Source organism: Caloenas nicobarica, chromosome 3 (genome assembly GCF_036013445.1).
Source record: "Caloenas nicobarica isolate bCalNic1 chromosome 3, bCalNic1.hap1, whole genome shotgun sequence".
Classification (NCBI taxonomy): Eukaryota; Metazoa; Chordata; class Aves; order Columbiformes; family Columbidae; genus Caloenas; species Caloenas nicobarica.
This window is the reverse complement of record NC_088247.1, coordinates 51,891,169-52,010,396: the sequence shown is the minus strand read 5'-3', so window position 1 is coordinate 52,010,396 and position 119,228 is coordinate 51,891,169. Positions and strand designations below refer to the sequence as shown.

The following is a 119,228-nucleotide window of genomic DNA, read 5'->3' as shown; positions in this document are numbered from 1 at the left end:
AAAGGAAAGAGCAGAGAGGCAGGAGGAAATGTTATTTCTGCAACTTGGTTAGAGATAATGCATTATCAGCCCTTGTCCTTAACACATGTTCCCAGGATAAACTTCTTCTCCTCCACATGAATGGTGGATTTAGGAGACTTTGAAGTCTTGCGTCTTGCCCTTCCCTTCTCCACCTCTAGCGCCTGCCAACAGAAAAGAAAAAAAAAAACGAAAAGGCTAAAAAACTGGACAAATAAGAGCTTCAGCTCAAAGCACAGTTCTTTTGGATGTGATCTGATAAAGAAACAGGTTTTGCCAGAGAGTTTACTTTTGTATCTGTGTACTAGAAATCACAGTGAGTTCAATTTTGCAGCTTATGTAGCTATGTAAATGTACAAAGCTACCTACATATTGCATGTGTCATGCCTACAGTTTTGCACCGACAATAAGGGAGGGTTGTGGGGTGACAAACGTGGTGAGGAATGATCTCACATCCATCTTCTTGTGGAAGTGTTAGAGTGCAAGGAGGAGTCCATGTCTAAATCCCACATGACCTTTTTTTCTGTAAATGTCACTACTTGGTTCTTTACTTGGTACTGTTACTCATTTCTTGTTTTGTTTTTTTCCCAAATGTTTTAAAAATCCAGACTGTATGCATAACAGATCAACAGCACTTACTCGAGAGTTTCATATATTTCAGTCTCTTGTAAACTATGTTGTGTGAGCAAACTAAAAATAGATATGATATGTTAAGTGCAGGGATATTTATTGTCTTCCCCTTCTTAATTTTCTTGTGGGTAAGGAAGAGGATATTTGAAGCTATATATATGGCTGTATCAGCCTCAGATCCATGATATGATCCATCCATGAACTAGGCAGCATTGGTGAGGTAATATATTTGTTAAAAGATGTAAATCATCTGTAACAGAAGAATAATTAAATAAGATATAAATGATAAAAATAATTGCATGATAGTGACACACTACCTAAACAAGCACACAAGCAAGGATTTTCATCACCTTTCCAATCTCTTCCCTTGCTATTCTCAGAAGCCAGGCCATGGAGTGAACTCTGCTCTCTGCAGTTTGCAATTTTCTTCTGTGTGCACTTTTCAGGCAATAATTTTCCTTGCAGGGATATAATTTCATATAATGTTTTCACTACAGCTTTTTTCCCATTTACCTTTTGCCTCAGACTTACAGTGCAATGTAGGCAACGGGCTGCAACTTTTAACTGGACTGTTGGCTACATGCTAACATAGAACAAAGCATTTTCTAAGTGGGATCACAGCGTGCAAGACTTATCAGTGAAAAACATGCAGTCCTGTCCTCATTCTCACTTGTTCAGCAGTTTACAATGAGTAATATTTTTCATTTCTCTATGGGCAGCTAGTGCCCATGAGATTACAGCTCTGGTTTTTGTGTGTTATGTCACCTATAATATAGTTTGTGGTATCCTAGATTAAATTCTACATAAAAAAGCCTGTGTCCTTTCCACAGGAAAAAAAAACATAAAGCCAAAAAAAAAAAAAAAAAAAAAAGCCTGGGTCCTTTGCAGTGGCTTAATGAACTGGAGAGTCTGTAGAATTTTGATTAAAAAAATATTTTAAGGACCAAAACCAGCATTACCCGGTTACCTCATTTGAGAAGAATAGTCTCAAAGTAGACAGACTAAGCAAATAAAGATTTTTCCATTCATTGGTTCTAATCCAAAGACATCACGAGTTCCTCTTTCCAAAATCCAGCTTTTGGCAACATTGTTCAAAGTAACACTGAGAGGTAAAATGTCAAAGAGCCTTGATAAACCTGGTCTTGAATGGAGTATAATGTGATATATAATGGTATACTCCACCACCCCAATCTATGCCTTCCTTTGCAGGATCTGAGAGATGCTGTTTTGACAATCTACAGCTCTGAAGAAAAAAATCTGAATAAAAGATAAATTGGAGACTGTGGTGGGAACAGGTTACATTCAAAGATACAAAAAAATGTCCCAAGGCAAACTGTGAGGTTTTTCCAAACAGGTTTAAGGAGAAAGGTTTTTATTCAAACAGCAAATGAGAGTACCAAGCCAATATATCAGAAGTTGAACCAGGCTAAAGAGGGGGCAGTAGAACTGTAAAAGACAAGTGCTTGTAAATACCTTGAATACGAGAAAGTGTAACAGGGTTAAGCAAATGACATTACAACAGTCTAAGCCAGCAATGATTTAAATAGTTTTTGAGAAGGTGGACACTTGTGGAGAAGATACAGACATTTTAGAGGGGATCAGCCAAGGCAGAAGTAATAAGATATCTGGTTGAAAATTTTTGCCATGCATACAGGAAAACTACGTAGATGGTGTAATGCTCTTCAGCTACTGGTCATGGAAAGCAATTGGAAGGATTTGAGGTCTTTACTCCAACCGAGAGAAAAGAAAATAATGTTCTTCAATCACTGTCCTTTTCAAGGCTTTTTAAAATTTCTGTTAAAATCTTCACACACAGACAACTGTGAATTAAATACATGGATAATGGTGACCACAGGCATATTTTACTGTAAGGCAGGAAATGCAAGGAGATGGCTTCGCAGTGTTGTGTGAAATGGAGAGTTCAATGCTCAGCTCTGGCCTAAGTAAGTGGCTAGACTTTGTTAAAAGAGAGAGTTTTAGGCCCAATTCAATGGTTATCTTATTTTCATATCATTGGTTTTGATAAATTTCTTAGGCCAGACATATTTTACAACATTTAATGCTTGTAATTTTTAACATTCTTCTCAGTTTCCTCTTACCCTAGTGGATTTTAAAATTTTAACTTATTGGAAAAAAGTCATTATAGTTTTTAAAAAGTTTTTATCCAATTGATGGTTACTTTCATGGGCATGATGTTCTCAGATTCTCCATACAAAATCTAACACACTCTTGAAAATCATTCATCTTTCAGTTTGGTTATGACTTTGATCTCCCAGTAAAAGTAGAACTTCTGAAATCATGTATTATAATGCAGCAATAGTCAAATCTTCACACTCTAAAGGAAGACACTGTCTTTGAAACCAGAATATAGGAATCCCGTGATCAGACTGTTAGCCTGCTTTGCTTAAGTAGCTATATTATTCTTCATTTTATATATTTTGAGAACACTGACCTTCATTGACTAGTAATGTACTGAAGCAGGGGGTCTGAGTCTAGTAAAAGATTAAGCAAAAAATATATAAAAAATTATCTTTTCTAGACTCTCTCTTGTCCTGGTTCTCACACTTCTCTTGTCACTGTGTTATTCATGATTTGTCCCATTTCCTGTGAGCTTAACTTTGTAAAATGACTTTGTATCTAAAGACTGAAAAATATAAGGGTGATCAAGCAATTTTATTTATTTTTTTTCTAGCTGGACTAGCTCGTTTTCTAGGGTTTTTTGATCCATTTGAAAACAGCATAGAAATTCATATTTACTGACATACCCTCTGGAGCCTATGAGTCAAGGAACAAGCATCCACAGCTAGGCCACAGCTAAGTCACTGAAATTTATGTTAATTACTTTGTTTTCCCAGAAAAAAAGTAACAAACAAATGCAAGTTAAAACATGCAAATAATACACATAATAGTAGAAAATTCAGAATTTATTTCACCAATGGTAAACCTCTTTGGTTCACCATTCCATATCCTTCGTCAAGGAGAATTTATGCCAGTCCTCCTTGTGACTGCCTATACACTTTGCCCTGGCAACATCTTTTCGCACACCACTCATGTTATGTGAAAGCATGTGATTCCCATCATGCAGCACATACGTTTGGGGTTATTTGGCTTTGACACCATCCCTACAACTCCTTCCAAAACTTAGCAGTTTCACCCTGTTCATTTTTCTGCAGTGCAAAAAGGCACCAAACCCTTCCCTCTTTCTAGCTAGAAAACTTTGGGGACAAAACACAAACTAGTGACTATCAGAGAGAAAACTATCTCTCAAAGAAAGAAAAAAATGTGCCCTCAAATTAACAGCTGAACTTGGGAACTCGAGTACAGGACACAGGTAAAATACATTCAGTCGTGAATTACAGGCGTGAAAGGAAGAGAGAGACAGAGTATGCCGGTGGCAGATACCCCATAGGAGAGCGCAGACACAGATTTCATGAGGAATGGCTGCATTTAGACTTCCACATGGACTGTGGCCCTTAGGTAATGCTTGAATTTAAAAGTGTACCAACCGATTTCTAAACATGGGTTTTTCTCCATTTAGAGCTCCAGGTTGCTGGTTGTTGTTTCAGTCAGCGAAACACAGGCTTTGCCACGAGGCAGGCAGCCCCTCACCACACGCAGCAGCAGCTCCACTTGCTCCTCTCTCTGCCCTGGCCATGGCCCATGGCGCCGGCATGGCTGGAGGGGGGACAGGGCAAGCACAGGGGTCCGTACTCCCAAGAAGGAGACATCCAGCTGCATTTCTTTGCCCATGGGTCTCTGGCAGTAGAACTGAGCTTGTACATCCCCCAAAGCAAAAGGGTTTTTTTGTTGTCTAGTGACACCACGTGAGGGTGTTGTCAGGAGAAATTAAATTTGATTAATCTCAGAAAACAAAGGCGTGTGTTTGTCTTAAAACTCAGTAGCACTTTATGTGCGAGGAGTTGTTTAGATCAGGGCCTGCCACGTTCTTTGCTGCTTCTGAGGGACATCTGCGTGTCCTCCTGCAGCTGCTGGAGCTTACCAGACCCCATCTGCCCAGGTCAGGGTGGGCAGCAGGTGCGCCAGGAGGAGGAACTGGGTGATGGAGCTGCTGTTAGACATTTGTTGTTTCTTGCCATGGGGGCCCTCTTCTAAGAAGGAAATGACAAGTTAAAATCAGGACACACTCCTCTGAGCACAGCCACTCCATTTTTGTCCCCCTGCTGCACCCTTTCCCCTGCCCAGCCAACCAGCCCGGGCAGCCCCAGGGCTCCGGAGGCAGCACAAGCCCGGCAGGAACTGTCTGTGCACACAGGTGCTTTACCACGGCCAGGACACTGGCGATCTCCAGGGCTTTTTGAGGCACCTGAGCAGGAGGGCAGGTCCCGGTTGCAAGGGCCCGAGGGCAGCGCTCCTGCCCAGGGCAGCGCTCTGGGGCAGCACAGGCAGCGCCCAGCCAGGGGAGTTCACGGACCAGGAGGGCAAAGGGGAAGCCAAGGGCAAACTGGAGAGAAGCTAATGATAACAGGTGGGATCAGGAATGTGATTTCCAAGGTCCGCCTGTTGTGGTGAATTCAGATCACTCAGCTGGTTCATCTTGTGCATTCAGCTGATTTGACAAAACTAAGCAAGGGCGATATCCCTATGGTGAAGCAATGGCAAACACAGCAGTCCAAGAGGGCATGGGAATGATTGCATCGCGAGGGGAAGGCAGGGGGCAGAAACCCAGACAAAATTCCAGGTAGGAAAGTCTCTCTTTCCAAACATTTTAGCCCACATAAGACAATGCTTGTGATGTCCAAGCTTGGAAGTGAACTTGCTTACGTCATTTCTGCCAAGGCTTCTACATTTTCTAATGATATTAATAAATAGTTCATCTACTGAGCAGGAGTGAGTGACTGGGATGTTAAGTTCACTGAAATCCATGGATGTGTCATTCAGCTCAAAGACTACAAAAGAGATACAGACCAAAACCTTCAAAGCTAGACACTCCACTTGACTCTGGCTTAACTACAAAAGTCAGTCTCTCTCTTCAGTCTCTCTTACTCTTCCTGTATCTCTCCAAGAGTTTGCCCTTCCCTAGTCACCACGACAACAATGATTAATGTTTTTTTCTGGCAAATATACAACAATGGTGTTAATGAGACACAAGACAACAATCTCATAAAACCAGAAAGCATGTTTAAGAAAAGAATACGAGTTCATGCTTACCTATCCCAAATTGCAGAAATTTTTCTTGCTATGGGAGAAACATTAGTAATGAGACAGAGAACAAGTAGAAGGAGGCAGAAATTGTCGTAAGACATTCCACATGCAGTTTCAGTTACAAAATTCAGAATGAGAGCTTGGTAGTGGAGCTAGCTCTGTTCAAGAACTACTGACATCACAAAGAAAACTCTACAGTCACTCAGATCCTAGAGGAATCTTGATGAATTATTTTTATGTAGGCTGCCTTCAGTTACATTGGTTTTTACATGCATGTAGCATACATTTGTACATGAGTAAAGGGTATTGCTATACACCTCTCTTTTTCTTTTTTAAAATTTTCATTAGAAACATATCCTAAGTGATGTTCTTATGAAAATCTGAAATCTAAATTTCAGTATATTGTTTCTAGAATTTTCATAGAATCATAGAAAGATTTGGGTTGGAAAGGACCTTCAAAGGTCATCTAGTTCAACTCCCCTGCAATGAGCAGGGACATCTTCAACTAGATCAGGTTGCTCAGAGCCCCATCCAGCCTGACCTTGAATGTCTACAGGGACGGCGCATCTACCACCTCTCTGGGCAACCTGTGCCAGTGTTTCACCACCCTCATTGTAAAAAAATTCTTCCTCATGTCTAGCCTGAATCTCCCCTCTTTTAGTTTAAAACCATTACCTCTTGTCCTGTCACAACAGCCCCTGCTAAGAAGTCTGTCCCTATCTTTCTTATCGGCCCCTTATAAGTACTGAAATGCCACAATAAGGTCTCCCTGGATCCTTCTCTGCTCCAGGCTGAACAACCCCAACTCTCTCAGCCCTTCTTCACAGCAGAGCTCTGCCAGCCCTTTGATCAGTTTCATGGCCTCCTCTGGCCCCTCTCCAACAGGTCCATGTCTTTGTTGTACTGAGGGTTCCCGAGCTGGACACAGTACTCCAGATGAGGCTTTGCAGAAATGCATTTTGCTAAAATTTGGCAGCACTGGATTCTTTGTTTGAATTACTTGTTTGTTTGTGTGTTTGTTTCTGTGAGATGACAACTAAAGAAAGAGATATAACTTTACATTTTCTCATTACAGGTTATATGCCTATTAAGACAACAGATTAATAATGGAACCATCAAAAGAATATGTATTCAAATACAAAGGGTTTTATTTTGCAGTAATTACTACACCTGAACACGTAACTTACCTAGAGGATTTTGAAATAAATGATAGTGACATATTTATAACTACTTACCCCAAATCAGGTAAGAATGGAATTGTTTCTAAAGGGGGGGAAAATCTGCCTTTATTAAGCCATCTAACTGCAGCAGTACCTAGGGTTGTTAGCTTTACTTTTAGACCCGAATCATCTCTGAGTATATGCGGTGTAGCATTAAGTACAAACCCTGCATAGCTATGGTCTGAACAGCCAGACACAAGGTTCCTGCTCATGTCCAGTCAAGTTGATCTAACTCATTCTTGGACTCAGTCTTGTAGGTGTACTCAGAGCAAGCTACACACAAACCAAACTGACCTCCTGTGCCTCACAAACACCGACATAGTTTTGGTAGGGCTGGGTGCGTGAGTGTTGGAGATGATTCTGGGATAACTGGAATGACTTGTGGACTCACATGGAAGGTGATTTGGTGGTTGTTGCATCCAAATTACAGCCAAGCAGGAGACCCGAGCAAATGTGAGTCACTGATCTACACTTCCTTTCAAGGATAATGAAATACTATTTGCCTACATAGCAACACAGGACACTAGTGTGATGAATTCTGCATTCCTATACCTGAAGCAAATGCAACTGAGCAACCACCTGGCTTCACTGTCATCTTACATGAAATCTAAAGTCTTGACATGCCTAGATCTGTGTAGAGATCACCGTACAAGTTCACTTTATGCTCTAAAACTGGTCTACTCATTTTTCAAGACTGCATTTCTTTAGTGATTAGTAGTTAATGACTTCATCATGCATTAGGCAGTGATTTATGACTAAAGCCTTGACAATCTGTGCTTGTACTTTCAAGGCCTCTGCTATCCTCTTCTCTTTGTGCTCTTAGGAACCTCTACCATTATTCTTTGGTTTTCTTCAGCAGCCTTCAAGATGCAGCCTTCAAATAGCATGGCCAGTGTTTCATTAGCATATGTCCTTGTCCTAGGGTCACTGAACATCTTGCTGGAGTTCACTGTTCCCACAGGTATCCAGTTGAAATACCTGAGGCAGAAAGACATTCTTGAGTGAAGCCCAGAAGGAGTGGCAGGCAGTATCAGGTGTGGTTGTGGTGAAGGTACATGCGATACGAGAAGCCTGTGGAGGGGTCGTTGAAGACAGAGCGAGGGGACAGGGAGCCCAGGCAATGCTAACTTATTGTCAGGTAGCACTGAGGTGAGCTGACCAAGTAAGGCAGAGAGGGAAGATAAGAAGGCAGCATTTAAGGGGTAAAAATGTTATGGCACTGAGATGAGCACATCTTTGCAAGTAGGAGTTTCATGTTGAAAAGTTATGGACTATTCTGGGACACGAAGCAATCGGAATACGATTTTGAGTTATGAATTGCACAGAATGTTATCTCTTTCTCATTCACATCTTTTCTTCTGTCCTGCCCCACTACCCTCTTTCTTCCTGCCCAGTTGTCAATCTAAGGTACCCTTCAATCCTTCTGTTGAATCTCTACCACTGTGCAGAAAAGTTGTCCAGGTTGGTTATGCTGAGCAGAGCAAGACAGTCAAAGTTGTGAAATCATTGGGTATGGTTCCTCTGAATCCTAGGGCTATTTCTTTTTCTTGCCCAGTGATGTTAAATCTACAGTCTAATCTCCAGAACCAATTGCTTCCATCCTGGGTGAGGTCTTAACAACAAGGCTTCAGTTTCAGATGCCTTCCTTTCTCTGTGCTTGCTCAGGATAACCTATAGCAATAATTCAATGCTCTTCTGCATCAATTTGAATTATCTCAAGTGTCCATCTTTACTGGCCTATCATGTAAAAGGGGAAAGGAACCACCACTAGTATCGTCCTGAGAAGGTCAGACGACCTGGGGCTAAACAGTTCCGCTCATTGCCCAAGTGAGCTAATCATTCAGGATTTGCCTCCCACTATTACCAGCTGGCACATGAACACACACTGGTGTCACGGAGGCACCCCAAAGTCAGTTTAGGCAGACAACAAGGTCCAAAACAGACTTTATTCTGGCTGGAAAAGTGCAGCCAGTAAACTGACTAGAAACAGGGTTTCTACAATTAGTTAGCACCCTGATAACATAAAATGCAGGTTCGTATATCAGTTGAGGAGATTATTGGGGTGCAGCAAAATAAGAATAATGAGGATCCACAGCGTGCATGCACACACTCACAAGAAACAAAACCAGAGCCCTCTGCCCTGTTTTGCCCACAAGAAACAAACACTCACCTGTTTCAGCAAGGACTTACTCAAGGATATATCCAGTAAATTATCACTCACCCAAACGAGGAGGCGAGGCGCTCCCAATCCCGGGAAGTTTCCTTAGACAGCGTTCCAGCCTAAGGGGAGGGCTCTGGCTCAGCAGACCTGCTGCTCCAAGACGACCACACAAAGGGAGTCTTCGGCAGGAGCCCTGTTTAGAGTCTGATCAGATCTGGCTGTGGGCATTCCAGAAGCTTCTCAGCTTCTCTGGGCCCCTCCTCTGCTAACGACTCTGTCAACTGACTCCGGGTCCCCACAAAAAGAGCCGTTAACTGCCCCATTGGAGGCCCCAGTTCTCAGAGGGGGATGTGCAACTGCCACACCAGTTCTCGGAGGAGGGAAGTGCACTTGCCACAACTGGCAGAGCGGTCGGCCACCTTCAGGGTCCTGCTTTTTTAGATCATCCTTGCCAGCAGCTGTGACCCAGGAGTCAGACCTTCTCCAGGGAACTTTAGAAAACCTGTTGTCACAAACATTTGCTTTGTGGGGTTCGCTTGTGCTTTACAAACACAGTGTTATCAGCTGTTTGTTTCATGGCATCTCACAACACTTTGCAGGAGTTCTAGAAGCAAAGGTATTTTCCAGATCCACACAGCATGAGATATTTTTAGGTGTGTGGCCCACAGAGATGCAGCCGTTCATGTTGCCACAAGAAGATGAGGACAGACATAATTTTTGTGAAGCTGAGTATACTGGCTGAAGGAACTGAAGGTTTAGGTACTGGCTATGGCTTTTCTGCAGGAACAAAACAAAAATATGCTTCCCTTTTGCACTCAACAGTCACTAAAACAATGTTTGCCCTCTTCAGTATGTAAGGTTGTATTTATATTCACAAAGTGAAACTCCTTATAGCTGTGCAGATGCTCTGTTTATGACAATATACTATAATTAAAAAAGATCGAGCAAAGTTCAAATCAAAAGTTTCCTTCTCAGGAACTGTGTGGACTCAAAACATTTTGGCCCTAATAATGAATTAAGGCCACCGTAATGGAACAGAAAATATGGAAATGATGGACAGAATCCCATGGCTGGAATACAATATAAAAAGTGTGGATTTTGCCACTCTTCCTTTGCCTCGTATTTTTGCCACCCACCTGCCTTACTACTTAGTTCCAAGAGACATGAGAAACAAAAGAGGACATGTAAGTGATGTTATTTTAACAATTTCCTTAAAACCAACCATGCCAATTTGCCTCAGTAATTGGTCCAAATCCTACCTTTTTCCTCTTTCAGTTCCCTGTGTTTTGGTATAAATATCACCTCCTTCATATATGTGGGGAGATCAGGGACCTTCTAAAGCCCATTTCTTCTGTTTCCTTTTGCCAAATCTCTCCACTTCAACACTGTTACAGAGAGGGGTGGTGCACCTCAGCAGGATCTGCCAGGGTCAAAGACTTGCACTGATTTTCCCTTTGTGAAAATGACCAATTCCAGTGAAGTTATGAGTCTGAAAAAAAGTCTCCCACACAGAAAATATGAGTAGGATGGGACTATAGTAGGTAGGAAGGGAAAGTGAGAACTGCCTTTTCTTACTCCCCAGTGCTGTGAGTTTTTGAATAGGACTCTCCATGATAAGCTGTGCCATAGCTCAGGGCCTGTCTCCCATGGCAAGTGCCTCCCTGGAGACAGCTGTAACCCGGCTGCTACACTAAGGCTCACTGACAGAGCATGGACACACGGGCAAATCTGAAGATGTATATGGGATGTATGCTTCTAACAGCACACCGAGAATTGCCTTAGCCACCTTACGACAAATTGTTACTTTGCTCCCTGGCAAAAGATTTCACACTTCTGCTAGTCCTTCTTATAGTGGTGCCCATGACTTCTGCCCCTTTCATCCTTATTTCTGATGAAGGACTCCACACAGCTGAGTGAGTGGAAAGCTGTGGCAGAGCTCTGCCCATAGGGGCCGTGGAGACCAGCTCTTAGTGCTGTTGTTACCTTCTGCACAGATACGGGTGTCATGGGAAACTGCTATGTGCTCACCTTCTTCTTCACAGTGCCAGTGAAGTTTGGAAGAGAAAGCTTGCATGCAGAAGATCTGAAATCCAAATGATGCCCAACAAAGAATGAGAAAATTGCCCCAAAAATCACACAGAGCACACCAAGTCAGAAAATATGGAAAGTCTTCTGACTTCAGGAAAATATTTCTTGCGGGGGGGATCTTTTCCACTTTTGCTTGAATATGTCACTCAGGTTCATTTTTTTTATCAAACCATAGAATAACTTTTCCTGTGATTTCAGATCAGAGCTTTTGAACTAGGCATTTATTGGGTTTTCCTGCAATGCACTTAGGAATCCTTATTTTATACACCTTGGAAATAAAGGTTTTCGTTTCACAAAAGATAATCAGATAAATTTTCAACTAAGCAGGAATCAAAAGTAGTCATTTTACCCAGTTAGAAAGGCAGTCTGAGAGCATGATTGTTCTGTCTCTCCCTGCAAACATTTGTAACCTCATAAGGGCGACATGCCAGGCTGTATTTTCTCTCCCTAATTAGACACTAAGTGTTAAGGAGCAGAAACTTAGTAGAAGCTGGCACATGCTGCCAGTCGAAAGGCAGGAGGCTGCCCATCTCAGTGGTGGTGCCTGGTCTCTGCCTGAGGCAGCAGCTCTTCTGTGGTCAGGAGTCAGCAGAAGCCAAAATAACCCTTGCCTATAACAGCTCCTTCTTTTAAGATGCCAAGGCTCCCTCTTAACATGTCATTCCAAATCTGTCTGTGTGCTGCCTCTGGCAGCAGCACCGGGAGTTTAGATCACAGAGTAATGATGCTGTCAACACTACAAAAGCTGGGATTTACAAGAAACTCTTCTTCATTTCATTGTGACTGTACACAGAAATGTGAAGCCGAATCGAACTAACAATTTTCTAGTGTTATTATTTCAACCTGACTGCCTTGCACAAGTGATCCGTATCACTGAAGCCTGTAACACTAATCCCATGAAGAGAATTAGCCGCAGGCACTGTACAACTGCAATGGCAATGACAGAAATAACACCACCTATAAACTAATTGCCAGGACTACGTTATCCAGAACTTATCTAACATGATTGTCATCTTCAGACTGTTTTCACACATTTTTAGTGGGTTCTCTACGGACAACTGCACTGGTTATCAAGGTAATGGAGTCCTTTAATATCTCTGAGACTAGTCTTATTGTTTTACAGGTTATTCATGTTACCAGGAACCCTAAGGATGTTATGGTTTCTTACTATCACTTCTCCAAATTCATGAACACATTAGAGAAAATACTAGATTTTGATCTTTTCATGAAGAGGTTTTTAGCTGGCAAAGGTAGCATATCTTTCTTACTGTGGAGCCCAAATTTTATTCCCTGACCTCAGACTGAAAGGAGATTAATTATATCAATAAATATCAATTACCAGAATCCTCAGCTATGCTGTAACCTGAATCCAAAGGTGCAGAGGCTGAGCTTGACACCATTTTCTGATGAAAGCTGGTCCAAAGGGAGTAGCATTTTCATGTCTCTGCTCCCCAACAACATGCAAGCTGCTTATTTTACCTGAATTGGATGCTGATGCAGAATATGACTGAAAATCTGGTAGCACTTTCTGCACTTGGTTAGTGGAGCTGAACCGATAAGAATAGAAGTTGTACAGCAAAGATAGAGAAGTAGTTTTTTGCTTCTGCCAGTATTAGTTGAGATTACTAGAAACAAAAGAGAATTTGCCACATGAGCTCAGAGAATTGTCACAAAGACTGTGAGTATGTATTCCTCAAATTATCAAAAATATTATTTAAAAAAACTCTTTCAAAGACATAAATGACCGATAATTTTACTGTTTTACTGCTAGCTCTTAATAGTATTTACCTTTATTTTTTTGTTTTAATAATTTCCCTTGCTCGGTACTTGCCAGTTCATGGATGGATCATGTTGCAGGCTGGTACAGTCATGCAGAGGATTTCAATATACTCTTCCTTACTTATAAAGAAATGAAAAAGGTGAGGCCAATTAGTATTACTGCATTCAAGATAATCTCTTCCCATATTGAGTACATTTTCAGACAGCTCTTTATAAGTATGCTTTATACTGGAAAGTACTTAATCCATTGTGGAGTAGATTCAAATGGAGACTTCTGAAAGGATGAAGTAATTTGTCTCATTGGTTCAAGGTCTTATCAATTAGTAGACAATTATTAGGGAAAACACCTTCCAGTCTGACAGACCTTATCTTCCCTGCGATCCCAAAATATCCTTTCTGAAATAGTACAGAACAAGAATTTTGCAAGTATCTTTAACAGGAATGTTGTGTTCATAAGGACAGTTCCACTAAAGGAAGTGCTTAAGAGGCAGGCTTTAAAGTACTTGAGGAGATCTCAGTTTGCTGACCAGAAGTTTCCTGTGTGGTTGCTGCCCATGCCTTTGTGGGATTTCTTGTTTCTCGGGGGCATCTGCCTTTCTCCTCGTGGACAAGCCCCAGAGCCCCCCAGCCATGGCCACTTCAAGTGTCGCTGCCCCGGTCCCTCAGCCTTTGGAGCCTGGAGTTGCTCACGTCGAGTCCCTTGCTAGGACAACGACTGACAAAATCCCCATGGGCTGAGTGTCTTCACAGTGACAGGTGGGATTCCAGGGGTGACTTTGCCAGGGTGCCTAATGCGAGATGCAGACTGGGTTTGTAGCATGGGAAGCAGAACACAGAATTCCTCATCTCTAGGGGCATACTGCTGCCATTAGCTACAGCATCACCGCTCTCCAGTATTCAACTGATGCAAGTGAAACTATGCTCACATAAAAATTAAGGACAGTTTTGCACCTGAATATATGTCCTTTATTATCCCGTGTTCCATTACTTTATGCATTCAGTTCTTTGCATCATCAAGACTCTTCAAAGTAACTTTATTGCAGGATCTCAGAAGTGCTGTGCTGAACATCTGCAACTTCTTTGGCAAGAAGCTGAGTGAAGAGGAAGTGGACAGTGTTGTGAGACAGGCTACATTTGAGAACATGAGAAAAGATCCCAGGGCAAACTATAAGAACCTGCCAGAAGAACTAGCAGAGAAAAACAAGGGCAGATCTCTACGTAAAGTAGAACCAGTTCAATGCAACAATTATGTGATCCCACACTTCTTGGTATGAGATGAACCAAGGGTTTCTGGTCTCAGCTGGAATGCCCCTTTTTCAGAGGGAGAGTTCAGGTTGGTGCCAAATTAAATTTATAAGAGCAGTTTTATTGCCATGGCGTCAGTGATTTTACCATATTTTCCTGAGGATAATAAAAAAGTAACATTTTACTGATTGCAACTCAAGTTGTAACAGACCTGTCAGAAACAGGAAAGGATTTAAGGATTGTACCAAGCTGGGGGTAAGATAATACTTTTTTTTACTGTTTCTTACTGTCATGGTTTAACCCCACCCAGAAACTAAGCCCCACATTGCCACTTGGCTCACCTCCTCCAGTGGCATGGGGGAGAGAATCAGAAGAATAGAAGTGAGAAAACTCATGGGTTGAGATAAAAAGACAGTTTAATAGGTAAAGCAAAAGCCATGCATGCAAGCAAAGCATGCTTCCCATGGGCAGGCAGGTGTTCAGCTGTCTCCAGGAAAGTCAGGCTCCATCATGTGTAACAGTTACTTAGGAAGACAAATGCCACCATTCCAAACATTCTCCTCTTTCTTCTTCTCCCAAAGTATATACTGAGCATGACACCATATGGTATCGAATATCCCTTTGGCCAGTTGGGGTCAGCTGTCCTGCCTGTGCCCCCTCCCAGCTTCTTGTCCACCTGCAGCCTTATGGCTGAAAAGTCCTTGACTTGGTATAAATATATTGCTTGGCAACAACTGAAACATCAGTGTATTATCAACATTATTCTCATACTAAACCCAAAATGCAGCACTATACCAGCTACTAGGAAGAAAATTAACTCTATCTCAGCCAATCCAGGGCACTTACTTTTCAAGGCAAGGGTCACCTTAATTGTGTGAGCAAAGACCTTGTTGCCCAACTGCCCTCTGAGTCCATGTACGGCATCCCTGGGCTCCTGGCCATTGCTAAGATGTCCTAATGCCCAGTGTAGGAGACCTCCAGGAATTAGAGTGGTACATTGAGAGAAAAATGAGAGGTATTGCTCTTAATAATTTCCTCTTTGATCTCAGATAAATCAGTAAAACACCAGAACAAATTAGTTGAATAACTTTATGAGGAGTCAGGATTATAGGTCTATGCTGTGGTTTATTCACAGCACTTAGATTTGGAAGCATATCCTCGAGAAAGCTCACAAAGCCTCTCTCTGCTGGCCAGTGACAGGGAAATGCTGAGGAAGCCAGGAATTGCTTCCCAAGACTAACACTCACTGTTTGCAGTGCACTTCAGAGAGGTTCATATTCTGCTTCTCACCTCCCTTTGCTGCCTCTTTCCACTGTTGGAGACTGGAAAAACATCATGACAGTGGCACAGAGTGAAAGGTTTGACAAAGTCTTTAAGGAGAGACTGAAGACCTTGCCCATCAAATTTGTCTGGGATATTAATGATGAAATGTAGGCTGGTTTTGAGTTTCATCATCCTTTGGTGTTTATACTGGATGGATGTATCTGAAGTTTTGAAAGAAAATACATCCACTTTCAGCTATGTTACAGAAATAATAATGATGACAGCTCAGTCAGAAAATGTGAGTTATCTGAGGAAGCTATTCAATTCCAACAGTTTCTTGTTTGAAATTTTACAAGATAGCTTAATCAACTTTCTTAGTAGACTGACTTCCTTTCTTCATATTTGCTTTTACTTTCATTGGCTTTAATAATATCAGAGTTGTAGACAACCCAGTGAGGATAGATCGGTGTTGCTAAAAACTCTCTGAAAAATATTTCAGTTGTGCATTTCATGAGGCTTCTTTTGGTAGAATCTTCAGTGTCCAAACTGGAAGATTGACCAGCTCTGGTATGGTTATGCTTTGATGTTTGATTTCCTATTTCCCTGGTGAACACCAATTCTCAACTGTTTGCTATTAAAGTGACCTTCGTGTTGCATTCTCTCGTGTTGCTTATTGACTGAAACACTTCATTGTGTTGTCTGTCATGGTTCTTCAAGTCATGTCTGACACTTCGCTACATGAAATACAGAGGAAAAAACACAAGCCATAGTCATGGCAGTTTTTAAGTGAACATCCACTCTACCACACCTGATGATCTACTAGAACTACTGATGTGAAAAACTACCTTCTATGATGACGTCCTTCCTCATTTATTCATTGACTCCCTATCATGGTTTAACTTGCCCATGATTCAGCTTCACATAGCAGCTTGCCCATGGGCTTCCCCTGAGAAGACAGAGACATATCTCAAGATTTTTTCCTATCAACAGCTTAAAAATATTTGCAGATTCAACAACTCTACTCCTGACATGAATCCGGTCTATGATATATTCACCTTTGTAGACAGTGGTGACTTTTAGGTTGCTTACAGAGGGAGGTCCAACTCCTGCATATTTCTCAACTCCACCCATTGAAACTACTCACAAATTAGTGCTGTAGTTTCTTCCCTCTCCATGTACACACTGTTAAGTCTCTGATAGATTTCTAGCAGCTTTTTCCACTTCAGTGATCTTCTGTCCCTTTCAGCACAGCCTCAGTCAGAACGGCAGAGAGAGGGAAAGGACATGATCTGAGGACAAAACATTTTGTTTCAACTTTTTTTCAGACACCAACCACACTTCTCTAGTGGGGAAAGCAAGTTTTGGACCCTCATCCCTGCCTCCTGCTGTTGTCTACACGACCAAACTATGGTGGCTGCTTTTGATTGCTATTGAATCAATATCCTAACAATAAGACACAGCAGGATACAACTTCTAATTTTAAAAACATTCCAAATAATAATTTTGACTTGACAAAGAGCATCTAATCTTGGCTTTTCCAAAAATTTTTCCAAAAACTTTCAGACATACTTTCAGTTCATATAACAGCTTTTTGTTGCTTGTTTGCTTCTTTCACTGGTCCCAAGGGATCAGCTCTTCCTTCTCATTTTCAATCCACTCATTTTAGCCTCCTGATATATTTTACCAGCTTTTTTCCTGGGCAGAATTACTTCCTGCAATGCATAGTTCACTGCTTCTATTAGGCAAAGGTGACTCCATATAATTAGCCTATAAGAGGAATGTTGCTATGTCCTTCAACTGTACAGTCAGATCATCTTTCCTTCTAAAACCTTGCATCCCCGATACCATGAAAATAAGTTTAAAAAACCCCCTTATGTGACTTATGTAACCACAACATCCTCTGACCTCTGAGTCTGAGCTTCCCACAAGAGGTCCGGTGACATTTTCCACCCATGTGTATTTACCCTGGCCACAGAAGAGGTAAAACTAGTTCAAAGTCAGAAGCCTGACGCAGACCTTTTGTTGAGTTCGACATTAGGTACAAACACAACTCCTGATTACAAGTAGAGCTTCGATCTTTACTCTTTTTCTAACGGCAGGAAGCCCCAGCATTATAATAAAAGCCTGATAAACCTGACAGTACACTGCACGCCACAGCCCAAGGGGATCAGCTCACTCTATCAGTTGCAGATTTCACGAATGTGCAGTGCAGAAGGTAAAATTGAGTTCATAGCAATATACACAATTACATTAAAGAACTGAACCTGAAAAGCCTTCCCGATCCCCACTCTGAGCTAAGTTGCAAAGCACTGAAGGGCTGATTAAAAAAAAAAAAAAAAAAAAAAAGTAGTATTTCAGGCCCTGTCAGATTCTGCACCACGAGAGAGAGCACTCACATAACTGCTCTTTCTCTCACTATCCAGGGTACCAGCATCTTGGATACAGGCACAGTCTGCTGTCTGGTCCAACAAGCTTTGAATTTATCTCACAACCACAGAGTTTAAAAACTGGAGGTAGCCTGATGGTTATAAGTCTCCTAGGAGAAAGACTGAATTTGATTCTCCTCAGAGGAAATGTAATTCAAGCTCCCCATTTTCGTCCAAAATAGGAAAGAAGGACAGGAGGAAAAGCAAAACAAAAACACACTCCTAGGTTTTGTTTGCTTTACAGCAGATCATAGTTTGGATGCAAAATCCTAGGCTATGCAGCATGCTCAAGATTGTACTCCTACAGCATCTTGACAGAATGGGAACCATCCTATGAATTTTAATAGAGCTCAGGCACCAATTATTCAAAAAGTTCAGCATGATCAAAACTACATTAGCTCTGGTCATAGTGCAGTGTTGCAACTCATAATAATCTCCCTACATGCTTTACATTGTATGCTTTCAACTTTGAGAGTTAAAAGCAACATGCAACCAAGGTTGTTGGCACCATGATCTTGAATTACGGAAATTCTATCGAAGTTTATTAGTAGAATTTTATTAGATTGCTATGAATTAGACTTCAATCTAATCCAAAGTGCATAAGTAAACTTCAAATATATCACTTAAACTTCTTCCACCAAAAAACCCCTTTATTCAGTTCATTTCAGCAAACTCCAGGACACAAACATAGCCAAGCTTACTCTCAGTCAAATTCCCTTTTATTTCACAGATGTTAATTACTAACAAAGGTAAACAAAGCTGAAGCTCAGACTGAGTCACTGAAACCTGTTCCACAGACTTGGAGGAACAGACTTTACACAACTTCTTATCACTTCAACCCTTATTATTTCCTCTGCTTTGAGATATAAGATGTAATAGTGAAAATACATTTTCACATTTTAACTTGACATGGTTTTCACATTTTTAAGCTATAGATCCTCTGCATGAAAACTAATAAATACGTTAGCATGAAAACAGACTAAAAAACACCCCCAACTCATTAATCTAGAAATACCATTATTGAGAAATTTTTCATACATAGATGATTCTTACAAGTGACCCACTTGGAAAATTTTCTCAGATTACAACATTTTGCATGGACTACACGGCATTCTTGGATTCAGCCCAGATTTAAAGAGAACTAACTCGCTCCTCTTTTGAAAAAATGCCAGTTTTAAACCTACATAGCTGAAAATTGAAAGCAGTCTTAGGAGTCTTTTTTTTTTAATGAAACTGAATCAAGACATACCAGAAGCAAATTAAGTTCAGTGCTGAAGAGCATTTTAAAGCATCCCAGCAATTACACAGGAAGCTGGATGTAGTCACTGTGAAGCTTTCAATCCAACCATATCTTTGGAAAAGTCAGACTTAATATCACACTAGCTCACAATTTTTTAATCTATTTGGTAACTGCTGAAACACAGATCCTGCTTATTGCTTTGAAACACAACATTACCAGTGAAACCTAGATGTTTGCCAAGAGTTCTTAGCCAAAATTAAAAAGATAAAATAGAGGACAGTAGGGACAAAGGCACATGGTTAATTTATAAAAGTATTTACAGGGTACTTGAACATTTATTTCTATCTACTAGAAATTTGTTCAGCTTGAATACAAAAAGACTACTGAAGCATGTTAAAGGAGATCATCCTAAACAGATGTTCTCAAGCGATATGAGCAGAAAATCTTATACACTATTATTTCCAGATTTAAATTTCTCATTTTGAATATGGAATTTCCAAATATTAACGTTCATAAATTTATTATTCCTCTAAGCACTGTGATACTTTAGTGCAGCCCTCTTCAGAGGTTGAAGCTGGCACAGTTAAGGCAGTCTACTAACAGTATTTTAAAATTCAGCACACAGTGTTTAATCATCAAGGTGCCTGGTGGTTCTCTATTTGGAGAGCTCTTATTTGAAACCTTCATCCATACCCTCACTCTTCTAGCTGATGCAGTCTCAAACACAACATGTTCAATCACCACAGTTCTTGAAGTGTTTTGGGGTTTTTTTGGAGGTGGGAAGGGAGGAGTCATCTAACATCAAGCTGTTAGCTCCATATGCAACTCTGCAGGATGGTTAACATCCACTAGCTGATGTGTAGCTTTACCGTACATTGTGCTGACCTTTATAGGCTGCCAGCAAGATGCTTCTAACACAACACTCATTACATTCAAACCTATAAGCACTCTATAAATCCTGATAGTGTAACCTGAACTCCATTGAGAGTGTTTTCATAGTTTGTTGCCAAAGGCAAATTAAATTTCCTAGTTTTTTTTTTTTAATTATTATTTCCACCCCTCATGGAAGTTAATTGATGCACAAGTTAAAAACAAACAAACAAACAAAAAACAAAACAATACAACCCACCAGCAACCCTCTTTGAACGACCAACCAAAACTTTTCAGAAGACTTTATCTCATTCTGATTTTTTGCTACAGACTTGAACTAGTAATTTTGAAACTACTATTCGCAACTACAGCAAAAGATTTTACTTTAGTAGTATTAAAATGGTTTTCATTAAACTTTAATAAGGCTGTGCCTCGTTAAAAGGTGACTAGTGCAGTCTATCTACAGCTGATAGGTTGGGACACCAGAAGTGACTTGAAGTGTTATAAAATTCCGCAGAAAAAAAAAAAAAAATATAACTGCATAGTATGTCATCCCTTTTATTCACCAAAGCTGCCCATGTATATCCCAAGTGGAAAATAGAAGAACAGCTGCTCAGCCTTCAGATGCAGGTGTGTTCAGTGCTTGCTATGACATCTTTCCATCTCGTTCATTGTCACATCTCTTCAGAGGGCAATTACAGAAGTGAGAAGAAAAAAGAAGTGAAAATAGAATAGCATTTTCAGACAGATCAATATTCCTCAAATTTTTCATTTGAAATAATATAGTAAATTTATTTACTAAGAAAGTCATCAGAATATCATTCTCCTTGATTTAAAATATTTTGTCTTTTTCTTTGGAAAAAAAGAAAAAGGAAAAAAACACCCCACAATACACATTACTAAAACCACAGATGCTGTGGATTTCCTGCCTGCCCGTCTCTCCTTACATATGTCCATGCTGATGACAGAACCAGTTCGAAAGAGTCTAATCACTATCTAAATTAACAGGGTTGTAGTCAGGGTCATCCTCTTCATCTTCCAACTCTAAATCATCCATTTCTTGGAATAAAGATTCATCAACCTCCACGCTGTTTCCAGCTGCAAGGAACAGAAAAGTATTTTATTTTTATGCAAGTAGGAAAACAGGATCTGAACAACAAGATACATAACACACTTTCATATGCATTCTTCAATGTAGGTAGCTGTTAACTTCCTTGGTTTTTTATAAATCAAATTGATATGGAAAAGGAAATGCCACATTTTTATCTTTTTACAGCTGAAGTGAAGCTTTTTTTCCTTATACCAAAACCCAGTCAAGGAAGATGTCACACAGGACCTCAATCTATTGGGGGAATGAAATTAACATTTATAGTTCCCAGAAGCGGAGATACTTTCTCCCAGATACTGTCAAAGTAAGAGCTCAGGACCTCACAGCTGGAATAGTTACAACTATTGTAGCAACAGAAACATAGGTGGTTTATAAAAAAAACCCACCCCTTACAGACCATTTATATGCCTACATACATACATTTGCTTTCAGATCTCAATTTTAAAATATGAAGATTTGTATGCATTCACTTTTTCTTCTGAGATGCTGCTGACCTAAGAATAAAGCTCGAGAACTATCGCGATTTTGTGTGTATCAACAGCGACATCTTCCGGCCACTGAATAAAATTCTGGTCTTTCACTCAATTTGAAGGAGCCTTTATTAACTGTTTCCATCTAGAAGACAATGCCATTATCCTGTTTAAGCTGTGAAAGTTTGTATCACTTATTACAAGGTATTGCAATATTAAAATCGCAGTTAGTAACCTGTTGCATTCATGAAGAATGCAAACAGCGATAAAACCAGGAGTTCCTAATCACAGATAGCAACAGGATTAAAAATACATTAATCCCAAACCATTTGGGTACCAAGCCCAAATAGAGAGTTCTGTTCCTCCCTTGATACAGCCAAGTGTTCTGTGAACAACCTGTCTTGTCTTTAGGCATTCTGGAGGAAGACAAGGTTAAATTATGCCCTCTAACAGACTCAACTCCCCCATTAGTTGATATAGTTTATACTCACTGATGTTTCATAAACAACTTTGGTTTTTTTTTTTTAAATTGTTACTTGCAGAGAAAATTCTTGACTCCCTTCTGTGCGTGTTTTGCAATACCAGTAGATAACGCAGCTACACTAAAGAATTGTCTTAAATCTAAAATCAGTCTTTTAAACTAGGCTACTAAAAGGCAGTACACAAAATTAAATACATATGTGACTGTGAGCAGATTTATTCTATTTATCTCCAACAGATTTTCTAAGTCTAATATCTTTTGGCACAGGCTTACAAAATTTTCAGCTGGCATCGGGTCAGATATTTTTGGTAAGATAATAGGCAAAACTGCACAAAACCCCAAAGAAGAACTGGGCTGCACAGAAGCAAACAGCATTTAGTCTGACCTGCAAGATTTACGATTGGTGTTGAGGTTTAGAGAGAAGAGAGAACTTTGAGATCTTTGCTTGAAATTTGGCATAAGGCAGCTGGCTACTAGAAAAAAAGGAAAAAGCAGGGTCTGGTTGTGGGGGGTTTTGTTCGTTTTTGTTTTGCTTTGCTTGATTTTGGTTTTGCTTCCAGTCCAAACACTTGAATAGAAGCAACAGAAATAAGATCAATTCGAGCTCAAAACTGCAAAGAAATACACTTCAGTATCTTGAAAATGTTTTGGTTTTGAAAGAAGTTAAAATCACTTCTGTTCAATCTGCAAAACAGTCCCTCTTACAAAGTTCTTCCAATGTAAAAGTGATACTGATGTAAGATATTAAGTCAGAAATACAACACAAATTTTGCTTCAGAATTTTGACCTGTTTAAAACCACTGTCTTTCAATTGTGGAAACAAACAGAATTTACCTTCCTCCAAGAACTGGATGTCAGAGGTGTCAAGGTTGTGATCCATTTCAAACAGCTGTTTACCTAGAAATAAAACAAAAAAATAATGTGTAAGCCAGTAGAATTCTGAAATAACTATCAACCTAAGGTAACAATAGTTAGCACCTATATTTTAGGCTTTCCAAATTCACCAAATTGAGGAGTCTTCTTTAAGCTGCTCACTTCTGTAAGTTCCTACTCTTAGATGTGAGAGAGGCCATTGTTTCTTGTAGTCACTTTAATGTTAGTACAGCTTTAATACTGGGGGGTGGGAAAATTTACACTGTACTGCCCCATAGCCTTTGCTCAGTCCTTATTGCTTTAGTCCTCATGCATTCCACCAGGAATCCTCTGTGGGAACTGGAAAGGAAACGAGCTGCCTCCCCCATCTTTTTCCATATATCCTCCCCATTTGAAAAGCAACTTGGATCCACACACAAATCACTGGCTCGGACACACATAAACACCTGTGAAGGAAACATCACACAAGGCAAAGTGGAGCCCTTCTAATTGGCAAGTAGGGGGAGAAAAGCTCAGGACTTTCTCCACATAAACTACCCATCTTCTGTCTATATTTGCATTGCTTGTGCAAGCTTCTGCCAACAAGACTGGTTGGTGTATGTGGTAAAACACTTAAGACAACTTTAACTTCTACTGGGCTTACACTTGTGACATCTGAGAATAGGCTTGTTTTTAGTTTTGTAAAGGGGAACTTCTCTAAGTTGTGCCAGGGGAGGTTTAGATTGCATATTAGGAAAAAAATTCTTCATGGAAAGGGTTGTCAGGCATTGGAACAGGCTGCCCAGGGAAGTGGTGAAGTCACTATCCCTGGAGGTGTTTAAAAGGCGTTTAGATGAGGTTCTTAGGGACATGGTTTAGTGCTAGAATTAGGTTATGGTTAGACTCTATGTTCCTGAGGGTGTCTTCCAACCAAAATGATTCTATGATTCTATGTTTAGAGGAAAAGAGACACAGTAAGCTAACAATAATTCTAAGAACAGGAAATCTAGAAGAAACCTGATTTCTACTATCTTTACAGATTCCCAAATGCATTCCCTTCAGAGAGAAATCAAGCACGTCCCCTACTCTTTACAGCTTTTCATGAAACTTACTACCATTAAAATTTCCATCTCTCTCAAATTTCATCCAAACCAGCCAAAATTTTCAAAAGCCTTCAGAAGGGAGGAGAAAAGATAACAGTGATACAGCACAATCACATTGGTCATGTTTTCTTAAGTAATCAGGTTAAAAAGTAGATCTAATATCACAGAAGAACCAGTCCAAAGCTAAGCTGTGAAGAGCATGGAAGAGGATGCCCAAGATTTAATGCATAAGAAAAGTTATTTCCTCCACATTTTGCTCACTTGATAAAGCGTTTGCTTTCTGCTGGACAAACAGTGATCTGCAAAACAAAGAGCCCAAAACCACTGCTATGACAAGCTCTTCCCTAAAATATCAGAGCCATTCTCACTAGGCATCATAGGCTTGTCGTTAGCAGCAGCCAGCCTCTGTGTTGCTTCAGTCCAGCAACAGCATAGCAAATTTCTACATGCGCTTGAATAACCTGAACTCACTGTGATCCAGTGCAATAAAGGCCAAATAAAAAAAACTGTCTGATGTAGATTCTTTCTGTTGGTTAACAAACCCCGACTATTTCTGCCAGAACAATGCTTGTCAGTAGCAGCTCTAAGAGGCATACTGTCTGGCATAACACTGAAGAAGCTTAAACACACAGTTTGGGAACCTTAATGACTGCAGCAGAAATCCTAAACCTATGAGCCTCATATTTAGTCCAAAATCAGCACTCAGACTTCATGTGACATGGAGGACAATAATCAAATACTGCCTTAAGAGTTCTTTTACTACCATCATCCTTCAGTGTAAAAATCACACTGAGGCTTGTCGTTATAGTCCAGTAACACTGCAAAAACTTCAGGACCAGTTTTAAATCTTACCACTTAATTTATTTTTGCCTGCTTGTTCTTCTTCTTTCATTTTTTTCCTTTTTATTTCTAGAAGTTCTGCATCAAACTTTGCTTTCCAGTTTAGGAAATTCTCAATGGTAACAGGAGTGCCATGAAAACGTTGCTGAAAGAACAGAAAACAAAGCTGCAAACACAACTTGCAACGCTACAAGTGAAGATGAGCATTCTCTTCATTATTTAAATTACAACATTCCAGAAGCACTGTCAGCTGTGAAGTATTCTGAGAAATTAACACTGAGAATACACAAAACCCACAATTGTTACTGTTTTTTGTCATGGGACTCTCCCTTCAGAGAGCTGTACTGAGGTGGAAATTCTAATGGAGAAAAACGCATGTACTACTTTTGGACCTACAGTGCAATAGTTACCCACACACCACAACTACAGGTTATCCATAAGCTAGCAGAACTTCTTATCAACTCTAAGTGCAACCTACACTGAAATACTTTCCAATAAAATAAATTAACCCTCCTATCTTGTTGAAACAGAAAAAATGATTATTTTTTTCCAGATATTTTTCTGGCATTTTCAGAAATACTGAATCCTCTAAGTCTCACCACCCGCTAGCTGTTCCCGAGCAAGGAAGTGAAGATTCAGTAGTCGGACTTCTCACAGCACATTTCATGAATGGAAAAACTGTTCCACAGTGGCTGGTAGAAAGGACACGTCCAGGGAGGACAAACCAGCCTTCAAGACTGATCCCACTGCTTTCACCCTACCCACTCAGACTACCAAGAGAGACTTCCTCAGACCATGCAGCCTGTGTGCAGCACATCATATTCTGCCCTTTTTTCCTCCCCATCCCTTCTTGCCGCTTCAAGCAAATAACTGGCTACAGCAACTTGGATTTCATTTGGGAAAAATCCCTGCCCTGCCTTAGGAAGTAATACTAGAAAGGACTGCAAAGATGCAATGTGCCTCTGAAAAAACTGCTTTAGAAAATTGCAGGGTGGGGGGAAGGGGGGTAAAATCACTTAAGTGCACTAAAGAATCTTCTAGTCCTTAAGTTTTAATTATATCAACTTTGGGATAGATATTCCTCTCCTACTGCAACCAAGAATTGCTCCCACATCAAACCCACGCATTTAAAAAAAGCAGGAAATTTTTAGTTGAAATCATTATTGTACATACTTTCTCTTCTTCTTCTGCTTCTTTTTCTTTCTGTTTCTTTTCCTCTTCTCTTCGTGTTTTTATTTGATCCACTATTTCATTTAGTTTCTCCTGTACTGCTGAGACTAGAGTGAAGATCATTACCATTCCTAAGTTTTCTTCTGCCTACAACACAAAGAAACCAACTTCAAACAGAAAGAGAACCTCAAACCCTCAGCAGCTGAATGCAAAAAGTATGTTTAGAAAGCAGGGTGCTGTGCAAATGCAGCTAACGCAGCTGAGGCACTCTGCGCCAGTCTCAAAAGCTCGTTGGATAATTCAAGTCAATTGGCCAGTTAATCCATTTCAAGTTACCCCCAAATGGGTGTGCAGCAGAACACCAATGATGAACACCTGCGTTCAGGTTATCTACATATTATGGAGATTTGGAAGGCTTTTTCATTAATAAAATAAAACCTGTAGTAGGAATGCAACTCCAAGATGTGAATATCATAAATATTAAGAGACAACAGTCACTTAAAAGCTCTCTTCTCCTGAAATAGTTTACTCCTTACTCCCATTAACACATGATCCTTTGAAGTGGGACAGTTTCCCAGGAAAAAAACATCATTTGATGGAAGGAAGGTTATATGAAGTAAACTGAAGTGTTTCCTTCTCATTCCTTTCCAATGCACTCTCACTGATCCCAAAGACTGAAGAGATATTTCCCCTCCAAATAGTTGTCATCAAAAAGAATCAATGTACCATTTTTAAATCTTTCCAAACAAAAGTGGCTGATTTCCACAAACACTACATATAGTTCAACAAATTCATCTTAAGCTAGAACTACAAAAGGGAAGCCCTAGAACACTTCCATTTCATTACTGTACCAGTACACACTGAATTAGCCCTATATTTTTACCTAATTATCATAATTTACATCAATAATGTCATTCACAAAACCTCGACGTTAGTCCCTATGGTATGAAACATGTTTTGAATCAGTAGCACATACATCAGAAAACAACCAAGTTGAGAGAGAAATTCTGGCTAAAGTGTGAAGTGATATCAAGCTGATTTGAGAGATCTGATTTTCCTTACCTGTTGTTCTAGTAGTTTTATTATGTCCGTGACATCATTTTCATCAAGATTCTCCTGTGAGACAACTTCATACAGTGGAGCTTCATCAGGATATTTTTCTCTATAGGTAAATTTAAGGGTTGTATGGACAGCTACAAGATAAAAAACCCCACATATTCTTATGGTGATAACTTTATATACAAACTCTGATTGTGTATTTTTGTATTGCACCAGCATCCTACAGATTTTAAAATACAAAATATTCTTGTCTTAAAGGAATAGTCATTTCACATAGATGTTAAAACTATACAAACAGATTTAAATACAATGCAAAAGTTTTGAGGAATGAAGATGATGTTTACACTTGCATAAACTATTACAGGATATTAATGTCTGAAAGGTTTTTAGAAAGACTGGAAAACCTCTAGCACTCACCATACCACAGAAGCAGCACTCTCTTTTCCCTCATAGCCCACTAAAAACTGAACAAAATGAGGAAGAGTCCTAACAACAGATCTAGAGAGAATCTCAACATATTAATGCCTTAAATTTCTGCATGCCTGGCTGGAGTATCAACCTCTGTGTTGGGTACCAGGGCTCCATACAAATCATATGACAAGGACATAATGTCCATAACAAGCAAATAATAAAGAAAGAAGAATTGCCTCAGGAGAATGCACTCAATCTGAAGTCACCCAGTGCTACGATAAGGCAAACAAGGCAAAAGAGAATCAAATTCCTTTCATGCATCCTGCCACAATAGCAGGGAGAACCCTTCCTTCAGTTCCAGACTCATAGTTCTGGCATCCCCGTAGTCTCTTCAGCACAGATACCTGCTCCAAGCAGGACTTGCTCCTTTAAAAGTGAAGGAGACAGCAGCAGTTCCATTCTTCTGATACAATAACCCAGAACAGCAGCTCTCAAACTTACTTAGAGCGAGGCTTGCTTACAACAAGCCCATGCAACTATTGGTGCTCAACAAATACAAAGGGACTTGGGTCACCCAGCTCTTTCTTCTGGAACTGTTCCTTAAGGGCTGCATATTTGCAATACACAGACTCAACTCTCCCAATATGGCTGCTATACATACAGTTGCTAGGGGGAAAAAAAAAAAAAAAAAAAAAAAATCACCTCACAACATGGCTGTAAGCTCCTATGGGGATGATGACAACCCATTCTCTTTGAAGCTACACTGCAAAGCATTTGAGATTCAGCGTGTCAGAAAGTAGCCCTAGTGAGAGAATGCAATATTTCTGTAAACAAAACACAGATAACCAGAATACCTGAATTACATTTGCTGAGGAAAGTTTGCTGGATCAGGACCCTAAGAGGACTTAAGTGGAGGTATACCTAGTTGTTGACGACAGAATTAGTCTTACACAGAAACTCATCCTATATGTTTAAGACACAAGCAACTTACTTTCATCATTTTCTCCTGCTTCAGACGTCACAGTGATTGTGAAAGTTGTTGGCTTTTCCGACAATACTGTTCAAAGAAAAAAAAAAAAAAAAAAAAGACTTCTTAAATCAGACTACTACTTCATTCATTAAAACTGAACTTCTCAAGGACTAACAAAGCAAGGAAGCTCTTGATACGGCGTTAAGGGCCTTTTTACCCTATTCATAACAACTTTTCAATTAACGAATTTCCAAAAAGTGCAAACCTACCTACCATCAAATGACTTACATTACCACACTGAATGCGTGCAGAAAGCTTCCAAAGCTAATTTGCTTTATTGTGCTAGATATGTGTAATGAGCCACAAGTACACTCTTCACCCTGGACTGTTTTTACAGTATATTTCCACCTATTTCTATATTTAGGACAGCTTAACGTAACAAATGCTTCTAAAACAAAACACGAATACATGGTGCAGGCCCTATGTTCTAAAGTTTCACAGACTAGAAACCTCACCGCACAACTGTGGGTTGCAGACCATAACCTCAAATAAGGACTGCTCTGTATCACTGTTATAACCTACGTCCAATCTAGTGTAGATGCTCTCACAGTATTAATTTATTTTTGCCTAATTGCTAATGTACTACTACTACTACTGTCTTTTTTCCTTCCTCTTCTCTTGGGCATAAGAGCATTACATGAAGGAACAGTAACTCAGAGTAAGCATCAGAGGAGAGGCTATATAAAAGTATAGCACTTCCATATCAGTGATTCAGCATCCCCAGCTACCAGAGATCAATTCATATACCTTTAACATAAAGCTGAAGAACCTAAAAGATTTTCAGATTAAAGCAATGGCCAAATGTGCTGGGCAAATGTCTGCATGATGAAGTTACTGCGAAGTAAGACACTGTGAGACTTTGGACAGAGTAAATACTGTGCGGGAGGAAAAAAGAAAATCCAAAGTTTTTTTTCCACGGTTAAAATTATCTGGATACCAAGCACCATAAATCACGTTGGATTAGCTAGTGAGGAAGATACTCTTAGTTGTTTGATAGTAATTAGGAAGCCACGAAGTTCTGACAAACCAACGTGTCCGTCATATGAATGTTCTAGCAAGATAACGTATTGCACCTGGAATTAAAGCTTGCGTTTGTTCCACCATAGGCCTGCGGTGGGATAAGGCAGATACCGACAATGCGCCCTCAGAAGAACCAGCATCTCTAAGTACCCCAAACCACGCCGTGCTTCACGGCTGTGAGAGGCTGTTACCAGAAAGTTAAACCGTCCCACACACGAGCCGATTCCCCAACTCCCACCCAGGGCCGCACCTTCCGAAAGGTCTCTCCCAAGAGGCCCCTTCCCCCCGCCCAGCCCGGGCCGGGACGCCGGAGCGGGGCCCACGCCGGGTGCTGTCCCGCGGCGGCCCCGGCCCACACGCACTCGGCCAGAAGGTCCAGGAGCGCTTGGTTGGCCCGCCTGGAGAAAATCAAGGACAACATCCAACCCGCGCAGCTAACAGCGAGGAGCCGCCCGGGCCGGCACGGTGCGGGGGGCGGCTGCGCCCGGCGGGGCCTCTCGCTGCTCCCTCACGCCGGCTCCCCGCGGCCGTGCCCCGCCGCGGCTCACCCGTGAACGAGTCCGGGTAGATGGACTCCAGGGCCTCCAGCTCGTTGCACTGCTCCTCGCTGTAGTCGGTCATCGTCGCCAGCCGCCGCCACCGGCCATGGGCCGCCTGCACCGCGAAGCGACCCGCGCCGGCCCGCGCATGCGCGCTCCCCTCCGGCATCAGCTAGACATGCCTAGCGCCCTAGATCGGCGGTGGATGCTTTTGGGCTGGAGGGGCGGGCGGTTGTGCGGCGTGGGCTGGACGAGTCGCGCGAGCGCTTTCTCGCGCCCCGTCAGTTGAGGCGCGTGGCGGCGGTGGCGGCGTGCTGGGCGCGCGCACCTGGGGCACACAGCGGTTGTGGGGTACAAATAGTTCGCCTGACCACAGAACCCGAGGGAATGTCAGGAAGATGCGCCAGGGGAGGTTTAGGTTGGACATTAGGAAAAGGTTCTTCCCCCACAGGGTGGTGGAGCGCTGGAACAGGCTCCCCAGGGAGGTGTCCTGGCCCCAAGCCTGACGGTGTTCAAAAAGGGACTGGACAACGCCCTCAGACACATGGTGTGAACTGTGGGGTTGTCATATGCAGGGACAGGAGTTGGACTCGATGATCCTTGTGGGTCCCTTCCAACTCAGGACATTCTATGATTGATTTTCAGCTGCCTTCATAAAGAGTGATCAAGGGCGGTGCCCTCTGGTTAGTTAATTCTAGTGCTGCTACTGCTTGTTGTTCCATGCTGTAGGCAGAATGTACTTGGTGTGTACCTGATGTGCAAGAAAAGTCCCGTTGCCATCATCTGCACCACACCTGCTCTGGCTTCCCCACCCCTCCTGGGAGTGGCAGCGTTTGGAAGAGGTGACGCAGTCAGGCGCTGCTGCTTGGATTTCTGAAGGTCTGCGGACTCCCACCTGAAGAGGCAGGCTTTAGAGTTACTATAAAAAGTGCGTTGGTGTTAGGCCGATATCCACCGCTTGTCCTTTCATTGAATATTTACAGGGATCAGCAAACTGAAGAACATTCAAAACAGTTGCTCTAGGCATAGCATAATGGTGCCATGGAGGCAGCTGAATGCCATTTCAGACTGAAATTGGAAGTTCATTTGGTACAACTGGAAAAATTAGTTGGTAGTACAGCGTGGACTTAAAAAGCACTTACTAACTTTCCAGGAAATGTTCACAGCGATTTTAGAAGTCACAACATATAAGCAATGTCATTATGTAAGTGCAGAACAGGAGTCCTCAAGGCTAACAATGTTGGGAGGTCCCATACTTGGGTGTTACCTGTAAGGATTAATTTAAGACCTGCCCTGGTGAGGCTGCATCTGGAGTACTGCATCCAGTTCTGGGCTCCCCAGTTGAAGAAGGACAAGGAATTACTAGAGGAAGTCCTGCAGTGGGCTACAAAGATGATTAGGGGTCTGGAGCATCTTATGAGGAAAGACTGAGAGAGCTGAGTCTGTTCAGCCTGGAGAAGAGAAGGCTGAGTGGGGATCTCATCAATGTTTATAAATATCTCAAGGGTGGATGTCAAGAGGATAGGACCAGACTCTTTTCAGTGGTGCCCAAAGACAAGATGAGGGACAACAGGCACAGACCGAAGCACAGGAGGCTCCATCTGAATGTGAGAAGAACAGAGCACTGGAACAGGCTGCCCAGAGAGCTTGTGGAGTCGCCTTCTCTGAAGACATTCAAACCCCACCTGAATGCATTCCTGTGTGATCTGCTCTGGGTGAACCTGCTTTAGCAAGTGGGTTGGACTAGATGATCTTTTGAGGTCCCTTCCAACCCCAATCATTCTGTAAGGGTTACACAAAAGTGGACTCTGCTGGGTACTTGCTACACAGAGTAGTTTGAAGGTGCATCAGTTTCCTTGGCTTATGGCCAGCACTTTTCTCTCAGGTGCCTTTTACAAGCCCAGAGTTTCCAGAAAACTTTTACCACAGACATAAAAAGAATAATTTTCACTTTAAGTGAGTAATCGCTGCCTGTTCTTATTTCTACCCACAAGCCTTTTGTTATATTTTCCCTCCTCTGTCCAGCTGAGGAGGGGAGTGATCAAGCAGCTTTAGTGGCCATCTGCCATTCAGTCAGGGTCCACCCACCACATACCTGAAAGTTTAGGATTCAGGTTAAATAAATATGTGGGAATTTGTAATAATTTGTTTAGTGACATAAAATATGCATCCTTCTCCAACTGTTTAGCACTTAAATCATTTACATTTGCTAAGTGCTTTCTTTTCTTTAGAAGTTTAAATCTTCAAGACTAAACATTTGCCAAGATCTGTAATTTAACTTCTGGCTCCTGCATTTTCTAGTAAAATGTACCAAATAACTGTGTTTTTCTCCTTCAGCACTCTGGGGTCATTTATTAATAGCAGATAGGATCCTATAATCTAGATTGTGGTTCGGCAGCACACACATGTACATGTATACATAGCAAAGCAATACAGGAAGTATTAGAACAAACTATGGTATGCATTTTCCCCCCATAGCCTTTGAAACATCTGCACAGGGAGTTAGAGAGGAGATGAGGTGCAGTAACATCAGCTCATACCACACCAAATTAACACAAAAACATCATTAAGCCCTCTTTCACTAAATTCAGTATGTTTTAATCAGTAATATTTATGGGCACAGTAGTACAGCAATTCTGAGTTTTTCACAGGCAAAGCAAACCATACTGTACAGAGTGAGATTTCCCATTCTGATAGGCTATTTATACAGTAGGCAAGCACACAACAGCTGAGAGATTTTGAAGTATATCTAAAAGGAACAAGAGACTGATCTTGCTCTTGCTTTCAGCCAGAATACATTTGAACTTGATTTTTCATATGTGAAGTGTTTGTTCATACAACTGCTACATGTTGCACCCCTACATCCTGTGCCCCTCAGTGGGCATTTAACATCATTACCAGAATTGAAAGTTCTCTCTTCACTGTATCTAGACCCAGCCTTTGTTCCTGAAGTTTCCCTATATGTTTCTTCAATGCCAATGTAGCCGCAGACTGAGCTTGTAGTTAGCTCAGTATATTTTATTCACATAATACAAGAAAGATGTGGAAGAGGAGAAATGAGACATTTCTGCTAGGGTTCACCAAGACAGAGCTGGCTATCTGCTTTTGCTCTGTACAGACCACACCAACTCATAGAATCCAATCAAAGTCTAGCTATTAATTTTTAAAGTTTTTTTTTAATGGGAGGAAAGAAAAAGCATTTGGGAATAACTTTCTCTCACAGGACATACTCATCCTTTTAGCAGAAGTATTACAAAGCAGAGAGCTGCAGCTTGAAACAGCCCACCCTAACGTACACATAGACCAACATGTCACACAGGAGTCAGACACCATCAGAAAAGGCATCTGTAAGCATGTGCTAGAGAGCTACATTAATAAGGTGTACTTGCTCATATACTTTATGTATAAATGTAATAAGACATCACAAAGTTCCAGAGCAGCTCAGGTCTGATGTGGAGCTAGATATATTCCTGCTTTTCTGCAAGGTGTTGGTGGGGGCCTGGACCCTCAAGGCTGTGTTCTGATCACAGGGTCTTCATCAGTCTTCAGGTATTTTTTATCTACAGACTCCTTGAGTGCCCAGTCATGAAGGAGGCTGTAGTCATAGTGCTCCTTATCCACACGTTTTAGAAAGGCCAGTCCAGAAATGGCTTGCCACTCTCTGAGAGATGGGATACGGATTTCCTTTACATTTTCACTCCCTGGGACAAAGCCAAAGAACTTCTTTACATGCTGCATGGCATAGAGCCTGGAGTGTTGGTCTGTTGCTTCATCAAATAGCTCCTGCTCATTATGGACATAGCTGCTCCAGTATCTGAAATGTAGAAAGCTGAGTGGGGAGAAACAGCTTGCCAGGCAGTAAGACAGGAAGACAGTGATGACTACCACAGCAATCAGAAGCCAGCCAGCCACCTTACAAAGAAAAAGAAAAGAAAAAAACCTGTTACAGCTGAAAATACTCAGTGGTAACTTCTGAGCATCAGAAAAATCTGTAAGATGAGCTTTACTTGCTTTTCCTCACTGATAAGGTTAACAAGGTATAAGCCTCGTAGGGGTCTGTTGCTAAACCCAGTCCCTGCCTACTGGAGGTAGCTGTGTAGTAAAGTTGCTTCTTTCTGTCAGGTTTAAGTTCTGTTGTATAATTTGTTAAGGATTTTGCCTCCACAGCTATTATTGTGAGAAGCCATCTAATGCCTAGCCTATATTAGTTTACAGCCTGCTTAAAACCAATTTTCTCTGAAGTGACAACTTAATGTTCCCCCTATTATCAATACTTAAGCTTTTAGAATTATGTCTGATCAAAACCCACGACTTTAATTTGGTTCATGTGAAGCTCTCACAGCCTAGGCCCTTTAGTCACGTTTTGTATGCTTGAATGAAGAAACTTAATAGCCTCCCTGGATCTTGAGTTTCTGTTTGTCTTACTCGATAGCACTTTGAGATAGTACATAAGGAAGAATATATCCTCCAGTAGCAGGTAACAAACAGGACAACCAGACACCGTAGTTTATATACCTGAAGTTCAGTTCTACTTACAGGAACAAAGCAGGCTTCAAAACACACAGAGATTTGGCACTCAAGGCAGAAGATCCTGTTTTATCCTAACACTTTGCCTGCTGGATTAGCTCAAGCTCTGATCATTAGATTCACAGGCAGCAGAAGGAACATGAGTTACTCACTTGTGACTGGTATCGGAGTAGGAGAATCACTTCATCTCTTGCCCGGGTCAGCTCTGGAGGAACTAACTGTCTGCATGGAAATGCAGCCAATATCCCTCTGCGTTCCCTAGCAGTAACATTTAGATTGGTTCCATAATAATTCACAGAGACATACTCACTCATGGCACAGACGTAATATGAGCCATTTATCAGGGTGACTGCTAGCCATGTTACTGGAGCAACCAGGGCTCTCCCAGTGATGCTGCACAACACGAAGCAGATCAGTCTGCACTGCAGTAACCGGTTTGGTGTAGCATCTTCCTGAAGAGGAGACCTTTTGCCTGTAACCAGCCTCCAAGTCTGGTTATTCAGGGCATAGCCAACAATCAGAAGAATCAGTGCAGGAACTCCAAGGAAAGCCAGCCCATAGATAAGGTTCTGCCCAACATGACAGGGACAGCTAAATGTAAAAAAAGAAAAAAGTTGCTGCCCACCTATTGTCAATATTGCAATTACAGCATTAGCAATGACAACCTCTTTGCCTTTTAGAAAAGTTAACCACTTCGGAGGGAAAGGCATTTTAGATCCTACTCTTTACTAGATGCTTTTGTTATAAGTCAAAACTAGCTTTTAGTTATGTTTAACTAATGTTAATGGCAGACTAGAATAGAACAAACCCCAACATCTTAAAAAGACCCCCAAACATTACACACGCACAAAAAAAACCCCCCTCTGCTAATCTTCCTCATCCAACTAATTTTGGATTCTACTCCATAACAGCTAGAAGCTTCTTTGCTAGCTTTAAATGTACTTACAGACATCCAATCATGTATTTTAATTGATTAAATAATTTATCTCAGCTTTTAAGCAATTTTGAGCTCTGCCAGCCCCTTGCTAATTGTCTGAAATCCTCCCTACCTTTTGGATGACGTACAATGCTATCAAACCTTGTCAGGGTTGATTGGCAAGCTGTTTGCTAATCAATGGTAATTAGCAGAAGCATGTGGTGGGACTAGGGAAGAAAAAAAAAAGAAAAAAAAAGAAAAAAGGAGATCTTTCAGCTGTTCTTCATGAAAAAACAAGCAAACAATGCCTTGTCAGGTGGACCGATTATAAAAAAAAAACCTAAGTATTTAAAATTTAAAATGCTTCTACTTTAAAATAAAACCAGAAAAGATTCCATAGGTTGCACAAAGTTTGGAATCCCAATGCTATTAGTATTTAATGTTCGTTCTGGTTCCGAGGCAATTTGCTCTCCAAATACTGGAGTCTGAGATGTAGTTAGCTGCTGGACCATGAGGATTTTAGTGTTTCACCTGTAGGTGGCAAGAAGCTAGCATGTCTCTTTTCCTGACAGTGTTGAATGTTTCCTTCTGAAGGTTTTTTTTTTGTAATGTGTAATCTGCTAATCACACGATGTCAAGCCAGCTTCAGACGTGCTTATGATAATAGCTGGCATTTATATAGCATGTTTGTGACTACAAGTTTTAAGATTTTCTGTAAGTATCATCAGTCCCATTTTATGGACAGAGATAGACATAAATGTTTAACTCCTGGTGATTTTCTCCAGGTCGCGCTTTGTCTATGGTCATACTATCCAGTAGTTCTGCATATTGCATACCCTAAACTGATCTGAATATGCAAATACTTGTGTTTAAGTTCTGAGAAGTTCTGCCTGTAATATAAACATTTTTAAGAAGAACAGAAAAAAAAATAGCCAGAAAGTCTGTAAGGAAAATTGCCTTCCCATTACGGATGGCTATCTCCAGTATGCGTAGACTTGGTTGCATGATATAACAGTGTCTGACTGCACGGCCTCTTCTCTCCTCTTGCAGAGAGGGTTGCTAATAATAACGTTCAGCTCAAAAAGTAGTTTTAGCCCCCATAGTATCTTCCTGGATGGCAGAGACACTCTTGCAGCTGTTATACATGTCTTGCCTGTTTACTAGGCAAGACCTTGTTCCTCCAGTGCACTCTCAGGGTGGATGTCTGCTTGTCTCATCCCCGGTCACAGTCTGTGAAAGAGGTCCTTGCTGGTAGTTGGCTTTCAAAACTATGTGACCCCATTACAGAAAATTGAAAGTGATAGAGAAACCTGCTGAAACATTCAGCAGCCCTTTGCCACAGCTTTTCTGGAACCTGTTGTCAAGTTCTTGGTTTGAAAAGAGTGGTAGCACAACAAAATCCCAGTGCTGTCTGAACACTGCCATTTTGAAGCTTCATTTTCTTTCAGTATCACAGGATTTTCAATAACTATTTTTTTTTACTAGTGGGATTCTATTTTGAAAAAAATTACCTGCTTTAAATTGGGTGGAATAGACCCATCAGGCTATTACATAATTATTTTGAAGAAGTGTTATGTATGAGTCTTCCATTATGCCTCAGTTCATTTAAAAATCTCCAGTTGATTGCTGCTGAGTTTTCATAGGGCACCCATGTCTTATTTTGTTTATAAGAGAGGAAGGCTTTCCTAAGCATCACTTGTTTACTCAAGAAACACATTAGATGTGAAACTGAAGAGATGTACAACACTGAAATATTCATAGTCAGCCTAAGGCTGTTGAATGAGGCAATTTATCCAATCAATACCACAACTTTGTACTGCTGCATTGTCACTTACTTGGCATTTGCTTTCATGCTGTGCTGTAAATAATCCTGCTGGCTCATCCTATTATGGAACAAATTACAGGGTTGGATCCAATTAAGAACTTGGGCAGCACATCAAACCTTTAAGTACTTGCCTTTGCAGAGGAACCCAGAGTCCTGAGGTAGACATTTAGGCTCTTTATCTGATGCCCAGGAAGAGTTAGGACTGAATGCAATCCAAAATACCACTCCCTGAGGTGACAGCCAGTTTGCCTCTGAGGCAAAGAGATGCTTATATTAATAGATGATGTCTGAGGCAAAAGGGATACATGGGCAAACCTTAGCAATGGTTTTGCGTGCTGTTTTGCAGAGCTCTGTCAGCTTGAATTCACTGCCAAGAGCCTCACTTACGAGAGCAAGTGAATTTTTTGAAGAATTGAGAATGGTTTGTTGTTTTCTTTTAAAACATGGTTATTGGAAGACATATTATACCTTCCTATCCCCCCAAATACAAGCAAATGGTTTGTATTATCTTGTTTGCTTTTTATTGAAATAAAGCAGCCATGGCAGAAGGGAGAGAATGGTTTCAGTTCCCGTCTCCACCTGATCTTGTCAAAACTCACCTCTTTCTTCCAAGAGCTCAGTTGTTATTAGTGACATGATGTGACTGCAGTGGGAAGAAGCTGTATTCTGCAGCTTTCTTGCCATAGTTCTACCAGTCGCACTTAGTTCCCGCACAAAGAAGATTTTTATATTTATGGCATCAGAAAAAGATTGGGATTTTGTTATCTAATGACCAGGAAAAGGTAGAGAGAAAGAGGAAATTGTTCTGGTTTCCATCTGAAGGTTGCTTACTCTAAAGTTTGGAAGAGGAGACTGAACCGTGCTCTCTCTGGTCCTGCAGAGATGTTTTCATCACAGAGTTAGCAGTCAAAAGGCTGATGTTCTGTACCTTCCCTAGCTGCATTTTGAGTTATAATGTGCATGAATGTCAAGCTTGCCTGTGCATGTGAGAAAGCATGCTATGAAAATACCTGCATGACATATTTCCTGTTGGAGGATAGGGGAGCACTGCCCATGTTCCTTTCCTTAACCAGGACAAGCACTGGAAATCATCAGTAAGTTTTATGTTAAGGGAAAGAATCCTCTTAATGGTTCTTTTAGCTTACATCTTTTGCTTCAGAATTCAGCTGTGCTTTATGGGCAGATTTACATGAGATTTTAGGTGCCTGCAGTGAGTTTCAGCAGAAAGTAGGCACTTGAATCCAAAAACACCCTCTTGAAAACAGTTCCTGAGGTACCTAACCTAACCAAGGAAGTTTCAGCAGGTCACTCTGGAAACACTTCCCAGGCAGAGGTCTACAGGCAAGTTGGCAGCAGCATAGCTCCTTTATGCTGAAACATGACCAAAGCAGCAGCCACACTGAACTTTGAGTAAAAGCATTCATTTGTGATGTGGGAAACCTGTATTCAAGTAATTTTTTTCATGTAGCTTCAAACCCCCATCACCTACCTTCTTGCAATTTGAAAGAGTTCAATTTTCTGAGAGTGAAATATTTAACACAAGGTCTACTGAGCTGGAGATGGAGAGCAAACAAAAACCTGATCCTCTATTGTACTAATTTGGACACGCGTCTTCTTTGATAAGTATATTCTTGATTTGGCTCAAATAACTTTTTTAGGTATTTTTTCAAGACTTTTGACACCTAATTCATTATTGACCTTTATATTGCACTCTGCTCTGGGAGAATCCTTAGATACTAGACTAGACTACTAAAGAGATCACGTGCTTAGCTCTACAGGTTTCAGCTTTCCCATAATAGCCAGTCAACTATAAGAGACGGGGTGCTGGTGCACATTTTTATGCCTGATTTTGAACTTTAGGAGATATTTTGTGAATTTTTTTCTTCAGTTTAATGAGAATTAAGAGAACTGGTGTAGTCTAATGCTCAAGCAATGTGCAAGACCAGCCTTCTGGGGCTGAAGGCTAAAATCCTCTTCTGACAACATGATGGAACTTTGCCTTGGATTATCGCTGAGAAGTCTATGTTAAGGTTTAAAACGGGTGCCAGATATGTGCCAACCTCTGCTCTTTTCACAGGGCTGCAAGTCAGATTACAGTTAAGAAGGTGGTTTTATTCTGTTCCTGAAGATGTGGATGAAGTCCACCATTGACTTGTTTCCCTCAGTGGAGCCATTGAATCCCCGCTTTATTTGGAGACACCATTTCAGCTTCATTTTCTCAATCATGTGCAAACCTTTCAAAATGTAGTACATTCTACCTAATACATCATATCTGTGAATTTACGTCCATACATGTTTTCACGTATTTTCCAAACAATGCTGATGTGTTCTTACCACACATTGCACTGTCTGATCTAGTGTGTTCCTTTGTGATTGTAATATTAATAATGCAGACTGAAGTAATTCATCCTTATATCTAGAACTGGATAAATAAAATGGTGCTCATTTATGGGCAGCCTTAAGTGCTTTGTGATGGTTTAACTGCAGTTAAATTATGCTAATGATAATATTTTAGAGCTGTTTTATAAAATGCAATGCAGTACACTTCCTTACAAAATGTGGGATGACTCTTGCAATGAGAGACATTTGGTGCTTGTCGCCTGTTGGAGATGGTCTGAGAAACAAACCCATTTCAGACTCAATTTAGAAATGCAAGTAACTATCTAGAGAATTTGTAATGTCTAGCTTTTATAATTTATTTAAATTTAGATATGGGAAATACCTACAATAGTTTCACTTATAAAATGGAGTCAGATTTTATAGGGCCAGAAAAGTGCCTAAAAAAAAATGGAAGAGGCTTATTGTATTGTAAAGTTGTCAACATGAGCTCATTCTCTGTAAAATGAAAGCTGTTTGGATGACTGGAGTTTACACAGAAAAAGCTGAAAATCCTTTTATCTGTCTTATTTTTTTGCTGTTGAATTATGTAACAACTTTAAACTACCATTTTAAAAGTACATTAATCCTCCTTATCCCAAATGAATCACATCTGCTGCTTTCTGTGTACCTGGAGTAGTAAATACCTGTAACTTTACTCTAGCACGTAATTTATTATGTACTTGAAATTTAATAACAGCATGGCATTCAGATGAGGCCATGTATTTTTACTTCTTTTTCTGAGAGGACTCAGTGGAGATGTGTGGAGATAAGTCCTATAAGGAAAGACAGCTACCCGATTCACTTTTAAATTCACTAGTGATGATACCCTAAATTTATTGCAAACCTAAACTAGCAGAATAGACCACATTTACCTCAGGGGAAAACAGATAAAGTAAGTTGAACCTTCCCGGCCGTTGATAGCAGGGAAGTTTACAAAAAGGGGTTATGACAGGTTAAGAATGATATAATATCCACCAGAAATATCGTTAACAAATGTGCCATTTGCACAAGCTGGCAGCTGTAGCAGGTACACAGTTTATTCCTCTGGGAATCTGGGTGTTGTAGATCTGTCCTGCCAGCTTTGCAGAAACATGGTGCCGGTAATGTCTTGTAACCCATACCGGTCCTGCCTATGCAGACAGTAACTCACCAGCCTAAAGAAGTCAGAGCTGACAGAAGACTATAGCACTTTTTAGTTGAAAATGATCAATTTTTAATTACTTCATGCAGCAGTATCTTACAATTTGTTAAGTCTCGAAACAACAAAATGTGACATAGACAACAGAACAAATTTACTGTCCCTAAAATCATAACACCTGTGAATCTCTTGAGGCTGCCCGGTTTGACTTCCCATGGCTGTTTGCTGAGTATTTTATTACAAATCATTATTATGGATGGAGCTGTTATTTATGTTGTGTACAGGGGCAGATCTGTTGCCAGTCAAATTCCTCCCAAGGGAATAGGAGGGGCATCAGCAGCATTACAGATTGCAGCAAACACATCTCATGCAAAAAGCAGAAGAGCAGAAAGGAGATCGCTTTAGGGAAGGGAAAGAGGAAATACAGTGATTGAGAGAAAACTGTTCTGCTTGAAGAAGAAGAGACATAAACTGACAATCAAGTACATCAGGCGTTACACAAGGAACATGTCTCGGCCACCAGGAAGAAAGCAGGAGAACCACAAAATAGTAAGATGCTTATGTAATGTGCAATTAAAATTGTGCATAGAGTAAGAATAAGCTATTATTTTATCGATGTGTTTTATACAGTTATATTTCTGAGTAGCCTGAAATACCAAAAGGATGGGAATGAGTCAGCCAGTATGAGAGCAGAGGCAGTAGCAGCATTTATGGCTTCAGTGGAACCCCATTGTGAGCTGCCAATAAGCTGCCAGATATTAAGCAGTGACATAAAAAGCTTGCCCGTAGGACTTGGAGTCTGTTTGACTCTGAGCAGTAATACTGAGATTTGCTCTAGGAGCCTTCATATCTCTCCAGCTACCTTGACTATAACACAAAATGATTTTCAGACAGTTCTGACCTCAACGTGAATCCTTGAGGCCAAAACTCTGTTCTTGTTTTGGAGAGAAGAGGCTATGCCAGCCACATCTCTACCCCATGAACAGTTAGAGATGGTTTATCTGGAACTGCAGCATACCTGGTACCCACTGTGTGCCTCCTACCTAGCAGACCACATCTTTTATTGGCGGTGATGTTGCAGGAGCAGGGGTCCTTCTGCATCCTCTTAATGTGATTTTTCTACGTGCAGGGAGTGCACCATCACAGGATCTCAACATCTGGCTTTAAGGCCAAAATCTGATTCTTGGGGAAACAATGGTAAAACTGCAAGCCTTGTCTTTGAATGTTGACTTTGACCATTGATCACATACCACAGAATTCTATCAAGTAGAAGTCATATAGACCAAAGCTTCCTTCTTTTTCTGCACTTCATGTTAATATTCTCCTAAAGCTTCAGCAGCTGTTTTAAATATACTGCATGCAAGATTTTCCCAAGAGGTCTTCTTAAACTGCATGGTCATAGAAAGCAGTATTTTGTATCATTAAATATACCAGTTATTCTCCGTATTGTTCTCTGGCAGTGGTGTGTCTAAATATAAAAAATTGAGATAAGAAGTTTCCTCAGAATCTCTGCCTGTGGTTGAAAATTTCTAACTATTTAGGAATATTTTACAAGTCCAAAAAACCAAAGTGCCATATTGCAGAAGAACGGCCACAGTGGTTTAAAACCCGAATGATAGTGTTGCGTCCTGAAGAGGGTATGTTTGCATCTAAAACTACACACATGTATCTGTGTGTACATAAGTATAACAAACTGAAGAGAGAGGAAGTTGCTAGTAAGGAAAAGAGAAAATAGACAGCTGTATGAACAGGAGACTGGTAACAAACCCAAAGTAACTGTCTCTCTCACTGGGCACATAGCTGCATGTTTTTACTTTATTCCTAGTGCTGAGATTCTGAACAGGTTTAGAAAAGATGGGCACAAAGTTTCTGAGACTGAAATCTGTTCAGAAGCAGAGGTTTAAATGCTTGGAGAGATTTATGGTCAGAAATAGGAATGCCAGGTAAGTTTATGTGCCTCTGTGGCTAGATACTCATTAAATGGAACACAGAGAGAAGGACATCTCTGTTCTGTGTTTGCTTGGTTCAATTCCACATAAATCTTGCTTCAGGAACTTAGAGCCTTACGTCTCTCTGGATGGTTAAGTGCTGATTTTTTGTAGGAGTTGGGGCAGTGGAGAAGTTCCAGAAGGCTTTAAGACAATGTTGTGTCAATTTCTGAAAAGGGGACAGAGGTCTCCACTGAAAAAGAAATAGAATAACATAATATAATTAAAATTAATATACATAAGTTTATGGATAAAAATAATCCAACAGATTGCAAGAGTGTCTGATAAATACGATTATGTTGATGTAGTATGCTTAAGTTTCTCTAAGTTATTTGTCTTGTTACAATGTAGACTTTTTGCTGAGGCTAGAACAATATAGAGCCTATATGACATCCATTTACTCTATTAAAAACTTGTTAATGAGAATGTGGCAAAGTGTTCAACATTATCGTAAACAGGAGTTATCACCAAGGTGAGTATAGGAAATGTTTCCACATTACTTAAGATTTTGAACAGTGATTTGTTTAAAATGGGAACACTGATTAAATGCCAAGCTTTTGATGCAAAGGGGGCAGGAAGAAGTCTTTCCACCAAGCTGTTCTTCCATTCCTTGTGTGATTTGTTCTATTGTTTTCATTGGCATTTAGTATTACTTTTCCACAGGCTATAAACAAAAAGCACCTCTAGTCTGCCCACATGCCACAGCCCTGTAGCACTTCCTTTAATTAATTCCTGGCCAAGAAGTTTAGTGAGAGTTAACCTAATTTCTCCTCCAAAGGCCAGCCGCTACTCCTGCTAAATACGATCATGTATGCACATTGCCTCAATTATTCTTTCTGCAACTAAATGCTTGTTATTAATCTTGGATGACATTTGACAGTGCTTATCAATCCAACAAACATATGTATCGTTAAAGGATGCATCAATGTACCTGATGGAAGTAGTTGTATCCCAAGAAATAGTATTTCTTACAAGCAAAATCCCTGTGCAGAGACTCAAGTGATGATCAAGTCAGGCTCTGTCACACTTGAATTGTGAATTTCAGTGATTACACATCCAAGGACAAAAGTTTCTTTATTAATGTAAATGTTATTTTTTGCTTGCAGTAACAGTAGCAGCTCAAAAGCATGGAAAAGTTTGATTCTAGTTGCATCATTTTTTATTTCCACCTTTTCTGACAGAGCAGAGAACTTTTTGTACTCACCTATGGGGCTTTGGTAGCCCAGCTGTGCAAGGACTATGAAAAAGATGAAGATGTCAACACCTGTTTAGATAGAATGTAAGTGCTGCTTTAAATGTTCAGCTTCATTGATAATGCTATTTGACCACCTGTATCTTACCTTTCAGCTTTATGTCTATTATCTCATGAGTTCCAGCACTCTGTCTAGGATAACAGAGATCATGGGAATAAAGTTCAATATTCTGTCAACAGAAATAACACTAATTTGTGAATTAAGATAGCTTACACTTGTTCCTTGTTGATCCTTTGTTATGCTAATTAATAATATATATATTTCATCTCCTATATCCACGTATTCAATTTCAACCTTTCATGTTTACTCTCCTATTTCTTCATACCCATGTTATCTCAAACTAGACAAGCTTTTTGCTTCTCACAGGTAGTTAACGTGCATTTCTGTGTTCACTGTCGATGCGGCATTATCACAACATAAATAATCATATCACAGAAAATCAGCAAGAAACAACTATTGAGCTGCTTAACAAGAAGATATACTAAGATCTTTGGAAGAAGAGTAAGGCTTGTGTTTTCAGGAAAAATCAACATGCAAAATGAATTTACAACAACCACAGTGGACAGAATACCTGACCACTTTGCTATTAATCTAAAACTTTGCAAATAAGCTATAGTCCAATAGCTATCAATGGAAGTGAGTAAAAAAAAACATTGATTGGAAAAAAGGAAAGTAATTTATTCGTGGACTAAGAAGGGGCATACCTCAGATACTTGTTTTATATTCATCTCTCATTCAGCTCTGATGAAAATCATACATTTCAGAAATACACAGACTTCTTTAGGATGCTGTGGTAGAAATTATTGAAGGGTAGTTTTGGAAGATGTTGAGACATATCTTGCTGCTCGCGTTTTTTATTATTATAGCTGTTTCTATAAAATGTTTTTGTCTTGATAAAGACTTGATAAAATAATGGCAGGTTTCATTAAAGCAATATGGCTATCTTCTGTGAAGGTGAAAACAGCCCATCTTGAGGAAGAAACCTTATAGATTAGCAAACCTGTGACACCTGGGGGCAGTATTCTTAGCCCTATCTCTATATATACATATATAATCCATAGTGATAAGGGTGTGTTTTGCTGTACAGTTGCCAAATACCTGCTTGTTAATTTATTATTCATTTCACTTTCAAATCAAAGGCATAAAAGTTGAAAAGGATCTAAGTAGTCTTGTACATCACCAACACATACCTTGTTAACTGCCGATGACATTTACCGTTATTGATATTGATAAATACATAACTAAATATTTCATTGTTTTCTGATGCATGTCATACTGTAATTTTAGACTTCATACTGCCAAAAACACTTTTTGGTCTTGTCATCACATTAGACATCAGATCACTTTTTGGCTTCTTGTGAAAGATGTGGTACAAAATCAGTAAGAAACTCCATCAAATTCAGGCTGCTTCACTGAGGGTGCAGGGCTTCTGATGAACAGGCAGAGGCTGCCAACATCCACATAAATGGAAAGAAAAACATTCCCTAAAAACATTTCTGAGATAAGCTCACAACATTTGTGCCAATCTCTTTCCCTTTTTCAAAAAATGCTTGGACACATAGCTATTTTGCTATGTAGTTACTGGTGTTTGTTAATGTGTGAGAGCTAGGAATGAATATTTGTTTTATAAATAATTCCATTAACTTCCATACTTTTAAATTTCATTTCTCTGAATGAGATCTCTGAATGTTTTAAATACAAAATGAAGGTGGTGTTGTACTGAAACTGTATATTAACTGGCAACCTTTGGGTTCTTTCTGCAACTAGTAGATAAAACGAGAGAACACATTAGAAAAAAGAAAAAGACAGAATTGTGGAGGAAGAGTGAAAAATGAGGTGAAGAGATAAGGGGATAAAGTGAAGGAGATCAGGTGGGAGTCCACTTCCCGTGAGGTTTCCTGGCACCTAAATGCTGCAATGAGGATGCTCAGAATTTGCTGAACTCCATACCAAAGCAGCATTAATCAGGTGTATTATTTGTATATAATTTATGTATTATACTCATATATCTAACATCTACTATTTATTTATGTATGTAAAAATAATGTATGTGTAGACAATATGTATACAAACAACATTCATGTCATCCTTGTCAGGAGTATCATGCTTAAAGGAATATGGTTCCTTAAATGACTACATGAACAGCAATCCCACCATGCTGCAAAATGTGGTAGAAAGAATAATCTAGACCAGGAAAATCTGTTGTCGTCTAAGCCATTCATTTAGGTACATCCAGCTATTTTTCTGAGAAAGCACAAGAGACAGATTAGGGAGATGGTAGGTGGAAAGAAGTTCCCCGTTTTGAATGTTAACTTTCTTTATTTTCTCCTTAGGGGATACGGCATTGGCATAAGGCTGATTGATGACTTTTTAGCTCGTTCAGCTGTGAAAAAGTGCCGCAGTTATTCTGAAACCGCAGACATGATTGCACAGGTAAATAAGATTTACATTCTCTAGAGCTTCATCAGCTTCAATGGTCTTAGCTTTTCCCTTCTCCTCTATCAGTTTGCTCCAGAAGAGTTATGTACGTTTTCTGCTATATCACGGTTGTCTTATTAAAAAACACTCATCTCCACGATCACACCCATGCTTCCATTGGGTGAAATACAGCATTTTCCTTATCTACAACTTCATATCAACTAGTAACTCACAGAGCTTGGCTTTGAGAGGAGACATCAGTTTCTACCTCTGTAGCATGCTGCTACATCAGGCTGGGAAAAAAACAAACCAAACAAACAGAAAAAACAGTGAACAGAACACAAAAAATGTGATGTTTAGTGAGATAAGAATTTTGCAGATGGTCTTGATAAACCCACGGTGGTAAGTTTACCACAAAAGGTCATCAGAATCACAGAACTGGTTCACATGGGTATTAGTTTTATATCAGAGTTGGGACAAAATGGGACACCACTTGTGAGGGGCTGCCAACCCTTGACCTAAACTGACCTTTAAGTCTGTTGCTAAGCTCAGATTAAAATTCTTCTATTCCTAGTAGCCTATGAGGCATTTTGCCATTAGAAGAATTAAAAAGTTTCTCTTTGTTTTCTGTGGCTTAGGCTGATTTTGTCTACCGTTGCCAGAGGATGCGGCGAACAGCAAAAAATGATCCAGTTTTAACAAAATTCTAATAATACATTACCTCACTTTTTAATTTTCTCTGAGCATAAGGCTTAAACATCTCATACATATGTTAAACTTTTATATTCTTATTCTTGCCATCTGAATCTCCATAATTATCTTAGATGTTTCTTAGACTTAAAATGGTAGTGTTAGGAATAAGCTGTACAATTTTCTGAAAAAGGAAGGCTCAATGCTAGCAGAGAAGAACTGCAAGAAAGTAAAAAGAGGGAGAAACATTTTCCTCACTACCCACAAATCTAATAATAAAATCAAAAAGATAAAATCAGAGTGGGTACTTTTGCTGTCTTTGATGGAAATTTTTGTGTTATTGAGTAGTCTTTCACACTACTGTCAGACAAGAAAGATCTAGGAGGAAATTTAATGATGATACATAGATTTATGAAGACGTTTTCTTGTGCCCATGGGCAAGTCAGATTTCCTGGGGAAGCTCAAATAAATCCATAGGACATCTAGCCCCTTTAGACTGCTGATTCACTGTATAGGAGGTGGTAGTTCCTGGATATTGAGTCAGCTCAGACTAATGCCCACTCAGGTCATTGTGAATGATCCCTTTTAACCTCTATGATTTTCAGATATGAAGTGTTGCCATTGAAGATATGCCTGGCTTTTCCCAATGGCAAAAATTAACCACACTTCATAACAAAGAACTGTTTGCTAGGTAGTCGTTTGTTTTAAGAGGAGACATCAGGGCATCAGTTACTTTAACTGAGATTCGTTTCCATTAGTTCATTTTATGAGACAAAAATATACCTGGCATCCTTTTTGATTGCTTGAGAATTACCAACAGCATCAGCTAAATGTGAGCATTAAGTTTAACCTTTGACTGCATAACTGGGATACAGAAGGCTTTCTGTACAGTAAACTAAGGCACCAATATATGCTGGTTATACAAGAGTATCTTCAAAGTATATCAGGTGATGTGTGATCTTTCATATTAACCATATCAGGAATACCTACATTACATCTGACTGAAATGGAGGGACAGAAGTCCAAAATGTTTGTCATAGAGGAACTGACGGCTGTCACAGAAACAGAGAAAGGACCCCTTTGCCAGTGCTGTTGCTGGTAGGGCTATAAAATGCACATGCGTACAACACATGCATGCACCGTGATCTGCCGAAGTTTGAAGCAGAAGCAGGTGACATAACTAAAAGTCAGCCAAATCCCGTTAGCTCATAAAAGAGTGGAAGCTAATTTCTTCCTGAAGTATATTTTGGAGTCTCAAATCAGGATGATGTATAACAAAGCTCCTCCTTTGGAGGAGCTGAACTGGTGTACAGAATCTATTGGAGACAATGAGAGCAGCCAAATGAAAACCATGAGACAAGCACCATTTCAACCTCTCTGTTAAAATACACTGTCTCATTAAAAGAGAGATACCTCATACCAGGCTGCAAAATCATGTTTTTGTTGTATTCTTCTTCAGGTGGTATTTGTACTTTATTTTCTCTGGATTTTCACATATATGCCCAGTATTGGGTTTTCTGGATTGTGTTCCTCATGGTTCCTTTATTTACAAATGCTTTAGTACAGTTGAACCATCTTTCTTAAGTACAGGAGATTCAACAACAAAATACAGTGAGAAATTAACCATCAAAGTAAGGAAAAATAGACTATATCTCTTCAGGTTGTACTTCAAAAGGACTTACTGAGAGAAAAAAAATTACTTGGAAAAATTGGAACAAACTTTAAAGCACACAGTCTCTTGAAAAGGCCATTTTTAGCAAACGAAAAGAGGAGTTCTGAAGTAGGAGTATAACCTTTCTGAGGCAAAACATGATATGGAAAACATTTTCACATTTCTTTGGCAAAACATTTTAAAATAGTCTTCAAGCACTTTTGTCTGAGGCACGTACCAACAAAACATGTAAAATGACTCTGCAAGTAACTGTAAATACGCTGTTAACATTGTCGGTTCAGAATTACATAGCTGTTTACATGATCTCTTTAACTCTTCAGCAGAAGTGTTCTCAGCCAGGAGAAAGTGCTTAAATACTTAAATACATTAACTCTTCTGAGGTAGAAATCTGAGGATGAGTGTGTAGAGTAAAACCAGTTAAAAGTTAAAGGAATTAAGGCAGTTAAGCAGTTCAAATAGAGCCAAACATCCTGTAAACATAGCTGTTATCCTGCAGTCCTGCGGAAAGCAAAGAAGTCCTGTGATCAGGCTGTGGGCATTCCCTGTGGAAATGGAAAGAGATGAAGCAAATCAAAAAACATGAAATGGGGAGTACTAAGCCAGTTTCCCATATTAAGAAATAAATACCAGAGCAAAGACGCACCTAAGGCAGTGACTGAGAGCTTGAAACTTCAACCACTGGTTCAGACTGCAAAGCCTGGGATTTACTGAGAGCTTATACTGGACTGGAAAAGGGCCAACAAGTTTTGATGATGAGCCAAAATGAGTCCTTCTACACTGAGTTCCCATGGTGCTCACTGACTTCTCATGTTTGTGCTGTGGCTTTGTCGAGATAGAATAAAAAAAAATAGGTCATGTAAAAGTAGACTTTCTGCTTACTGGCAAATTTGGGTAAGAAAATGGAAACCAAATGAGAAATGATATTAAGAACAAAACTCAGTTGAAGAAGTAGTGTCCAAGACTGGGTTCAGCATTTGGGTCTAACTGGGGATTGCTTTTGAAACAAGTGATAATTTTGCTCTTTAACCCTATAATATCGAATTTTTCCTTCAATTCCTCCTCACAAGACCTTGACATCATTGATCTGATTGAAGGAGATTCGAAAAGTAAAAAGCTTCTGGTTTTAGATCTAATCCTAGAACAGTTACCTTCTGCAGCACAATGCCACCATGCCCCAGGAGCTGTCTGTGTGCTACAGGTGGAAGCAGCCAGGCCATACCCTGTGCTCCACAGTGAGCTGGCTTATGGGTTCCATATCTGTCTTAATAGAGTGCTGTGCCTACGGATGTGTCCCATGCTGAAAAAAGGTGGCTGGAGAGATGTGCTTTATTGTGGAAGCTCAGTACCCCATGAGTGCAGCAAATTTATGTCTCTGCAGCTGCTTGTAGAGAGGCCCTTGAGGACCAACACAGTTGGGGCAATCCCACCATGTCACCTCCAAGCAGAGGTGTAAGACAAGAGATGTGATTCCCCTTCCCATGGGAGGTCATGCCACGCAAGATCCCTATATATTGACATAAGGCCAGTTTGAAAGTCTGACAGAAGCTGGCAGAATTTATGAAGCTGTTAAATGTTGCTTTTCAGATCTCAACAGTAAGAGGGAAATGCAGACAGCAGGTTGCTGTGCTGAGTGGTAGGCAGTAAACTGAAAAATGAAGTGCTGTGCTGTAAAGAGTAAAGAAAAATTTGTGAGTACACGGAATCAGCAACAGATGGCAAGACCTCTAAAGTATCTTCCTCTTCCCAAACACTGGCTGTGGAAAAGTACTAAGAATGAAAAGTATGCTAGCAAAAATGTTATTTTGCCTGCCTTTCCTCTTCTAAGCAAACTAATTCTGGTCCTTCATTAATCTTGTTATTATGTCATTTGAAATTATATTTTCAATATTTTTAAGCCTGTATTATCACTTACTTTGCAACATTTCTTATGCATACAAGTTTTTGTAGTCAAAAGTCCCCAGTAGTATATAAAGGGACTGATAAGTTAGTGGCCTCCTAAATATTTCAGTAAGTCTGGACTGTATTTGAGCACCATCAAAATGTTAATGAATTTTATTCTTACTGCTTGAGAAAGATGGAATGCTGGTTGAGACTTTTTAAAAGGGCAGTGGTACATTTTTAATTCTGACTGCATGGATTTCTTGTCATTAAACAACATATAATCCCATAAAGTTGCAAGTAACATTTTCAAAAGAGAGATTTTGCTTTACATGGGTGTCATTTTGATGGTGAGCCTATGTGCACGTCTCAACAGATGTTCTTTCTCCTTCCGTTTCATATAGATAGGAATGATACAGAATTATGGATGCAACTTTCAAAACTGCTCATTTGTTTTACTTCTCTGTCCTGTGGAGTCACAAAGAGAGATCGAAAATATCTTTGTTTTACCTTCTGAGAAGTTGTTTATGGTAGTTTTACAGGAGTTTCTATCTAGTCATGGACTAGTTTTTAAAATGTTTATGTCTATTAATTGAATTATTTATCTATGCACTTAAATTGTTTTTTTCTGCTGAGAGTTTTTCACAATTTTCACTTTATAGCTTTGCAATTTTGCCTTCATTTGGTGCTCCATTGCAAATTAGCTACTGTTTTTTCATACTTTCCGTGCAAGTTCTCTTTTACACAGGAAATGTTAACAATAGAGTTTGGACAGATTTGTCACACCATAATGCAAAGTACAGCTGCAACGAAATTGAAAGCATATGAGGGCCTAGCATGGTTAACTAGTTTTTGTTCTTCTAACAAAGACTTGAAGTCTGACTGAGCAGATATGTGGCAGAAAAAGAGTTAAGATAATTTAAATGAGAAAGTTGTGTTCTCACAGAGGAGAAGAAACAGTAAACTGAGGGATAAAGCACTTAGAATTGCACAGAAGTTTCCTTTTTATTTGTGCACTCATATTTTGATGGACATCAGAGTTAATGCAAAATCTAAATTTTCCAAGAGAAAACATTGATTCTGCTGTTTGATTATTTTTGCTTGTTTGGTTTTGTTTTGGGCAGTGTTGACAATAATCTTTGGTTCTTTCTGAGCTGCCATGGTAGCTGCTGAACTTTAATTCAGGGACGATGTTGATCAAAGCAGCTTTTGCAATAGCTGCTTGAGGGAGAGGGTTGAATTTGTCAAAACCAGATTCCAGTTGATAACATCAGGTCAAACTGGCTTTTATTTTTGTCTGGTTTTATAGAAGTATTCCAGCATCCACGTGGCAATCATATTAAGTCACAGGCATTTTGATAAGACAACACAGAGTAACACAGTCCTGGGAATGAGGGTTGGTAAGAGACTGGCTCCTGCCAGGCACATGTTGCAACACTAAGTGTTCAGCAGCTGCTCTAGGAGGTGCAGACACTCTCTGCATGAGTTACCTGTGAGCATGAAGCAGAGCAAGGATGAGGAGAGGAAAATGCACCTCAGTTTTGCCCCTCTACAATAGAGAAGAAGGCCAAAGCTGGGAAACATTCCTGTTTCAGATGGCCCTGGCTACTCAGGGGCAGAGCTTTGAGCTTTCTGCTGAGGAAGAAAAGGGTGCCAAAAAGCCCAAAGTGGGATCATTCTGTGCTCCCTTCTTTCCCTCAACCAACTACGCTTTTGCCTCTATGTCACAGCTCTTATATCACAGTGGAGCCTATTCCTCGATCACCTCATTAATGTACTTAGTGTCCTCCCCTTTGCACCCTTACTTACTTTGGTTTTCTCTGGTACCAGTGAGGAAGGAGATGGAAAGATGGCTTTTGGAAGTTGGGCCCAGGCCATGGGGACATCTTGTTAGGTGGTGTCTCCTTTCCCCTTGCATGGAGGGAGGAGGTGAAATGGGGCTGGGCAGTAGGTGTTGGGGCATCTCTCGTAGAGAAAAGCAGACAAAAGATGAGGGACGTGTACCCTGGAATTAGATAGTCGCTATACCGTGAGAGGAGCCCGGGGAGAAAAATGCGTATGTGCCAGACATGGTGTCAGACATGCCTGCTGTTGTGACTTTAATTTTGGCAGTGTTGCTTCTGTGCTTTCAGCTAACTGCAGGAGGTACATTTAGGTATGTAACATGTTCTAAGTCTGCTGTAAAGTGGGTCAGCTGGGATAAAAATGTTAAAACATTTACTTAAAGAACATAAGTTCTTCAAAACACATGGAGAAAATTCTAAGCAGACACTGGAATCAGCTCTTGGATTTTATTTTAAAAAAGAGTAATGGTCAGTAGATGCAGGTAGATGATTTTTTCTGCTGAAGAAGCACAGTGAGTCTGAGTAAGTTGGGTAGAGTACCTTGGTTTGTTGATAAGAGCCTGACTCAAGCAGAGCAAAAATATGATTCTTTGCAGACTCAGGGAGACTGGCAGTAAAATGCTGCATAAAAGCATGCCCAGTCACCCCAGGGAAAAAAACTTGGCAGAAACTTTGTTCTCCTTTTAGACAGTATTTGCAAAGACTCAGGATACCCCATGTGAGAGCCATATGTGAATTCCAAGTGGGTGAGGTAAAGCATAGGGCTCTGGGGTGAAACACACTTGTCAGAATCACTGATCGTGCAGTCGCCTCACCTGTGATGACTACTGGTCACTTTTGCTCCAGACACTAAGTTTCCTAAGATATTCAGAAATGTGAAAATCAGCCTGCTGCAAAAATATTTTCTTGTTTTCAAATGTGGAATTTCTTTCCAGGCCCTCTGTTGTACACTGGCCGTAGGCCCAGTACAAACAATATTATGTAGCTCTGCACCCAGTGCTCAAAACCTACTCAAAACAGGAGCTTTATGCCTATACAAAGGGAAATTCTCAGTGGGAGAAGATAATACCAAGTACTCTATGAAGGCAAAATATCAGTGATGCATTCTCATTTTTGTAACAAAGCACTAACAACTACTGATTATGTTTCAAAACAGCATGTTATTTTTTAACAAAAACACAAAAATGCTGAACCATTTGGTAATTTCAAGTTCTTGGTACCCTACCCTCTGGCTGTAAGACTGGTCTAAAAAATCACCTGCCACCTCACTGTCAGTGGAGGTCACTGTCCCATGTCCAAGGCAGATGTCTCAGGGACTAGAAGACCAGGGCTGATCACTGTGACCATCCATGGCATTCTGGGTGCAACAGGAGTCCAAAGACACTGAGATGCCTTGAGTGACAGCTGGTGCCTCGGGACAATGCTGTACCTGCAATGGCCTGGAAATGACCTTGAAGTAAAACCTTTCCTTTCTGTGGGCTGTTGGAAAGCCACACGCATCTTCTATTATTATATTCACACCTTTTAAATTATGTTGCTTTATGATAGTCTCTTGATTTACATAGGATGAGCATACTATAGCGCCCATTACATAGGATATTGTTAAAACCCTCTTGCAGAAGTCATTATTCATCTCTCTTTGCTGTCAGCTCTTGATCCCAAGCCAGCAACATTAATAGAGCATGAAGTCTAGGCGCCATGGACGACTGCAGCCTTTTCCATGTTGTACAGAAATAATTTCATTCCATCCTTTTGGAGCAAGTTTGTATCTGAGAGGGAACATGATGAAGAATCAAGAGTCTATTGTGAAAAAAATATAGAGATGAAACCAGCTAGAAGTATGCCATATTAGCAAGATATAAAAAAGCTGAAAATATATTTGATCTATGGTATTTCCTTTCTGTCTACAAAGTCCAGCATTGTCTCTCTTTCCTCATTGGTTTCTTTCTGACCTTCTTCAACTAGCTTGTGAATTGTGCTATAATGCTGTTTGCTACTGCTGAAAGAATAGAGCTGGGAAGCGTCTTCCCATGCCTGAAAAGCTGGCAGGGGAATTGCTTCTGGTGCCTTGTTCTCAAAAAAGCACTTTAGGTTTCGCTCGCTCAGCTTGGTGGCATACAACTGGAAAATCTCCTCCATTTGTTCCTTCTCCTTCTCCGCGTAGACCCTCCAGAACTTCAGCTGCAGGTGACTGACTTTCGACTGGCAGCTGGCACAGCAAGTGGTGAGCAGGGAGAGAAGAGCTGTGGTAACTATCACACACCAGCCTAACATCTGGGAAAACAAAAGAAATAAGTTTCAGGTTAAAAAGGCCCAAGTGAAAGTGCTACTGAAATCAGGAGTGTCGGACAGAGTGACCACACTTTGTATGGAGGACACGCCGCTCCTCTGGAGACCCTGCTGCAGGTGTCTCATCCCCATTTGCATTCAGTGCCTGGTATTGATGTTAATGCAGTGTCCATACAGGGACCAAAGGGAAGCAGGAGACATCAGGATTGAGGCTTCTCAATAGCGCTCATTTTGATGGCTCTTAGGAAAGCAAAAGCTGCTTGATTTCTCCAGTGGAAGGTAAGACTCTCAAGAAAATTTAGCTCATACCAGAGTCTAGCTGCCTCCCCCTTCTGTTTTACAGCAAAGGGAACTCAGATAACAACAGCTGAAAAGACATGACCAGCACAACAGCAATTCAGGTTCGGGGATGGATGATCTTAAATCAGACCTCAACAACAAGACTGTGTATGAAGAAAAATCTAAGAGAGATCTAAGTGATCAGTCAAATAATATTGTGACTGAATAGTGCTATACAGAAAAGAGAGTGGACCTGAGAGCGGGGGTAGTGTCTGGGTAATTTAGAGAGGATATTGCTAAGAGTTTATTGCAAAACTATAACAGTCTGGTGTGTAGTGTATTGGAATTGCTCAGTGAATTCTGTCACACACAGGGAAAAGTGCATAGGGAGAATAAAATATCATGATCACTAGATGCTGGATGGTTTTCTATCTTCTAAAAAAGTTAAATAAAATTACCCAGCAAAAATTTGGATTAAGACACAATTCTGAATTGTGATGAACTACAAAAGGAAGAAGTATAAGTAAATTTTGTCCCAGATCAATAAACCTTTTAAACTGTAACCTTTTTTCAATGTGGTGTTTTCAGACTTATTTTTAATTTTAAAATATGAAACAACAACTAGAACTGTTTCAGCATTAACTGGCTTACAAGAACATAAAATATAGTCTTAAATTTAAAAAGCTTTCCCCATTTTATTTTTACCAGGAGGTTCAGTGAAATGTAAGTTATTCTTGTGGACTTTTTTTGACTTTGATGAATCAGCCCTTTGTAGTGGAAAAACATCTTTATGCCAAAACTTGTTTAAACTTATCTTCTTGCCCAATCCTGTGAGAATGCTGGGAGGAGAGGGCATGAGAAAGAAGAAATAGCCTGTGCATTGACAGGTCTGTGTTGGCACTGGAAAAGAGTCCAATTCATCTACACACTGATTAGAAATGGTTGCTGTATTTTCAGAAAAAAATTGGTTTGTGGTAATACACTTTTCCAGCATAATTCAACGTTTTTTGTAGCAACTTCAGAGTTTGACAAAATTCTGTTAGGAAGATATTAAAGGAAAGAGCTACTTCCAGGATTAGAGTAAGGGCAGAGTGGAAAAATGTGCTTGAAATTGTTATTGTAGGACGTTCTGCTTTAAGGAGAACAGAGGTGTGAACATGTTTTTTTAATGCCTTGTGCCATTGACCTAGTCAATAGTTTTACCCAGCTACTCCACTGCAATGTGTAGCATTTGAAAAAAAAAATATGTAAAAAAAGACAAAACAAACCAAAACCACAACCAACCAACCACCACCACCACCAACAACCCAAACGACAATGACAAAACAAAAGCAAAATAAAGCAAAACAAAAACACCAAAAAAACTCCCTTGTTTTTAAACAGTGGAACAAATTCCAGTGTGGAACCAATCTTCTAGGTTTCAGAGACCCATATGAACTGGGACTGATTTCCCATGCTTTGGTGGTGATAATATGGAGAGCTGCAACCTTCTTCATGTGAACCCTTGCACTTATATAAAAAAATATAACTGCCAATAAAAATCTATATTTAGCTGATGGAATATAGAAAGTTTCCTCAGGGAAACCCATGAAACCGAGAAGCTTGACAAATAATTATTCTTAGGGACTGGTATGGAAGAATTGCTTCACTTTCTTGTATCTTTGCAGTCTTTTCTACTTTGTATTGACTGATTATTTCTATGCATATTTGAGAAACTGCTCTTTTTAGCAGCTTTTCACTTTCTTGCAGCTTGCAGTATTCTGATGCTATAAACTGAGTCACTGGTATTTCGCTGTTTCCTATATATACAACTTATAGTCTTAATCACTATTTATTATTTCCTTCTAAAACTCTCAAATAAATTGCTTTGTCTGCAGTGCAGGATTTGTCTGCATTCCACTCCTATTTGTAGAAGGACTTAACTTGAAAATAAAACTGGCTCTTGGGGAGGAAATGGTTCCATATGGACACAATTGTCTGACAAAAACTTGCTGCCTCCACAGAGTGTTTTTCCTTCCTGCTGACAATCATCTTTCAATAATTTTCTGTACCCTTTTTTTTCTTTTTCTTTTTTCTTTGTTTTGATATTTTGACTCTGAATTTATTTACATTACAAGGCAGTGAGCAGAACTGTATCACATGAATGTAGTAAAATGTAATACGATCTCAGCTTTGCATGTTCTGCTTCTTTTATTTCAGTGTTCCTTCCTCTGAGCAGGACAAAAACATACTCTCATCTGGCATCATGAACATGAAGAATGCAAACAGAAACACATTATGTATGCAGCCACAAATCTGTCACAAATCTTGTTTTCCAATATTTTTCTACTGTTAATGTCCTAAAATTTTATCACAGTATCATAATGATAAAAAATAGGAGACTGTGGTATGGATTTTTTAATAGGACAAGCTCCTTTAATGGGGTGACATCTGTTAATTCAGCCTCCTAAACAATCCAGTAGTTTTTTCTCTTTAGAGCAATCTTCATCCCGGAAGAAAGCTTTCAGTTATCTGATCTTATTGATCCTGCTGGCAGTGGGACCCCGAAGGAAGTGTGGCACAGCTCAAACTGAACTAAAAGATGGATTGATTGTATTTTGTAAGGCTGCATCATGCCAGAACTTTGTTTATGTGAAACCAATGGTTTTGTCTCAGCCTCTGACATCAGGATCTTCCACAGATAAATCACAGCAGCAGTAGAAACTGCATAATGCTCTGTATTTGTTTTTCTTACCTGGGACTGTGCTTGAAGTGTTCGTTTCAGTTCGTCACTCTCTGAAAAGGGCATGGAGCTTTTGTCACAGGCTACCTTGTGTAGCTCTTCAAAGCACTTCTCGGATTTCCCATGGCAAACTGCCTGTAAGTAGTCAGGATTTTCCAAGCCACTCATGGCACATTCGTAAAAAGTTCCATTGAGCAAAGCCACAGAAAGCCACATCACTGGGGCTACTAGAGCATTTAGGGTGATTTGTCCAAAGATGTAAAAGAAATGGCATGTATTACCTCTGGGGAAAATTTTTCTGGGATTCACCCAGCAGCCTGTAAAGAGTTTCCAGGTCTTGCTGTTCAAGAAATACCCAATAACTAGCAAAACAAGAGCTGGGGAGAAGAGAAATACCAAACCGTACCTGAAGTTTTCATTGCTGCAGGGGCATCGGAAAGCAACAAGAGAAAACACGCGTTCCCCTCCCATTGTCAGCAGTGCCATAAAACTGTAACCTAAAGCAGTTTTCTTGTTCATAAAGAATTTCAGGATTGTTTGGAAACCATCCATGTTTGATACTCACTAAAGAGGTAAAAATTGAGACACTTTTATCTTCAGCCGCGGCAGTCTGCAGCGGTGTAGCAGGGGAGAGCTCTGCAGAGGAAGCACAGCCCGCTGCCTGCGCGCTGCCCAGATAACGCTGTGATGTCACTGTCTGGACAAACATGCTCACAGGGGAGCCCTCTGCTAGCAGAGCAGATGTTGCTCATTTACAGTAACATTCATCGGCAGTAGAAGGAAAACAAGCAATGCTCTGTGTAATCAAATACATTTACAGTCTTGGCAATTTTCTTCTTGGTGGATTGTTGGTTTTTTTATGACTGCAGATGGAGATCAGAATGAGAGCACACCCTCACCAGTTGCAGGAGTTCTTGAGCAGTGATTATCAAAGTTGCCAGCAGTGTAGTGAAGGACCTGATATAGATGCTAATGGTCCCAGAGGAGGGTGACACAGATGAAAGGAGACAGATGATGGTAAAACTCCTTCATATGGGGTTGTAAATCTGGGAACATCAAAGGGGGAATAAGTAGCCTTCTGCTGCACTTCCTGGAGTATCACATAGCTCCAGATTTGCGTCTCTGGCTCAAGCTGATCACAGAAGAGACGAATGTAGTTTGATTTCCAGCCTTCCTGGCCCTTCCCCCTATTTTCCTAAGGTAAAACTGGTCTATAGGATGCTGCATCATAAAGCTTCTCTTCTGGTTTGCGCACAACAGGCTGAAGCAGCAGTTTCATCCTTTTGCAGGTTGCTTTCAAGATGTACCTTGGGGTAACCCCTAGTGTGAGCTGCAGTAGTGCCGCAGGAAATGAATTCTCCTTAATCCTGGACAAAAACCCACTAGTGGATTTTGTGGAGGAGCTGCCAGCAGAACGAGCATCACTTTGCTACTGTAACCTCCTCTGTGGGGTGATTCGAGGTGCTTTGGAAATGGTAAGGAAGTGAACACCTGTTTTCTTCATTCTATCTTAATATGCAGAGGCACAGGAAAGCAAAGCCACTTGCTCCGATAAATGAAGGAAATTTGGTAGTGTTTAATCTCTCTTTTGGATTAAATGTCTATATCTAAATAAAAGAGGGCCAGACTGATCCTGGATCCTGAGGTAGAGAAGCACGCAGGCTGGCTCACCTCCGCACTGTCCCTGCTTGGCTCTTCAGTGGCTGACTCAGGTGCAAAAGCCATGGGGGGCTGGGGAACCAGGTAACGGGGATTGTGGAGTGCCGGGAGGACGTGCTGGACTCCTCCGCTGCTCCCTGAGCCTGTCTCATTTGCCTGCATAGGTACAACCAGTAATAACCATCCCTGATTCTCTCCAAATACATGAAGGTAAATAATATTCTCAGGTTACTGCAGCACCTACTGAAAGAGAGAACAAAGTGTGGATGAATATAATGTTAAAACCGAAGCATCAGAAGTGTATCAGATGGCACTCCAAATTTTGTTCTTAAATTTAAGACTTTTACAAAAGAATATATTAATGGCATCAATTGAAAGTCACTGAGTTGTAGAACTTCTGTGGCGTTTTCTGGAAGATAACTTTTGGGCGCTTTATGTTTATGTCAGTATCTAATTTGTGATGTATCTTACATTTCAAGAAAACAAAAGCTGTACAAGTATCGTGTATGTACGTCAGTCTAAGAATTATAGTATCTAATATAAGACTAATTAACAAAAGTATTATATCATAAGTATTAGTATGTGACCAGGAAATTTTGTGATCACAAAACTATCAAGTACACAATTTTGGTTCTCAGAAGAAAGCAAAGCACTGGAATGAAGGGTAATGGATTATACAAATTCCAGTGTATATAAACTTCCTTTTAATTAACTTAGTTGGGAAAGATATTTTAAAAACAATCTAGAAATCTGTTTCTCATGAAACCTGAGAAGAGGGGTCCCCTTGTGGTAAGAGAGAAAAAGCTGATTATAATGGAGGAGAGGGAAAAATTGGGCATTGCTTTGCTTAACTGATCAGACTTCATTCTTTCTAGGTTCACTTAGCAGCAGAAGTTACTTTCCTCCAGGACAGGCTGAAGGGCGATGCTGTGACAGAAATAGGAATTACATTTTTAAGGAAGGCTGAAGACAGAAAGCACAAAAGAAATAAATGAGAAAAATACTGGGAGAAACCCTTGGTGAGGGATATTTTGCGTCTTTTGTTTCTGAAGAAGACATGCAGGGTAAAAATGGCTTCCCTGAGCGAGCTGCGCCAGTCACAGATTTGAAAGGTGAAGAAAGCTGGGCAGCAAACATGAGGGGCATAGCAGGGGGAGAGCCGTCTTAATTGTCATGGCACACACATCAGTATAAAAGATCGAATGGCCTGCCCTCCCTTCTCACATAACTATGCCCTTGAGCGCAATGGAGGGGTTTTTTTGGTATTTAGTGCACACTGGATGCAAAATATTCATTCAGACACCAACTGCTTTCAGCTAAGCGTGATCACCTTTTCCCATTTTGTTGTTGGTAATGTTTAAAAGCCTGGTTGCTTAGAGGTGCTTTGTTTCCCTGGCTATTTGTGGTCAGGAGTAATGAATTAATCCACCGTGATTGCTGCATGCAGTGTCTCGCTGTCTGGTGCCTGTTCTGATGTGCAATGGTTTGCTATGCATTGTCCTCCGCACCAGACATCCTGCTCCCTTTGAAACCGGGGCGGGGGATGTGGTTTCACTGATGGCAGGAGCCAGTTCCTTACAGCTCTTTTGGGCCCCACATGCCGTTTTGCTGGCACGCCCCGTGCGTACATCGGGCTGCCGCACTCTGACGACCGCAGCCATGCTTGTGTTCCTTCAAGCTATGGGCCTTTTTGTGTCAATCTTCTCTTCAAGAGCGCTGACCTTATGACCACACTGAGCAAGGCATGGCGTATTTAATGTGTAGTCACTGTTGATCTGTAGTTCACGTAAGGAAACTTGAATAAAAATTCAGAGATTGCCACACAACTGGTTTGCTGGTTCTTGTGTTTGCTCTAACTCAGCCTTTGTCACCAACGGTTGAACATCTTCCACTTGGCAGTGAACTTCTGTTACCACAATGTGACTGGGAAGTATGGAAATAGCAGCCCCACAGAGACCCTAATTATGGGAAAGGCTTAATGTTCTTTGGTGTAACACAAGGTATCTGGGGAAGGGTGGGATAAAATCCTGGGTCCCAAATCCTAGTGCAGTACACTACCCACAAAGCTAGCTCACCACCTTCTCTCCAAAGCACCCCTTTTAAACTGAAATACAAACCCTCAGTTCAATTCAGTGAAGCCCACTCTGATTTTATCACTGTGATTTGTACTCTGATCTCCTATTTTTCCCTCAGTCTATTTACCTCTTAATCTTTCTAAGTGAGGGGCACCTCTTACCTTGGGGACAACACGGTCCACTCCCACCAGAACTGTTCAATCCTCTTGGTAATCTTTCTCTTTTTGTTTGTCTTAATAGTGCTGCACGGTGGTGGTACAGTGTATTGGGGCTTTAAGAGAACAACTTCCTACAGAACAAAACCTAAGCTATTCATTACTCAGCCTGGGGCTCAGCCGAACATGCTGTTCTGTGCTACAAATAACGAGTTACAACATGTAATAACATGTTACAACAAGTAACAAGTTTCCTTTTTATTTTTTTTTCTTCCTTTTTCAGGAGTGAAGGGTCTTGGGAGTTTGCCTAATTTCATTGCCTGTGCAGGAGCCCTCAGTGGGGTTTCTGCTGGTGGTGCCCAGCTGGCTGAAATGGACATGTGGTGACTTTGGCTGACCACAAAAAGGTTCCTTACAAGGCAATGGCCACTTTTCCTTTTTTCAGCAACATCCTACCAACCAAATATTCCTCTCTTTTTATTATTGTCTTGAAAGTGAATAACACATACTATACTGTCCTTACATCACAAGATACAATTCTCTTAATTAAAACTCTGGTGCATTAGACTCATAGGCTGACTGCTGTGTGTTCAGGGCCTATTAAAGAGTTTCTGCCTGCCGGTATTAGCTAGCAAAGTCAGGGCTGGATATTACAACATTTTTACAGCAAGGACCATTAGCATCATCCTGGGGCTGTTGCAGTTTTGCCAGCCTGGCTTTGATGTGGCCAAGGCTTCCTCCCCCTCCTTCTGTGCCAAACACTTGCAGTGATGCCCCATGTATGACATCAAAGCTGTTCCTTTAGGTTTCAGTATTTCAGAATAAACAGCCCAAGGAAATAGTTACTTCTACTTGGACATGGTAAGTTTTGAAAGATAATTTTCCACCGTGCAAATGAACATAGAGCAGAAATGCCTGAGCCAGTCAAGGCAGCACAGGAGAGAGATCGAGCCAAGAGGCGACATGAGGCTGCCAGACAAGGGTGGGTGCGAGTTCATACTTGTGTCATATCCTGCTTGTGGTCCTGCAGTGATCACTCCTCTCGGCTCAGCTCTGTGCTGGGCGGATGTGCTCCACACACACGTTTTGCTGTTAGGTTTTTTGTATTTGCTTCCTGCACTGGGTCACCTTATCCATTGTTTTCTAAAGATGGAGAAAACAAATGTTGGGTAGAAAAACAGTGATAAACAGTAGAAAAAATAGTGACCCACACTACATTACCATTAGTTGCTGAAACTAGCTATCTTAGGCACATACAAGTTTTCGCTTGTCAACATATTCACAGAAGTGTTCCTCAGTGTTTTGTTTTAGTGCAGACCCTTTGCTTGAAGTTGGCTAACAGAGCACTCACAAGTGTACTGAAGCTTCTCCTTGAAATTTCTTTCGTTACAAACGGAATTACATACAGAAGATACGAGTGTTACATAAAGGTGAGGAGAAATCAAAATTCCAACATGACTGCATAAACAAACAAACAAACAAACAAAGCCTAACCTGCTTCTATCCTTATACATAGACATATTTTCCTTCCCCCGAAAGACACTCTATCTATGAAAAATGGACTGCTCTCATTGCCAGCAAACTTGAAGATATGTATTGCAGTCCCATTTGAAGCCTTTACTCATTGATTTTAATTAGACGTGCCAGCTCTGTGTCTTCCCTGCAAAGCTGAGGTAACGAGCAGCTTTGGTAATGAGACCATGACAGTTGCGACCAAGAGTGGGAAGTGTCAAAACCCACCCAGACACAGCTGAAAGAATTAACATGAATTCTGAGGGAGTTTTTACTGCAGCTTCTCTTCAGGAAATAAGACATAGCTTGTTCCTAGAGACTTTCAGTCTATTTTATTATATATCTAAGGTGAAGCCTGGCCCCACTGTGTCAAAAAATGTTTTGGCACTAATCGCAGCTGGGCCAGGACATTGTTTCCTTCCCATTTACAACATTCCAGTGTAGATTTATCTTTCTCTAGATGTCAATGAACAAACAAAGTCCTCAAGACGAGAGGTAAAATGGAACATTTTTAACTGAGCCGTGCTTCCTGGAGGCGCAAGTAACAAAATGAACACTTGTTATTCTATTATCAAGCATCTTGGAAAGAAAAGAGCACTGAGTAAGTCAGTGACTCTGTGACAAAATGAATGCTTTTTAAAATTCTTTTCTACAAACAGAATTCAATCTTGTTTTCCCTTTATGTGTTATATTTTCAGTCTGTAATAAGAAGCTTCCAAACTTGCTATATTCAGCTAGTTAAAATAGGCTTTTCCTTCCTCCTTGGAAAATGGCTGTAACAAACAACTTTATGGGATTCCTGTCTGTCTGTCTGAATAGTTTCCAAGTTGGAGTTCACTGTCTAGAAAGAGATTTCTGGGAGGAGTGAAAGGACAGCTGGACCAATCAATCTGACTCATCTCTTTAAAATGCTCTCTAAAACAAGCTTTTCAGAGAAAAAATGAACTTTATCATTCTTCACTCAAAACTGGCATCTTTGTTTCTTTTAATTAGATGTTCTTTGATAAGAACATTATTATTTTCTAATATGGATTGTGGGATTATAATGTCCTTAAGTATGTAGCTGTGCTATAAGTGTTCACCTATACTGCCATATTATGCATAAGCCTAACCCCTCAGAACGTGCTAATTTGCACTCAGGCTCTGTTCTGGTGAAGAGAAGCTGCCAAATTAATGTAAACTATGATTAAGTTATAAAAGACGTACCCATCATTAACCAATTGACATGATAAATGCTTTCTGACCACCTGCAAAATGAGGCAATATTTTTCAAGTTTTAGATCCTTTTGCATGACAAGAGGGAGACAGAAGATTAAGTGATACATTGTTTAGAAGCAGAGTGCTTAGTTTATATTTAACTAATAATTAATAGATGTATTGTAAGTAAGAAACTAAACAATTATAACTAGCATCATCAATTATTTCTTAGTATAGATGTATTATATGTTAAAATTTTCAAAAATTGTAATGCATATGTAATAATTATGTGAATACAAGCAACGCAAGAGCATCCGGTCTTTGGAGCACTTATGGAGGATGATCCCCAGAGCTCCCCGGCACTGTCAATAAAAGAATGCTGCTTAACAGTATAATTGACTCTGCTGTTATGTTTATTTCTTTGTTTCACTGGATCAAGTAAAATAGTGTACGTGGCAGGAACATCCAGGTGTAGCTTTGGTACTGATGCCACGGACAAACCCCTATATGTAGTATTCTATATTAAAAAAAAACCCAAACAAACACATAAAAACCAACCAACCAACCAACCAAACCCCAAACCCTTCCCCCCAACCAAAACCAAAACCAAAAAAACCAACGAAACCCATCAACCAAAAAAACCCAAACACACACACACACACACAAACCCAACAAAACCAAAACCAACAAAACAAACAACCCCCCCAACAAAGTAATTACGAATTTTTTAGAAAAAACATAAATGAAATATAAACAGGAAGTTTAATGATGGCATGTTTTCCCTGCAGCATTCAAATGCCTATTTTTTTCCATTAAAGAGCTTTACAATTACAGGAAATGAGCAATAGAGCTAACTAAGAAGACCTGCTGCAGAAGGTGATCAAGATCAGGCAGTGGTAAATAAAATTCTCCACCATGGAAGTTTTTTGTTTCGCTGTTATTACCTAAAGCTGCTGGGCACATAAAGGTTAAAATGGCTGGAGTCTTTCTGCTCATCTATTCAAACTGACAAGCAGCTGAAGCTGACTCCTTTGTTATGCACAGGTAGCTCCAAAATGCTACTTGCTTCCCAGATTTTAAAAGATACAGCCTTTGCCTGGAGAAACTAATAGACTGTAGGTAAGTGTTTTAGTCTAGAGCTCACTCTAAACTCCACTGAAAGATATAGTGTCAAGTGAGAGCTAATGAACTAAGTTGAATTTCTGATCGAAACCTCAATTCCTTTTTGTCTTTTTGATACTGCCAGGTATGAAGATTTGGTATTGTCACTCCAGCCACCAAATGCTCTTAAGGTGTTTGGTAATAATTTGACATAGAATGTGCTGACATCTTTGTGGATGCTTATTATTTTACACATGTGACTCTTCTTCATGAACAACAATATATGAACACTCTCGTCATGACAGATGTATTTATTTAAATGTACTTAAGCGTCAGTAATAAAGTGTATTTAAAAACAAATCTGCTGAGGGTTACAACTATTAGCTTTGACATGCAATTCATGCAGAATTCAATAAGAACACAGAATAGGACTCTTCTTATATCAGTAGGGTTAAAAGATTGCCAGTGTTGCAAAGGTTTTGTTTCATTAAAATCCTGATTCACTTGCATTTGTTTCATCCACAAATCCTAAAACAGGAGGATTCTGATCTCCCTCCCTGGATCTGGCACTGCTGCCTTGGTTTGTACTGACATACTTGTGTAGCATGCTGTAATACTGCTCTTGCGAGCTTAAGGTATAGCAGGATGAAATCTTCCACCAGTCTTCATTGCTGGGAGTCCCAGGCGGTTCTTGGTTAGTGCCTTCAAAAAAGGAATTTGTATTTATTTCTGCCAGTCTGGTTGCATGCTCTTTAGCCTTGGTCTCAAAGAGCTCCCATTCCGTTTTCGAGTAAATTTTCCAGAATTTGAGCTGAAGATAGCTAACTGGGGACATACAGTGGCTGACACATGTTGTGATCAGATACAGGGTCACTGTGACGGTGATCACAAGCCATCCTAACAGCTTGGAAAAGAAATAGAGAGGTTAACAGTGGGTTTGCATGGTCACACATAGGAGTATAGAGCTTAACATTGAAGCACACATGAAAACTGTAAGTAAAGGCTCCCTGGAGTGCCTGGAACGCTCTGATCGCTGCGGGAAGATCCCACGCACACAATTCAGCCAGCCTGACAGAGCTTCTGCACCCCCGAACTTGTTGAATTGAGGATGAATACCAAAAACAGAGATGGTGAAGTTCTTTCCTCAGTTATATCCAGCTTGCTTAACTTGCAAAGCAAGATACTGATGGGCAGTATCTGCAGTTGTGGTCAGATTTATAGTACACAGGGTGCAGAATCACCCTGTCCTCCTCAGGCACTGCAAATTAGAGCTCCTGCTGACCGTGTTTTATCTGCTCTTGGAAAGTAATTGCGCTCTCTGATGTATGAGCCTGCAAAAAATAGCCAGGTGCCACAGACCACAGGAAAAGTTGTGTTTGTATGCTTCGTAGGCAGGACACAGATTTGACTACTGAATATGGAAATTCATTCTTGTTTTGTATATGATTTTAACATCCCTAGATAAGTCTCAGAGGCTGCACATAAAGCAGGTGTCCTAGTGAATGCTGGTCCCTCCAGCGCCCAGTGGTACTTAGCTGGAAGCTCCAGGCAGAGGAGGTCTCACAGCATCCCCTTTCACCTCAGGCTGATTTTTTTTCAAGTGGAAAACATTGAGTGCTAAAGAAAAATGAGATTGGGTTCTTTTCGGTTCTTATTTTTTTGAAAGAAGATCAGATATTAAAAACTATGGTCAGTAATAAAAATGTTCTCACACTTTTTCTGGTTTTGTTTGACAGGTTTGTTTCTTTTAGATTTCATTGTAATATGTGTAGCAGTCAGTCTTCCTTGATTCTGCTCTTTTCTCACCCTATCTGAATTCAATGGTATAAATTTTGCCCGTTTTCAGCCTTTCTCTTGAAGAAGCAGCATGCTAAATATTTAACAAATGTAAACACTTTTTGCTTTAATAACCATTTGTACTAAACAGGAATTTATAAAAATCTGAGGTGTTATAATACCTTATAAACTTCACTCCATTGACCACCCTTCATATTTTCCTGAGGAAAACTGATAAAATCTGATTTTTCTACTGCAGTTAACATGACAAACAAACAAAGATAGAAACAAAACTGGAGTGCTGCCAAAATTTTGGGGTTTCATTTCACTCCAAGCAAAAAAATCCACCCACATATGCTGTTTTTTGACCGCTGTTTTCTTTCAGCACAAGAACACTTTAACAAGACAGATAGTTATTTTAACTAATCTTCTAGAATACAAGTGTGAAATTAATAATAGGTTCAAGTGTTGAGATTCATAGTCAAATAAGCTGTCCGTATTTGTTTCACTTGCCAGTTCTCTTTTGCAAAGAGACATCAGTTTCCTCTCTTTTCATGACCTCAGCTTCCCCTCAGCTAATGCGTACTTACAAAAATGTGAAGTATTCAGAGGAAAAAGAGAAGAACTAGCACCATGTCTAAGTTAAATAGGTTGGAAACTTGCTGTGGAAAGTCCTGGTCTCTAGCCTGGTTTCCCGCCCAGCTTTGAAAGGGGTTTTGTAAGTGGCAAACATGCAAAACCAGAAAATAGCACAAATATACACTTATTACTTATCTTTTAGTGTGTGGGGTTTTTTGCTAATGACTTTTTGGTAATTATATAGCATGAAAGAGAAGGACTGTTTACAGGCACCACCATACATCGAGCAGCCAGGGCTGAAGCCAGAAGGGTGAAGAGCAGTGGGGCTTTACCTGGGACTGTGCCTGAAGGCTGAGGACCTCGGCCGGTATCTTCTCTGATAACTTCTCATTGCAGGGTATTTGGAACAGCAGCTCCTGGCACTCTTCTCCTCCTTTCCCATTACACACCAGGTTCTTTAAGAGGCCGTTCCCACTGGCCGCGCACTCGTAGAAGCTGGCTCTGAAGAGGGCCACCGCGACCCAGGTGAGAGGGGCCACCGCAGCTCTGGCTGCCACCTGCAGCAGCACGGGGCAGTAGCGGGCGCAGGTTTCCCGGGGGCCGGAGCTGCAGCGCGTCTTCCGACGGCAGATTCCCGTCAGCAGGTGCCGCATCCTGGCATTCACCATGAAGCCAAGCAGAAAGAGGACGAGGGCAGGCACTAGGAGGAAGACGGAGCCGTACAGCATGTTCCAAGAACTGCAGGGACACCTGAACAGCACAGACGAGAAGATGCGCTCGCTGGCAGCTGTCAGCAGGGACACAAGGCTGTAACCCAGAACGGTCTGGTGGCGGATGCAGATATCCAACATCCCACGTAAATTCTCCATTTTCTGCCTCTTCTTACTTTGAGGAGAGCAAAATCTCAGTCAGAAAGGAAAAGAGAAAGTGTCCTGAAGCTCCCACTGCTTAGACAAGCTTGCAGAGCTTTCGCTTTCTGTTGGTGGTGGTGGTGGTGCAGTGAGGCATAAAAGCTGCTCTCCTTAGAGGAAACAGAAGAGCAAGGGCTCACTGCACAGTGTCACGGTCAAGTGGACACTACAGTGGAAACCGGTAATCAACATCAAAACAGCAAAGATCTATCTTTGTCTCTATAAAAATAGTTTGTATTTGTCCACACATGCATTGTAACTAACAATGCCTTGAACATTATCTTTTTAGTGAAGCTTTTGAGTGAGGCAACAGATTCAAAGTGTGACTAAAATGTGAGAAAACGACCCAGAACTGTGTATTTTATCTTGCCTTATTATTAGCAACACAATATGGCTTGTTCTCTTATTGAAGAAAATCCAACTATAATAATTTTAATTTTTCAATGTATTTTTTTTTTAATTCGTTAGAGCAAATTAGTCAGTGCACACATAGCAATGACCCAGCAAGTGGTTTCCAATGAAACTCCAGCTACCAGAGTACCATTTGCCAGGAACCAGACTTTGGATTCCATCCTCCATAGAAGTTAGTGGCAGCTTTGTAGCCCAGAAAAATAAATCCACTCCTAAGCCAGCAGAAACTTAGTAAATATATAAATATAAATGAAATATAACAAGGGCAAGTGCAGAGTCTTGCATCTGGGCAGGAACAACCCCATGTTCCAGTATAGGTTGGGGAATGACCTGTTAGAGAGCAGTGTAGGGGAAAGGGACCTGGGGGTCCTGGTGGACAGCAGGATGACCATGAGCCAGCACTGTGCCCTTGTGGCCAAGAAGGCCAATGGCATCCTGGGGTGTATTAGAAGGGGGGTGGTTAGTAGGTCGAGAGAGGTTCTCCTTCCCCTCTACTCTGCCCTGGTGAGACCTCATCTGGAATATTGTGTCCAGTTCTGGGCCCCTCAGTTCAGGAAGGACGGGGAACTGCTGGAGAGAGTCCAGCGCAGGGCAACAAAGATGATGAAGGGAGTGGAGCATCTCCCTTATGAGGAAAGGCTGAGGGAGCTGGGTCTCTTTAGTTTGGAGAAGAGGAGACTGAGGGGTGACCTCATTAATGTTTATAAATCTGTAAAGGGTGAGTGTCACGAGGATGGAGCCAGGCTCTTCTCAGTGACAACCAATGGTAAGACAAAGGGCAATCGGTACAAACCAGAACACAGGAGATTCCACTTAAATATGAGAAGAAACTTCTTCACGGTGAGGGTGACAGAACAGTGGAACGGGCTGCCCAGGGAGGTCGTGGATTCTCCTTCTCTGGAGAAATTCAAACCCGCCTGGACGCCTTCCTGTGTAACCTCACCTAGGTGTTCCTGCCCTGGCAGGGGGATTGGACTAGATGATCTTTTGAGGTCCCTTCCAATCCCTAACATTCTGTGATTCTGTGATAAATAGCATGAAGTGGAAAAGTGATGGAAAAGGTTTGCATAATGAAGAAAAATATGTGGAAGGGATTCCCAGGCTTGGAAGACTGAGCTGCCTATGAAAACATTTGCTCACAGAGTCCATAGGTTTCTTTTGTGCCCTGGGGGGAGCTTGACCAGGCTCCTAGATAAGGTTTGTCTTACTTAAGTCTAGATGAGGTAAACTGGCACTCAGATTTAAGGAAGTGGAAGCTTTGTTGCTTGCTTGTAGCCATGTAGCTGAGGCTCTATGAGGCAATGTAGGCAGTGTGGTAGTTTGTGGTCATCACATGCTTGGTGACATCCAGATGTGCAGCCAGCCAGGGAGCTGATGGTCACTGTCATCTTCCCTGCCACAACTACTCACCTGGGATTTTAGAGTCAAAATCATCCACCTCTTGCATGAACCAGGAGTCTCTGGCCTCACTGGATGCATCAGCAATATGAATTAATCCTGATTAGATTCTGAATGCTGCAATTTATAATGCACTGTTTCTGGCATTATCATGGCATAGAGGTTGACCACGAAGCCAGAGCCTCACCGTGGGCTCAGGCAAATGCTGCTTCCAGCTGGCCCAGCCTGATTTTTGTACTGGCCACTTTAGGTGAGACAACAAGGGGTGATTGCTGCCTGTATCACTCCAAGCCATATGCTGGGGCTGCAGGAACCAAGCAGGTGGAAACACAATGGCTTGTCAAAACTCTGTGAGAACCTATATTATTTTCAATGAACTTTGGGGGTCATTTAAACATTCCAAAGGGCCTTTGCAGCCATTTGGGCAGCTGAGCAGATGGCATAGAGGTGCCAGAACAGGCAGTCTTGGTGTGGGTGGCTGCCAGACTTGCACCAGACGTGCCATGTTCAGCACAGAGCTGCTGCTCAGAGGAAACCATGGCACTAACTGAAATGCTTGCCTCGGTCTGGAGGAAACTTTACTTCATTGTTATGAAGCAATATAACATAAAGACATTAAATCATAAAGGACATAAACCCAGCAAGACTGAAATCAGGCTGAAGGTTAAGTTAGTCTGGCCAGCTCTTGGTTACAGAGGGGAGGAGCATGGGGACAGAGGAAGCTCAGGAGCACATTCATACCCTATGAATCTGCATTTCAGTGATTTCCTTTGCATCTAACACCGGCTGATGTATTTCTTCTGTAGATTTGTCTGGTTTTGGTTTTAACCCATGCAGATGTTTTAACATCCAAATATATTGAATAGCAAGTGTGCTTAACCTTCATTCAAACGTGACACCATCCCATTCGATGGCCCTAAGTTCTGGAATGGGAAGAGGTAAAACAATGGATCCCTCCCTGGTCTCTCTGTCCACTCATTATTTTGTACACCTTTATCATATCCCCTTCTTTTCCAGGCTGAGGAGCCCCTAACATATTTAGTCTTTCCTTGTCTGATGTATAAATTCCTATTTTTTTTTCTTTTTAAATCCATGTTGCTGCCTGAACTATTCTCTCAGATTCAGGTATCATTTTTTTGGCATGAGGGGAAATGAGGGAGAGGGGTATGGCAAATCTGCAGTGCCTTGAAGGTGCAGCTGAATCACAGTTTCCTACAATGGCAAACTGATGCGATTTTGTTCTCTATTTCCTTGTAATAATTTATAGAATATTAGTTGAATTTTGATCATCTGTGAAGCACTGAGTTGATATTTTAGCGAGCTATGTACTATAATTAAAAAAAATATCAATCCTGAGCGGTAATCAGCCAGCTCAGTCTATCATCTGTGAAGGCAGGATTTGGTTTCACTTTGAACACCACTTCCTCTACATTGAATTTGACCTGCCATTTTGCTTTCTGGTCAGGCAGTCCAGTAAAGTACATCTGCAGTTCTTTAAAGCAGAGGTTTGCTTTTAACTATCCAGAACAACTTTGTATTATTAGCGAATATTATTGCCTTGATTTTTACCTAGAGGCAGATAGAGGCAGTAGTTAGCATACCCTGAAAACAGAATTCAGCTCATCTGAAAAGTCTTAGCAGATGCTGGGATGGCAGAAATAATAGAAGCAATGTGAAATAGTTTCGAAGGCTCTTCCTTATGAAGACAGGGACATGGGCTGCCTCTGAGAGCCACTGGTTTGACAAGGGATGCCAACCACCAGCAGCAGCTCTCTGGAGCAGACAATGACCACACAGGGGAAAGAGTAGAGCCAAGAAACCCTGCTACTTCACTTCCTGAGCCTAATTTTAGCAGTGTTTTATTTATCTGCAATAAAATATGATTTCAGGAACAAGCTTTCTGGGAAAAAGGACGGGGAGCTCTGTGTGAAAAAGGATTAGCCCTCCTCTCCAAGCGAACATGTTTCCAGTAAATACTGGGCAGAAGGAGGTGGGAGAGGGAGGAGAGACCACCCTGGTTGGGAAGCGGGGCAGTATTTGTGCTAGGGGCCCAGCGGGGCGCAGCCACGGCCCAGGCCAGCCTGGCCGGCAGGGGAGCAGCCGCGGGGCCAGGGGCAGGAGAGGGATCGGGGCTGGGAGCAGGGCTGGGGGGGCAGAGCGTTGTTCTCTCAGGGCACCTCTTCTTGCTCTCTAAATTAACACTTGGCTGGCTGCAACAGCTGTAAAGCATTACCTGGAAAGTGTTCAGAAAAATAGTTTTCTGCTAAAGAACCCAGAATTCCGATTTAAGGGTTGTTTTTGCATGGATTCGCATTAAATTTTATGCCTTGCAAGGGGGATGAAAACAATGCCATAATAGAAAAGATGGCCTTTTTTAGAACAAAATTATTATTTTTGTTATTCAAAACATCTTTTCCTTTTGAAATGTACTTTATTAAAATGAGAGACTTAGCTGAAAACAAATTGACTTGTTCAATATTTTGTCAAGTTTCTCTTTGATGTTTTAATTTCTGTCTCTTCATTTGCAGCTGAATGAATGTCGAATATTTTCTAGCTGGAAAAACCTGTAGTCTAGTTCTGTGGTTGTATCAAATGAATAATACTGGTCTTGAATGCAGCATATGTGTGTGCGCACACGTGCATTGTGGGTCTTTGCAAGTACCTGTTGAGTAGATCTTGTTTTAGTCATGTTACTGAGTCCTTACAAGAGGTTATTTTTTTTTTCTTTTCTGTGACATTTTCTATTTGTTCAAAATAGCAAGAGACCAGTTGTGTTTTTCTACAAATCATTCTCTTTGTAGCTGCTCTGACCAACGCCCATCCTCTCCCAAATTCCTCTCATTAGTCTTATCAAGCTCAGCTTCCTCTTCACATTATTAATCTAAAATCTTGTACATCCGTGGATGCAATGGAAAAGAATGCCTCAGCACTGTTTTTTTTCTCTTTTTAACAACTGGACTTGCTTTTTCAAGTAAAAGAGTTGTAAGCTGCATTTCTCAGTGCCCGCTTCAGAAAGACATATGGAAAAGTCTTTTTTATTCTAGGAAAATTCTTGTAACATCTTTTGTCTTGTTCCAGGTGAAATTAATGCTAAACTAGCAGGGGTCTTGTCTGCAGGCAGATCTGCACCCACCTTCTGGGTGGACTGACCTCCCCTGGAGGCCCATTACCTCAGTTTGTGAAACCGAGGAAGTTATTCTGACTTTACGGTTGAGACAGTCTTCTTACATGTTTGTGAAGTGTCACGCAGCTCCGCAGCACCACATCAATCATTAATAGTACTAACACTTAGAACGGCAGCCTGAAAAGGAGCACTGTGACTGAGCACGTACAGCTTACAAGCATTTGTGTACATTATACTGCTGTTTTAAGGCATTACATTTATGAGCAGCTTTTGGCTGAAAATGAAATGTAGTGGGTAGGGAGGAACCAGGTCTGCAAAGCCAAACACAGTTCTGAAGGAGGCTCTGACAGGTGAGCTCTGGTATAGTCACACAAGCCATTGCACTAATTTTCTCTTGCTACTATTTACTGCTGCTCTTTTAACACCACAGCTCCACTGCAGGTCTCGTTTCTGGATGGGGAGGGTCCTGGAACCCAGTCCAAGTGTCCTACAGCAACCAGCAGCATGAGGGCTTTACCGTTCAATCTACGCTAATCTACAATCTATAAGTACCATAAATAAGTCTGTGCAATTCTTTAAGTGTTGTCTGGGGACTGAGTGAAAAAATATTTGCTGAGTTTATAAGAAAGTATATGATATTTTCATAGGATTAGAAAGGTAGAAGTTGTCAGGTTTTATGGCAAAATTAAGGAGCCTTAGTGAGGCAGATTATAGAGTTAACTAATTTGTAATCAGGTAAATCACCCTTGGTAGTCAGCTAGTCAGTTCTAAGCAAACAAAGCTCAGTTTTCTTCATTTACTGTGGAAAATGAAATGCCATAAAATTACTTTGCAAATTTAAGCACATTAAACCAAAAATATTTCTGTACTCTTATTATAAATGTTTTGTATCCCATGTGTCCTTCTTCAGGTTGTGCCATCACATCTTGCTGTCTTGGAATTGCTGAATAGCTGAGATTTGACTCTGTTCCGCTTCTTTTGTGTGTGGCCTAAGGCTGTCTGATCGTATGGTACAAAAGATGTAGACATAAGGACATAAGGACAAAGCATTCCCAGTTGTCTATATTTAATGTTAGGAGTTACTTTCCACGTCTCTGGGTCTGGCCACATTTATTCTGTAATGCACAAACACTCCACCATAACTGTCCTTTTATTTGTAAGGCATTTGCAGCTGTATTTTATATTTTATTATTAAACATCTCCTCTATTCCTCTACTTTACATAAGGGTGGAGTTATTTAAGTGCCCTCCTAGGAACTCTGGTCCTCTGCCCATTTTCCTATTGCTAGCAGTCTGCACTTGGGTCCACCAGAGGAAACTTTATGAGGCATACGAGGTTGTGTTTTACCAGAGTTCACCACTTCCGCTGTCAGAGCCAGATTCTCCACACAGCTTCTTTGAGGAATCTCCTACGGAGCCTTGGGCCCTCTGAGGCAAAGTAAGATATATGACATTTTAAAGCTAATCCATTGCATACTGTTCACCACTCACTGGGGAAATGGGATCTTATCACTGCCAATGGGTCAATCACGGTCCCCTTCATTAACTGGCAAACTTAATAAATGAAAGAATACAATTACTTTATCAAAATAAGGGCTATACCATATAAAAAAGACAAGCATGAGATAAGTGAATATAGTTCTAGACTATAAAAATCAGTAAAGATCTACTATAACTGCTTTAGCATCTTTACTATGTCATGAAGCAACTTGGCCTTCCTTATCATGTCCTGAAGAGTTCAGCTCCTCATCCTAAGGATAATCCTCTTCTTTAGGGAGAAAAAGAAATGCGTATGCTGATCACCTACTTTCTCTTGCCACAGGCTGAATTCATCTAGCTTACCCTCCAGCAGTGTGGCAGTCTAGGGAAATTTCCGTGCACATCCTCCTCCAGTTCCCTTCATTGCCATCCCGGCATTCCTAGCTTCCTATGTTACAACCTTTATGAAGACAAAGTGGAAAACCAGGGATTTTATGCTCATGATTTTAGAATCATTCTACCTCCTTGAAGGTTGCCTTCCAGCTGGTGGTAGATACGTAGCTAGACGGAGTGTGTAATGTTTGGAGTGCAAGTGCATACTGGTGAAAAAATGTATTGGGCAAAGTAAAAAAAAAAGAATATAATATATCCTTTTGCTGTGGATTATTGTTCCTGGTAGCATAGCCCTGGGGGCTGAAGGGGGACAGCTTTCCTCTAGGTTGTCCCAGGGTCATTTTGGAGTAAAACCAGTAAAATCACTGGTGGTTTTGGGCACGGGTCAAAGGGGGGAAAGGCTACAATATAATGCTAAATGTCTCACACTACAACACATTTCAAATGCTAAGCAACTTTTCTCTGACTCCCTAAACCTCTTGAGAATCATCATAAATGCTATGAATGCTGTTTTCTTTTAACAGCCTGAGGAATCTGTCAGGAGAGGTAGCATCTGGGGAGAATGCTACACTTGCACTAGCTGAAGGCATGGCTAGATACACTGGCAAACAGGATAACAAGATTGGGAGCTTCTTTCCTCTTGGAAGCATATGACTGTGACACAGCTCATTGCCAACAGCAGGCTTATGTATGAAAAGAAAGCAAGTGCCACTGGCTTAGGTGGCAATGTCCAACTTTACTGTTGCAATGGGACACACTATGTATGTCATAGAGGACATACGTACTTGACCCTGTCCTGTCAAATGTCTGAATGTGATACAACTCATGTGTACTAGGTTTGACACATGCCAACCTTTTTGCGGGTATGCTGTGCTCGTGAACATCACTATGCTGCTGCCTGCCCACGTGTCAGAGGTTCTTAGAAACAAGGGAAGCTCGGAATGGGCTGTCACCACTGTGATGAGTCACGGAGACCCTGCTGGGCTGAGGTCTTCTCCGAGGGTCTCTCATACACAGAGCAGGCTACCAGCCAGACGAATGGTGCTGACAGCCCATTCTTCATGGCCAGCTTTCCTAGGGGACCCCACCATGATTTTTCTTTCTGTGACTGGTGAATATCTGCAGCCCAGAAGGATAACGCTGAATGTTGGGCAGCCCCAAGTTAGATGCTGAGCTGAGGAGACCCAGCTCATCTTAACTTCTGAAACTTCAAGCTTACCTGAGAACAGATGAGAAGAACACAGCTTCCACAGCATCACCAAGGCCCAGGGGGACTATTAGGAACCCACCATTTGTCTTTCAGTATAGTGAGGATTCCACAGTAACTCTGGTAGTGTTGCGGGCATTCTTGTTGAAAGCATAGGCGTATAAAAGCATACCAACACTACATCTCCTGCTTTTTTCTGCCTTTTGGAAGTTCGAGTGAGAACAAATCTGTGGGTTTTTACTGAATAATTCCATTACCACAAGAACATCACTGCCACAAAGACTGGATGATTTACATTGTTCTCTTGCTATTTTTATTAATATGAATTAAAGCAGAGAGGATATGGCTTTGCATATATGGATTCATGTGCTCCTTAGTATCTCAGGGGCACTGCAGTCATGGTCAGTTTCACTGAAAACTGAAGATGAAATTTAAATTTTCTTGAAATTATTTGTTTTCCTGTTGACTTAAATGGCTGCAGCCACTGTGCAGTGTAAAGTAGCAATCGAGGCAAGAACAAATTTAAATTAGTCACCCATCTGTATTAGGATGCCAGCTTTGGGGAAGCCCCAATGATAATCCTGTCTTTCAGAGTATTTTTTTCAGAACAAACTTAGATGTTGTGTAGTTTGGTCCAGTTTTCCTGCCTGCCTGAAGAAGACAACGGCTATGTTCCTTCCTTGAAAGGGTCCTGGGCTCTTTCTTTGAAGTGCTTTGCCATTATTTGTTCCAAGGTTGAAATAGTTTAGAAAACAGTCTGTGTGCTGATGATAGTATGGACATACCCAGCACTGGATCTCATCGGCCTCCTGCTGCAGAGACCTCCTGGAGTCAACTGCCAATGAAGGACAGAAGATAACACCTTGGCTTCATTAGCGGAGTCTGATTTACCAGCTTGAAGTTACCCTACTGAATTTTAACAGAGTAGCCAGAGCAAAGAGATTAAAGTTAGACAAATTATGTTTGATCCCAACTAAGACTTTGCAGACCAAACAGATGTGAATGTAATGTCTAGTGCAGAAATACAGCTGTTTTCCAAACACTCTATTCTTTCAAACACTAAGAAAAAACTTTTCATCAGTGGAAAACACATAGGCCAACAGAAGAATTTTATGTATTTTAGACATATAATCCTTCAGAATAAGCTTTGATCTTACAAGTTTTAAGAAATGAGGTAATGCGCTCCATTCCCTTTGCTTCCTTTAGTCACGGTGATGTGTCTAACATACAGAGCCCATTTTTGGCTGGACTCAAAAAATCATTAAAAATCTAAGGAAAGGATTCCACCCTCAAACATACACACTGCTACCTGTGGGCTGAATGCCCATTCATTTTGTTTGGGATACACTGAACCAACTTTAGACTGACTAACCTTGGCTGCAGTCCTGAAACGAGGCATGCATGACTGAACATCAGCTATTGAAGGGAGGTCGAGTGAAGTCAGCAAGGTCTCAGATGAGTACAGGAATCCATCCACATACACCCAGTTGTGGGATAGCCATCTTTTCCTGTGGTCGGAAATGCAGAAAATTTACCTTTTTAGAAACCAAAAAGCAGCAGAATAAGAATGGAAGCCAAGGCTTGTGCCAGAAACACTTCACTAGTGTGACTCTAAAATAGGGAGTGAGAGATAACTTCACTACTGGGTACCATGCAGTGCCATGTCAAAAGTTGCTCAGTATACTCAATCCAGATGAAACCAGTGCTAAGTGCCTCTGCCATGGAGACTGCTTCTCTCTTGCACTTCAGACAAAGGACACAAAGGCCAGGACAGCATCCTCTCTTGTGTCAGCAAGTGTTGAGGAACACCAGTGTTCTCCAGCCCTCCCACCAGCCAGCAGGGCTATCTGGGCTGATCTCTTTTGCCTGCTCTCCCTCACTGCACCTCCTAGCAAAGCAAGGGCAGCTCTGATTTTTCTGTGTATGCTGCCACCTGAGGGCTCGAACTGTTTCTTCATTGTGACACAGACACTTCTACCCAACAGTGTGAGCTGCTGGTTGCTGATGGCATGGAACCACCTGTTCTTCAATTTGTTTCAAAATTCATTAAAAATTATCATCTTTGATAAGGAATAAGAGGAACAAGAAGTATGGAAGCAAGGAATGGAAACAAAACTTACATGAACATTGGAGAGGGACTTTTTAAAGGCTCTGGCCCAGAAAAGAATGAGAAAGTACACAAGATTCTTTTCACATCTGAAATATACTCAGCACAATTATAGCTTCATGACTACCTGAAGCAAACTTTAGTTTCCCTATCTGAATCAAAGTTACACCTGTGAACGTGGACTTCAGCATGGCCAGTAACGACAGTCACATGCAGGTAACTCATAAATTGCTAACAGAAAGGTGTCAGATGCAAACCAAGCACAGGCTGGAAAACCCTTCGATTCCCACCTTATGCTGAAATGTGTCTGGTCTCCCATTCAGGAGGACAGACTGGTACACGTCATTTCCTTTCACTCCATCATCACATGTACACTATTCAACTGAATGCTGGTCTGCTTTAAAAGATGCTTTAAGACCTGTCTGTGAGCACAGGCAGCTCTTGCAACCGCCTCTACCTTTGCATTGCTAAAAAGGTGCAGAGAAGTGTAGTGTAAATGAGAGCTAATGTGCATGACCATACCTTACTTTCTAATCTCTAACTCTGCAGCTTCATTTGACAGTTACACAAATCCCATGCTAGAATTCAGATGCCATACAACAAAGCAGATCAAGAAACCCAAGCTGATTGTTCAAAGCAGTAGAAAATTGACACAGGGTAAACATGCATAGACTTGAAATAAAGTTAAATATTTGTATGAACTCCACTGTTTGCATTAGGCTGACAAAGGCTAAAAGCTACTACAGCTCTTCATTTTCTTGAAGGTTCATATGTCCAAGAAGAGGACATGGAGACAGAAACACAGGTTATACGCTTGTACAGCACATTGACCTGAATTACCCTGGGGTAATTTTATGGCACTGGCTACCACAGGAGGGATGGCCCAGGCCATACAACTAAACTGCAAAAGTACCCGCATCTTGATTTTTCAGCATTTCACAGCCAACAACGGTATCGCCTAATATTGAAAAAAACAAACCGTGTCTTTCAAACTGAACCCGGCAGTTATTTCTGCCTGTCTTCATGTCATCAGAGTGCAAAGGCAGAAATTGGAGATTTCCAGTGATACGCAGCCTGTCACTACCCAGTCATACTTTCAGCAGGCACCACTACCACCATGGAGCTCTGCTGTGTGACATTCCCCAGGCTCAGCTCCTTCCACCTGAAGCAATTAATTGGGTGATTTGAAATAGGTGATTAACCACCCTACAAGCCTTTTGCAATTAGGGAAAAGGGAAAGGTATGTCTTGAAGGTGTTTCAAGGTCTTAGGTGGACTGAGTGGCTATCTGAAGGCTCTCTTTCTCCACTGATCCTGCATGGATCAGAAATAACTTGGGGTCCTAAACCCTTGCTTGGACTAAATGTACCCAATTTTATTGGATAAATCCAGGAGACTGCAGTAGGGCTTATGTATGCGAATACAGTGCTCAGAACTGGCTCAGTATCGGGAACCTAGTGAAAATCTGATCTGTTCACTGAAGATTTTTAGACAAGAAAAGCTTGTGACATTTCAACACATAGACCCACAGAAGGCTTAACAGTGGTAATGTAGATAACAGATACCTAAATGGGTGTAAAGAAGAGGAAACAAACGATTGTGGTTTGAACAAAGTGCTGATGAACAGGACTACTGTAATTATAATGAAAAATATTTTGATCAAAGAAAAACCACTTTTCCATAGAGACAATTATAATGTTTTTATTTAGCAAATGTACTGGAAGAATTGTTTTTCTGTAAAGACATACAGATATGCCTCAATTCCATAGAGCTTCCATTCTCTCAAATAGCTATGGTTTTTTGAAATCAGTTTAATGAACATAAGGGGATATATATGGAGATGTCAAACTTATTTTTGTCATAAACCATATGATTCCATTTACCACTAATCCTCAAATAATTGACCCGGGGCCACCAAGAGCTTGCAGAACCCTTGCTGGTGCTTTATAGAGAACAAGCTGTTCACACAATTTTAACTGTCCTCTGTTTCTAGCCATATGAACAGAAAAAAACCCATTAAATACTTCCTTAATATCTCTTTTTCCATACTGGCAAATGCTGAGGTTACCACACAATCACTTTGGTTTTTTGTTTGTATTTTTACAATTGCATATGGAAGGGCAGTGATCTAGGACATTATTTCCCTACTAAGACGTGCTTCAAACTATCAAAAACTTTTGTGAAACCCTGCCTTGTAAATGCGAACAGACCATATAGCGTTCATCTTTCTGTGGCCTACACTTGACTGAAAGAGAATGGGTTTTATTTCCTGAGAATTGTGTTCCTTTAGATTTTGAGTTAGCCTCTTATTTGCCTTCTGCTACTGCCTACTAGGCATTGTGCCTCCCACCTGGCGAGAACTGAGATGATTGCCATTTCCCACAGTGCCAGATTGTAAAGCATGGAAGAGACAACATGAGGTAAGGGTCTGCAATAATTATAGAGGAGTGTCCCATGCTGAAGTATTCTTTGGTTTGGCAAAGAGAAATGGAATCTACTGCTAAGGTCTACCTTGCATACTTGTGTTTGAATGTCTTTTTCTTAAGAGAATGTCCAGAGACATCCATAGCAGCCTGAAATGAGAACTCACTAAACGCAAACCCAGTTCTATAGAAAAAAGAAAGGCCTTAGAAACAAATCTATTAAGAGGCCTCGTCTCACCAAAAAAATAATTACAACTTTACATTACTGAACTCTGGTGAACAAAGCATAACACTCCCTCAGACGTGAGGCCCAACTCAAAACACAAAGGAGGAGTACTTATTAAGTACTTCGTTTTCTGAGATATTAATTGCTTGCCCCATTCTTCCATCCCTTCTGGTCTGAAACCAATTTTTCCCCAGCTGTTTTTGGAATGTTTCAGAAAAAAAAGAAGATAATCTTTGGCCCTATTAGGGTTAATGCTTTTGCATAGACGTATATGACCATAAACTGGTCGACTAGTAGAGGTCTTCTGCTAACATTGTGACTGAGAACAGGAAGAATACAGCCACAATAATATACAGCTGTCTACTAAAAGTATTGCATACAGACATCTTTGGCCATGCAGTCTCTTGGCCTTCTGAAAATATGTGAGCTGCATTGCCAACATGACAAAAAAAATAGCAATGTTGAGAATTAGAAAGAGGCGGGTATAAGAAGCTGATATTGATGGGGCACTACTTCGAGCAGTTGTCACCATCTGTGTCAGCCCTGATCGGCCTTTGATTGACACCCCAGTTTTGTGCTTTACATAAGTGATATCTGCAAAATCCAGAAGATCTTTCATTTCCTCATCTTCATCTACAGGCAGCTCTTTTTGTGCTTGAGTCTGTGCCTTTTGTCGCACTTTTCTCTCATTTACCTCAATTTGTGCAAAAATGTCAGGAACTGCATCGACAAATTTGTAGCCTTTGGCTACCTTTCTGTTTTTCTTTGCTCTGCCATGCTGCTGCTGCTGCTGCCTTCGTGAGATTGCAAATATCCTGTCAATGGCCTCCTCTGTCTGTCTCTTATCTGAAAATCTCAGCAGGCGCTCAGCAGTCTTCCTAAAGCTGGCTGTGTTGCGTACACGAGACAAGATCTGCTTCTCAAGCTGCTGGAAAACAGGCTTGAAATGCTGCAGGTTCCTCTCCACGATCCCTACGTAGTCCTTCACTTCTGGCACTGCGGAGCTCCTAATGGCAGAGGTTCGGTCAAAGACAATTTTCTGGCGGTCTGCAATCACCTGTGCAAAGGCAGAGCGGGACCCATCCTCGATGGGCCACAGGTACACCGCGTAGGCGTGCTCGCTGGTGGTAACGAAAACGTCCAGCTGCGGAGAATCTCCACGGACGGTGAAACTCTGCACATCGACGAAGGGCCCAATGAAAAGGTAAATGGCCCTTGTGACGGGATGCCGCAAAAGGGTTGTTACATTCACGTAGTTCGTTCCGTTGTAGGGGTAGCCCCGGGGATACATCCTTGAGGCGATGGTAGCTTTCTCGCTGTGGCCAGTGTCATCCATCCAGTACATCTTATATATCCCATCACGGTGCCTAATAAAGGCCCCATGGACGTCATCAACAACTGTTTCTTCAAAAGGCACATCCACATTATGGAAGAAACTGGTCGCTGCCTCCAGGGGGCTGTCATCTTCCAAATGGATTTGGTCCACTAGCAAGAGAAGCTGGGGATGGAGAAGCATGAGGTTTCTTTGCAATTTTCTCAGCTTCAGTTTAGGATTGTATGCACCCACTCCTTCTCCCCTGATAAAAACCACTCCGCTTCTCTCCATGGCAGCAACCACTCGGCCCTGACAGTCACCAGCTGAATCATGTTTATATTTAAGCCACTTTGAGGAACAGTCTTCTGTAATCTGCCCTTCCCATGGGGAGAAGCAGCTCTTGGAGACGGCAGGGGAAAACATCAACACATTATTAAAAAAGGTATATTTTGGCCCATACAGAGCTTCTGTTATGAAAGGTACGCCGTTGGGAGCAAAAGTAAAGGAGTTCTGGTCTGGGTGTTCATGGCCAGCATTAAAGTTCCTCCACCCTTTGATCCACTCTTTGTACTTGTTCTTATGAACAATATCATATATTGCACGTCCTCCCAGCTTTCCTGACTTGAAGGAAAGGAAAGGCCTGTTGATTTCAGCTGGCAAAGCACTTCCATAGGTTACCACTCCCCAGTCCTCAAAATAATGCAGCTTAGGAACTCCATAGTCAGGGGGAGGTACGGAGCGCAAACTTGCATCATACCTGCCAAAAAGACGAGGAAAATGGGTTTAAAAATCACTTGACTGATTCCATTATCAGCACCTGTGCAAAACTCAGAAACCAATTCAATATTTACATCAAGGAGCAAGCTAATAATGTAAATCCCACATGTATGCTTCTTCAGTGAACTAATCATACAGTTGAAATGACGTTTAGCATACTAATCCCTATACAAATTTGCTGTGTGCTTTTTACAGATTAACTGCTGAAAGCATTCACTTCACATTTATAACAAGCAACCCTTCCGCAGTCCAAAACTAAGAGTATCACTAATTTCAAACTAGAGACTTTTTGTCTTGTATCATAAAGCTACTGACTGCAATACAAATCTTTAAAAAAGGCACATTAGCCCCAGGCTATAGACACTGTCTATTTTGCACCTGTTTATTGACTACTTAACCAAGAGAAGCAGTATATCTCTTTCCCTAAAACAGGTGATTAAAGGAGTCTGTAGTCTTCAAACAGAATTAGCAATAAACTAAAAATTACTGAAAAGGCATTTTAAAGGATAAATTTTTATGCTTTATATCACTTAGTGTATGTTAGTTTCCTTCTCCAACTAGGTTGAAGAAAAATTTCCATGGCTTTCTTGTATAGATTGTTAGATATAAGACATATGGTTTAAAAAGAGTTCTTAATTTCAGAAAGGGATACGAAGCTTATAATTTTTGATTTATTTGATCTTCAAGAATTAAAACAAACAAACAAAACAACCATGGAAAACAAAACCTAACCTTCTGGCATTGTTTTTAAGAAAAAAAAAAAAGAAACCATCATTAAGCCCCGTAATATTTCTGTTAGATGGTTCCTCATCAGATTTATTCTCTACAGCTAACCAGGAGCCTGTGTCAGGCCTTAGACACTCACAGCTCATGTCCTGCATATGGGCCTCGGGTAATTCCAACCAGTGCCAGGAGCCTGCTCTGTATCTAGTGGTCCCTGATGGAGATTCCCCTAAAAGCAGACCTCTTTCCTAAGACTTTAATGCAAGTGGATGTGCTCATCATGAGACCAACAGGGAAAAGGCAATTGTTGCAATATTCAGATAATTTTTTTCTTTCTTTCTTTTTTTTTTTTACTAAACTGCTCCTAAAATACTTCTTTCCCTTTGACATTAAAAATAATTTTGTAAGTATAAACTTCCAAGATTTCCATGGAGACACAGGAAAAAAGAAGGATGGAATGGGGTCGTAGAGGAGAGATTCTGTATTTTGCAAATAATGAGATGAAGGATCCTTAGAGCCTAATAAACATGCATTGTAATGTGTATATCATAAATGTGAAAAAATATATATTCAATAAAATCTTTCTTGTAAGAGAGAGAAATAGAGCTACACTAACTCCTTGAAAATGTACTTGTTCTCTCCACAGACTGAGGGAATTCAAATGTTTATCTAAAGCCTCTTGGGTCTTTTCATTCCTTACTTTTAGAAGATTGACATACAAGTTAACAGAGATGTAAATTATAATGAAAATATGGATCTAGTAATCTATCTTTATATTTTTTCTAAGCATATCTTGTAAATTAGTGTGTACAAACAACTAATAGTATTAATAGTCTTACTGCTTACATTACCTTTTAAAAGAAAGTTTGTATGATTACTTATAGCTTTTAAAATAAAACTACGGTTTAAATATTCACCCAATTAATTATTAAAGAACACAACTGGATTAAAAACTATTATAATAGACCAGATAAATCAAAGAATGCATGCAGGCAAATTTTCAGTCCTTTAGGAACTGCTTGTATTCTATAAAAGCAATAGACAACAGAAAGAAAACACAAAAGCAGATGTAGGGCAAGATGAATTTGTTCCCTGTAGCAACACATACTGTGCGTCTATGCTAAGTGAAGTTCTTCTGAGCCAAATGACTCTCTGGGTCACACATGCCCAGCCTGATCTCAGCTTCTACAGTACAAATCTAAAGATAACGAATTATCACTAATAGCAAACAGCTGTCAGGTTCCTTTTGAGCCCACTCATTGCCTTTCATACCAGAGAAATTCAGTGTGGAGAGTGCACCACCTCTGCCCTTTGGACGGTGTCCCTGGGCCCTCCACCACTCGGTTCCTTCTGATCTGCTCTGCCAGCCAGTTCCCACTGCCATTGCGCATGACAAATTTGTCAAGAAACACCAGCTGGCTCTCCGGCCCGTAGAACCAGTTATAGTTGGAATCCGCGATGGCCACAGTTCTCTGAAAACCTTGGGAAAAAAAGTGTAAAAGAATGTAAGAAAGAACAAATAAATGTACAAAGAAGTGTTTGTAGAGCATGACGGTGAAGCCAAGCGGTACAAACAGACACAAACAGACGATGCCTTTTCATATGTTTATAGAGCTACTTCTAAATGAGCCATAAACAGGTTACACAGGAGCTGTTTCCTTCTGCTGTAGCTCACTTGAATACTCGCTTTTCTTCTTCAGCTTTGGGCTACAGACAGTCAACGCACTCCAAAAAAAGTAAGAAGCAATGTCCCATCCACTTCCTCTCCTCACTCAAATATGGTGAAGGTAACTTTACAGTTTTCACTCTGCCTACGTCAATCCAAATTCTCCAAAGCAAGAAAACAGAGGTGCCCCCAGGGAAAAAGAAATCAGCTTCACGCTGAAACAGCTAGCATGAGTTCACTTTGCTCTTAGGAACCTCTCCCCAGTAGATGCCTGAGGTCTCACATGGAGTCGGCACAATTCCTCATATACCCGTTCTGGCAAGACAAGGCTGCGCTCAGCCTCCCCCTTACACACATGGCTAGATCTGGGCTTCCTACAGCCAACAAAGTTGTAACAGTCTTCTTAACCAGGAATTTGAACAGTATAAGTTCCTAATGAATTCTTCTGAAAGACAGAATGGGTTGGGAATATTTATTTACTTATAACTGGTTTTGTATTTGTACATCTTGTACATCTTGTACATCTTGTACATCTTTGTATTTGTACATCCATTGCTGGACCGCTCTCCATCATCTTTGCCAAGTCTTGGGAAACGGGAGAGGTGCCTGAGGACTGGAGGAAAGCAAATGTCACTCCGGTCTTCAAAAAGGGCAAGAAGGAAGACCCGGGCAACTATAGACCGGTCAGCCTCACCTCCATCCCTGGGAAAGTGATGGAACACCTTATCCTTGGTGTCATCTTAAGACATATCAAGGATAAGAGGGTCATCAGGGACAGTCAACATGGCTTCACCAAGGGGAAGTCGTGTTTGACCAACCTCATAGCCTTTTATGAAGACGTAACAAGGTGGATTGACGATGGCAGAGCAGTGGATGTGGTCTACCTTGACTTCAGCAAAGCATTTGACACCGTCTCCCACAGCATCCTCACGGCAAAACTGAGGAAGTGTGGACTGGATGATCGGGTAGTGAGGTGGACTGCAAACTGGCTGAAGGAGAGAAGCCAGAGAGTTGTGATCAATGGGGCGGAGTCTGGTTGGAGGCCTGTATCTAGTGGAGTGCCTCAAGGGTCAGTTCTGGGACCAATACTGTTCAATATATTCATCAATGACTTGGATGAGGGAATTGAGTGTACTATCAGTAAGTTTGCTGATGACACCAAGCTGGGAGGAGTGGCTGACACGCCAGAAGGCTGTGCTGCCATCCAGCGAGATCTGGACAGCCTAGAGAGTTGGGCGGGGAAAAATTTAATGAAATATAACAAGGGGAAATGTAGAGTCTTGCATCTGGGCAGGAACAACCCCAGGTTCCAGTATAGGTTGGGGAATGACCTATTAGAGAGCAGTGTAGGGGAAAGGGACCTGGGGGTCCTGGTGGACAGCAGGATGACCATGAGCCAGCACTGTGCCCTTGTGGCCAAGAAGGCCAATGGCATCCTGGGGTGTATTAGAAGGGGGGTGGTTAGTAGGTGTAGAGAGGTTCTCCTTCCCCTCTACTCCGCCCTGGTGAGACCTCATCTGGAATATTGTGTCCAGTTCTGGGCCCCTCAGTTCAAGAAGGACAGGGAACTGCTGGAGAGAGTCCAGCGCAGGGCCACAAAGATGATTAAGGGAGTGGAGCATCTCCCTTATGAGGAAAGGCTGAGGGAGCTGGGTCTCTTTAGCTTGGAGAAGAGGAGACTGAGGGGTGACCTCATCAATGTTTATAAATATATAAAGGGTGGGTGTCACGAGGATGGAGCCAGACTCTTCTCGGTGACAACCAACAGTAAGACAAGGGGTAATGGGTTCAAGCTGGAACCCAAGAGGTTCCACTTAAATGTGAGAAGAAACTTCTTCTCAGTGAGGGTGACAGAACACTGGAACAGGCTGCCCGGGGGGGTTGTGGATTCTCCTTCTCTGGAGACATTCAAAACCCGCCTGGACGCCTTCCTGTGTAACCTCACCTAGGTGTTCCTGCCCTGGCAGGGGGATTGGACTAGATGATCTTTTGAGGTCCCTTCCAATCCCTAACATTCTGTGATTCTGTGATTCTGTGATCTCCGTCTTTCAGTCAGAACCAGGACTTCAAATCAGAGATGCTAAAACATACTGCAAGGCAGTGGAGAGATCCAGCAAGAGAACATTAATACTAAAGTCTGAAAAACTGACCCATTAGTGATACCAGATATTTCTGTTTAGCTCTCACACTGACAAAAAAAAAAGGTTCATATTCCCGTGGACTGCACAGAGAAACCTATCACTTGACTCAATGACATTTTCCGTTAAAAAAAATTTTAATAAAAATGGTATAAAAATCTGTTTGTCACTGTTTCGTGGAAAACTGGTGGTCATGTAAAACTTTCCTACCCTTTACTGATACTTTTACCATGGCTTCATCGTCTGCTACTCCTTTCACCTAATCTTTTAGTGTGATGATTTTTGGCAAAGGAAAAATCAAAAGGAATCTCGAAGAACATTATTTTTCAAAGAGAAAAACCCAGAAACAGGTCTGTTTCAAACTTTGAAAACCAGAAATCAAATTCTGAAGCATTTGCTTCCCAAATGATGTTTCTTTGTTTTCACTGGTTTTAAAAGCCAGAGTCTAATAAGCAGTGATCTTTAATAAGATGTGATAAATAAGCGTGTCACTGTTTTGATGGATGATGGAAGTAAAATGCAAGAAAAAGGTTATTTAAAAAAATCCACATACAATGTTATTTTAAAATGACCTATTTCAAGTATGGCATTTACTGCTGCTTCAAGAATTAGAAGATTCATCTTCATCCACCCAAAGGACCTACCTGGCAGGACAGTCCTGTACAGAAATGCAAAGTGCTGCTTGAGCCAGGGGTGGCTGAAGTGATTGATATCAAAGTGCCTTTGGACAAGAAACATGTACTGAAACAGCGATCTGGTCGTGTAGCTGCCATAAGCCACCCCTTCATAGAGGGAGCCATCGGTGACCTCCTGCAGCAGGACTACTGACTTCTCCATGATTGCCAACACTTGCTTGGTCCACAAGTAAGCTTCCTGAAGGTAGCCTGAAAGAAATAATGTGAGATTATGCTTTCCATCTTAAAAGGAAAAATTCCTTATTGCACTCAGGACATGCGAAAAGGGAAGAGACACAGCAAGACTATTTATTTTACTGCAAATTAAAGCCATATGAAAACAAACTTACGGTCCCCACTAGAGGGCTCCAATAATGTAAATATTCTAGACAGTCATTTTTCACTGGTATGACCACCAGTGTGACAAGGAGAACCTCAGGGTTTATAAATACAAAGAAGTTCACATTTGAGCTGCAGTTAACTAATATTCTACTAATTCATACTCTGTTTTATGACATGCTCCATTCTACTTACATTTTCAGTTTGTTTTATAACCTAAAGGATTATCCAAATATAAGTTATTTTGGAAAAGTTTTGCATGGTTAATTCCAAATGCAGATTCTTCAATTCCAGAATAAAATTAATCTTCCAACTCAATTAACTTTAAGCCTCCACATGTACAAGCCCTAAACAGTTATGTTTCTTGTAAATAAAAGACTTTCAGAGGTCTTACTACTTTGGTCTGCTCTACAAAAATGAATAGCTGGGAAGAGGTTGCAAGAAGACTTTCTCATGGCTCATCTACTTTCATGAAGGAACAAGCACGAGCACAAGAGCCTCAGCACTGCATGTGTGTATTGCAGAAGTCAGCACGTGGATCCCAGCAGAAGGAAGGCTATGTGCCTTCTCTTATTTTCTCTTGGATTCACCGGCAAGACAGGTAGGACTAAACAGAGACCAACTGCCTTGCACTTAGAAGTGCCTTGCAACTTAGTGTCTATCTAATTCAAAGTGTCTGAAGACGGATTTAACCAGGCTTATTTCCACCGTACAGCAGAGCTCGGCTGGCATACATTGCACCCCATGACGTGGTGAAGTGGTGCCTACCGAATGAAGCGCACGTGCCAGGCTACATTCATGATACATCATACATACATACATGAGCTACATTCAAACCCACTACTGAGACTGTTCCATTTCATTGCCACAATTACTGCATTTATGCTCAGCAGAGTGATGAGTAATTCAGACATCCTACTAGTCAAGGCTGCCAAATCCTTCTCAGTTAGCAGAGAGAAAAAAATTGCAATGTCTAAGTTAAACAGACAACCTGAATCTAACACAGTATTTTTATCTGCTGGCTGAGGAGACAACTATGATGGTGAAGGTCTGAGCAATAGAAGTAGGTAGTGCTACTTATTTCCATGTACTATACTCACAGCTATCTTGACACTACTTCATCACTCTGATAGAGTTGACAGCACAGCGGTCTGTCCAAATAAAATCCCAAATGATTCTACTCATTTCCCTTGTGCACACAACAGCCACGCTATCTAGCTTTTGACTACTGCACTAACAAGAATGGTATTTTCCGTGGTTCGGCCCAGTGCATTTACCACTGTAATGCATATGTGTTCTGTTTACTCAGTGTATAGCTATGCTATAATCCTATACTTGTAGTATATTACAAGAATAATAATATATTAGAAGGAAAAAAGTAAGGGACTCAACACTCTGTCAGGCTACACAACAAACTAGAACAAATCTCACCTAAAATAAGCAGTACTTATATCGAGTTAGGCCTTAATCAAGTTTCTTTTTTGAATATCTGAATGTTGACTTTACTACAAAGACTTCAATATATGTGTGTGGCTGGAATTCATTTCAATCAGTTTCATTTTTCAGTTGTTTGACAATCTTTACCTGTTTTTAAGCTGGCTATTTAGTCTCTACATGCTTCAATAGCTCAATTGTATTTAAAATTATTAGTTGGAATTTAAATCTTTTGGGAGAAAGGTCTACACCGGGATACACTATTTGCAATTGCTATGCATCTGATACAGGAAGAATAGTATGCTCACTCCCTTTCTCCCTCCCTTTTTTTTTCCTCCTTCAGAAAAATTTTTTTCATCTTGGAATGAGAACTTTTTAAAATACTTTTTAAAAACTTATTTTAGACCAACAGAAAAACTTCATTTAAATTTCCATTTTAAAAAAAATAAAGTTGCTCTGTATTGAAAACAACTGAGTTTTCATTTAGACATATACAGGCTGTTTTGACCCACCAACCTTTGGTGAAAGAAATATTTCCCAACTTTATTTGTGATATTACCATTGCCTGGCACAAAGCATACTTATGGTCCATACTCTAATGAAAAGCAGAGCCATCTTACAAACTGCCAGCTTTCTGCAGCAACGGAGGCTTGGGGAAGGATGGAATTACGAGGAATTTAGCAAAACCCAATGAATAAATGGTCTGAGTACTGAGTTTGTGGAAGGCAAGATAGGAGGAAAGGGAATGACTTTCACACATACTCTTCATGCTTTTCAGAATACGCACATCAGTGAATGCGCTTGTTTTGACAAATACTTAACAAAAAGGTGACCCATCCAAATTCAGTAGGTGCCACACTTTTTTGTCAGACTTCTTTGGGCATCTGAAAGCTCCAGGGATGTGCAGATATGCTTTTTCTTGGCAGGGCTGAACAGCTTGGCAAGGCCATCAGCATCCAGAAACTAGATTTTTCTTGACTTGCCGCAAGTAAGCAGTTCCATTGGGCATCATGCGTTCAAAATACTTCTATCACATATTAAATAATCACTTGGTAAAATACTGAGGCATTCTTATAAAAGTAGGAACTGGCTCCATGACTTCCACCTCTCAGCCGATGTACCACTGGTTTAAAGTCAGGATTTCTTATCTGCTCCCTCCCTCTGACGCCAAGACTCACATTCTCGTTTACATTGTGTATCACTTAGACAGGAGGAGAGGGAGAGCCCCCAGGCAGAGCAGCCAAAAGCAACAGGTGAGGTTATTCTTCTGGGAACTGGGAAGGACGGGTTTAAGTCTCCACAGCAAAGGAGATGGCACCTGGCACAGACACCTCTTGGATGAAGGCTGTGGGGTGCAAAGGAACAGTTCAGAGGGACAAAGGTAAAGCCCTTTTCACCTCTGTAGAAAAGGATGCTGGAAAGAAAGGCCCTGTGCCGTGGCCTTTGGGTAGGTGCAGTTACACCTTTGCAGCTGTTTCAGGGAGGCAGGACAGAAGTCTTTGACCAAACTCCTGGCTGTCCTGCTGTCTAGGTCCCAGGTCAGAGCGCAGGGTGTTTCTCACTGCTGACCTTCTCAATGCACTGTGCGAGGAGACCAAGCGCATCACTCTTTACTGATAATCTACCCTGAAAGACTCTGTAAAGCTGGACTAGACAGATGACACACAAGAGGATTTTTAATTCTTACAGTGAGGTAAGAATTCCAGGATCAGCTAGATAACTGAATTTACATACACAGATATATATATGCATATATATTATACCTTGTACATCTGCCCACAGACTTTTGTTCTATTCAGTGAATCACATTTTTCTAAGCAGCGAAAGAGCCAAGCCAATATGGTTGCATTCTCAGAAGCATTTGTATCAGTTCCTGAACTTTTCTGCATAAAAGGCTGACTGAGTTGACACATTTCAGAAAAACATTCTTATGGTTTAGCACGTACCTTGATTCATCAGGACCAGGCTTCCAGCCAGCAGGGCCACGCAGTTGGTAGGCTGGTGGTTGTGGAGGTACTGGAAGCCCCATCCACGTCTGTATGATGTTTCGTACATATATCCCGAGGCATTGGCAATTACCTCAAGAAATCTCTCCTGTTGAGTCTTGCTAAGGTAGCCGTACAAGAAATCATAAGCAGTGGCAAAACCAACTAAGGAGTGAGCGAGAGGGACCTCATCCCATGGAGCATCCTTCACTAGCCTGTCAATAAAGAAAGATGCCAATTAATTGAGTTTCACCCACTTATTTTTCTCCATTAATGTACTGTGATGTGTGCATGACTTAATCTCTCTGAAGTTAGGCAATTCATGTTGCATTTTAACACAGCAGTAAGCTACTTACCAAGTCATCGAGGCCACTGCTTTCTTTCCTAAGTATGCACAACATCAAGTTTCAAAGCTCATTAATTTTATTAGAAAGATTAAGTCATTAAATATTAAAACAGTGTCCGCAATATTCTGGGCTTTGCTAGAAGAAACAGATATGCAGAATATCGATTGCACAGAACTGGAATCTATTTATCTGAAGCAAGATTCATAGCATTTTTGTGAGAAAGTAATATCCCATAGTTTATACTTATCCAAAAATCTGTAACAATCTTTTTCTTTTCCAAGGAAGCCAAACGTTGATAAATTTCTGAATGGTGACTATGGGACTGACGTTGTCTTTAAAGCAACTGGGATAAAATAACTCACAATGCTGTTTCTCCATTTCACATACACATTCAATGCTAGAAGTAGAGATGATGAAATTTACTTTCATGACTACAGTTCAAATTAACATACCTAAGAGCATTAAAAAACAGTGTTTAACATAAAATAAAGCTAAAATTATGCCACTACTCAAAATTATTTTCTAGGAAATACCTGCACATATCAAATGATTATGTTGAACTTAGGAAAACAGTAAATTTGTACCAAGAAAATTCATAATGGAGGTGGAGGTAGTACAGAAAAAATATTTATCTTAAATCAAGCATATATTGGCTACCAAAGACTTTATTTTTGCAGTACTGACAGTACTCTACAAAAAAACCCATGAAGGAATACATAGTGAAAATAAAATCTTTGATAAACTGAACAGTCATCAGTTGCTTTCATGTTTCATTTACTTTGCAATATATTTTTTGTTACAGAAATGAATTTTGTTAGGATGAGGCAGTGCCCTACTGTAATCAGTGGAAATTGTGTTGCATCTTCGAAGATGACACCTTCCAGCTTCAACTATTCTATGATTCTATAAATATGACTTAATCTTGATTCGTATAAGCAGTAGTGTGAACAAACAGATGAGGAAAAATACTAAAAGAGCAAGATTTTAAAAAAATTCCTCATTCTGCTCTAAAAGCATAATTTATTGGTATTCAAAATACATGAATGAACCATACAGAAATTAGGACCATCAACCTAGGGCACTGTAACTGGTAAGATGCAACATCTACAAGTGAAGAAAATGACCTTTAATTTTTATTTCAGTACATCCAACAGCACTGGAAGAACTCAAATGAACTTGGCCTTTTCACACCTATGTGTAAGTAAAGCCTTTGTAGGCTTTTTGATTAGACACATTTCCAACAGTTTTAAATATTTGTCTACTCTCAGCTTCAGTCCCATCTTCTGCTGAGTGAAGTTATACATTCATTTCTGGCTTAGCTTTTTACAATGAAATCTCTCTCTCACAGATTTTTAATTAAATACATGAATGCATTCAGCATTTACTTGAGCAGCAGGATTTGACCTTTGTTTCTGAACCAGGGTTTTTATTGGACTGGATTCTTTTGTTTGCACAATTTTGTTTCTTAGTTAACAGACAGGCATTGACAGAAAATGGTTGTGAACAATATTAAAACAGACAGCTATAAGTGTCAAAGCATCAGGAAATAACAAATAACTGTCAAAGGATCAGGAAAAAAGTTCCAGAAATTTACTACTCATCTTCTACACATCCACATGCATCCACATGCCATTGTCTTCATTGTCAATGCTGAGAACTTCTCTGTCATTCTGTTCCTGGTTCAAACTTTAAACTTATCAGTGAAGGCTTCCAGCCAGATATAATAAAATTCTTATTTATGCTTTCGCTTAATTGTTGTGCAAAAAATAACAAACCTGTGAGCCAAATATTTACATACTTTTCCTAAATGCTTGTTCTTTCCATATTTCCAGATAAACTGGAATAAAACACAGCTGAACTGGGCAGTAACTCTTCCTAGTCTCCAGATATATTTATACTGTGCCACTGATGCAGACAAATTGAAAATCTGAGTTAACTGATTAGTTGTCAATCTGAATTCCTTCCCTGCAGCTGTTCCTGCTTTTTCATCTTTGATTATGATTGAAAAAGCTTTTAAACTGTTGTTAGTCATATACATAAAATTAAAGTTGTATTCTACACTGGTTATACGGAACACCCTGGCACTATAACTGTTGTCAGAAATCCTTTGACACATGAACATACCTTTGACCAGCTATATCATGAATCCTAATTTTGAAAGTATTTTTAGTTCTGCTTTTCACTAAACCTTTGCACATTCAAAAATCAGAGTTCAAATGGGTACAGGAAATATCACTTTAAAGGCCTCTGCCTGGTACAATTAAAAAGTGATTGAGGCTAAGCTATACATTAAGGGAAAAAAAAAAGAACAACGAAAGAATCTGAGTTAATTTAAAACATTTAATTCAAAGTACAGTACCCTTTTAACAACATACAAATTGCTAATTAGAATGTGCCTAAAGCTATTTAATGATCTTAACCTAACTTCATCTTAAATGGGATTTGACAGTGCAACAGATTTATTGTAACTTTTATTGTTAAGATGTACACTAACTTTATGTTTGGTTTTGAATGCAATACTGCATCAAATTCTATAGTATAAGAGTGTACACTAGTCTCTGTGGCACCACTTCTGACAAAATAGAAAGCACTTTTCTACACAGGAAGCACTAAATCAATCAGTTATGACTGCATTTATGTTGTTGACTTCTTGAGAAAAAACCCCAAACTTTCAGTGTAAAAAACCTTATGTCAGGCATCCGAAGCCTAAATACTGGCATGGTTATCCACCTCAAGTTAGACAAAGTAATTTTGTCATAACTTCCCTCAAATTGCAGCTCTGTATATTGTCTTGTATAGAATTTCACAGAGGAGATGCACACAAGTAATACACAAAATTAAAGACGATGATTTAAAGACCCTCATTTCTAAACATACTAAACCACGGCCAACATCTGTTCTTCAAGCGATAACTCTTTAGCTGATATGAATCAGTGCACCTCCATTAACTGAATTTCAATGGAATAAACAATGTACACCAAACAATGTTGAACATGATTCACAAGAAGAATGGTCAAGTAGCAAACATTAAATGCTTTTTGTGTCTGAATTACGCTCTCATTTTTCAAATCGCTCTCCAGTGTCAGATTTGGTAAACAGCCTGGCTGATAAACTGTGGGAAAGCACGGTACTGTAGGCCTGCATTGAACACGTTATATGAAGAAAGAGTTCTCAGGAATATTGCTTAACTACTCTGCTCTGAAATATTTTTAAAAAACACTTTATACAAATAAAGATAGATAGAATCATGCCAATGCTTTGCACTGGAAAGTAGCTATTTTCTAAGCCTCTCAGGAGAAAATTTAACATCAGATAGTATGAACCTCATCTTACAAATTAACTGCATTTGAAGACAGTAAATAACCTTTACCTCAATGCTACATTAGCCACTTTGGTCTTTTAGAGGTACCACATGTTAACAAAACGAATCCAAAGTAAATAAAAATGTCTATAATGGATTCTTTAGTATAGAGTAACTATTACACTTAGTTGTAAACATAAGCACTTTTAGCAAAGGCAACCATTCAAAAAATTCTAAAACATATGTTAAAATAACTGCTAAATCATAAAAGCATCCCTATGGATGGTACGAAAAATATATTTTTTTACACTTACATACCTATACCTGCATTTGGAAGAGGTGCCTATCTGGAAACTTGAGAAGGTTTATAAGAGACTAAAAAGTGTTCAATAGGTTTGCTGCCTAATGATCAAACTCCATAAACATCCAAAGCCATATGCATTGTTCTGCACAAAGAACCACGGTCTGGACAAATTTTATGAATGGCACAGGACAAACAGATGCCTGGGGTGTTCTTTTAATTTCTTTTCATCTGTGTCATATAAAATATTTATGTTAGTTTGTTTTAAACATTGAGAGTTTGATATAAATCCTCTATGAAGAAACTGCAGAAATAAAGAGATCATGGATAAGACTGGTATTACGGGTAAGTCATATGGTTTTCCTACATGTGTTGAGAATTTTAGCATGGTGCAATCTTCTACAATGAACAATGAATCTGAAGGTGGGGGTTAAGACCCAGTTCTTCAGTCATCAATTTATGTTGTCTAGAACCATCACTCATACACTGTATTGTCCAAGTCTAAGAGTATATATACCACCTTCACTAAATGTGATTCCATGCTCTAGTTAAGTATAGAAATTGTATAAAATTTTGGATGGGAAATAAAAAGCAATATCTTGTCCTCGTGAAACAAAAACAACAACAACTGTGGTAAGATCACCACTACCTCTGCATTTCTTAAGGACATTCCTAAAGCTAATAATGTCTCTTCTCTCAGTAAAAATGGGTTTCTGTATTTCCCCTCAATTCTCTCTACTAATAATTGCTTTCTTACTGAAACTAGAAGTATTAGCATTTCTCTTAAGAAATATAAGCCAAGCGGGAAAAACCACTGTCTACCCAGTTCATGCTAGGATTTCAATCAAACTCCTCTGCTTAAGGGAATTCCCAGATCATAGCCTATGGGATGTTTAGAGTCGCCTTTCCTTCACTTTGTGTACAGTTCTTAAAAACAAATTGAAGTAAACAGGAAAATAACTCTCTAACTTGAGAAACTGAATACCCTTCCAGGCAGCATGAGATCTGATTTTTAGCCTCCATGTCAACAAGTAATAGGGCATCACTACATGCAAATTGAAGCATTAAGCACATCCTGACGCACACATTACACAAGCAATCCACATCCTGAAGTTTAATGCTCCGAACTTTCCCATGGCAGATAACTTTACTGCAGAATAACTCTTGGAGGTTGAGGACAGATTAAGCTAATGGTTGAGGGAAGTCTCAGCACCGAATCTCTCACTGTCACTAGGTGGATGCAAAGGAAATGAGTCAGGGCACTTTTCAGGTGAAAATTAGTTCAAGGACAGCCCTTTAGTGCCTTTCAATGTAATCCACCTTAGACATAGTAGCTAGCTAACAGTATGTTTGAGCTTAATGCATGCTAAGTATCAAGTGTGGATGCAAATGTGGCACGTAATAGGGCCAACTGACCTCCATCCTGAATCGATTGTGTAATTGTACGGTCTTACCAATGCCAATACCAACGCCCTGGCACTCCACAGACCCTTGATATAGTTCTGACCCACTACTGGGGGAAGGAGATACAGCTTTAAAACTCCCATCAGGCAAAGGAGAGAAATATTATTTCATGGCCAGAGGAAGTATACATACCGAGAGAGAGTACACCTACCAAGGGGAATGAGACCACCAACATTTGTTTTATAAACTAGACTCAGTTTCTAGTATTTTTCTTACAAAGCCTCCAAAACAAAATATTTTCTTGTGTTCCAATGGAATATTTTCTTCGCTAATGGAAGAATATCTTCCAATTTTTGTTTTGGAGAGAAAAAAGAAAAATCATTGAAAAAAATCTGTTTCACCCAAAACAATCTCTCAGCTTTCACTCTCCCGACATTTTTCTGGTTCGCTGCCAAAACAAAACCCCCATTATCTGCACAACCTAAGTGCTCAGTCATTTGCAACAGCAAAAAGATCCTTGAAAAATTGATGATTTATATTTCCGGTGTCTAATGCGAAACATGACAAGTTTGCCTTTATCTCTTTACCAGTTGCGTTTCAGCAGCAGCCACTCTGACATGCTTGTGTTCATTGCAGCTCAGTTCACAAGAAGACAGGCAAAGTAGGGGTTGAAAACAAAGGGCTACATTAATATCATTATGAGGAAAAAAACAAACCAAAGCAAACAAACCCAACATACAGACAGCATTTTTCAGAAGTTTTAAGAGCTTACAATAAAAGTAGGGTGGGTGTTGAGGAAACAAACAAAAATTTATTCCTTTGGAAACCTTAATCTGCTTTCTATCCTCTTTCTGTCTGTTTCCCCATAGGTCTACATCCATCATTCTGCTGCTTCTAAAGCTTCTTTCAGATTATCTTCTCTTGTTTTTGTTCACAAGAGAGTCTTTTCCACACTGGGCTCGCTCTTAGTATCAATCATGATCCTTCTGTGTTGACAGATTAACAAACAAGAACCAAGTCTGTTTTAGTAGTTCCTAGTGGCATATGAAGCAGGCACAGAAATTTAGTTATGTTATTATTTCAACAGATCACCTCTAGCTCTTGTTGTAGCAAATTTTTATATCAGGCAAGACACAAAGTGAGCTCCCTGTAGCTACCACAGAACTTCAGCACCAATTTATCTCCTAGAGATCGTATGAATTAAAAAGAAGGTATAAAAGAAACTCTTCAAAATCCAGCTAGCCCTTTAATTTCACGGTCATGCACAATTTTTGTTTTTAAATGCTACATATGAAAAAGACAAAAACAGTATGAGGGTTTGATATTTCACTTACTAACATAATATACATTCCAGATATCAAATTCATCCTCCTACCCTTCCTTTTTCTTCCTCCCTGTAGGAGACAATCTCAGCATCCCCCAAGCTTCTTTTATATTAACTTCTATGCTGCGTTCTTATAAAACCCTCCCAAGTTTTCTCTGAATGTGACTGCTGTTTGATTATTGGGAGTCAAACAGCTGTTCTAAATTTGTGGTGTCAGCACGGAGACTCATTTTATTTCAACTCAGCACATGTGAATTTATTTTAGTTATACATTTATCTACACATTTCGTTGTTTATATTTATGTATTCTTACTTTGTAATTTATATTATTCAACACTGAGCACTACTCAGAAGCTAACGGCAACAGTCCGATAGTATGATCCAAACAGGGGCTAACAAAAGGCTTGCTAATTAATAAGAAGTAGCAGAAGGGTCACAGATCTCTTATGCCGAAGCCTCCTGTTAGCCTCTTCTTACTTGCTGCTACTTCCTTGGAATGTTTGCACATGCTCAACAGTAATTATCTCCCCTATGAAACCCAGGGAGCCAGGCCTACTGTCAAATCCCACACCTTACTGCACATTGCTAACATAGTTGTCTTTAAAAAACATGTGTCAACTATGTGGCAAAAAAAAAAAAAAAGCTACAGAAAACCCTTGTTTGGCATTTGCAAACCGGGACACCTCTCCCGCTGTAAGAAGCTTGCAGAATTTGTGAACGTCTAAGGCATTTGTTTATAAGGTGGGATTAGTAAAGAAGAGAGCTTTTCACTGCTTTGTCCAAAATACAGAATTTGACTGGACTCTTATTTCTGCACAATGTGTGACTCCAATTACATCACTCTGCTTGGTGCGGGAACAGGCTGAGGCAGCATATGGAAAGAATCACGAGTACAGATCCCCTCGGCCAAAAACGCACTTCTGGTGGGGAGTGCTCTAGGGGCTGGTCAGAGATAACGTGCCAGAAAACTCATCTATATCCCCTGTTCTCTGGAAAATAAGATAATAATGGCTTAAATACAAGGACAAACTTTCCCTAAGATTTTAGAGAGCATCTAGATATCAAATCCCAGGAAAACCAAGTCGGTTATTTAACACCATCTTTTAATTTTTAAAGGCAAAACCATTAAAGTTCATCTATTTTTACTGAAATACTAATGCAGTAGGTTTCCCTGCTCTTGCTAGTCTCCAAAACATCGTCTGGTCCCATATTCCCATATGATTTTGAATGATTGTTATAGTTAGCTATTAGCCATTGCCCCTTTGTTTATTTTAAAATGTAAACCTACTCCAGGATGTAGCAATTACAGATGCTCTGTTAGGAGCAGCATGCCTATCAGCATTGGTTGTTATGACAAACAGCTCAAGCTCTGTTAGCCTACATGAATGGGAATGCAATTAAGGGTGTACTTTATTATGTGATATAAAATGACCACTGTTAATTGATGAGAAAAGTGCTTAATTACATGCCCCTTCCACGCGCCTATCTGTTATCAGTAGACTTTCTCATAATTGTATTCTGAGATTTTGAACCATAGTTGGACTGTCAAGGATTCTCATAAATGTAAAGATGAAATTTTAAATGTCAGGCTCCTTAATCTCCTGACATGCTAGGACAAATAACTAGTGTCATGTTAAACTACTTATTCTATGCAACTACTGCACACACTACAAAAATATACTTTTGCTTTCTGGAAAGGCTTAGATTCTGTTTAATATCTCTGCAAAAATTAGAGGAAACACATCCAACTGTTTTTTGTTTTGTTTTGTTTTGGGTTTATTCTAGCATTATTTTAGAGTCAATGCCATGCCAGCACATCAAAAGAAATCCAGATTAGACTGTTGAAAGAATGAAGCTGACAACAAGAAATCTATACAACTGCCAGTTTTAACTTTCCAACGCAGGTTGATGAATCCCTCAGTGATAAAAAGACATTTTTTCAGGCAATTTACATGGCAGTCTATGCACCTACATTATAGAGGAACTCTAGGGAGAGAAAAGTTCCTCCGTTTTACTTCTCTTACTGATACTTCTCTGGACAATCCGTCTTTCCTGAAGGTGTTTTGGCAGATGATTGTCCTAACATTTAAGGCTCCAAACTTGGGCAACATCAAACCTGCTCCTTCTTTCCACCCTCCTGATCAGAACATGTGTACCCTCAAATTATTTAATAAAGATAACATTTGTAATATATCATCCAGAATGCTATTTGCCCCAAAGTCCAAGGTAAACTAAACAAGCCTAAATAGACTGAATAACATTTTTTTTTTTAATCTCTCTGTTACTATGATTTTGCCAGAACAGTTAACGTACAGTCTTAAGCAGTGCTTTAGATGCCATAACATCTAAACTGCCTGCTAGTAGTGCTCAGGCCACAACTCCCCTATTTGCCGTGTTTGTTCTCCAAGTCTTATCCTAAGTGTAACATGTTTTGCTAGTACTTTTTAGTTGAGTTTCTTACGAAAAGCAGATTTGCACAATCTGTCTGTTCATTCCTTCAGCTTTTGAACCTGCTGACCTTTTTGAGCAAAGCCAGGCAGAACAGTACATGCCTCAGAGATGTTACGTTCTTACACTTTTCCTGACAAGGGAGAGGGATCTATATTACTGACATCACTCATGGAGCTATAGTGTGAACTCCATGTTGACAGCATTCAGCCATAGGTTCTCAGGGGAAAAACAAAAATGGAAACCAGGTCTATGTTTCCGTCACAGCATCTGAAGAGACAGACAGCTGGAGCTTATACAAAGGCCAGGTTACCCCAGCCCTGTCACCTCTGTTTTTTTCCTTCTGTACTTCCCCTCCTAGGTGCACTGCACCCACTTCTTTTGCAAAGCAGAGAACCTCGATTAAACCTTGATTGTTTGCTACCAACACGTCTACATCAGAAGGGAAAGACAGGGAAAGCATGGCTTCTCTTTCATCAAGGTAATGCAAGATACTTCCTTAAGAAAAACAGTAGTTTTGGGGAAGTAAATATTATCTAAGTCAAGGGGAAAGAGGATATCTGCTCAGTTCTGATTGGTATCTGGTCAGCTGGGACAAAAGAGGGCATTATGGTAAGGGAGAGAGGAACCACAGTTAAAGCAGGGCAGGAATCACTGGACAGAAGGAACTGAAATGAGGTTGTTGAGAAGTGAGTGAGATGTAGGAAACCGACAAAAACAGACACAAATAAGTTCAACTACTCTAAATATTACTTCCTCCTCTTTCTTATTCCATTAAATCAGGTGGCCATGTAACTATGTGTTTACACTGCTCAAAGCAAGTTAAGAAAGAGTGCGAACAATGGAAATAGGGAGGAAGATGTTGACTTTGGAGCAGTCCATAGGTCCTGTTAAAGATGGTTACACGTTCTCGGGTTCACCTCTGTACAGCTCTGTCCCTCTGCCAGTGTGCCAGGAGAAACACAGACTGCCTCTGGAGGTAAGAAAGACTGAAGCTTTGCATTGCTATGCCTCAGTGGAAGGTTTTGGAAATTATCACCATCCTGTTGTGCCAGTACTTCCCAACTCCCATGTGTCATCTCTTCTGTGACATACATGCAACTTAAGCTCAGTGCATCCTTCCTCTCTCCTACCACTTCTTTTTTTCTGGTTCCGGTATTTCTGTGGCATTCACCACTTTAACATTTGGTACAGGGCAACCACAACACTGTAATGCCTTTTAAATCATACCCATGAGGAGGATATGAATGCCAAGTTATGTGAGTTCGAATCCAGCATAATTCCAATTACTGTGCATGGATGGATGCCATTTATAGGATGCCACTAGTTGGTCTCCACCCAAAAAAGGTAGAGAATAGTAGTTTGAGCAATGAATACTGCTTGAACACCTAATGCATCCTCCTGTACTGACTAGAAAAATCTGACTCAGAGTCCTGCTGAGCTGCTGCCATCATGGAGCTGCTGCCATCACGGAGCTGCTGCCACAGAGGGGAGCGGTGCCCCATCGCAGCTCCAGTTCGCTGCCCTGGGCAGAAGCCGCTGTTCTAGCAAAGGCCACATTTCCATCCTCTGACCCCCTCACAGAGGCAGCAACCCTGGGGCACAGTCTGCAAGGTGCACTGAGAGGCAACTGCTGCAGGTGGGTAGGGAAATGCATCTGTTTGAGAAAACAAAAGGGAGGTAACTTGCTAGTGGGTATGAAAAAGGAAGGTAAGGAGAAAGAGAGAGACCTTGGGGCCCCAATTGCTAGACTCACTGGTATAGTGAAAACATTGACTTCTGCCCCATCGAAAGAGTGTGGCACAGTGAGGACAGAGTAACCTGCGGATGACAACTCACGTCCAGGTAAAGTTAATCTGGGAGGTGGTCATCAACATGCTAGTTATTCAGGCAGTTCCAGCAACCAGATGAACAACTAGATTTATCGTGTCCTAGTATGTCTTAGGGAGAGGCCCAAGAAATGTACAGCAAAGTAGAGTTGCAGCTCTGAATGGAAGATCAGCTAGATGTTAGAGCAGACTGCAGAAACTCAGTCTCATTTTTATTACCTACATCTAATTATACCTTTTTCATAGGTTCCCCTTTCCTGAATTCTTCCTAAGGAAGAATTACCCAAAAGAAATGTACAAATCTGGAAAAAGGGAGAAAAAAAAGTAACACTTTTAATGCTTCTTTCCAAGAATCAGATGTGAAACCTGGCTTCTGATTGGCGGCAGTTTCGGATTTTTTTTTTTTTTTTTTACTGTAGAGCAGTTAGGATGGTACACAAAGGGTCATGCTCCTTCTTTCAGCATTAATTTGCAACACGGTATATCCAGTGAAGGTGAAAAGCTGTGTGGCAGCACTGCTGGTCCAGATGAGGGTAAACGCATTCAGCAAGTTAGTCACTGTTAAACTGAACGTTAGCACAACTGAAATAATTTAGGCAATTCACTCATCCACTCACTTCTCCAACTGCAAGCAGTTTATACAGTAAGAATGACTTAAAAAAAAGAAAGGACAAAAATCTACCAACTAGGCTGAGCCGCCATCCTCTCCATGTAATCCTTGGCCATGTTGATGGCCTCGATGTTTTCAGGGTAGAGCACACAGAACATTGCCAGGGCCCCGAGGTTGTTGCCATAAATTTCATTCCACCGAGCGCTGAACTCCTTCGGGTCCCAGGGAGGAAGGTACTCCAGAGGATTCGACAGCATTGTTTGCACGGCCTCGATCAGACGAGCTGCAATGTGCTGGTGCGTGGTGGTGGCCTGGAGACGCAGAACCTCCATGTCCCCTTTGGAAAAGTAAAGCATGGGGTAGCTGTCGTAGTTGGCATTGACAAAGGGAACCATCACGTCCGGGTCTTCCCTGGTGCCGTAGACAAAGGCGAAGCAAACCACGTGTATGAAAAACACACTTGGGGCTCCCCGTGTGTGAGTCCTCATTGTGGCATCAGATCTCCAAGTCTCAATGGCAGCCAAACCATCTTTGAAATATCCTACGGCAGATGGGCGTGAAAGAGAGAGTTAGAAAATGCATCTGTGAGACACTGTAATTCAGGACGCTCACTAGGAAATACAATTCCATCTAGACTTAAAAAACACCACGTATTGTCCAGATGGCTTTCAAATCTTTTCTATATGAGCACTTCAGACAAAATATCTATTGAGCAATACATCCTAAAGAAAAACCTATACAGTTTAAAGAAAGCTCCTCCCTCCCACATCTTTCCCTCTAGTAGCCAATATGAATAGAAGGAACACACTGACTGATCTTCCACTCTAGATTTCAAATAATTCTAACGGTGCCTAACACAAAGCACTGCTGACTGTACTGGCAAGCGCACAAGGGCTGGAGAGGAGGAGGAAGGGGGAGAGCCAGGGAGCTTGTGCTGGCAGCAGCCAAGCCTGCGTGCTGCCTTGGCTGATGTTAGCAGCTGGAGAGGGAAAGACGAGGAATGCTGGAGGTTTGTGCCGGGGTCATTTTATACTGTGCTCGAGGCCTCCGGTTCTGACACGTCCTCGTTTCCCCAAAAAAAAAAAAAAAAAAAAAAAAAAAAAGAAAAGAGAAGTCTGAAAGAAAAAAAGAGAAAGAGAAAGCGGCGGAGCCTTAGAAAAACAGCTGAAATACCTTGCCTTTAGGACATTTAGGTTTATTGCATCACTATTTTTATAATTACTATTATTATTATTCTAAGGGGCTCTCCATTTTGCATGTGGAGATTTACTGACAGCTACCAAGAAGGCTGAATGTTAAATCAAAGTGCATATTTTCCTACATACATGACTTCCCTAAATACGTTCAAATGTACAATCTATGCAGAGGTTAAATGCAAGTATTTAAAATAGTAAGTTACTTCTTGCAAATTACCAACTATCTAGCCTGGAGTCCCTGATAAAACATGGCCAGGATTCCCCTGAGGAAAGCCAGCAAATTCCTAGAATTCTTCCAAGGGGAAAGGTTACAGAAAGCAGACCCAAGAGAGACAGTTTTATGTAAATAATGAACAGTAGTTTTCAATTATTAAAACGAGAAATAGAAGGAAAGAAAACCTAAAAACAAATATGAAATGTTTCTTCCATGGAAAACCTGTTTCACAGGATTCAGACATAAAACTTGTATGAAGCTGAAGTACAAAGCAACCTTTTTTTTCCCCACAGCTGTAGATGCCAAAATTTTCTAACAGAAACTTAGGCTGCTAAAACCTTATTTTGAGACCCACATCCTGATTCAACAATGTCATTAATATGTGCATAGACGATGAGGCAACCCTGATAGACCAGGCCCTTCAGCAACTACTGCATATACAGACCTGCAAGGTGCTTGTGTTCAGCTTCTAAAATTAATTTGGGAGCAAGCAAATTTGGCCAAGATGTACATCTTTTCTTGTGCATTCCTGCCTAGGGTAAAAAGAATATTGCACCCTGTAACTGCCTACATTTATGTATCACAGTGCGCAGCATAATTACTTTAACAGAGTATAATGAAATATGACATTTTCATAGTATTTTAATGCATTTTGCAGGTAAGTTTTGCCCTTTTTTGGATGTAAACCAATAACTACAGGACACGTTATGGAGATCACAGGGTGGCTTATTTGATTATACTTTTACTATATCTACATATTCTCTCACCACATACACACATATAAAGAAACATACACCATAGTTTATCTGAACATACTCATGTCTACTCGTATTCTCATCTATAAATAAGGAAACCATACAACAGTACATTTTGAAAGGAAGGAGGCAAAACCAGCCAAACTGGTACATCATGTTTGAAATGTCTTTTTTTTTAACTGTTGAGAAGAGCTGCTTTTAAAGCCCTTATGATTCCTCAGAACTAGGGAAAGAGGAAAGAACCTAAAAAAAAAATTCTGGGGGAAAAAAAAAGAAAACAAAAGATGCCTGTAGCTTTTCCTGTGATCATCATACACTGGAAGAAGTTTCCTGGTTTATGCAATCAGAAAAAAATCCCAGCAAGCAGTAAGGATTAAGCACACACATAAATTTAGGGATGGTTTTAAGAGTTCTCTAAATTAGGGTTTTTCTGACCAGAGATTAAAGAACATACAGGAAGGCTGCCCAGAACTCCCTCTTTGTAAATCTGGACACACATTTCCCAACATTTCGCCGGCAACAAACAACTTCAGTGTTGTCTAAAATTCATATTGTGTGTTTTAAGAATTTAATAACACCCCTCATTTTACCCCCTTATGCATGTGTGTATTTAATAAAGTAAATCCTTTTTTACCTCATGCATGAGAAGCAACCACCATACCACATTGTTTAGAATAACAACAGCATAACTGGAAACTTGCTCTACAGTAAATTCATAGGGAGCATATTCAGAGTCAAGATCTGGAAGAAAGTCAATAGGGATCGACGAAAGCAGGACTACAAAGTCGTTCTTATTTATTCTTGATTAGATCACACTGACACCTTTCCTATGACATGAAGACAATAACCCCTGGCAGCCACGACTCAGTAAGGCCAGTGAGCCCTGTTCCGTAACTTTTCAAGGCCCAGGCTGGCATGACAGGTGGACAGGAGGAGGCAGCAAGAGAAGAGTCCACCTTCCTTCCCGTGCAAACCTCTGTGGAGGCACCAGCCACAACCACGTGGAGAGAATGCCCCAAGAAGGTCCCAGGACAGGCTGAGAGAGTTGGGGTTGTTCAGCCTGGAGAAGAGAAGGCTCCAAGAAGACCTTACTGTGGCTTTGCAGTACTTAAAAGGGGCCGATAAGAAAGATGGGGACAGACTTTTTAGAAGGGCCTGCTACAACAGGACAAGAGGTAATGGTTTTAAACTAAAGGAGGGGAGATTGAGGCTAGACATGAGGAAGAATTTTTTTACAATGAGGGTGGTGAAACACTGGACCAGGTTACCCAGGGAGGTGGTAGATGCCCCATCCCTGGAGACATTCAAGGCCAGGCTGGATGAGACTCTGAGCAATCTGATCTAATTGAAGATGTCCCTGCTCATTGCAGGGGGTTGGACTAGATAACCTTGGAAGGTCCCTTCCAACCCAAGCCATTCTATGTTTCTATGATGATTCTAGGGCATGACTATGGCTCAAACTGTCCTACAGAGTGAGGAGACAGATGTTGCACATTTGCTCATCTGTGATGTCCTTTTAAAAGCAGGACCAGCAAAAGTAGTAATAATGAAATGATCACAAAACTCCACATAGAACAAACATGTAGATCTGCAATAAAAACTATCACCCGGGTAGTGACGAAATACAAACTGCACGGTTCTGTATACAGCCATGACAAACCACTCCCATAAGGATTTCAAATTGCAGAACTGCGTCCAACCACACCCACCATCAAGCACTTCACTGCCTAGGACAAGACCTGAGCACACACTTCACTGCCTTACTGACTCAGTCAGGTAACTCCAAAGGGCTAATGGACATGATCATCCTTCCTCAGTTCAGTAGCTGTTTAGAAACTACACTGATTGATAAGATATATAGAAAACACTTCGAAAATTAGCAGGTGGTTGCCAAAGAAGGAAAGTACCTTCAGCAGATGAATGTGACCAAAAATAACAACATTTAGGGACTATTTAAAATTCATTACAATGGTATAGATATACCTGTGCAGAAAACAAACACCACAAAAACAAACAAACAAACGCCACATCCCACAAGCCAGAAACACTGACGCAGAATGCATATTTAGCTGCGTTGAACGCTATATTTTGATGTTTCCTTAGGTAACTCACTTGCATACTGAAAGCTAAAGAAACTCATAGTACTGTTCGAAAACACACATACAAACCTTGACTATCTGCAGAGCTTAGGTGAAGCCAGACATATAGATAACTAGCCATATTAGCTCCAACTCACCAGTTTTAAGTGAACCTGCCACAAGTTTGTTTCATGCGCAGGGCTCAGAAGAAGAGGAGCTTGGGCTCTCTGATCACTTAAATCACACGCAAAATACCATTTTTTAAAGTTAAAAGAATTCCTTCCTCTCATATTACACTACATCATTACCAGCCACATCTTCCAAGAAAAACTGTACCAAACAACTCAACCTTTTCTGAAAATGGGGGGGTTTATTCAGCTTAGAAAACATGACCTGATAAAGTATTAAATTGAAAGGAGGCTGAAGGATGCTTTCCCATTGAAGAAAATGCTATGAGCTTCGAGAAGGCTCTCACTTAGTCCTAGACTGAAAGAGCATTTGCCATCATTTCCACTCCATTGCCAGCAGAAACAAACAGCAAAGGACATAACTTATTCTAGAAAAAAATCAGACTAAATCTTAACTATTTCAGTTCTCCTCATCTGCATTAATGACTAGATGTTCAGCTGCAGGAAAAAAAAAAAGGCATTGTGAAACTGATGCCACTAGCTAAACTGAACATTGATATTTACAAACAAGTTGACCAAATAAATTTGGTTTAATACACAATTTAAATGAAAAAAGAGGCCCTGTGTACTCCAGCCACTTGTGCATAGAAAGGCCGCTCCAGCAGTGACAGCAGAGGAGTGAGAGAGGGGGTGAGGGAAAGATAGCATCATTAGGACCCTTAGCCGGCATAACTATTCTTGAAACAATCTGACCTTCTTGTGAATCATTATCAAAATAAAAACATGAACTGTGGCTTCCTGCAGTATCAGTTCTGAAGAGCCACTATGCTTTGTGGATGCTTTTTGCTGGGACACTTGTATCGTCCTCTACCTCACTGTGTGCCCTGGGCAAAGCTAATGCTCAAACAGGAACAAGACTCTCCAGCCAGAAGAAGGTGGATGGAGTTACACTCTCGGTGAGAGCCGGGCTTCCCACTTCCATGCTATCTTTTCCTTCTAGATTGCTCAGGAGATGCTGCAGGCAAACTCCTGGCATCGCTGCTGCAGATACGCTGGCTTTCCTGTGAACCCTCCTGCAAAATACTGAGCTGTCTCCAGTGAAGTTAAGAGGAGCACTGACACTCTGCTCAAGTATGAAATCTCTATGCTTGTAAGAAAAAAAAGAAAAAAACATAGGTTTTAACTACTTTAAAACTCAAAATTACCATTTAAAGACTTATTTCCACAGATTTTACAACTTTCTGTCTTCTTTTGGGCAGTTCCTGTTTTTCACAAAGGCTACAGTTCTCAGTATCGCTACCTGAATTACCTCCACAAGTGTTACGGTAAGAATTGTGTACAAACATTTAATGGAAAATCTGTTCCACCATACTGACAAAAAACAAACCTTCAGGTTCAGCCTGCAAACCTTTACCTTAGACAGTGACCTCTGAATCAGCAAGAACTTAACTTTCATAAATATTTGCATAATTTCTTGATAAATTATTCAAAGTGAAACCAAGCTTTTAGAAAAAAAAATTTGTAATGCTTAGTCAGTTCCGAATTTCATGTTGAACAACAGTGTCATTCTACTTTTGTCACAACTTAAGTTACATGATAAGATCACCTTGTTAAGCCATTCAAAAGTACTAGCACTAAAAATAAAATAAGCCATTTTAGCATCCAATGCTAAAACAGCTAAGAGAGTCATAGATATTTTAACAAGAAATGTTCAACCACTAGCAACAGCTGCTGCCATACCTATACCATGAAACTAATAGGTAATGTTGCAACAAGACATGCACAGCATCTTGTTCCACTCAACGTAGATGGGTTTGCATCTTTTTGTACCGATGCTGACAGCTGCCAAAAAGTGGCTGCTTGCCACAAGGAGTGCTAGGCTGGATCACAGTGGAGAAAATCAAACTTCTATAGGAACTGTTTGCTGGCACTTGGTCCAAATACCTAAAATCATTAGCAAATCTTTTCACACACACTGTAGATGACTGTTGCTGATAAAGGAGTAGAATCTATAAAACTGAATTTATCGGTTGGAAATAGTGGTGTTTTAAAACCACGACATTATCAACTGGAGAGTTAATTTGTCCAACAATGTCAGTTTTACCGTTGATCTAAATATTTCGCAAACATATTTAAAAATGGGAGAGCAATTAAGTCCTCTAACTGAATCCCATGACATGTAAGTACTAAATAATTCACGCTAAGTCCATAAAAACAGAGAGGTGAAAGGGTCGATAGAGACTAATTCCCATATATTGCCATTTGGTTCCTATAGACTCACAGAAACATATCTGATATAGCAAAATTAGGCAGCAGATGGAGTGGGACCAAGAAAAGTATAAACTTATTTTTGTACTGTAACAATGATAATAAATCTACTGACCAAAGCCCCAAAGCTCCCACATCAGCAAGCAGCACTGCTGCGTCCCTCACAAAGCTGCAAGGCTGGACACCAGTGCAGGAAATTCGCATGTCCCCAGGCAACAGCAGTCGGGAGTCGTTTTTCCACCCTCCTTTTTGTCAGTCAGATAAAACACCAATGACCATCTGTCTCTCCAATAAAAATGCTGGAAAGGTATAAAAGTCACTGCTCGTAACTTGAAAAATATCTATTTTGACCCTAACCACCAGGGGACACGACTTCATGTCTTCCTCTGATTTTTTAACTACGAGAAATATGCTACATCACAATTATATAATGTCAAAGGTATTTAAAAGTTTAAATACTGAAATCCCAAATATAATTCAGAATTAAATCAACAATAAAATAAACTATAGCTAGAGCATAGCTCAAGTATCCAGGTGTTAGTATCGCACTTGTTCTGAAGCGGTCTGAAACACCTTAAAAGACGCTTTGAATCAACTTACATATCTGAATAACGGCTGTGTTATGAGAATCGTAAAGGCAACCAGAAACAACCAGTTTGTATAAGAATTATCAGTATATGACATCATGTCAGCAGTCAAGATTTTAACTCATGTCTGTCCTTTGATCTATACACAAAATTCAATGGGTCTATTTAGAGCAGTACCCAGCTGTGCGAGATCATCATTCTGGGGGAATGGAGGATTGCACGCATTCTCCACCATGCTACAGGCAGGACAGCAACTGCAAAGTATTTTTGTAAGTTTACAGCAGGATGTGTAAGGTATCTGTGACAGAAGTTTCATCTGCTTATTCCTTTAATTCGAAAGCTTATTTGTCTATTTCACCTCTGTATGTGTAAATTAACAGGGTATACACACCTGCACACTGACTGCGTAACCTTTTCTCTGCCTCAAGCAAAAACAAGATTTAAACTGTCTGCATGCCCAAACCATAATCTGTGAATCTGGAATTTTCTTCTATTTTATAGTTCATCCTACCGTATAAATGCTTTCTCAATAATTTTTTGATTGCACTAACCTTACTATCTGTAACCCTTACTGGGATCTTTGATTCCATACTTCACGGCATAGAATGAGTAAGAAAGTCATTTTGATGTGCAGAATCCTGACGGCAATCATTCCCAACCAGTACAGACACGCCTGCTATGGCATCCACATTCAGTGAATAAAAGCTTAGTCACTTTTACCATCAAAGATGTAAAACTACAAGCTACCACAGAAAGACTTCCTTTAAATCACCAGCATTTTTTATTTTATCCTGAGCTGAAGTACTTTGAAAAGGCCATTTCAGTAATTTAAAATATAGGTTTTTCTTTTCAGAAATGTTTTCATAAATGCTAACACTAATGGAAGACAGTTCGAGAATTTTTGTATAGGCCAAAAGGATATATTAACTACACTTGTCTGCTCCATAATGTCCCAGAAGTTAAACCTGCAAATCACTCATCCATCTCTTATATTGCAGCACATAGGACACTTTTGCGGCCCAGGACTACAATTATCATGGACACTGCAGAAACACAGAACAAAAGTCCCTGTAACAATTTGGGTGGTGACACGGTATTCATTCAGCAGCTGCCAAGAAGTAACGTTGTCTTCCTGGCCCAGGCACACGGATCCACTCAGGGGGTCTGTAAAAGTGTGAACCCGTAGGTGTGGGGCATCAGAAACCAGGCCTAGGGCCTCCTCTGACAGCAGCCTCCAACCCAAACGCGCAACCACGTCTCACAAGAGGGAGTGACAACCAACAGTATTTGACAACCAACAGTAAGACAAGGGGTAATGGGTTCAAGCTGGAACGCAAGAGGTTCCACTTAAATTTGAGAAGAAACTTCTTCTCAGTGAGGGTGACGGAACACTGGAACAGGCTGCCCAGGGGGGTTGTGGAGTCTCCTTCTCTGGAGACATTCAAAACCCGCCTGGACGCCTTCCTGTGTAACCTCACCTAGGTGTTCCTGCCCTGGCAGGGGGATTGGACTAGATGATCTTTTGAGGTCCCTTCCAATCCCTGACATTCTGTGATTCTGAGTGAGCAAAGGAAGAGATTATCCAAGGTCAGCGAGAGCCTGATCTCTGCACGGATCGAGGGGCACAACCACGGCGCAGAGGAAGAGCTGGAAAACCTTCAGAGGGTGATTGCAATGCCCAGGAAGCGCAGATAAAGAACAGAGGAAATTAATCATACATGCAAAATGGGAAAGCCAATTTTACTGCTGTCAAAACAAAATTCCTCCTGGTGCTTAATCCGGCCCGCTCAGACTGCTGCATGCCAGGGAGCTTCCCTCACTTTTTAGGAGGCTGATTACAGCATCGGACTTCTGATACTGAGACTAGTGTTTCAATTTCTGACTTCAATTTCTATCCTCTTTTCCAACTAATACTTCTCTGTTAGTCTTTAACTTTTCCAAATACCTGTAAATGCCATAAGTCCTTTGGCTTGCCATTCACCTCTACTAGGGATAATTAACAGCTTTAATCTTTCCTGCTTGTTGTTTTAATCGTCTTTCATTCAGTTACCTCTAAGATGTTGGAAAGGAATGAAATATTCCAGCCAGAGTTTTACGAAACTAATTCTCACTCTCTGGACCTGTATCTATTTACAGACTTCAGTAGCTGAAGACATCAAAGAGATATTTTTATTTGTGAAGCATTTCCAAAGGACATCATATTAATAGATGGGAATTCTAAAACACATCGCATCCTTCAGTTGCTATGGGATCAAACTCATTTTGACTATGTTTCCATATCCTGTTTATGACTCAGACTTGCATGCAAAACTCTTTTCAAATTTTACTTATTATTTATGTTAAAGTATTGTGACTGCATGTAAGAGCACCAGCAAAGCCAACTTATGATTTTAAAAATATTTCAATATAAACAATTTAAATCGACACTTGCTTTTATATTATCTACGTATCATCTTAAGATGTGTGTACACAGACCTCAAATGTGTATTAGCGTAGAAGAACTACTATTTCATTTGCTACAGGATAAATGCCTCTATGTTTGTAGACCTAAATTGCACCACTCTACCCAGTAGTCACATCTCACTACAGATCAATATGCTGTTCATTATTATTGGTACAATTCTGTTGATACCTCTGCTGCTTTCATCTGTTATCTCATGATTATATTTTACATATATATATGTAGATGTGGCATATAGTTTATCTATCTACAGATATAATACATAGGTACCTAGATGCAGCTGATTTTTTTCAAGATACAAACTTGGAGAGACAATAAAATGTATTGTCCCATAGTTCCTGTGGGGTTATTACTACTGTCTTCACTGCTGCCCAGAATACCCTTGATAAAAAGTGACAATTACATTTTCATGGACAGAAGCCTCAAATGCAGATGGAGTTAGAAGGCTACATTATTCCTGCAAAATTTAGCTACTCACAACTGGCATGATCAATTTGTGTGAGTAGGCATCAACATAACCATTAAATTACAGGAAATTATGAAATTTAGAATTGTATAATCTCATTTTTGACCTTGAGTTGTACAGGCACGGCCCCCACAGCAGAACTGAAACCTGACACATTGTTTTGGCAAAAAATGTGATGCACCACAATTACAAGGATCTGATTAAAAGGCTTTAAAATGACATGACATCAACATAAATGCTTTCAAACAACTCTTTAAAATACTTTAATAACTCTGGGCAGCCATTTGATCAGGAGACTTAAGAAGGCATACAAGGTTTATATCAAATGTTCAGCATTTTTACTATTTCTGATAAAAAAACCAAAAACCAAACAAGAACATATACCAGGCCAACTGTGGTAAAAGAAATCTTACGTTAAAATTATGTTTGTCTAGTTCTGAGATCCAATACCTGCCTGAGTCTAGTGACTGAGGTCCCAGCAAACCTGCTCTAGATAATGCTATTGCCTATTTCTACTGTATACTCTGTGAATCTGGGCAAGGGGAAAACCAGAAAGAAACACCAAACAAAGGTAATTTCAGTCTGTGTACATAATGGCTGCATTGTGCCTGGGCTTTCACATCTGACTATGTCCCAAGAGCGGATGAAAGCATGATGCCAGCACCTGATGCGAGAAACTATTTCCAGTGCTCTGTCCTGAATGTGATTCCCAAGATGATCAAACCCCTCCGGTCAGCTCTCCATTACAAACACTTTGCTTCTGCTAAACTTCTACTGATAAAGCTTTAATGAGAGAGGTCCCAGGTGACATCAGCTGAATTTCCATTTTCCTAGCAGGCTTTAATTCCCTCCTCTGCTCTGTTCCCATCCTGACCAGATAACTGGGTCCAGTCAAAGTGTAGCACACAAGGGTTTGGGGTTTTGGCTACTGCAGCTCTGTCACACCTCACCATATCCCTGCTGGGCTTAGCTGGGCTAACAGACATCACTACAACGCTTACCTGTGTAAACAGAAAAGTAGCTCAAAGGAAGGGCTTTCTGCCAAATATTGAGTCTGTTAATAATAAATACATGGCTACAGTCTTGAACAACAACCAGCAACATGGTTTAACAACTTTTGGAGAGTACGTTATTGTAACTAAACTGTTTTATCTACCTCAGGTGAATGAAGATAGCAAAGAAGGAATAAACAGCCAGGACAAATTTGCTGCTGAGATATCATATTTACCAATTAAATACAACTTGCTAAGAAAAGGTCATATTCTCTTTTACTGTCCAGATACTTGGATTACCAAGTCTAAACCAGGAAACAATGGTTACGGAAAGTTGTTCTTTATGTTTTTAATCCCTCTAGAAAAAAAAAAAGAAAGAAAAAAAAGCCAACTACAACAACAAAACCCAGGGAAAACGGGCTTTATTTCTTGCAAAATGTCCAAGAACAATAGCAGTAGTAACTAAATTTCTTTCTGCTCATTGCTAGAGTATGTTGTGGGCGCCAGATGTGCAAGTTTCCACACACAAGCCTAGGAATGTGACTCAGTTTCAGCTAAATGCAATCACTTCTGAGAGAAGGGACACTTCAGTTTCACAGCCTCATTTAACCCTAGTTCTCACTGCTCAGACTGTAGGGTACTGAAGGATGTTACCATTTCTCCGCTAGCAAATAAGCTCACTATGATCATTCATAACCCAAAAGCTGCCTGGTGATGGGAATGACTTTCTACCACCACTGATCTAGGCTTTTCTTCAAAACCATACATGCTTGCTGTTATTTTACTTGAGGGAAATAAATGGTACACAGAGACTTCATGTGTGTGGTGTTTGAGATGAGCTTTTAGAAAATACCAAAACCAAGATGTCACTCTAAAACTGGCTTTCCGCTACTTCTTTTTATGTGTAACTGTATGCAACCTAGGAAAACTGCATCTAACATTTAGACAGGTAATTAAATTCCTCTCCGTTGTGTTGCAGACATTTACTAAATAACTAGTTAAAATAACTAATAGAAACTATAACAAAAACTCAGCTCACTTGGGCAACCAAAATCTATCCACTTTTACCATAGGCAATCAATTTGTTCAGCTCATGTATTTCTTCCTTTGCAAGCCGTATTCTCTACGGCCAAAGAATAGGTTTTAGAAGAGATTGTATGTGCATATGCAGTGGCAAAACAGCACCAAGTGTTTTCTGAGGTAAGTCTCCACAGTAGAGGATACAGATAGATTTTTAAACTGTCCTCAACTCCTGCTCTTGTATTAAATAACAGCACTCAGGTTTTTTTCATGGCAATTCAAAATTATGCAAACTATCACAATGCTTCAAACCAAACAACAACAGGCTCTTATTTTGAATAACAAGAAAAGAAAATGGCATTTTGGTAAAGTAACAGTAGTTCTGTACCAGTAAAATATGCTGTGATTAGTATATTTTTGGTTTCACATCCTGGTGAAGTTTACAGAGAGTCAAAAAAATTCCAGTCGAGCATTGCTACTTTGTTGACTTCTACTAAAACCTTAGCTCATTTAGGTCACTTAAGAAACACACAAGAAATGACACACAGTAAAAGAACGCATAGTTGAAATAATATTTAGCACTTCTGTAGAAAAATGCACCCAAGGATCTCCAAGTAGTTATGAAACAAATTAATTAATTAAACCTCTCATCACCCCTGTGAAGCAAGCAAGCACATTTATCTGTTTTATGAGGAAGGAAACAGAGCCACGGAGAGGTGGAGTAACTTGCCCGAGGCTACCCAGCAAGAGTCTTTCAGAGTAATAAACAGCATCTGAATTATTGATTCCCACTGCTGCCCTTCAGCTGAATTGTTCCTTTTGAGTTATAATCATTGTTGGCATGATAAACATAATGTGGCAATATGTAGCTCAGATTTTCTTTGTCTTTGTTTAGATTATATTAAAACTTAAGTGTTATTTAAATTGCAATTGATCTTCTTAGGGTGACCAAGAATCTCTGACTAGTTGAGCAATATTTCCTCTATTTCATTCACAATTGTATCTATTTCTTGTATTGCCATTGCTTATGTCCAAAAAAGAAGCTACTCCAGCTTGAAAAGGCAGGAAAATGTCACAGCTTTATATTGTTTCAAGAGGGAATGACAGAAAATGAGAGGGAATGTCTACTTTCATTCATACCAAACTGAATTTCAAGAGTTGGCATGAGATGCACCAAGTGATGATGCATCGCTTTCATACAATAGCTAAAGGAATTGCAACTTGCCATCCTGAGGCTGAGGAGATTGAACTTCTCGAGTTAATAACTGTGGTCCCAGGGCAGCTTTTCCAACCAACAAAAACCCCAAAAAGTGCCAGGAAGTTGCATCGGGCAAATCGCTCTTTTCCTGTCTCTCAGCTTCCCCAGGTGCAAGACAAGGATGCTACCGCTTACCTTTCACACTCGCATGTTTGGGAGGCTTAACTCATTAGCAAAAGGCTTGGAGGCTCTGGCGTTAACGGTGCTACGGAAGAGCAGAAAGCTGTTAGACACGGCGCCCAGAGGTGCAGCTTTAACCGGGATGTCTCCCCGCTCGCACCTCCCCGGCAACACGGGGGCCCATCCTGCGAGCCGCCCCGCACCTCCGGGAGGGTGCGGGTGTCCAGGCGCCGCTGCCCTGACCGCAGCCCCGCACCGACCCGCCGCGGACAGCCCGGAAAGGCCCGTGCCTGGAGGCTGCTCCCCGCGGGACGCCCCGGGCCGCCACCCCGCCCCGCTCCGCTCCGCTCCCGCACCGGCTGGACCCGGCCCCCGCTCCCCGGCCCCCGCTCCCCGGCCCCCGCCGGGCGCTGCCGCGGGGCGCCCGGCGGCACCTGGTGCCCGCTCACTCCGCTGGCCGCCAGCAGCGCGCCCGGGGGATGGAGGCGCATCTGGCGGGCTTGGGAGCGCAGGGTCCAACCTCCCCCTGCCCAAACCCGCCGGTAATCGCCGCCCCCAGCCCCGCGCTGGCGGAGGGGCGCTCCCGGGGCCCTCCCCGCCGCCGGCCGCCCCGGGGCCCGCAGCGGGCAGGACAGGATGGATGGAGGGGTCGGAGCGGAGCGCTGCCCCGCACCGCACGGGCACTCACCGCCGGCGGCCCCTGCCTGGCTCGGCTCGGCTCGGCTCGGCGCGGACCCGCCGCTCGGCAGCCAGAAAGTTTCGCCGCCGCAGCCCCGGGGGACGGAGCGGGGCGGGGGGGGGGCGTTTTTCAACTCAGGAAGAAAATGACTCCCCCCTCCCGCTCCACCTCCCGCCTCCCCTCTCTCCGCCCTCCTTCCTTACCTCTCCCCGGTCCTCCTCCTCCCCCGGCCCCGCCGGCCCCTCACGCCATGGCGGCACCGCACGGCCGGCCCCGGGGCGCCGGGGACCCCGCCAGGCGCTCACGGCCCCGCCGCCGCCGCTCGCAGCCGGGCACACGGGCTGCGCAGCCTCCCGCTCCGTGTGCTTCTTTATTTATTTATTCCTGGCGTGCGCACGGGTTTCACCCTCCCCCCGCTGCCACCACCCCGCTCCTCCCCAGCTCGTGCTGCACGGAAATACCCTAATTCTCCCTTTCCGCGGCAGGACTTGTTTCTCTGCAGGGAAAGTGTTGGCCCCGACTCCGGAGTGCCGGCGATTTGATTTTTCTGCACCTAGGCGTGTGACAGCAGTACCAGGACTCGGACAAGGGGGGCTGTGGAGGTTAAAGGGTGCAGGGTGACCCATTCATATACAATGTCCATCTCTACTGCTGCC

The 119,228-nt window shown here is 40.8% G+C and overlaps 7 protein-coding genes across 10 annotated transcripts; 2 read left to right on the top strand and 5 right to left on the bottom strand.

Moving 5' to 3' along the window:
* Positions 1-6,908: 6,908 nt before the first annotated feature.
* LOC135987679 (amine sulfotransferase-like) lies at positions 6,909-15,738 on the top strand. The gene is given in 6 exon segments (XM_065632729.1): positions 6,909-7,056; positions 10,168-10,376; positions 12,404-12,528; positions 13,103-13,199; positions 14,103-14,282; positions 15,613-15,738. Coding segments are annotated over 6 exon segments (876 nt in total). The 5' UTR covers positions 6,909-6,917.
* Positions 15,739-18,999: 3,261 nt separating this feature from the next.
* On the bottom strand, positions 19,000-30,355 carry RWDD1 (RWD domain containing 1). Its single transcript, XM_065631585.1, has 7 exons — positions 30,196-30,355; positions 28,589-28,654; positions 27,190-27,320; positions 26,131-26,274; positions 24,970-25,102; positions 22,997-23,059; positions 19,000-21,201 (listed from the first exon to the last, which is right to left on the bottom strand). The coding sequence occupies exons 1-7, from the start codon at positions 30,353-30,355 to the stop codon at positions 21,089-21,091; spliced, it is 810 nt and encodes a 269-aa protein (XP_065487657.1). The 3' UTR covers positions 19,000-21,088.
* A 3,338-nt stretch (positions 30,356-33,693) lies between these two features.
* Positions 33,694-35,423, bottom strand: CALHM4 (calcium homeostasis modulator family member 4). Its single transcript, XM_065631479.1, has 2 exons — positions 34,866-35,423; positions 33,694-34,098 (listed from the first exon to the last, which is right to left on the bottom strand). Exons 1-2 carry the CDS (start codon positions 35,421-35,423, stop codon positions 33,694-33,696), a joined length of 963 nt encoding a protein of 320 aa, XP_065487551.1.
* A 5,917-nt stretch (positions 35,424-41,340) lies between these two features.
* TRAPPC3L (trafficking protein particle complex subunit 3L) lies at positions 41,341-61,402 on the top strand. The gene is made up of 5 exons (XM_065632623.1): positions 41,341-41,520; positions 44,141-44,238; positions 46,546-46,645; positions 59,294-59,479; positions 60,539-61,402. Exons 1-5 carry the CDS (start codon positions 41,479-41,481, stop codon positions 60,656-60,658), a joined length of 546 nt encoding a protein of 181 aa, XP_065488695.1. The 5' UTR covers positions 41,341-41,478; the 3' UTR covers positions 60,659-61,402.
* Positions 49,333-58,636, bottom strand: CALHM5 (calcium homeostasis modulator family member 5). 2 transcript variants are annotated; one of them, XR_010606032.1, is made up of 3 exons: positions 58,017-58,636; positions 54,236-54,988; positions 49,333-49,534 (listed from the first exon to the last, which is right to left on the bottom strand). XR_010606032.1 is itself a non-coding variant. In XM_065632622.1 (2 exons), exons 1-2 carry the CDS (start codon positions 58,554-58,556, stop codon positions 54,599-54,601), a joined length of 930 nt encoding a protein of 309 aa, XP_065488694.1. In that variant the 5' UTR covers positions 58,557-58,636; the 3' UTR covers positions 52,894-54,598. The 2 variants fall into 2 exon arrangements, 1 of the variants encoding a protein (XP_065488694.1); XM_065632622.1 differs by lacking the exon at positions 49,333-49,534 and having other exon boundaries at positions 52,894-54,988.
* Positions 61,403-65,758: 4,356 nt separating the features above from the next.
* CALHM6 (calcium homeostasis modulator family member 6) lies at positions 65,759-69,021 on the bottom strand. Its single transcript, XM_065632234.1, has 2 exons — positions 68,391-69,021; positions 65,759-66,607 (listed from the first exon to the last, which is right to left on the bottom strand). The coding sequence occupies exons 1-2, from the start codon at positions 68,925-68,927 to the stop codon at positions 66,191-66,193; spliced, it is 954 nt and encodes a 317-aa protein (XP_065488306.1). The 5' UTR covers positions 68,928-69,021; the 3' UTR covers positions 65,759-66,190.
* Positions 69,022-80,810: 11,789 nt separating this feature from the next.
* Positions 80,811-118,874, bottom strand: DSE (dermatan sulfate epimerase). 3 transcript variants are annotated; one of them, XM_065631203.1, is made up of 7 exons: positions 118,776-118,874; positions 117,909-117,978; positions 104,423-104,891; positions 92,748-93,001; positions 88,999-89,238; positions 85,823-86,030; positions 80,811-83,807 (listed from the first exon to the last, which is right to left on the bottom strand). In XM_065631203.1, the coding sequence occupies exons 3-7, from the start codon at positions 104,836-104,838 to the stop codon at positions 82,043-82,045; spliced, it is 2,883 nt and encodes a 960-aa protein (XP_065487275.1). In that variant the 5' UTR covers positions 104,839-104,891; positions 117,909-117,978; positions 118,776-118,874; the 3' UTR covers positions 80,811-82,042. The 3 variants fall into 3 exon arrangements, with proteins under 3 accessions (XP_065487275.1, XP_065487274.1, XP_065487276.1); XM_065631202.1 differs by lacking the exon at positions 118,776-118,874 and adding an exon at positions 118,582-118,662; XM_065631204.1 differs by lacking the exons at positions 85,823-86,030; positions 88,999-89,238; positions 104,423-104,891; positions 117,909-117,978; positions 118,776-118,874 and having other exon boundaries at positions 92,748-92,924.
* Positions 118,875-119,228: the final 354 nt, after the last annotated feature.

Coding starts and splice junctions, on each gene's coding strand:
- CALHM4 (XM_065631479.1), bottom strand. CDS start 35,423: ATGCCTTTCCCTCCGAAGTGGTTAACTTTTCTAAAAGGCAAAGAGGTT. Junction 34,099..34,865: donor TACTCCGATACCAGTCACAA/GTGAGTAACTCA, acceptor TTTCTTTGTAAG/GTGGCTGGCTGGCTTCTGAT.
- CALHM6 (XM_065632234.1), bottom strand. CDS start 68,927: ATGGAGAATTTACGTGGGATGTTGGATATCTGCATCCGCCACCAGACC. Junction 66,608..68,390: donor GCCTTCAGGCACAGTCCCAG/GTAAAGCCCCAC, acceptor TTCTTTTCCAAG/CTGTTAGGATGGCTTGTGAT.
- CALHM5 (XM_065632622.1), bottom strand. CDS start 58,556: ATGGATGGTTTCCAAACAATCCTGAAATTCTTTATGAACAAGAAAACT. Junction 54,989..58,016: donor CACTTCAAGCACAGTCCCAG/GTAAGAAAAACA, acceptor TTGTTTTCCCAG/ATGTTAGGCTGGTGTGTGAT.
- DSE (XM_065631203.1), bottom strand. CDS start 104,838: ATGAGGACTCACACACGGGGAGCCCCAAGTGTGTTTTTCATACACGTG. Junction 89,239..92,747: donor CCTGGTCCTGATGAATCAAG/GTACGTGCTAAA, acceptor TATTTCTTTCAG/GCTACCTTCAGGAAGCTTAC. Junction 86,031..88,998: donor GTACAGGACTGTCCTGCCAG/GTAGGTCCTTTG, acceptor TTTTTTCCCAAG/GTTTTCAGAGAACTGTGGCC.
- RWDD1 (XM_065631585.1), bottom strand. CDS start 30,355: ATGCCGGAGGGGAGCGCGCATGCGCGGGCCGGCGCGGGTCGCTTCGCG. Junction 25,103..26,130: donor AAGCAGAAGAAGAAGAGAAA/GTATGTACAATA, acceptor CTGTTCTTTCAG/CAACGTTTTCATGGCACTCC. Junction 23,060..24,969: donor AGGCAAAAATAAATTAAGTG/GTAAGATTTAAA, acceptor TTTTATTTCTAG/GTAAACAGCTGTTTGAAATG.
- TRAPPC3L (XM_065632623.1), top strand. CDS start 41,479: ATGTCTCGGCCACCAGGAAGAAAGCAGGAGAACCACAAAATA. Junction 41,521..44,140: donor AGCAGGAGAACCACAAAATA/GTAAGATGCTTA, acceptor CTTTTCTGACAG/AGCAGAGAACTTTTTGTACT. Junction 59,480..60,538: donor TTCGAGGTGCTTTGGAAATG/GTAAGGAAGTGA, acceptor CATTCTTTCTAG/GTTCACTTAGCAGCAGAAGT.